Source organism: Lepeophtheirus salmonis, chromosome 5, assembly GCF_016086655.4.
Source record: "Lepeophtheirus salmonis chromosome 5, UVic_Lsal_1.4, whole genome shotgun sequence".
Taxonomy (NCBI): domain Eukaryota; kingdom Metazoa; phylum Arthropoda; class Copepoda; order Siphonostomatoida; family Caligidae; genus Lepeophtheirus; species Lepeophtheirus salmonis.
The window spans coordinates 27,622,326-27,743,781 of record NC_052135.2 but is presented as its reverse complement, the minus strand read 5'-3'; the positions used below and the strand labels follow the sequence as shown (position 1 = coordinate 27,743,781).

The 121,456-nt window shown below is 32.2% G+C and overlaps 6 protein-coding genes and 8 long non-coding RNA genes across 23 annotated transcripts; 5 read left to right on the top strand and 9 right to left on the bottom strand.

Moving 5' to 3' along the window:
- Window positions 1–14,727: 14,727 nt before the first annotated feature.
- LOC121117749 (uncharacterized) lies at window positions 14,728–19,409 on the bottom strand. 3 transcript variants are annotated; one of them, XR_005864237.2, is made up of 4 exons: window positions 19,350–19,409; window positions 18,609–18,974; window positions 17,250–18,545; window positions 14,728–16,029 (listed from the first exon to the last, which is right to left on the bottom strand). It is a non-coding gene; the product is annotated as an uncharacterized lncRNA (long non-coding RNA). The 3 variants fall into 3 exon arrangements; XR_005864236.2 differs by lacking the exon at window positions 19,350–19,409 and adding an exon at window positions 19,070–19,215; XR_005864235.1 differs by lacking the exon at window positions 19,350–19,409 and having other exon boundaries at window positions 18,609–19,063.
- Window positions 19,410–21,986: 2,577 nt separating this feature from the next.
- Window positions 21,987–24,750, bottom strand: LOC121117230 (phosphatidylinositol-3,5-bisphosphate 3-phosphatase MTMR2). Its single transcript, XM_040711601.2, has 2 exons — window positions 24,169–24,750; window positions 21,987–23,879 (listed from the first exon to the last, which is right to left on the bottom strand). Exons 1-2 carry the CDS (start codon window positions 24,593–24,595, stop codon window positions 22,423–22,425), a joined length of 1,884 nt encoding a protein of 627 aa, XP_040567535.1. The 5' UTR covers window positions 24,596–24,750; the 3' UTR covers window positions 21,987–22,422.
- Window positions 24,751–29,220: 4,470 nt separating this feature from the next.
- On the bottom strand, window positions 29,221–30,419 carry Torsin (torsin family member). Its single transcript, XM_040711602.2, has one exon. The coding sequence runs from the start codon at window positions 30,417–30,419 to the stop codon at window positions 29,418–29,420; it is 1,002 nt and encodes a 333-aa protein (XP_040567536.1). The 3' UTR covers window positions 29,221–29,417.
- Window positions 30,420–30,728: 309 nt separating this feature from the next.
- Window positions 30,729–43,729, top strand: PolE1 (DNA polymerase epsilon catalytic subunit 1). Of its 5 annotated transcripts, XM_071888515.1 has the most exons (13): window positions 30,734–30,873; window positions 30,946–31,127; window positions 31,284–31,803; window positions 31,878–32,454; window positions 32,529–35,398; window positions 35,454–36,454; window positions 36,524–37,615; window positions 37,667–39,655; window positions 39,712–40,558; window positions 40,639–41,243; window positions 41,308–42,096; window positions 42,152–42,880; window positions 42,943–43,729. In XM_071888515.1, the coding sequence occupies exons 6-13, from the start codon at window positions 36,152–36,154 to the stop codon at window positions 43,333–43,335; spliced, it is 6,747 nt and encodes a 2,248-aa protein (XP_071744616.1). In that variant the 5' UTR covers window positions 30,734–30,873; window positions 30,946–31,127; window positions 31,284–31,803; window positions 31,878–32,454; window positions 32,529–35,398; window positions 35,454–36,151; the 3' UTR covers window positions 43,336–43,729. The 5 variants fall into 5 exon arrangements, with proteins under 5 accessions (XP_071744617.1, XP_071744616.1, XP_071744615.1 ...); XM_071888516.1 differs by having other exon boundaries at window positions 30,729–30,859; window positions 31,284–32,454; XM_071888514.1 differs by having other exon boundaries at window positions 31,878–35,398.
- Window positions 43,648–57,008, bottom strand: LOC121117233 (uncharacterized). 3 transcript variants are annotated; one of them, XR_005864115.2, is made up of 3 exons: window positions 56,930–57,008; window positions 43,841–44,187; window positions 43,648–43,785 (listed from the first exon to the last, which is right to left on the bottom strand). It is a non-coding gene; the product is annotated as an uncharacterized lncRNA (long non-coding RNA). The 3 variants fall into 3 exon arrangements; XR_011780107.1 differs by lacking the exon at window positions 56,930–57,008 and adding an exon at window positions 44,792–44,925; XR_005864116.2 differs by lacking the exon at window positions 56,930–57,008 and adding an exon at window positions 44,254–44,406.
- LOC139905402 (uncharacterized) lies at window positions 47,967–50,062 on the top strand. Its single transcript, XR_011780108.1, has 2 exons — window positions 47,967–49,246; window positions 49,509–50,062. It is a non-coding gene; the product is annotated as an uncharacterized lncRNA (long non-coding RNA).
- LOC139905401 (uncharacterized) lies at window positions 51,263–54,515 on the top strand. The gene is made up of 3 exons (XR_011780106.1): window positions 51,263–53,240; window positions 53,304–53,823; window positions 53,925–54,515. It is a non-coding gene; the product is annotated as an uncharacterized lncRNA (long non-coding RNA).
- A 2,216-nt stretch (window positions 57,009–59,224) lies between the features above and the next one.
- On the bottom strand, window positions 59,225–59,743 carry LOC139905271 (protein FAM200A-like). Its single transcript, XM_071888091.1, has one exon. The coding sequence runs from the start codon at window positions 59,741–59,743 to the stop codon at window positions 59,225–59,227; it is 519 nt and encodes a 172-aa protein (XP_071744192.1).
- Window positions 59,744–68,272: 8,529 nt separating this feature from the next.
- Window positions 68,273–70,081, bottom strand: LOC121118140 (uncharacterized). Of its 2 annotated transcripts, none has more exons than XM_040712684.2 (4): window positions 69,944–70,081; window positions 69,790–69,867; window positions 68,801–69,068; window positions 68,273–68,734 (listed from the first exon to the last, which is right to left on the bottom strand). In XM_040712684.2, exons 2-4 carry the CDS (start codon window positions 69,859–69,861, stop codon window positions 68,715–68,717), a joined length of 360 nt encoding a protein of 119 aa, XP_040568618.1. In that variant the 5' UTR covers window positions 69,862–69,867; window positions 69,944–70,081; the 3' UTR covers window positions 68,273–68,714. The 2 variants fall into 2 exon arrangements, with proteins under 2 accessions (XP_040568618.1, XP_071745065.1); XM_071888964.1 differs by having other exon boundaries at window positions 69,790–69,891; window positions 69,944–70,011.
- A 9,814-nt stretch (window positions 70,082–79,895) lies between these two features.
- LOC121117475 (uncharacterized) lies at window positions 79,896–101,167 on the bottom strand. Its single transcript, XM_040711922.2, has 2 exons — window positions 100,682–101,167; window positions 79,896–81,004 (listed from the first exon to the last, which is right to left on the bottom strand). Exons 1-2 carry the CDS (start codon window positions 100,727–100,729, stop codon window positions 80,447–80,449), a joined length of 606 nt encoding a protein of 201 aa, XP_040567856.1. The 5' UTR covers window positions 100,730–101,167; the 3' UTR covers window positions 79,896–80,446.
- Window positions 101,168–105,207: 4,040 nt separating this feature from the next.
- LOC121117531 (uncharacterized) lies at window positions 105,208–106,413 on the bottom strand. Its single transcript, XR_005864198.2, has 2 exons — window positions 105,799–106,413; window positions 105,208–105,744 (listed from the first exon to the last, which is right to left on the bottom strand). It is a non-coding gene; the product is annotated as an uncharacterized lncRNA (long non-coding RNA).
- A 455-nt stretch (window positions 106,414–106,868) lies between these two features.
- LOC139905396 (uncharacterized) lies at window positions 106,869–107,930 on the top strand. Its single transcript, XR_011780100.1, has 3 exons — window positions 106,869–107,003; window positions 107,062–107,131; window positions 107,193–107,930. It is a non-coding gene; the product is annotated as an uncharacterized lncRNA (long non-coding RNA).
- Window positions 107,931–109,775: 1,845 nt separating this feature from the next.
- LOC139905397 (uncharacterized) lies at window positions 109,776–113,204 on the top strand. The gene is made up of 3 exons (XR_011780101.1): window positions 109,776–110,213; window positions 110,292–111,043; window positions 111,102–113,204. It is a non-coding gene; the product is annotated as an uncharacterized lncRNA (long non-coding RNA).
- Window positions 113,205–115,297: 2,093 nt separating this feature from the next.
- Window positions 115,298–115,843, bottom strand: LOC139905318 (uncharacterized). Its single transcript, XR_011779977.1, has 2 exons — window positions 115,539–115,843; window positions 115,298–115,452 (listed from the first exon to the last, which is right to left on the bottom strand). It is a non-coding gene; the product is annotated as an uncharacterized lncRNA (long non-coding RNA).
- Window positions 115,844–121,456: the final 5,613 nt, after the last annotated feature.

The window sequence follows — 121,456 nt, the reverse complement described above, 5'->3', positions numbered from 1 at the left end:
GATTGAACTGAATAGCTACCTCTGTCAATAAATATATATATATATGTATAAACCTATATCAATTTTAGCTGAGTAAGAAGAAATCCAAAAATTGATTTACAAAAATGTAATTTCAACTGTACATAAACTCCAATTAAAGAAATCCATCAAGTTTCACTTACAAATCCACCTCATTTATCATAACTAGTAAAATAATCATAATGACTGATGTATCCATGACAGGGATTTTCGAAAAAACAGCACGCGAGGTGACAGGTGGGAAGATAAAGGATGAAATTAGTAAAGAAAAGTTATTCTGAAGAATGGAAACGTCTATAAAAGGAAGAACATTATTATTGGATAATTTTAGAAAAACTAATTTTAAGAGAGGAAAACTGTTTGGAGGATCTAGCTTCTCAGTATTCATAGAAAAAATTTAACATTTTTTCATATTAATTTCTTAGATATAGTTACAGAGATTATCTAGATTTTTATTATTTGTGAAATCAGATAAATAGTTAATCAATATTTAAGTATGATAAAGTATTTCTCCGTTTCGTTTTTATTAATTGATAAATTTACCCATAATGAGCAGTTAGAAAGAATCTAAAAAGCAAAAAGTTGAAAATAAATGTTGTGTATTAAATAGGCATGAACAAATGTATATGAACATACATGTAAATCCAGTGTGTTTTTTAGCTGGCCCGTTTTGTAATTGGTATTATAAAGAACGAATTTTATTTTTCTTAACAGTTGTCATTATTATTTAATTGCTGAGTAGTGAACATCCTTTTCTAAATATATTCAATAATTTTCAAAACCTGATTGAAAGTTCGTGTGTGCTCATAAAAGATGAAGCATAACCCTGAGGATTTGTTGCGGAGTTATTATTGAATGTCCTTGTTCATCATTTTTTATTTGCTGATAGAGTTTCTTCTTCTTTTTTCTCATCAGAAGTACAACGGTTTATAAAGAAGTCGGTTCGAACTTATTATAAAAAGGTGCAATATTCATGTTTGATATTTTTTAACTTTAAATACATGAAAATTGAATTAAATGCACTCATTTTACACTAATGAATGCAAAAATGCATTAAAATAACTTCAAGTGGGGGGAGACTAATTTTAAATCTAAAATTATATCTGGAAGATACATCTATTCTATAGTACTTGTATGAGGGGGAAACTTCCCAGGTTAGAACTTTCCTAGGCTAAACTGCCCAGGACGTAACATCCTAGAACCCTAAATATATTATCTGCAAGGTAGTATGGCATTCTGTAGTCTGGGATAATGTAAGAATAGATTGCTTGAGGGTGCTGGCGTCTCCTCTATGCGATAATGATAATTATCATTCAAGGGGTTATATTATTTTATCACAATACTCTCTGTCAACTTATTTAAAAACTGTAAATATGTAAACAACACTCATACCCTATTGCGGTTAATGTTCAAGAACAACTATCGAAAGCTGGTACTGATTTTCTATTGCATTGGATGAAATTACTGATCTTCAGGATACTTCTCATTTACATCAGAGAAATTGGGGAAAAATTCAATATAATAGTAGAATTGCTTTCAATAGAAATAGAATTCTTCGAAGACATTAATACTAGAAAAAAAAATTTACATTTTGCAAAAAAGAAGAAATAATTAATTTTACTAATTATCAATTTGGCGATTTAACAATTAACACTCGCAATATTAATGAGATCGACGAAAATTATATCATACAATGATGAATAAAAACGTTTCGATGACTTGGCATATGATAAATATACTGATATATCAGTTTGTTGATACAATTCTATAAAGTCAACTCTCTCTATGCTTTTATTGAGAGAATACTATTTTAGTAAAAAATAATGGATATTTTTCATATTATTTGAGTATTTGGCATCTTTTCTTCCTGGATAAACAATAAGTAAGATAATGGCTTAATATTTAATAATGTAACCATTTCTACTTATACACAGGATAAGTAGACCCTGTAGATCAATTGTCAATTTTTTATTTTCATTAGACCCTTATTGAATTTTCTGAAGCTTATTCATTTTAAATGATTTTGATGTTTCTTATTTTTATTGAAGAAACACAAAATGCAAGTATAATGTACATATTAAAATTGAAACAAAAAAAAAATATGAACATTATTACCTTCTTAAAATTATTAGAATATATAAAATATAATCTTTTAATGGGAATTTGATACTCGGATAACAATTCGTCCACATTTGGGTTTAAATTAGTTTTCTCGTTCAATAATCGATTTTTTTATTTTGTAAGCAGATTGATAACTGCGATAAAGCCCTTCCCATAAAGTATGAAGACTGAAAAGCGAATCAATAACTTTCTAGCAATAGATCATAAAGTAGAGTAACCTAGTGGTTCCCAAACTTTCTTAAGTTCTACCCTTAAAATATTGGACTAGACAATGTGCGACCCCTACATCTGTTATTTAGATATGAATATAAAATTTGGAATGCATTATATGCAAATAAATAACTTAAAGGTCATGTCAATCCCATAATGGTCAGCTTAAAGGTAACGAATTTAAGTTTGTTGACTATATTGATCAAAAATAAATATTTTAATTCTACATATATTGAAAAATTTAAGAAATACTCGAATATATTGTAAATATTAAATTAGCAATATATGTTATGTACTACTTGGAATCATTTCCATCCTAGCTATTCTCTTTTTGTTGTAAATTCAAAATTGAAACGCTCTCACAAATAACAATAGGTAGATAAACGAATCAAGGTCTTAATGTGACGGTAGTACTCTGTGCATTGGCACAGCAGGTCTATTCTAGAATTAATTTTAGAAGCAGTAATTCTCCATGTTAAGTTGCAATCTGTATTTAAAGGTATTCTCACATATGTAAGTTTAGCCAAATGTAGTAAGTAAATCTAAAGCTACTTTAATGGGTACTCATTCATCATAGAAATCCAGAACTTTTCAAGTGTTTAGGAATCAAAATCTATTTTTAGTGCTTGACTATATCAAAGTTTGATAGACGCTATTTCTTTGTTAGATAACAGAGGATTTTCTTAGGCGACAAAAGGGGCGTATCCATGGGAAATAATTTTCGAAATGATACAGAAGAGACTAATAAAAAATATGTATATTCATCATTATTTAAGTTTTGATGGCACTCAAAGTAATGCCAATTTGAATTAAATTCTTATTTTGTGGAAGTCATCTTGCGACTCCTCCGTTGTGTCCTGCGACCCCCACTTTGGAAACCACTGGAATAAGCAACAGGGATTTATTTTTTAAGCCAAAACTGATTATACCCCTTTCTAAACTTTACCTTAAAGTTATTCGATACAATGTATTCCAATAAGTTGTTCTTCTAAAATAACATCTGCTTCTTCCATTTTATTACTCATTTTTAACATCGAGTTTGCGTAGTTAAAGCTCACCCATATAGCACTCTAGAGACTTAAGTTCTCTCGGGCTCATCACGTCATGTTAAAAAAAATTCTCAAGCTGTTATTATTATTATTTTATTATTGAAGAGAGAACATGTCAGTATTGATTAGCTAAATGTGAGTGTGCTCATGGAAAACAAAGAGTAATACTAAGGACTTATTGGAGAGTTAACTTCTGTATTAATGAAGGAAAAATTGTATATTCGTTGAAGCCTATTTACTCCAAGAAATGCCGTGCTACTACGTTTATAAATAAAACAGGCATTTAAATAACTTCATTGAAGGTATTAATATTTAAGCATAAATATTTAAAATATTAATTTATTATCAGAATGATATAAGCAAAATTTGCATGACCTGCCTAAATATGAAGATTTTAATTTAAAAATAGTCATAGTTTGGAACGAATTAGGAGCTATACAAACTACTCAAAATCTCTATAATTTTATGAAATGAACTAATAAATTAACTTTCTTAAATTATCCTAAATTATATTAATCCATTCATTTAATCATTGCATTTTATACTCAGATACATTCAAACATTATTCAATTTCGATTTCATTTACCATTGTTTTTTTTAAATGGTAGTTTAAAAATAGTTCCTATTTTGTATGTAATCGGTAAATATATAAAATAAAGTTTGTGTGTGCGTGCTCACACTGTTGAACCTAGGAGCCTGAAATTTTGCATGGGCGCCTCTTTTGAACCTGGTAAGGGTAAAAAGAGGGTGCCGATTTGGCGGGAGGTCATATAAGGGGAGCTTATGCTATATCCAAAATACAGAAACCGTTTTTTGCAGTTCAAAAAGACTGTATAGGGGTTGAGTTTTAAATCAAAATGTGGTGATAGATTAGCATCTCAAAAAATAACTATACGAATAACTAAGATTTCTAAATTTATACAAAATCAAAAAAAATATAGGCAAAAAAGAATTCGGGAAAAATTTAAATTTCGTTTTTTCAGGTGCTAAAAAATCAATTTCTAATAAATTATTTGATTGCTTTAAATTAAATAAAGTTTGTAGAAATTTGTCTGGAAATTCCTTTGCATATAAATTTGACAAAGAAAAATTGTTGTTTAACTGAAATGTATGTCATTTTCTAAATAATTTTTTTATTATTTTTTTTCTTTCATCAAACGTCAAATTTCAATTTTTTAAGAAGAAATGGCACAAAACGATGTACTTAAAATGTTTGACTTTAAAAATTTGAACCAAAGAATTTTCAATTTCCGGAATATTCTTCTAAATAATTTTTGGAATATTTACAAAAATGAACCTGTTATCGCCTGTTACTTTTTCGAAAGCATAATTCTCCATATTTTTTTTCTTTTTGCAAGTATGGAAAAAATATTGGTAGTTTTTTGTTTCTCCTTACAATGCCAATAAAAGATATTATCTAATTTTTTTTGGGAAATCAGTGCATAAAGTTTTTTTTTGAATTTTCTTCGCGAATTTCGATTTGGCAATAATTTCTTAAAATAAAAAATGGACGCAGAAAAAAAATTGTGCTTATTTTTCTGAATTTATAATCAAATTTTATGTCATGAACGTTACCACAAACAATTTTAACAAGTTTCCCTATTAATAATAAATTAATGATTTCTTATTAATTGATCAAATAAACACCTAAGAATTAGCTCCATTTTTGGATCACCGAGTTCAGTTATTATGTACCATAGCGGTAATTCATTTGTATGACGTTCACATACTATTGAAACAAGTCTATGGGGCAAAAGTTTTTCTATTATGAGCTTCTATGTTTACAACAGCCGAATTTCTTTCAATATAGCGCAATTTTTGATCAATTCTATGTTCGGAAAAAAATGAAGGTATAAAACTAGTCGTTGATTTTACGTGTTTTCTTCTGGAGTGAGATAATCAATTTAGGATATGGCTTCTTTGTATGTAATTATAACTTTTGTTTTTCTTCTATATTGTTTGAAATTTTCTTTCCAATTTTACCTTTTGATATTAGTGGACTTTTTTGGTCTGGTGTAATAACTTTGTAATCAAATAAGACACTTTTAGTAATGGCAGCAGCAGCTTGTATGGAAAGGTCATGTCTAATTATCATTTCTGTGAATAGACTATCAATAGTAGTTATTGAAAAACTGACATCAATCATAAATATGTAGATCATAAAAGATTTTATTAAGACTTACATAAGATAGTTTTCGTAATCCAAAATTATAAATAGGTATAGCAGGTTGTCTTATTTCACATAAATGAACAATGGAAGTATATTTGATAATAATATATTATACACTTTGTATTCAACACGAGATTTTAGTAGTAAAAATGAAGAGAACCCTGAAAATAAAGGCACGTAATACAAAATAAATTAGTGCAGGGAAAATAATAAAATTACATTTAAATTCATATATGTTTATTTTATAATGCATTTTTAAATCAACTTACACAAAAGATAGGCGAAACCCTTCTTCTAGAGAGATGTTAAAATACATACAATGATTAAATAATGAAAAAAAAACATCGTTTATTCATCGAAAAGAAAAAAAATTGAAATCAATATGGCAACCTCGACAATATGAGGAATGTTTTGAAGAAGATCAGCGGTGACAAGGGAGGATGGATGGAATGAAGTAAACAAGGTTATTGGCAATATATACTCCGATATCGATCCCCAACTCTACTTTGAGTCCAACAAGAACTTACAATTATAACTTCAGAACAACTCCTAAGGTTTATACTCCGTCTTTAAAAAGCAAACGCAAATGTTTAATCAGGTTTTAAATAGCACTTATTTTTTTTATTACAATAACGATCCACATATGTATACTCCACAACAACCTATCTTAAAATTTTATTAATTATTATTTAAATATTACTTACAATAATCAAATCATTACCACTACTCATCTACTCATAAAAGAATAAGATAATAGAAAAAAGAACAAAACAAAAAAACGACGGGACAAAAAAACAACCTGTAGATCCAGTTCCAAAAAAAGATGCTTAAAAACATCGTCAAAAACCTCTAGTCAGAGCTGACTCGGAGGACCTTGCGCCATACTTTACACCTTCGCTATCATTGCTTCAATTTTAAATCCATCCTTGGCCTTTGGATTGTTTCCCACCAGCTAATATGATTTTTTTGGGTCAATCCCGTACGCATCCCAGATCAATGCATTAATCACAGTGCTTACTTAAGTAACGTATTTGCAATAATAGAATAGATGTCCTGAATTTTCCCTCTCATTTACAGAAGGAGCAAAGTCTTTTTCGATTTATTCACAAATAAGGATGATGTTATCATTTGGTACCGAAAACACTTCTCCTTCAGATTCATAAAGGGGTTTCCCTTAAGACACTGAGATTATTTATCACGTCCTTGTTGCGTGGGAGCTCGAGCCTTTGATAGTGTTTCTTCAACAAAATATTTGGAGATGATACTTCTGAAATCTTCATCAAAGTTAAACCGACAAATTAGGCATTCAATACTTCTAAAAGCAGTTAAATTAAGTTGTCGGTCCATAAACTATATTAAGTGTTCCTATTTTTACTGACGCTATTCTTTTCAGATAAATGAAAATTTGAGATTTGGTCTTAGCAATCTGGGGTTGCCCAAGGTTAATCAGATGATGTCTTTTAAAGCTGAAATCCTCCGAACATATCCTGGAGTAAAAAAGTATTGTCTCATCTGGTCCTAGTATAGGAAGAAGTACTTTTAGAAGGGAAGCCCATGAGTTTGATATTGTCCCCAATAAAAGCTCAGTGTGTTCACTCACTTTAAAAGTTCGTTAGGTCACATTCATATTTTATTTTCAAGAGGTATCCATTCATCCGATTGAATTCGTGTTTTATTCGCATGTTCCAGAAATCGTTAGTAACTCTAATTCTTTTTTGTCATTTGAGATACAATCTTTTCCATACCCTTTCGATATTCGAGAGACCCAAGTCCCCTTTCCTACGGGAGTCTCCATTCTATTATTTGAAATATAGTACCTCTTTCAGGGCCACATAAATTCTTCACGTATCTGGTATACCTCTGAACATGAGACATGGGAATGGAGTATACCTTAGGAACTCGTGAAATATGGAGTCAAAGGCTTTTTCGAAATCAACGAGCAAGATAACGACATCACTTCCCTTTTGTTTTATGGTATCAATAGCGTCTTCGATAGAACGAGGAATCCCCTGCGCGTATTTTCCTTTCATAAATCCTTTCTGCTTAATTGGTACGTTAAATTCCAACGCTTTCTCCAGTCGGTTGTTCAGAATGCCCGTGAGAATTTTGTATGTCGTGATGAGCAACGTAATTGGCATATAGTTAAGTATAATAAGATTATTTTTCCCTTTTTTGAATTGAAAGTTAACAATCTCGTACTAATAAAATCTGGTAATTCTATGTTTTTGAAGATTTCTTTACACACTAACTCTAAAAACGGGGCAAGCTTTTGCAATCGTTTAATCGAAGAATTTCTCCTCCCGAAAGCCCTAGGACTTCTATTTTTTTTTTCGAAGTTTGCAATTTTATGAACAAATCTCTTCAAGCTTTTATTTGTTTTACTTTTCCAATCCAAAACTATTTTATCCCACATTGGGTTAACTCTTATCAGTTTTCTATTAAATCCATTAGATTTTTCCATTTTTGAATTCATTATTTACCTTTTCTTCCCTTTTTGACATATCTTCAACTGTAATGTCATTCAAACCCTGATTATACTTTTGAAAAGCTTCATTTACTCTTCCTCCAATACATGGATCCAGGTCCGAAATTGGGCCCTCAATTCTTCCCCGATAGGTTTCCCAACTCTGTCCAAAAACTTTATTCACCCGTTAAGGTTTTTTAAATGTCACTTAACTTACTATTAAAAGACAACAACCTTCCACGTCAAAGAAAATTGTCCAACAATGACTTACAATCATAACTTCACAACAAATCCTGAGTGTTGCACTTCGTCTTTTATGAGCTAACGCAATGTTTAATCAGGTTTGAAAAAGCATTGAATCTATTTAGGAATCATACTACTAAGGAATTAAATAATAATAACTGCTAAGGAAAATAAAATTATTTCTTCAGATGAGCAATTGCAAAAAAAACGAGCCAGCTAAAAAATCACAAAAAATACATCACTAGTCAAGTGAGACAAAGGAATCGACAGTTAACAACAAAATACATAGGGTATTTTTGTATAAACGAGGTAACACCGTGTTATAAATAAAGAAAAAAAATTCCTTTGTTCGTATGTGAGACAATTATAAGAAATAATATACGATTGTTTTTTCCTATAATTGAGAAGATGTTAGTTTACTATTCTTTGCATATTTTTCTACGATTTCTATTATAAAAATATTTTAATTAACTCTTTGTAGAGCGTGCAAATTAGGCTTAATTATTATCAAAATATCAAAAAATAATGTAGATATAATAATTGGTACAACTGAATATAATGGGATTTATAATAAATGCGAGGAATAACAAGTCTTTTTAGATTTGAGTTAAATTGAACTGCAAAAATATCAAATTTCACCGGAATTGTTCCAACAAGTCAATTAAATTTGTGCCATGTTTTTTTTTTTTTTTTTTTTGTGTGGCTTATTCTAAACCAAAACAAATCAATTGTTTTTTGGAGCTCAAGGAGACATTTGTAACTACTCCTATTGAATATATAATGTTTAATTTTTTTAATTTACTGAGTTGCTACAGTCAAATAATTACTTAAACATATATTAAGAAGTCAGAATATATTTTATTTGAAGCTTTGTGAATATATAGAATAAATGGTGTTCGCCATAAGGTCACACATTAAAGACTGTCTCAAACCCCACTTATATATTCTCCTTTACTTACACACACATTCCAGATAGTCTCAAGTTACATATAACTGTTTTCCCTACACAAAATACTACTTATATAAACCCCAGGTACAACTGATTATGACAGGTTGTGACTGATGTATTTTCCAAATTTATAACTATATAAATAGTCAATAGTCTATGCTTTAGTCCATAATAAAGAAAGTGTTAAATCAACTGCCATCTTCTTCAAGAAACTGCGACAGGTAAAATTTAAAGCAGGAAAAGATATTAAGTCACAAGATGTAAAAACAATTCTACTACCTTGTGCAAAATATGGAATAGTTACTTTAGGTAGGTGTTCAGTAGGAAGAAAAATATTCCTCTATTGCCTAGTTACATTATATATTATTAAATGTATTAAAAATATTTATTAGTTATTACATCGTTATTCATCCGTCTTTCCGTGTTGAAGATTAAGATAAACTATTACAATGGAAGGAACAATATATTTTTATCTAATATCTAATCTTTCTAGTCCCTAATCTCTCAAAAAAGAATAATTGTACAAATTTACTCTTCGTAAGGATTGTCAGTACATATTACTCTGACTATATCTTAATATCAGTATTGATTGTTGACATAAATTGGTATTCAATGTAAATGTTGAGTCTTTTTTTATTTATGAAGGCATTGATGGAGTTTAATCAAGATTTATTGGAAATTTATCCATTTTATGATGTAAAAATATCAACTTTGAGCCCCAAAATAGAATCTTCTTCAATTATGATGCAATTCATGACGTCAGTAAAAAGGCTCCAGATAGAAGTTGATATAGGAATTGTAAATTCCAATTGTGAGTAAGAGCCGTTATCCAAAAAAAAATGTATCACATATCAAGGGTTCCATCACCAATTATGCTTAGATATCTCAACATTGATCATGTAAAGAACAGTTAGTCACAACTTCAGCACCACATGTCCATCCATCAACACAGATCCAAGATTAAACTCAGAAAAGAGATTTATCCTGTTAAATTGACTCTAAATATTTTTTAGTTTTAGTGTTATATCTTATGCATCCTTATTTCAAGCTCCATAGATACTAAATGACTCGTTGCAGATCCGTAGTGATTGAGGGATAAGAAAAGACGGACATTCTAGGAAATACTTTTAAGAGTGATCCAGAACAGACTTATAAAAATGTGCGTTCATCATTATTTGTGTTTCACTCAAATTAATTTCAATTGTATTCTTCTTTATTATAAATCATCTCGGGACCCCCCTCCCACCTTGTGTACTGCGACCCCCACTTTGGGAACCACTGAAATAAGTTATAACATAAAAAAATAAGAAATTTTCCCTTAACTACCAAAATTTTGAAAATCTAGTCTTTATGAGGGGAAACTTAGACTTGATTTTAATTAAGGAGGAGGAAGATGTTAATTGTGTATTTTATTTTTTATTCATCATTTCGCATTATAATATATTTATTTAATGTTATCATTTTTTTTATTAAGTAATTATATTTATTAGTATCAATTTATAATTTTATTTATTTTAAGAAATGAAATGGTATTGCAGGATGAGTAATGTTAATGCATTTCGAAATATCTTTTACATTATTAAGACCCCAATTTCTTCCTATCTCCTTAAATAAGTAAATAATTTTCACCTCCGTGTTTCATTGAAGTGATCCACTCGCTCCCATTGTCTATTAATATATCTTCTGGATCTTTGTTTTCGGTACCCAGTTTTCCCATGGAATTTGATAAGTGGTGACACAAAGATCCTCTTACAGACTAAATATGAATAATTTTTTCAGGGAAAATTGACCTTAAATCTCTTATACCAGGAGCTAGAAATACATGATTTCACCATATAATAGAAACTTTACTGCAAACAAGTTGAAAAGAAGGAACACTAATTCAAACATAATTTATATACTTTATTTCTTTTAATTTATTATGGAATATATATTTTTCCTATGAGTAAACTCTAAAAACTTAATAAATTCCGAATTCAATAATGACCTCTTCTTAGCCTCCTCTTGAATGTTCTATCAATATCTGTTGCATGTAGTCCAAGGTTAATTTGCCCCCTTTTCCGGCTAAAAAAACGAGTATTCCCTTTGCTCCACCAGTTTGAGCTGTCCCAACTTCCGATTTAACTTTATGAATTTCTATCAATTTCTCGACGTCTAGAAGGGCACTAACAAATCATTGCATGAAATCTTGAAATTTGAAGCTTCGTCAGAGAAAAAAAAAACTCAATTCATCCTCTTCAAAGACCTCCTGGTGAATTTTAAAATGGAACTCTTGCAAAAAATTGGAAAAAAAACAATGCAACGTGTTAGGTAAGAAATAAGTAAAGTTGGTAATATTGTAGAAAAAAACGCGTGCAAGGAGAAGGGGGAAAAAAAGAAATTGTTTAAAATACTGATGTGATTATCATCTGCCTGCTTTATCATGATTTTTGAGGGTATAACGAAAGTATTTATTAGCAAAATGTTTAATGAAGATATACTACGTATAATGGACAGTACAGTAGATTTGAAAACGTCATACTCCATGAAATTGTCATTCATTATGAACCTTATTCTTAGAATAATAGCTAATGAAACGACAAAGTAGAGTATTTCGAAATATATTTGAAGTTCCAAGTTTAAAAAAAAGAAGGCTTTAATTAAATATAATCTATATACTAATAAATATACCATCATACATTTATGTTAAATATACAAAATTAAACAATTGGAGTCATATAACTAATAAAAATAAATTATATATACAGAATATTGAAATAATAGATTGATCCAAATAATATTTTCTTTTTCTGACATCGGAATCCAGTTAAATATGCCATAACTTTAGATTGCAAGAAACAAGCGAGTTTTAGTGAGTTGTGTATCATAATTCTTGATATGTTTAGCTAAAATAGAATCATATTTTAGGGTTAGATTTAAAAAAATTGAATACTTACTGTTAGATAATACAAAATTCAGAGTTCCATTTCGAAATTAGTAAATATTCTTTACTTTTTACTGATAACTTGATCGTCGTTTGGTGTGGATGTCTCAAAACATTTTTATATGTATTTATATAAATTACATCAGTACCAACATCCTCCATTAATTTAATGATAGTTCCTCGGGGGGAAGGGATAGGTTTACCCGTGTATTTCTCCATACATTTTTTGAACATAGATGATTAACAATGGATAAGGTTATTAAGTATCTTTGTGAGATCAGAGTTAAAGTCTGACTGGATGTATTCATCGTTAACTTGATTTTTTAGATGAATATCCATGCTCCTGATATGAGATGAGGATAATGAGTAGCGTGTAGTTCTAGACAGGGACTAAAGGCACATTTATATCGACAAATCCGACAAACCATCTGTTTCTCATCCGCTAAGTGTTTTTCAAATTCCTGGGCCTCCATTTTCATAAATCCAGACAGAAGGCGACGTTATTTCAGGCATTTTATTCAAATCTCTATCGACCATCAACATCAAATATTATATTAATATTGAATAATAAAGGCGGGAATGATAACTTTCTTGATTGATAGAAGAAGATGTATATTATTTAATCAATGATACCATAAGTATTTCTTCTCTTTTCCTCGCACACTTTTCTATTCTTACCAAAATTATCATCCTTAGAAATAACTACTAGTTATTTTGGGGACGCCATCTTTATTTAGCTTTGTAATTCCATTCATACTGACTAAGTTTTGTGCTCCAGGGTGTAGAACGGGCTATGACAAATTGGATTGATAGTTGTAGCCTTATCTGGCGATAACCACCAACCCAACAGGAACTTTAACTAGCAGCTTCTTTGAGCTGGTCATCTTCAAACATCCATAATTCTCCTCACAATAATTATCTCAGGTGCATCTCCTCTTTGATTCTGTGCACAATTTCAAAAATATCTATAACTGTTTTCAGGGGCAAGAATACTTGAATATCCTGCTGAACTCTCTGGGTGCCAAAACGTTTTTACGTCCCAATTTTGCTCACATTAAAGATATCTATCCCAAGGAATCCACGTTTAAAGTAAGACAAGCTCATAAACTTCCTCTCAAGTCTCTTCATCCGACAGCAATGGAAAAGACGAACGTGCAATTAGCTTACTCTATTGTTTCATGAATCAAACATTGGAGCCCTTAAGTTTTACTCCAATGAAAGACATGAGTTCATGGACACAGTTGAATTTCTTGAATTTGTACAGACCATGTGGAACATCTTAAATGTAAAAACACCAAAAGTTGCGCTGAGGAAAAATAACAATATTAAAAAAACCCCATCACAAAAGAAATTCGTTCTGGTATGTCCTTTCTCAAAGAGTTTGCCGACTTACTCACTATTTGGGAAGATAGTGGTGAAAGAGGACTCACGAAAGAAACTTTTTTGGCAACTAAGCATACTTGTTTGGCTGCAGCAGATCTTGCTGAGTACTTGCTGGATAGTGAGAATAAGGACTTTGACTATATATTGCTTACCATGTTCCAGACTGACAGTATAGAGCGAAGATTCAGCTGATATAGACAACTAAGTGGAGTTAATTGTTTTATTGGAGGCAGAAAAGAAAATCAGGGTAAAGTATCTCGTAAAATTCGATTGTCGGCTATCTATGAGATTAAGAACGTGATTGCTGATGTAGACGATAATAAAGTTGAAATACTTCCCATTTTTTGGGAGCCTTCAGACCTAGAGAAAATGAGCAGCATTGAAGAAAGTAATGCATTGTATTTTATTGCTGGATAAATTGCATTCTCTCAATAAGCAAACGAAGTGTTCATCATGCAGATCTCTTTTCGTTGGCAGTCACTCTCCATCTACACTGGCATAAAATTGATGGCTGAATCCGAAGAGGAACAAGTTAACTTGACTAAGTTGATAAAAATTATGAGTAGAGGAGAGCCCTCAACTCCAACCGATATCCTATTTCTTACTTGTCTTTACACTCATTCTTTATTTAGCTTCATCACCAACGTACAGGAAAGAAAGGATTCCCTTCCTAGCACCTCGAATCCAAGAGCTTCTTTTGTAATTACTTTTCGGGGGGAAATACTGGATAGTTCTGATTCAGCTATTGAAGCTATGAATGTTATTGCTTGCGTACAAGGTCACAAATGGAGTAGTCGGCAAGATTTCACTAATTCTCTTTAATGTGATGGGCAAAAATTTGGTCAGTCAACTAAATTATGTGGTCCGTCAAGGGAGCAGAAAAAGGACTTCAAATCAGAATACAGCTAAGAATGTTAAGTCCTCTTCAAGAAAGATTTCTAAGCTTCAATCAGGCTCCACTTAATTATGTACATGTTAATGTATTACTTGAATTCTCTTTTATTGTCTAATAAAAACGATTACCCGTCCTAATAATATTAATTATAAAAACTTCATATTCCTTTTTAAGACTATCAGCCACTTTCTGGAGCGCGCTTTTACAGTCAGCGGTCCACAGAGTAGAGATGTACGTGCTAAGTATTTAATAAAAAAAGTATAGGCCTTACCCTAAATGAAATGAAATAAATAATCATTGTGGAATATTTAAATAAATATATTTATCATTAGTTAACTACATAAATACTAATCAATGCAGCAAGTAACTATAAGAACTATTAATAATACATATAGACTTTGATACAATAATACATATAAAAAACTATTACATTGAGAAAAAAGATGAAAATATCAAGACAGAGAAATAAATTTTTTTGAAGATGATCTAGATTGAAATTTCCTTTTTCTGTTTTCGTATATTTTATTATTACACTCAGCAACAAAGTTCTTAGCAAAAAGATTGAAGAAAATGGAACATGTTCGAATAAAAAAAAGTTCACACAGAATGGTAATGAGGACAGCATACTTAGCCAAGTCATATCTGAGGAAGAAAAAATAATTCTTTATCAACCTCTAAAAACACAGATTTTGGGTCCAGCAAAGATAATAAAGAATTGATTGTTTCTTAACTTCGAAAGTAAATAAAACATATTTATGACTAAATAATAGGTATATTAAATTACTGGGCTTACGGAGTTCACCTCTATTGATGTTGTTAAAAAAACTTTTTATATACTTTTTGTTCAGGTCAATCATCTTCAAACTGAACACTTAAATCTCCATTAACGGACAAAAATGTTAAACAACAATCCTTTTTCAAATTTTAAGCAGAGAATAGGCGCAATATCCACTGAGATAATATAATATTCCTTCATGTAAATCCACAAAACAGTCCGAAGGGATCAATGATAACATTGAATTTTACTTCTTTAGATATTCTATTTTGGTCCTTTTTTTATGGTAAAATTTGTCTTCAGATTTTTAAATGACTTAATTTGTGATTTTAGTAAGAAAGATATGATAACTTTTTTCTCTCCTTCCAAAAATTGAGAAGTACTTATAAAATAATTACCTCCAGCTAATTGTCTAGACCATAGAAACCTCCTCTCGATGGGATTAGAATTAATTTTCCTCAGAAGAACAAATTGTGCATCTTTTTCATCCAAAAGATATTCCTAAAGTTCACTTAGTCCAATCGATGTCTGATATGCAGCGTGAAATCTTCCCGGGATAAGTCCTATCCTACCTCGCTGTTTTGTTGATAATTCCCATTTCTTTAACAAAGATCGAATAATTTAAAAAAAAAAATTATTTGCTCCCGATGATCCTTTTTTGATACTCCTTAAGGAATAATCTCTTTTGGAGACATGAGTCATATTGAAGGAAACATTGACACATTTCCAAAATCTTCTCAAAACTCCAGCTGCTTCTTTAAAGGATTCTTTTGAGGGCTTTCAGATTGCATAGTGATGAAGAGCATTAATTGTTGATTCGCGAAATAACCTTGTTATGTATTTAATATGTCCTTTCTGGTTTTGATCTTCCTGTATATTCGTTTATGTATTTAAGTACTGAGTTTTATGTATTATAAATAGTGTCGTCTCTTGTAAATATATTTAGAGTATAATTAGAACACACATGATCTAGTGTAGTATCATTCCTCCACGTCCTTCTTCCTCTCATCTCTCCCGGTCATCCTGGATCTCTCCTATTATAAATAAGCTTGCGTCTCTCCCTCGTCAAGACGCAACATTGGCGACGAGGATGGGATCAGGATCACGTGACCTCCCTGCTGTGGGATCGTCGGCGAAGCTAGCCCTGTTGGAGTTGGGTAGCCCTTTTTCGTCGATAGGGAGAACGCTCGTTCGTTTGCGGAAGGCGGAGCAATATGGACTGTGCCTATGTTTGGGCCTCGTGGAGGAAGGAAGAGAACCTTGGTCACTTTCAAGAAGTGAAGTGTGTGTCCGGGTGAGGGACCACATAATTAACAATGGATTTATTCCTACACAATTTTGGTTCTCCTCTGTTCCTACTCTCCCGTTCACATCATTGGTTGATGGATGTGGAACGGTCTCTCTTGTGGATCATCCCGAGTTGGATGAGGGTACATCGAGCAAGATGTCTCCCAGGGACGAGCAGGGTGCTCGGGTCCTTAAAACCTCGACAAGGGTGAGTGTTGTTTCTCCCAGGGACGAGTAGGGTGCTCGGGTCCTTAAAACTTCAACAAGGGTGAATGTTATTTCTCCCAGGGACGAGCAAGGTGCTCGGGTCCTTAAAACCTTTATGAGGAGTATTGCCCTCCTTTCTCCGGTGCGCGTGCTGAGAGCACGGCACGTCTATGGAGATAAACTTTTAAAATACAAGGAAGAATGCTTTGTCCTCGCCTGGACATGGATGGAGCGGATCTATAGGCTGCTGTTCATGGAGAGGAACCTGTTTAAGCACCGCCATGGATTTGGTGCTTGGGGGGTGATGTTATGTATTTAATATGTCCTTTCTGGTTTTGATCTTCCTGTATATTCGTTTATGTATTTAAGTACTGAGTTTTATGTATTATAAATAGTGTCGTCTCTTGTAAATATATTTAGAGTATAATTAGAACACACATGATCTAGTGTAGTATCATTCCTCCACGTCCTTCTTCCTCTCATCTCTCCCGGTCATCCTGGATCTCTCCTATTATAAATAAACTTGCGTCTCTCCCTCGTCAAGACGCAACAAACCTCACACAAAAGTACACGTTAGATATTTCGATAGGCTGAGATGAAATCACTTCTTGAGAAAGTTTAAGAGCAAATTTCCCTCCAAGGCCGATTTTCATCTCGAAAACTTCCTTGACATGCACAAATTCTGCATGCATATTGTCCTGCTCAAAAAATGGACAAACTAATAACTTTCTATTGATGAAATTGATGGTAAAAGTTTTTAAAAATGTGGAAGGGATCGAAGAGAAGATAAATCTTTTGCTGGTTATTTGCAAAAGGATTTAAAATATATTCACCGGAAGTTCCGTTTCCATGTTCATCTGGAAAAAACATCCTATTAGCCGGATGAGCATCCGCCATAGTTGCAACCGTCTCAAACCCAATTTGTGTAACAACGCTGAGCACTTTCATATAGTATTCCTTTATAATAGAAGAACTAACTTTGGTAATAGGAATCATAGCGACCATATTATACCAGCCTATGACACTTTTTATCATGAAGTACAATAAAGTTTTTGAATATTCTCCACTCTTTTCACATCTGAAAAATTTCCCTCCGGCAAACTTTACTCTTTGATTTGTGTAAACCTTATCAATTATAATAGATATATGTCCTTCGAATCCAAAGTCTTCATTCTTAAAGATAGGAATTCAATTGTCGAATTGTTTACGCCACCTGTGACTTCAAATATATTTGTCAATCTCTTTAAATGGTTGACAGCAGATAGTTGGATGAGTCCTGATTCGTGAATTAAGTTGTAAAGAGCTGGACTCGTATTTAACCACAAAGTAGATATTTCAAGGAGCTTAGGATACATCTTTCCTTTAGGATGTTGTAAATGCAAATCAAGTTGTTGAAAAATGAATTCCAGATGGTCATTCGATATGGATTCTTCTTCTAGTGATGATTGTATTAGTTTACTTACCAAAGTAATATTCGATAATGGAGATGTAACATGCCTATTTTTTGAAGAATGCAAGCATGTTATAGATTTCTGAAAATTTGCCAACACTCTCCGATGCACATATGTGATTTACTTCTTCCTTTGAAACTATCAACTCATTCAAAAATATATCAAATTTTTGGATTTTGGGTTTTTTAGATATTTTGATTCCATAACTGAATCTAGGTACAACAGAATGAATCGTAATGGCAAAGAATATTGCAAAGTCTCCCTCGTAGATGTCATGAGTATATTCAAGTAAACATGTAATGTCGATTTTATCCTTAATTTCTTCGAATGAAGATATCTCATCATCCTTCAAAAATGATTCAATCTTTAAGTCTTAAAGTTGTTTTCTCTCCCTTTGACTCTGAAAATAATAAAATTGTTGAATTAAATTGATATTCTAAACAGTATTTAATAATGAGCTTACCTAGCTTTAGCTGTTGATAGTGAAGTCGATCTTTTTTTGGGTGTAGGTAAGACGGATAAATATTCAGGAGAATCGGAAAAAATAGTTGGCTCTGCATCGGTCATAAGTTTTTCACGCTTTAAGTCAAGATGTTTTCTATAAGTATTCGAGTCTCTTCGTTCTGTTGAGTAGCATGATTCGTGAAAATTACGACTGCAAACACGAGCATATTTAGTCAGGACAAAATTTATCCTGCGTATGGCTCTTATCCACTTATTCTTCAGTTCTTTATTCTTTGGGAATATATGTAAGCGGTACTTGAGTTAGGTGGTTGTAGAATCCAAATGATGTTCAGATCCTTCCATCATACGATAGCCACTTCTACATCTCGGGACACAACCAGTCAAAAATTTATTATACGTTGAATTAGTACCAAATAAGTACAGAATCATAAAATAAAAATTATTATTAAGAGAGCTCACATGCACACAACCTCTCCCAACGATGTACGCAATATAAATGAAAATAAATAAAAAATTGGGTTCTTGCTATAGTGGCTACAAAAATCAGCACAATCCTTATATGATATACAGTATATCATATATGGATTATAGTAACTGTAGTATAATACTACAGTTTATCCCTGAGTTGAGTGAGGGTAGTGTTATGTAAAGGACTCCAGGGTCCTTTAGAGTGCCTAAAACACTGGTTCTTAATCTTGTTGGTGGTACTGAACCCCATTAGTTTCATTTGAATATTCACCGAATCCTTCTTAATTCGATCGACCCCAGGTTTAGAACCACTGGCCTAGAGTCCTTTAACGTTATGTATTCTCGTCTTTTAATTAACTTTAATATATATATGACGTAGGAATTAGTTTTTAACAACAGACAATGCATGTACCTTTACCAAGAAGAGTTAAACTTTTATATAATATGTGTGGCGATAACATAAAAGCAAACTGGGATACTTTTTCTTAATATTGCGACAGTATGATAAATGTATCCGTTGATATGAGTATTATAATTTATATTCCTTCATAAAAGTGATTAAGTTCTTAGGAGCCACGGTTTTTAAGGTTAACTTAACCTGATAAAAATCGGATATTTGGTAACACTGATTATAAAAGATACTGAGACGTCATTGTATATAATATGTTTATTTAAAAATTTAAACATATATCAATCATATTAATAACTAGTTGTACAGTTTTTCATTGGTTTAATATTGTATTTGACTCTTTTAAAAAATCCCTTCAGTTTTTGATTGAAGTAAAAAACTTATTTCTCTCTTTCATCAAAAAAATCCTAGCTTGTTTTTATGTTATCACCACTCATATATTTTATTATCTGTCTATGTACATCCTTTTAAATAAGTAATCCCTTACAATTGTCATTCAGTGTACTTCCAATCTAATCATTTCCTTTATTAGCTTTGCCTCCGGTCCGTTACTTCCGTATTTAGGTAGTGTTCGTAGAAAATTACAGATTTTAAAATATAAAAAATACACTTTTTCTTACATGAGGTTCAGTGCCTGGGCCTTGTTCTACTCCAAAGTTATTAGAAGTATAAGGTTAGAATATCATGCAATTGGGCTTGCTAGAATTGCAAGACAAAACACACAACTACTCATAGTCTATGACGTTACTATTGCTAGAATTTTCAAATTAATGTATCGTACCGACTAGTCGGCAAGAAAAACAGATTTTAACAAACCACGCAGCCACTCATACACTATGACGTCAATATTAAAAAGCGCGGTGGAAGTCAAACATTAGTCGTATACGCGTTATGGTTTAACCTTGTATTTTTATTAACCTTTGTTATACTATAGATATTAGTAGAACTCATTGGTTTGATATACAAGAATTGCCTCTAGGCTAGGACCATAGATAAATTTATTTCTCAATGGTCCTATCACTAGGATAGCAATTTAATATGTTTATATATATACACGTATTTCTTTCTCTATGAATCTATCCAATCGATCTGATACAGCTCACACTCACAGGATCTGTATAATTATTCCTGCATTTCAGTAGTTAAGTGATAAATCTTTCAATTCAGACTAAAAATATTTTAGAAGTAATCAATTAAATTTATCTAAGAAATATTATTATTTGTGATAAAACTGTGCAATAATAGCGTATAATTAATTTGATTGTCGTTGTTGTGTTTCTCATATAAGAGGAAAATATTTCTCATTAAGTACAATACTAAAAATAATTTCCTTTACTTGGTCAGTCAATGAGTTCTCAATGTAATTCAATTATTTAAAAAATAATTTTTGTGCAACCAAAGCTCAACTTGGGCTACTTCATATTTGGCATATATATTGAAAAATAATTGGTTTTCTTGTCATGGATATCAAAGTCGAATTAATTAGCATAACTGATTTATTAGTCTTCAATTTTATCCAAATTTGCTACTCTTTATTAAGGGCAGTTTTATATGAAAGGTTGTAGTTCAGCTCCTTTATACAGTACTTTTTTTAAATCAAGTTATTCCAAAAACAGCTTAGAATTAATGTTAGAAATATAATTAATTAATTAAACATGAAGTTGTGTTTAAATAAGTCTCCTTAAACAACTGAAATGTCACCATAGCTTTGTAAATTTTTGAGGGATCTTGATTGGTTTAAATTTGTTATCAACGAATTATTTGGGGTTTGTCATCAAATTTAATGCAATTAAACCAATAATACTGGACGTAAAATAGTTTATAGTAAAAAGCAAGTCTGATTATATTTTAATAATAAAAAAAACTTAATCTATACCAGAAAAACAATTGTATTATATTAGCAACCCTCTATATTTATAGAGGACCAAGACCTCTGTTACGAGTGTGTTCGTAACGCTGTAAATCTGTTTATGTCATTGCTTTTCTTTTAGATGTTGTGAATATAGTGAAAACATAATCTTGATGATAATTATTATATTACCGGGCTCATTTTATATGAAGTGGAAGCCACATATGAGAGCATAAGGTACATGATACCAATCAGAACTATCTTGATTTTTCGTATTTACAGTTTTTGGTCATAATCCACCCTGCTCTGGATTGCGTTTAGGAAAGTATGAGAAGCGAATATATCTCAACCCTAGGCATAGTAGACAACAAACAGCACTACAATATCTGCCACTTCGGTGCTTTGCTTTCAGTTAGAATTTCTCCCTTTTCATGATTATGTTTTCACTCATAATTAAAAATAAGTATTGTTTATAATTTCAACTATATGTTATTTCTGCAATAAAAACAATAAAAGCTTGGTCAAATTTGAGGTTTCAATGCTGTATTTGTAAGATCTGAATTAGTAATTATCCCCTGAAGTATGTAAACTACTGACAAGAAGCAAATTATGTATACCTCAATGTTAAATATCCGAAATAAATGAACCGATTTAATATGACACCACAATATTTCTTAGTATCCATTATGGATAGCTTATATAAATACCGGATTTTTATTCATTTAGTAAATAACAAATAGATAAATATGTATATAGTAAATAAAAATTGACCAATTCAGTTAAAAAAAATACTTATGAATATTGTGTAATATTATATAGTAAGCATATGAAACGTTCATAAATTCATTTTTTATTTATAAGAAAGTTTATAAAGTATTATGAATTATATTAATATTTATTTGTAGATGATGGTCTCATTTATTTTATCATAATTATATTAATGTTGCAACATATATGTAAATATGTATGTATTTAGATAATCTCCTTAATTAATGAATAATATATAGTTTATAAACTTGTGTAAGAAGAGATGATGAATATCTAAAGGTTAACGAGGGTTGGTTCAACTACAGGAGGGAAATAATTCTATAATAAACAGTGTTTTAATGGCTCAGATACTCTGACTTTATCCTTAACCTTAGGCTCGTATTTACTCAAAACAGAAGGAGTTGTTCCAATTCCAGAGGGGTTAGTCATATTATTACTTAGAGATAGATGACCCGAATGAACAACAGATGCATCATCTTTATATACTTTTTTCTTAGACTCAAGTTCTTTACGAAGTCCCTCTACTTTAGACCTGAGTTGTTCCTTCACACTTACGTTTTGAACTTGTTTCTTCCTTATAGAGTCTTGAGGTCTCATGCGAGGATTCCATCGACAGTAATAACCTGTCCAGAGACGTAAATAACGAACTCCAGGCTCTGGAAAAAGAATTTTTTGTTTTTCTGGATTATAGGATGGATTTAAAAAGGGCTCTCTTTGGCTATTGATGAAAGACCAAATAGATTTAGTTTTTTGTTTGAGCCCATTTGTTCGCCTCTCTTTGTCACTATTATACAAGAAAGTCCCAAATAAGCAAGAGTACAAATGATCAAGGATGATTGTCAGGAAGTATTCATTGAATTCAAAAGCATGTGGAAATTGATTTGTGATCTGCCACACACAGTCAATGAACTGTAGAAATACTGGAGATCGATCATTGTCATTAGGTTTGTCTTCACCATGACCAATGCGATGTGCGAATTTGTGCCCAAAGGATAACCACTCCTTCTCTATTAAAACTTGGAATCCAGTCACTGATCGAAAGTAGGGATCTAACATCAACATTGTTAATGCTGTAAGTTGAGATGTTCTATCCCAGCCATCAGAACAATGAACAATTACGGACGTCTTTGAATTCTCTACTTTTCCCGCAATACGTACAGCACCAGAGAGAATTGAGGATAAATGATCCAACCAATGAGTATTATCCACATTACTCAGCCATCGCCCATCGTCAATAACTGGGAAGCTCACATCTCTTACTTTACGAAGTGATACCCTCATAGTATGAATATTATGAATGTCCAAGAATACGAGCTCAGCATTATCATAGAAGTCTTCATTTTCATATCCTCCACCATAAAGTATATTAGCCATAGCATTTACTTTAGGTCGAGCATCCATAATCCATATTCGATGACTTTGAGCATTAGCATCCATTATCATCTGCACATAGAGTTCGTCAGTGCGATTCCGATTCCCTCCAACTCCAACTAGAGGCTGAGCACACCTACATATAGTAGCCAAGGACTCCGGGTCCATCCAGCTTAGAACAGGAAAGCGGCCACGTGATCGAAACTTGGCAACTTCACGAAGCTCTTCATCCGTTGCACCCGAAGGAACGCCCAAAATTCGAGGATATGAATCACATATTTCATAATTCTCATTAATTCTAGATATTTTCCAGGCCTCATTGGGAAGCCCCTGACGACGATACTCTGAAACAGGGTCATATACTCGCCAACCATCGTCAAAACGGTAATCACGGCCTTCATTGACTATTTTTTTAAGCAAAAAAAAAAAAATGGAACTCAATATGTACATATGCACATTCATCACATTTTATGTAGGTATATTTAAATGAAAAAGCAACCTTACACAATGCATTAATTAATTACAAATTATAGATTGCTGCTTTTTATTAAAAAGTAAAAAGAAAAGAACTAAAAGACTTTTATATAACTTGAAGTAACTCTTTTTTTAATTGACCTTATTAAGAGGGTTAAATAAATCCTAGAATTTAATAACATAAAAGTGAGATGAATGCGGATATTTGAGTTATTTTGCCTTGATATTGAAATGCGAAAAGTCCTCCAGCATCCGGATCATAAGAAAGGGGAAAACATTTCCTGCGAAGAGTTTCAAAGACATCTTTCCGAGGATCCGTTTTAGATAAAGCGAATCGGAGGCTACGAATGTCTTTACAAGCTATCTCTAGTCCATAAGCTCCTTCTCGAGCAGTCCGTTGCCCTCCAACCTTCTCTACTCGGGCTGCAAATCCTAAAGGAACATCCAAAATGAGTGGAGGCTGTGCAGAAGTGTGCGTAGAACGAAAATAGATTCTATAATTCGTTACAGTAAGAGATCCTTTCATCGGAACGGGACTAAGATATGTAACTTCGTGGTAGACTCCTTCCATTCTTTCGCCACCATGAAGAGGGAAATCCATGGTTGGTGGGCAGGAAGAAGTCGTAGAAGAATCGTCAGACTCCATTTAATTCTCCATTCTTTAAAAATCACAAAATTTTATAACAATTTCACAGAATCAGGAATTGCCGTTCCCTTCACGACTAATAAATTCATAGCCAGAGTTAATAGAAAAAAAATTCCTCTCTCTCTCTTCTTTTTAAGCACTGTAATTTTATATATTGTGTACAAGTTACAAAGTATGTATGAGTTGCAACTTGTATAAGAAGATTGTATAAGTTGCAATTTATTCGTCTCAAAATGCATTATTTCATTACAATGTACAAGATTGATCATTCCCATTACAAATTATTAATTATCATTTCATTGTTATTATGTATTCGTAAGTAATAAATGGGCATTTGAGCTTGATAATGTGTCATAGAATACTTATATTTTATTAATTTGTATTAAAATATTCAATTATTACATTATCCTCATCCCAAGTAATGTAAATTCTTTATTTAAAATTATTCGTCTCATTTTCTAGCAGCAACTTGTATAATTTGCTAGTACAAGTTGTAACTTGTACAAATCGCAACATGTACATAACATATATATGTACGTACGTCTGTGTATCTGTGTAATTCTCACTTCTTCTTTTTTAAACTCATGACGTCATCCGGTGGATTAATTCTGTCTATTGATTATATTTTATAAAAAAAAAAAAATTATTAAGCTCTACAATTTCTTTCTTAATTTAATCATTTTTTTAACAAAGCTGTAGGAACCCGGGAAGCGTATTTTTGTTTAGAAATTATATTTTATTTAATTTGTAATATGATATTAATAATTTTCACGCCCATCATTGAGAATTATTTCTGTTCTTGTCCATCCTTATTAAAAATAATTAATTGCAGCTCAGCATTATGCTGTTGTACGTGTTATTATGAATTAGCTCTAATGCATTACAATAAAAAAAGAATTTAACTATGTTATCTTCAAGTTGTAACTTGTACAAGCAGATTTTATCATGAAAAAATAAATACACGAAAAATGCTTCCAATGACGTTATACATTATTGAATAAAGGCGAGGTCAAAGACACTTTTTTTCATATTATTCCCTTTAAATTACCCTTTTACTATAATTTCTAGACAGGGAAGACTGAGAAAGATTTCCGCAAAGACTTTATTGAGGAAATGGGTTTATTATAGAGCCTCTAGATATCCATACTTTTCAATCAAAATTTCTTGTTTCAATTCTATTATTGTCAGCTACAATCAAGAAATAATAATTTTTCATAACAGTTGACCTTATGTAAATTTTCTCTTCATGAATATAATCTTAGTATATTATTAACAAATTCATAATACAATTAATGAGTTTATATATTGTATTAAGTTACTTTAGTATTGTATCGGTTACTTTATTCGCAAATCATGACGAGATAAACTGACATGAGCTAGGCTGGTTGTCTAAACTGAAATAATATTGTATTACTCATAATTTTCCTCTAAAATTTAGGAATTTTAAGTTGATGAACGATTCATAAAAAAATCATGGATAAATTATAACTAATCGAATAAGAATAAATGTTTTCCATGACCCTTTAAATCAGCATTATTGATATGAATTAAGTTATAATGTTACTACTCGGATTACTTTGACCGGCAAGTTTCCACATTTGAAAAAACAAACAAATTTAAACTTACTACTGCATAAAAATGCAAATTTATATTTAAGGCACTGAAGTATCAATGAGTTAAATATAACGTCGATTTACGGATTTTAGTGATTGAAAATATAAAAAGTGTGACAGCTTGTTCCTTCTCCTCTACTTGATGAGGAATACTAAAACACTATTACAGCTATGGCTCATCATGACGTAAAATTAGTAATAAATTAATTTACAACCATTGCCTTGGAATATCAATTAAGTATATCAAAGGCTATCTATTTACTTAAATGTTTTATAGTTTAGAGCAGGAATGTCAAAGATACGTCCTTCAGGCCGAAACTGGTCCGCAATGAGGCTCAATCAGTCCCTAAGGATAATTGCAAAGGGAAAAATAATCATAAAAGATACAAAAAAATTCTAATTATTTTTAAATTCTTATGTACAAAATTGAAACAATATCCTTTATCTTTGTTCCATTCTTTTTTGGTTCATTTTTTTTTCTATTGTATATTCCCCTTTTGGCAAGTTTTTCGAATATATTTCCGCCTAATTCGATGGTAAGTCAAACTTTTCTCTTTATTTCTCTGCTTCACCCATATTAGCAATAGTGTCGTTATTAAAAAAAGAAAAAAGTGTATAAGGAGTGTAGAATTTTTCAAGAAAAATGGACCACATCATATTTTTTCACGGAAAAGCAAGGTAAACCATTGTGCTTGGAGTCTTTGCAACATATTTCGGTATGCAAAGAATATAATATTCGGCGCCACTATGAAAGTTACCACAGCACAAAATATGACTCATTAAAAGGAAAAATGAGAACTGATAAGTTCTGATGAATTTCTTGAGGGTTTGAGGAAACAGCAGTCAACCTTTGCCCAGATTCGAGAAGTAAGTGAAGCTTCAGCAAAGGCCAGCTACCTAATTTCCAATGAAATAGTATTAACATCAAATCCGTACTCTGTTGGTAATTTTGTTAAAAGATGCATGATGAAGGCGTCTGAATTCGTATGTCCCGAGAAGTGACAAGCCTTTGCCAATATAGCAGAGAGGATTTCGGAACTATCGAAAGATTTGACCAGTCAATTGAAGCAAAGAGTTGGTTGTTTTATTGCATTTTCTGTTGCAATTGCCGAGAGCACTGACATCAAGGATGTGGCTCAATTGGCGATATTTATCCGTAGTGTTGATAATACATTGACAGTTACTGAAGAATTTGTTGAGTTGGTGCCCATCATGGACACAAAAACAGCTGAATACTTTTTTTGTCTGTCGTAGCTGCATTGAACAGAGTGAGAGTCGACTGGTCACGCGTAGTTACAATGTATACAATAGAGGAGATCGCTTCTGGGCATTCCATTGTATTTTGCACCAGGATGCACTGTGTTGTAAGTCCTTGAAAATGGACCACATTATGAAGGTGCTTGTTCGAACTTTAAATTTTATCCGAGCCAGAGGGCTAAATCATCGTCAGTTTGATACCTTTCTTCGTGATAGGAACATTACACACAGCCTGCTATATCACAGTGAAGTGAGATGATTAAGCCGAAGCGCTGTGTTGATGCATTTCTATGATCTACGAGAGGAGATTAGTCATTTCGTGGACATTAAAGGAAACAGGGTTCCGGAATTACAATCCCAGGAATGGCTACAGGATCTTGCATTTTTGTTTGATATTACTGGACACTTAAGCAGCCTTAACAAAATCTTGCAAGGGCGCAAAAAAGTTGTCATATAGTTTTATGACAAAATAAACGCATTTAAATTGAAGCTGGCTTTGTGGGACACCCAAATGGAAAGTGGCGACCTAATACAGACTTGAAGCGATACAGAGACAAGATTGTAGGATTACTGGCATATTTTAACAAACGATTTTAGGTATTTAGTGAACTTGAGACGGAATTTTCAGTTTTTAGCTCACCTTTCGCAGTTAAAGCCATTAATCTTCCGGTCGACATCCAACTAGAAAATAATTGATCTGCAATGTGACGCAGATTTGAAGGATAAATTTAACTCCGTTGGTCTGGACACATTTTATCAGTCTCTATTACCAAGGTACCCCTAAATTAACAGCTGTTGCGGTTAAAATTCAATGGATGTTTGGAACAACTTACCTCTGTGAAACATTTTTCTCATGTATGAATATCAATAAAACAAAATTGAGTTCTAAGATAACCAATAAGCACTTAAATGACATTATAAAAGTTACAGGCAGTCAGGAGATTACAACTGATGTTGATGTACTCGTTCAGGTAAAAAGATGCCAAGATGACTCATTCTTGCTCCTGCAAGAACTGGTCCAGAATTGATTCAAGTTTTTAAAATCATGCCTTGCTATTTGAATTTGTAGATAATGTTCAGATAAAAAGATTGCAGCTCTTTATGAATGTCTACTTATTGTTTATTTTCTTAAAATGTGGAATTTAATCTCCTAATTTTTTCATAATCTTTATAAAATCTCATATAAAGTTTATTTTTTAAATTAAAATTTTATGCAATTAAGTGAAATGTATTGTAAAAGTGATATTAAATAAAATATTAGTTAATTTAAACAAAGGAAATACAAGATGCTCTAGTTATTTAGAGCAAAGTACGCTATAATTTTAATAGCCCGGTCATGAACGAACACATAACGCTCGTATGTGGCCCACGATGTTAAATGAGTTTGACGACCCTGATTTAGAATATATTTAAAGACAAATAGAACAACATACAATCATTTACCATACAACAAATCCCAATTTCCCTTTCGTTTAAAAATTAACCAGTTTTAATTTCTAATAATCAACATGGAAAATTAGAATTTAAATGAATTAAAATTAACACTCCTCAAATCCTGTCAATGAGTAGCTAAACAAGTTAAAATTGGATTATATATAATTTAATTTCTTCTAAAAGTGTATGCAATTTTAAATTAAAAAATTGAGTATCAGGCAACATAGTTTTAAATATAAATACAGATTTTTTATTACGGCAATACAACGTCTCAGTCCTTTATAAATATTAGATGAAATAAGAGGATTGAAAACAAAAAAATGTCTATTTTGAACATATGTAATGAGTAACATTGTTATGAGATCACATCAATATGTATGCATCTCACTTTTGTCACACATATATTCAGTTTATTGATACAAAAAATGATTGTACAGTGTATTTAATTGACAATAATGATTCAGATATTTATAAATCAGAACTGAGAGAATAATATCCTAATATATCAGGAGATAGAACTACCCATCCATGAGCATAATGTCAATTTTCTTACTAATCATTTTACAGCCACTCGTACAGAAAGGCCCATTTATTCTATCTGGCCAGTAGTTTAACGAGTTTAAGATTTGTATTATTTTACTGTCAGGTAAATTTTCATTTCTATCACCAAGTTCTTTTTCAATGCACATGCGTACGTGCTTCCTTTCCAAGGGCAGAAACGGAATATAGTGATCGACTAAATGTTGTCCTATAATATTACTTTTCTTTAGCCCACCATCTTCATTAAAGGCGCCCTTGGATACCAAGCTCTCAAGGGCTTCATAGGATATATCCTCTCGCTTTGTACCTTGGGAACTAAGCTCATTGACTCTTTCGTTAATTTTTTTGGCACCTGTGTTGCCTAAGAATATGAATATAGCCTTTCGGAAATCAATACCGTCAATATCCTCATGAAAGTCAATGAAGGGCTTAATACCATCAATTACATTTGGAGGCATCTTATCAACTTCATCGAATACAAACACAGATCTCTGGCAATTGGTTATGTTGCCTTTAATCCAATTTTGAACCTGAGATTTATATTCGTAGCTTTGACTAGGGATCGGGAAATGAATAGTAGAAATAATGAGATGAAAGTGGGGATTTTTCAATCCAGTGTCGGGATACATGGCATCAGCAATAAATTTGGCAACATAATTCTTCCCCGTACCAGGAAAACCATGAAAACTGAGAACTAGGGCTTTCCTAGGGGTCTCCTTAAGAAGATGACTTTTCAAACTATTTGTAACCATTTTAGTAACCAAATGCTGCCCAAATATAGCTTTACTTAGAGTAAATGTCAAATTACGAGCAGTTTGATGAACCTTCTCTGAATCATAGGTGTAACAGTATACATCACGTTTATACCACCAATAACTACCTATAGCAGCACCAATAGCTCCGAGTCCCAATGTAGTAGGCTCCAAGCAATGCATCTGACAAAAAAACGACATCCAAGTCCAAAGGATGAGGAAATTCATTTTCAAGTCCGTCAATGAATTCAACTATTGGCTATTTCATATTTCACGGAGTTGAGCCCGAGTATAGCTGATGAGAGATGCCGGATGCACTTGGAGTGATTGACGATTGTCAATTGATCACTGCAAACTGTCGAGCGCACTGTACAGCGCCCGTATTAGTGTACGTATGCAGTATGTAGAAACAACATAATCAGTATTGGAAGCTTTTCAGGGTTGTGTGAGTGTAAAAGAAGGAAAAAGTTCCGTTTTTTGATTGAAAGAGCTACGATTCGCTTTTTGAAATAGACAAAGAATTACGTTATTTCCCATGGTGACTGAAGTCGGAGACTAAATAAAGGGGCTCTAATACGAACTCATTGGTGGGACTCACAAAACCTATAAACCCGAGTAGGCACGACTTTGGATTCCATGAAACAGCAGTTAGTAGAGAGATGAGAGAAGTGAGGAGTTGGAAGTACGTGGAAAGCACGGAATTATAGACACATTGAGGAATCACGTTTTAATTTTTCCTTTTTTTTCCTTGCAGGTTAGGTTCTTTGTTCTCTTATTCAGTTCGTTATATTTTTGTTATACTTGGCAACGAAATTTGTAATTGTTCCTCGAGTCATTTGTATAATTTGGAATGAATCCTTGATTATTCTCTCCATTTCACGGAATATTCTATAATCGTGAAGCCAATATTGTCGAGACTGGAATTAAATGAACCTTGTAAGAAAATTGATGTAATTTGATTAAATTGACTCCATAATAATATTTACTTTTTCGAACGATTATTGCATTAATGATAATAATTAATTGAAGAGACAATTATTTTGTCGTAGTTAAATAATATATGTACCTAATGAATTTGAAATCATGTTTCAGATATTTTTGCATAATGACAGCCTGCTGTTGTGTACCAAATTGTCGCACTGGATATAAAAATATACCAAAGGACCCAACTATGTCTCTACACTCTTTCCCTTATGATGAATGCTTAAAAAGTGCCTAGCTTAGAGCGATTCCTAGGCAAACTGGTGGAGTTTAGGCACCTTCTAAAAATTCACGAGTTTGCTCTCTTCATTTTCAAGACGATGATTTTGTTACAGAAAGTCGAGATAAGCTCCGGAAGAGTCGAAAAAAAACTGTTAAAATCGGCGGATATCAATCTCAAGAATCGATATTTGAAACCTTCTTCCATTCCGAAGTACTTGTCTAATCACAAACATGAGAGAAGAACTAAAAGAGCAACTAAATCAGCAAGGCTTTCAGCTGAAAATCTCAATATTCTCCATGAAGAAACGTTTTGGAAAATGGACTCTGTGGGCGACTTTGATGATTTATATTCAAAAGTTACTAGTTAAAATACTTCCGGCTAATATCCATTATAGAAAAACAGATAATTGTATTCAATTTTATTGCTTAGAAGGCTCACAACAAAGCTTCCTTGAAATAATATTCACTTTTTCTATTCAAAAGGATCTGACATTCTTACTCTTCCATGAGAATATCAAAGTGCATCATAAGGTTATTCAACACATAACAGTTGAAGAGAAGATAACTTCTACCAGTAAGCTTCAAAATTTATTAAGTATATATGAAATCTCTTAATTCTCTGTCAATGTAAGATACCATTTGCAATGCCTTGAATGATTTTAATTAGCTTATTAAAAATTCGTCATCTGATCTTGACTCTCATCAGTGAAAAAAAATTATATTTATATGTGAACAACTCAATCTGCTTAACTCTCCTGCAACCCTTAGACGTTATTCACCAGGATATTTGGCTTCATCCCTCGTTTGGCACAACACAAGTCCTGCACTATATCGCCAGATGTCCATTGATGGTGTAACTTTACCTCAGCCTAATCACCTTACTAAACTGTCGTCTTGATTTACAATCAAAGTGGTATATCATCTTCATCAAGTTAATACTTGTCTGCAAGATATAAATCATTATCAGATGTCTAGAAGAAAGTTGTTTTCTTAGTGGATGAAGTTTATACTGCTCAAAGAGTCGAGTTTTTTGGAGGAAAATTGACGGGACAGGAAGGAGGTAAAATAACAAAAACTCTGCTGGTCTTCATGACAAAATCAATATGTTTTTCCTCTCTTTCTTCTCTTTGATAGTACCCACAATTTCAAAAACTTGTACAACTATTCCCATAGTAGAAAAATAATGAACCGTTATAGTGTCGGTTATATTGACCTCTCATCTCCAAATTTTCAATACGTCATTGACTTGTATGAGATGAAAAAACATAAGGCCGTCAAAATTGCTCACAAGTTAACCTTAAAATTAGTATATCCAACACCTATTGAAAAAACTAACGTTTTAGTGGATTACAGCATTTTCCATGTGAGCACCATTGCTGCTCTTCAATAATACTCCTCATCATACCCTACATGGAAAATAACCATAAACTTTCTCTTTCTTAATTAATTAGAGTCGTTCAGTACCCTTGATGTATTTTATGTATATAATGCTGAAACCCCTCATCGCAATCATATTTATATCAATTCCATTTATAAGTTGGACTTCGTGATATACGGATAATTATACAACCTGGAGACTTCAATCTTATGCCTGATTTATTTATTACTTCTGAGCCTCTTTTGTTGTTGGAAAACAAGTGCAAGACAATTTTAGACTCGTTATTTTGGCCTACAAAACATATTTTGGTATTACATATAAATAGTTATTTGGAACTGTAGAACTCCACTTGAAGAAATAAATCCCGAATGAATTACCAAGTGAGGAACAAAGAGTTATCATTTATCATCCACAGCTCATTTTATTTATGAATTGTTTAAATGTTAAGTGATAACAAATTATAAGTGACCTTTTACCTTCTGTAGACTTATATTGGAAAACCTTATTATGATTGCACTATTGAAACTTAGTTAGTCTTAATCATGTTCTAAAAAACTTAATTGCTTATCACCATATTGGAAGTAATTCATTGCGGGTAATAACCCCCATGAAGATTTAGGATCTCCACAATAATAACGATTATTAATAAATGTTTCCATAGCAGTTCTTTTATTTAATTATTAGTTATTTTTAAAATACTCATTACTGACATAGATACAGACGTTCTAAATTAAAAAGTAACTATTTATATTTTATCTTGCTTTTCTTTGATTTATATATACTATGAAAATGTATTATTTTACGATCTGAATGAAATAATTTTTTAGAGTAAATCCTTAATTAAACGAAACAAAAGTGAAAATTCAAGATTTAGAAGATTACTTAGTATTTTTTCTGGAGAAATTTTTCATGATGCAATTCACCATGAGAATTTGACCCTTTTTACCCGAGTGTATGATACTATTAGCCTCATTTATGCAATGATGTTTTTTACATTTCAACCCAATAGGTAAATAGGAATCACTCGTTTCTAATAAATTGACAAATAGCTTTGTAATGCATCGTCTTGGATTTGTTAACGTCAATAAAATTTGTCGAGGGTGTGTCTCTGAAAAAAAAAAAAACAACATATTGTAAACCTGACTAGCATGTAAAGTAGTTAAATATAATAAATCTGAAGCCCTTTTAATACCACCCCTATTAAGACTATCTTGTAAAGTTTCGATGAGATCGCGATCTTCGCCAGAAAATTCATCAGTTTCTTAGATATCAAAAAGGTCGTGCATTCGCAATCTTTAATTTTGAAAAACTTAATGATGGAAGGGGCAATGTATCTGGATATATAAAACAATAGATTGGCTTGAGATTCTTCCATTATAAAATTAGAATTAGAAAAACGAAAAATAAATATTTATATTTGGAACAATTGGATCCGTGCTTACAAATTATATGACGTTTTTTTTTCACATTCATACTCATTATTTGAATTTCATTTAATATTCTTAAGTTTCTTGAATAAATTCATATTTTTATTTATTACAAATATATGCGTAATATTAACATAATGATATATGTTCCCTTAATTAAAACAAATATATTGAAAAATGTTCATAAATGACTTAATATATCCTTTCAATTCCACGACATAAGTACATGATGCTATTCATACTTCTTCCATCTCCTTCCATACCTAATAAAGTATATTATGAAAATAAGATGCAAGCCCCCCTTTATATCAGTGCCTTAGAATTTAAACTTTTACATAGAATAGGAGAGTCTGGACATACTACAACTGAAACGTCAGCTGATTCAGTAAACATATCTATAAAACCCTAGTTTAAAAGTATAAGAGTCATTGCTTATTAAAAATAATAATTTTTCTGTGTGAAAATGCCTGCTTTTGGATGCTGGAATAAGCATTTTCTATGCACGGATATATCTTTTTTTTTTGTTTTCCAAAAGATTTACACCAAAATAAAGCTTGGTTACGTGTTCTGAAGTGGAAGAACTACGAACCGAAAGGCTCGCATGTTTTATGTTCTGCTCACTTAAAGGATGAAGATATTTTTCATTCAATAAATCAAAAACGAATGTATTTAAGACCTGGTGCAATCCCCAGCAAATTTTCCTATTGTAAAGAAGCAAGACCGAGAAAAACACTTAATTCCATGAAGTTACATGATCAATCGCTGTCTAGCTCAGATAAATCCTCGGGATCCACCTACAATTTTTCTCAAGTTTGAGATATTTCATCTAAAAAGGACACAGAACCAGGACGTTGTATACTCCTATACAGTATTCGACAGATACTGTATTGTCAACATATGATCTTATAAAATGTTTGAGTTGTTTATATAAATTTAATTTGTATATATGTTCACAAATTTTTTTTTGGTATTAGCTAAACATACATATGTACTTATTACAGATATTAATGAAATACAAAAATATCACTGCCTGGTCTCCTTGCACCATGTAAAAAGTATTGCAGCTACGAATTGCGTATGAGTTTTACGAATGAGTAATTACGTATACCACAGGATACGAGATGCTACAAGGATTTCCTCGACCAAGTCTAAGGACATTGATAAGTTGGGTGGAAGTTATAGACTTTACTTTGTTGAAGGTAATTTTAAATTTAATGTATAACATATTTAGTTACAGTCTTTTTATACTCCAAGGTGAAAGTTCAAAGTTTCCCTACTAATGAACGCCATTGTTCTTTATAACCATCATTACTTCTTCTAGAAAGACGCTCTGTTGCTCTCAGTATGCGTTTAATGTCAAAATATAAAGAGACCATGGACTTTCTTTATCCTTCCGATATCTTTTTGAGTACTTACACATTATTCATTAATGGCTTTAATGGATGGAAGAGATAAAAATATATAATTTGAAGGTGCCTCAAATGTCTTCGTGTCAAGTAATGTGACCAAAAGCTTAAAAATGAGTCAAATTATTTTCTTAATTTGTAAATCCTCTATTTATTTGTATATTATTTTCAATGAATATATTTAATTTTGTAAATAATTAAGTATTTTATTCATTTTTACTTTACTCATTCATATGAGCTTAGGGTTTTACGTTATTAGTTCATATTTTTCTCTTTAGATGGCGCACATGCTGACTCCTTTTCTAAGGCAATGTCCAAGGTTTATAGTTTGGAGTAAATTGACATTCAGCTGAATCCAACATTACAACAAACAAATATTGAGCGGGAAATGAGGTGAATCTATGAGTGCTTTACTAGCACAACCTTGTTATATCTACCTTTTCACAACTCAGTTCATAAATCTTATGAGATAAGTGAGTTAACCTGATAAAATTGCTGCAACATTTAACTTTGATTAATTAATCATTGATGGGACCTTGAGTCATCATGGTTCTTCATAACTCTGGTCGCTACATGAAAGAATCATCTTCGAAAGAGGACGAGAATAAGACAGACTACCGTCTACGGGAGTCCAAAGAGAATGATGCCATTGATTCAAAATATGGATTCGTTCGGATAAGTGAATACACCGAAAGAGTCGGATTCCTTATGAATATGCACTCCACTGAGATTTTGGATGACGATAAACGATTGATTGCTGCTGTTGACTATTATTTTATTGAAGAGGATGGAACTCGATTCAAAGTTTCTGTGTCTTTTAAGCCTTATTTTTATGTCAAAGTTCGAAATGTAATGACTAACGTGATACGTGAAATGACCCTCATATGACATTTATTATTTGATCTGTTATATTTATAGGGTTTATTGCAAGAAACGACAGCTTTCTTAAGTAAGAAGTACGGTGGAGTCATTTCCTCCATTGAACAAGTCAGGAAAGAGAATCTAGATCTTGCAAATCATCTTGTGGGTCTTCAAGAAAAGTATATTAAACTCAGTTTTGCAACAGTATCTGATCTTCAAAAGGTGCGTAAGGATGTTCTTGCAACTGTAAGACGAAATAAAAGAAATGGTCAGAAATCAGTCTATGCAATGGAAGACAATAGATCTTCCTCTAACAACTTCGATAACATTGAAGATATTCGGGAACATGATATTCCATTTCATGTTAGGGTATCTATCGACAAATCTATATATGTTGGATGTTGGTATTCGGTGAAAGTGAAGGGAACAAAGGAAGACCCCATCATTATCAAGAGGGAGGATCTGATTGAAAGACCGGACGCCATTGTTCTAGCCTTTGATATTGAGACGACTAAACTTCCTCTTAAATTTCCAGATGCTAATGTGGATCAAATCATGATGATATCATATATGATAGACGGTCAAGGCTATCTTATAACCAATAGAGAAATAATATCTGAAGACGTTGAAGATTTTGAGTACACGCCAAAACCCGAGTACGAAGGTCCATTCATTGTATTTAATGAACCCAACGAAATGTCTTTAATACAAAAATGGTTCGATCATATTCTCGATGTGAAGCCACATATATTTGTAACGTACAATGGAGATTTTTTCGATTGGCCGTTCATTGAAGCTCGAGCAACAATTCACGGTATGGATATGGCTAATGAAATTGGATTTTCTAAAAATCGCGAAGGTGTATTCTCGTCTCGACCTGCAGCTCATATGGATGCATTTTGTTGGGTCAAAAGAGATTCTTATTTACCTGTAGGATCTCAAAATTTGAAAGCTGTTACCAAAGCAAAGCTTAGATATGATCCTGTTGAGGTAGATCCAGAGAACATGGTCAGAATGGCTAATGAGCAACCCCAAGAATTGTCAAACTATTCAGTTTCTGATGCCGTTTCTACTTACTATTTATATATGAAGTACGTTCATCCGTTTTGTTATGCACTTTGCACCATTATTCCAATGGAGCCGGATGAGGTAAGCAGTAATTCTACAAACTATTATCTCATTATGCTTAATTTATTTCAGGTTTTAAGAAAAGGATCTGGAACGTTGTGTGAGGCCCTACTCTGCGTTGAGGCTTTTAAAGTCAATATTGTATTCCCAAACAAACATGAAACGATATTAAATAAAATGACTGATGATGGTCATATATTAGACTCAGAGACGTACGTAGGTGGCCACGTCGAAGCGATAGAATCTGGAGTATTTAGAGCTGACATTCCTTGTCGATTTCGTATGGTTCCTGATGCCTTCCAAACACTAATCGATGATGTAGAAAGGTGTATGAGACGTGCGATTGAAGTTGAAGAAGGTGTTCCTTTGAATCATGTCGAAAACTTTGAAGACATAATCAATGAAATTAAAAAAAAGCTTGTTGACCTGCGAGATACCCCTGTTCGATTGGAGAATCCAATTATCTATCACTTAGATGTGGGTGCCATGTACCCTAACATTATCCTCACCAATCGTTTGCAGCCATCATCGGTTGTCGATGAAGCTGATTGCGCTGCTTGTGATTTCAACAAACCAGGAGCTACATGCCAAAGACGTATGCCCTGGATGTGGAGAGGAGAAGTTATGCCAGCATCGCGCTCTGAATTTCAAAGAATTCAACAACAACTAGAAATGGAAAAATTCCCTCCACTATTTCCTGGAGGGAACCAAAGAGCTTTCCATGAGTTAAACAAAGAAGAAAGAGCTACTTATGAGAAGAAAAGACTCTCGGAATATTGTCGTAAGGCTTACAAAAAAACTCATATAACAAAAATGGAAGAATGCTACACTACTATCTGTCAAAAGGAAAATAGTTTTTACGTTGATACTGTGCGAGCGTTTCGTGATCGTCGTTATACATATAAAGGATTGTGCAAGGTTGCTAAAAAAGAAGTTTCTGAGGCAGTGGCATCAGGAGATGCTACTCTAATTAAGTCTGCCAAAAATAAAGAAGTTCTTTATGACTCTCTTCAGCTGGCACATAAATGTATTTTAAATTCCTTTTATGGTTATGTCATGCGAAAAGGAGCTCGTTGGTACTCCATGGAAATGGCTGGTATTGTTTGCTACGCTGGAGCTGGGATTATCAAATGCGCTAGGGAACTTGTTGAACAAATTGGAAGGCCACTTGAGCTCGACACAGATGGAATATGGTGTGTATTACCTGCTTCTTTTCCAGAAAATTTTACATTTAAGACCAATAATTCGAGTCCTAAGAAAAAAAATGTTACTGTATCATATCCTGGCGCGGTTTTAAATATTATGGTACAAGACAATAATACTAATGAACAGTATCATGAACTAATAAATGCTGAAAAATTAGAATACAAGCAAACGAAGGAGAATACTATATTTTTCGAAGTTGATGGACCGTATTTATCTATGATACTCCCAGCTTCGAAAGAAGAAGGAAAGAAGCTGAAGAAACGTTATGCCGTATTTAATTTTGATGGTTCACTTGCAGAGTTAAAAGGATTTGAAGTTAAACGTCGAGGAGAACTACAAATTATTAAAATATTTCAGTCCACAGTTTTTGAGGCTTTTCTCAAAGGAAATTCGCTTCAAAGTTGCTATGATTCCGTTGCTAAAGTAGCAGATTTTTGGCTTGATGTTCTTTATAGCCAAGGTGTTAATATGCCTGACCAAGAGTTGTTTGATCTTATATCTGAAAACAAATCGATGTCCAAGACTTTGGCTGAATATGAAGGCCAGAAATCGACTTCAATTAGCACTGCTAAAAGACTGGCTGAATTTTTAGGTGATAGCATGGTTAAAGATGCTGGTCTAAGTTGTAGATTCATAATTAGTAAAAAGCCTGAGGGTGCTCCAGTGACTGAGCGGGCCATACCATTAGCAATTTTTGATGCTGAACCATCTGTTAAGAAACATTATTTAAGGAAATGGCTTAAAGACAATTCAATGTCGAATTTTGATATCCGTAAAATACTTGATTGGAACTATTATATAGAGCGCTTGGGCGGCACAATTCAAAAAATTATTACAATTCCTGCAGCATTACAAGTAATATAGACTTTTACTATTTTGATGTTTGAGTAAAATCTTTTTTCCACACGTAGGGAATTTCCAATCCGGTTCCTCGAATATCGCATCCAGATTGGTTACATAAGAAAATTATGGAAAAGTCTGATGTTTTTAAACAAAGAAAAATAAACCAAATGTTTACTGCACAGTCTAAAAAAGTGATGGATGAAATACCAATGGATGTGAATGAACGGGATATTTTCGATATTGAAGACATGGATAAGCCTGTTAGCAGACCACTTGCTTTGAAGAATTTGACAATAACAAATAAACGTAAAAGATTTTCGGACAACACGTCCAAAGATGTTGAAGATTTAACCAAAAATTGGCAAGAAGTTCTCGGCAATCCTCCAAACCGCTCTAATGTAAAAGATTGGATTAATTTTCACAAGAAAAAATGGGCGTATCAAGCCAAACAGAGAGTAGCTGGAATGCATGGTAAAAATAAAAAAGTTAAAGCAGGGCAGGTGTTAAGTAATGCAGGCTCAACTATTGGTGCATTTTTGCGTAAAACCCAAAAATCTCTTCTTGATTCAATTTGGCAAATAATTCATATTGTTGAGACGGGTAATCCTGGCTTATTTAGACTTTGGGCACTTATTGGAAATGACTTACATCAAATTAAATTAATCATACCACGGATCTTTTATGTTAACCAAAGAATAACTAAAGAAGATGATAGCAAGGAGAATACAATGCGTAGAAGAATACAAAAAACACTGCCTCGATCACATCCTTCAATGAACTTATATGAATACTCTGTGCCGGAACATCTTTTTCGAGAACATTCGTCAGATTTAGTGACAGATTTGTCAACTCCGGATGTTGAAGGAATTTATGAGACTCAGATTCCTCTTGAATTTCGGGTATTAGTAGAATTAGGTATGATATAGTTTTACGAATACATATATGTTTACTAATGTATACGAATACTTATGTACTTTTCTTGATTCTAATGATAGGTTGTGTCGTTGAGGTGGATAAGAAAATTGCCAAACAAATTGGAGATACAGACACTTTTGAGTTGGGATGGCTCAATTTTAAAACTCTCGCTCATAATGATTATCTTGCTGATAATAACTACAAGGCAATCTACTTTTATTATCACAAAGTTGGAAATAAGGCAATTTATGGAGTTTTCATTCCTGTTTCGAAAAAAGCTCATGTCTTTGTCTCAGATACTGTACGATCAAACCAATTGCCAAATCTTAATTTATTATACAATGCTGAAAGAACTGCTGTTATGCAAAATGAGACACTTAAAGATGTTCCTGAGTCAGATTATAATTTCGAAGTTCGTATTGAAACAGATGTTCGACAAATCAACCGTCAAATAACAAAAATTTTGCAAGGATATCGGGATGAGAAAAGAGGACCTACTATTATTTTGGCTCAGTCAATTGCTGACTTCCAAATGCTTTCTTCAGTTATACCCACATTTGTAGAATTTCCTATTGTACCATTACATGTATCAGATCATGACAATCTTTATAATGTCTTAGACTGGCAAAGAGTTGGTGCAAGACATATGATACGACATTTTATTAAGTCTAACGCATATTTTATGGTAAGATAGTTTTACTATGCATAATGTATTTATACTAAAAAATATAATGTATCTTTTGTCCAAGGCTACATTGGAACAATGTCGATATTTTCATGTTCCTATTGGGAATATCCCAAAAGACAACACTGCTTTTGGTGCTGATTTATTTTACGCTAGACATTTGAAAAAACAGAATTTCGTTTTATGGTGTTCTCCAACAGAAAAACCGGATTTAGGAGGGAAAGAGGCAGATGATAGTCGTTTACTTACTGAAGCAGAGGACTCCTGTTTGATGACTACTGTGAACAATCCTGGTGCTTACCGTACTGTTTGTGTTGAAATTGAAATTGATGCTCTTGCTGTGAGTGCATTACTTCAAGCTCATAATATACATGACATGGAGGGTACATCAGGATCAATTGCTTTTGATACTATGCCTCAAGCGTCTCTTGAAGAAATGTTGGGAGGTACGGCATCAAACCTTTGTAGTTATGATGAAACTGCTTTAGTGAGCGGAGCTTTTCGTGTTCTTCGGACAATGGTGCATGTTTGGCTAAAAGAAGTCACTCAATACCGAAATGTATTTGCTGATTATCAAATAATTCATTTCTATAGATGGCTTCGCTCCCCAAATTCTCTTCTATATGACCCTGCCCTTAGAAAGACTCTACAAAACTTGATGAAAAAAATGTTTATGCAGTTAGTAGCTGAATTCAAGAGATTAGGTGCAATTGTCATTTTTGGAGATTTTAATAGGCTCATTATATGTACCAAAAAAAGAAATTTCAAAGACGCATTGGCGTATGTTGAATATGTTACCAATACTATTCATGAGAAAGAGATTTTTAATTCTATCGATATGAAATTCACTAAAGTACGTATAAAGTTTATATATGCTCGGTTAGATTTATATATATTTATATTTTCAGGCGTGGGACTATTTGTTATGGTGTGATCCATCTAATTACGGAGGAGTAAAGAGTTTGAGTCCTAGAAATCTTACAGAAAAGGAACTTGATGTGCAAGATGAGGAAGACACTGAAGAAGGTTTTGTGGAAAAAGATTTTAATGAAGATGATGATGAACCTGAACTTGACATGTCATGGAACATAGCTTCTTATTTACCTGATGCAGGGGCCTGCCATAAGAATTTTAATACGGTTATTGCTGGTTTTATTTCATCTATGTATCAGTTCATGGTGTCTGAGGCTGAACGTGTAGCTCCGGGTTGTACTCCTGTTAGGCGCAAATTTAATCCTAGTCAAAGTCAACCTACTCCTAGAAGGAAAAATAATTCAAAATCCCAAGGAAGTGTTGAAGAAAATATTACAGATATCGATTCATTTGCTCAGGATTTGGTATCTGGAGAATTAGCTCAAAGACTTTATTCCGTAACTCAAAAAATCCATAAAAAACTTCCCGAACATAAAGGAAATGATACTTATAATGTTTTCCCTGTTCTTCCTGGATCTCATTTAAAGCTAACAAATCCAGCTCTTGAATTTGTCAAAGCTTTGGTCAAAGTTCTTTCTTTAGATTATTCAATTACGGATCATGTTCACAAATTAAGGAGAGATCTTTTAAAACTGATAGGAATAGGAGAATTTAGCGTTGCAGCAGAATGGAAGGATCCATGTATATCATTTGTTTTACCCGAGGTAAGTTACTTTTTTTTTTTAAATTTAATGTAAATGTATATACATATGTTAATTTATCATAGGTCATATGTAAGCAATGCAATCACTGTCGCGACATTGACTTATGTAAAGATCCTCATCGAGGTGAACAAAATGGAATTCCTGTTTGGCTATGTCCATCCATTCAGTGTGAAACACCCTACGATACATACGAATTGGAAGCACTTCTTCTTGATGTTGTTCGACGAAAAACTATGGGCTGGGTTCTTCAGGATTTAAAATGTATCAAGTGTTCTGGTATTAAAGAAGCCAATATGACTAAATATTGTTTATGTGCTGGGGCTTTTGAAACTATTTCACGGTTTCATGATCTTCAGCAGCTACTTATGACTTTCAAAAGTATTGCTGAGCATTATAATATGCCCATGTTGGAGGAATTGGTTACCTGGACACTAGAAATGAATATAAATACTTAATTTAGTTACAAACCTAGTGAACTTAGATCAGGTTTAGGATTTGACTTTTCAGTTTCTGATTAGTCGTAATAAAATAGTATTTTGATTACATTTTATTGTTTAATAATAACTTAATCACTTTTCAAGTTAATGACTAATTTTCAAATTTGAGGGGAATAATTTTCTTAGAGCGTTTTTAATTTTATTATTGTTATACTTCATTTACTTATTAATAATTATAATTATTATAGTATAGATTTATTGATATTTTGTTCATTTTCTTTTTTCTTCTGAGTATAGTTTTTTAGGGAGGAGGGATTTTGAAAAGGAGCTATTACAAACTGAATTGAAGTAAACATTATTTTATTTATAATGGAAGATTAGATAAATAAATGTTTTATAGGATGATATAGAAGTTGTTTTTTCTGGAGTTTTTGATTTTATCATAGTTCATTTACTTTTTCTTTGTAACTGTAATTAAAGGATTTTAATAAGTGGAAAATATAATAATTATTGGACATATTACGTCTCACGGTGGAACGTCCAAAGGATCTTGGATATTTGTAACTATAAGATCGTCTATTATTTCTTATAAGTGGAGTAGCGTCATCTTCAATCTCTTTCTGTTGTAATGGAGAGGATATATCCTGGAGTGCTTGCCAAATTTTAACCATCGAAGAATCCCTAACCATATGTTTTTCGTCATCGCACGAGTACTGACAAAGATTACTATTTAGGTAATGAATTTTTTTTTTTGTATTGGAGGTTTGTATGAGTTGCATTAATTGGTATTGGATATCTCTGGCCCATGTACCTTTCTCGATTGAAAAACCAGGGTATTCTCGTTTGTCGTCCGTGCATGTACGCATTGACCTACAATAAAATAAAATATAAAATAAATTGTTTAATGAAGATATACTACGTATAATTGACTCAGACGTTTTATATCCGTTACAGTAGATTTGAAAAGGTCACACTCCATGAAACTGTAATTCATTATGAACCTTATTAGAATAATAGCTAATGAAACGACAAAGTAGAATATTTCGAAATATATTTGAAGTTCAAAGTTTAAAAAAGAAGGCTTTAATTAAATATAATCTACATACTAAAAAATATACATCATAAATTTATGTCAAATATACAAAATTAAACAATTGGAATCATATAACTAATAACAATAAATTATATATACAGAATATTGAAATAATAGATTGATCCAAATAATATTTTCTCGGGGGCGTATGTAGAATTGATATATATGTAGTTTTCAACTACACGAGTTGTTCTCCTTTGATACATTGTACTGCTCAGTTTTATTCAGATACTTAATTAAAAAAGTGCCTTCAAAAAAAAGCCTTCAATTACTGTGTTTAATTCTGGAAACACTTAACTGGTGACCCCGACATGAAGACAAGTCCTGAAGTCTCTCACGTTGTACGGCAATTTAAGATTTGTCCCTTATGCCCGAGCATACCTAAATCATGGTTCCGACGTCTCGAAACGCAATTCAATTTCTTATTGTGTCACGGAGGAGTCTGAAAGGTATCTATCGGTGATGGACGAAGGAGTCCTGGATTTCTTTGATGATAAAGATGAGAATACCCCAAGTTGCACACCCTATTCTTATATGAAGCGAAAATCCTGGATGAATATAAAATTTCAACGCAAGATAAAATTGAGATACTTTTTCAGCTGATCGAAGAGCCTCAAAATCATTTTGTTGACGAAATTGTGAGCCTTGTGACGAGTTACTTCTCCAATCTTGTACTTCCGTGGGGCGGTCATCAAACAAATCCTCGTAAGGAGTCTTCCAGAGGGCCAAAAAGCTGGAATGTCCGTGCTGTTTGCTGAAAATAATTTGTTAAGGATCGTCAAATACAATGCGACAGCATAAGAGAAACCTAGTATCCTGAGTACCATCGAGATCCCTTCTAGTTCTTCGCTTCACTCTACTGTTAAACGGATGGAATGCTTCTACCATCGGAAAGGGGTAAAAAAGCGACTAAGTGCGAAACGCCTCATACTTACCCAAAACTTATTAGTTCAAAAAACAGATCATTCGTCGAGTACCCAATTCGACATTAAAAATCTGAACTCATCAAGATAGACTCAGGTTCAATGCCTATGAATCTTTTATTTGTCAGTAGTAATGAAAAACGGGTTCTCATCGATACTGGATCCCAGAGGTCCATAGTTCCGAAAACATCCCATTCTAGCTATATTGATCGGGCACCTCCCAAGCTTGTTGCTGCCAACGGAGCTCCGGTAGAAACATATGGTTTGAGGAAGTTAGGGATCGAATTGGTACCTGTTGGGCGGGTTGAATGGGAGTTTGTTGTGGCAAACATAGAATACGGTGTCATTGGTGCCGATTTCCTAGTCCATTTGATATTGTCTGTTTATATGGAATGTAGGATGTTACGACGTAACGAAGTGCTGACAACAATAGAAGAGTGCTGTAATATCGCCAATAAATTATGTATCGAATTTCCTACTCCTCAGTCCCAGGAGGAGTTCTCTTCTGAGCCTCCTCATGGTGTCTTCATAACTTTGAGCCCTTGTTACTCGCGTACACGTCGAATAACTCTAGAGAAGGAAGCTATAGCTAAGGCGGAGATATCCAAATTAATGTTAGTGGGAATTTTGCGGGAGTAAAAATCAAATTGGTTGTCTCTGATACATTTGATGGAAAAGCAAGACGGTTCCTGGTGTATGGCCGGAGACTTTAGACAATTGAACTATCTTACGTTCCCAGATTGATACCCAATGCCTCATTTTCACGAATTCATTCAATATATTGGAAGTTACAAATACTTCACCAAATTGGACCTCAAGCGTGCCTACTATCAGGTTCCTATGTTACGCTATTACTACATGCGCCGGATTGTACGAGTTTACGAGGATGCCCTTTGCACTCAATAATTCCTTTAATACATTCCAACGATTAATTGATTCGTTATTTAGACAGATTTGCTTACATCGACGAATTAATGGTGACTTTACTGTCACAAAGAGAGCATCATAATCAGATCAAGCAGGTTCTTCAAGTTATCAAGGATAATGATCTTGCTTATAGTGTAGAGAAAAGTGAGTTTTGCAAAGCAAGGATTTAATTTTTGGGACATGTCATCAGCGAAAACGGTATTCGTCCCATCTAAAAACTCGATCAAATGAGAGTGCTTGATCGACCTAGAAATGGCAAATACTTGCATAAGTTAATTGGGATGTTTAATTAATATAGAAGATTTGTTCCAAGCCTGGGGGCACTGTTGGTCCCATTATATAAATTGTTACCCAAGTTCAAAAGTTCCTCCGTGGAGTGGACGGAAGAAGGCGACTCATCCTTCCTCAAATTACGGGATACTCTTTCTGGTGTTGCTACCCTAGTGTACATTATTCCCCCAAGAGGTACCTTTTTCTGACTGTCGACGGGTCTGACAAAGCTATTGACGGATTGCTGGAACAGCAAGAGGATCAAAGGAATTTTCTCCAATTAGGATTCTTTAGTATGGCTTTAAATGCAACGCAGAATCGATATTCGACGTTCAAGAGAGAACCCTTTGGGGTTAGAGAGGCCCTTCGACATTTTAGATTTTTCATTGGAGGACGTATGATTACTGTGTTTACCGACCATTGGCCCCTGGTCGACTAATCTAAGAATCATACTTGGTCTAACAAAGTTTATCGATATTTTGATAAAAATTTCTGAATATGGTGCTAAATTGCAGCACATAAGTGGCAAAGATAATGTTCCAGCAGATTTTCTTTGCAGACAAAACAACGTTCTAATCGACGTGGTGGATAGAAAGGAATTCTTGACGATTGAGGAGCAGGAAAGTGTATCACTGAATGAAAATTGCAAGCATCAAGATTAGAATGTATTCAAAATAATGTGTGACATGCACAATCTAATCCCCCGACCAGTTGTCCCATCATCACTTGTTGTGAAAATCATTAGAAATGTACATAATGAGAATCAAGAATAACGCGAAGACTTTCGTTAGTAGTTACACTACATGTGCCAACGCAAAAATATCGACTCATGTGAACAAGAAGTCAGCGACTCTGGATGTGCCTGATAAAAAGTTTCATCACATTAATGTGGATTTAGTTGGTCCTTTCGTCCCAGTTAATGAAATGAGGTATTTACTGACCATGATCGATAGAAGAACGCGATGGTTAGAAGAAGTGCCTCTGATAAGTATAACAGCTCCTCTCGTAGCTGAGGCATTTCAAGTGTGACGGATATCGAGATTTAGGGTACGTTCTATCTTGACCATCTTCTATCTTGGCAGACAGTTCATCTTCGACGTATGGAAACGTATGTGCTGGAATTTAAAAGTTAACTTCAAATACACCATCCCTACAACCCACAGACCAATGGATTGGTCGAAAGGGCACATAGGACGCTAAAAGAGGCATTAAGATTTCGGCTTTCCAAAAATGACGAAAATAGGATCACAGCTCTACATAGGGTATTATGGGACTGAAGGACAACTGCTCGATGGGAGTCTGGAGTTACTCACACACAGGAGGTGTATGTTGGAGGTATTCGCTCTACTTCTCTCCCAGATGTATTTGGAAGACATAAGTTAGTTTATCATTTTATTTTTTTTTGTGGGGGAGGGGGGGTAAGTTTTTTTGAAAAAAATCAATCAAAGTTGATGAAATGACAATTTAAAAAGAAAAAAAATCCTTTAAAAATTGGTTTCTCCCTGTTTCATCATTAATTTTTTTTTACAATGCGATAATTTTTTCTTCAAGACAAAAAAGAATCTCTATTTGAGGGAGGGGCTACAGTCCCCCCCCCCTCGTCCAAACACCCCTTAACCTCCACTTTCAATAATTTGTAATTGATTTTGTTTATATATAATGGCATGGTCAACTGCACTAAAACCCCTTTCCACGAGGCATAAAGATGGAAAAGCTGTCACGAAATATCTTGCCTATTTGTAGGAAAAAGAAAATTATTTCTTTGGAAGTCAAAAATGTTGATTGTTATTTTGAACTACATATTATTCTTAAGTTTTTCGTCACAGCGTATTTAGATAAGTTATTCTTTTAACATTACATCGTTTTCTTCAAATTCATGGTATGGGTTGATCATTCATAGATAAAAAATCACAAAACTTGTTTTTTGAATTTGTATCAAAGACATTTTAATGTTATACATAAACCGAAACGTCATCATCCTGGACGTTTGCTGTTGATGAAAAGTTGGAAAACTGAGAAAATTCTAGTATTCACATTTTTCTTTTTCGTCAAATAGATTTCACAAAGAAAGGCTGCCATGCACCAAATTACAAACAAAATAAGTATTTACATAATTTTATCAAACGTTATCAATATAACGCATAAATATGTGAAAGATTAATTTATTATTAGAACTAGAGTACCCGGCGTTAACCGGGACATTAAGAAATTAATTATGAACTCTTATACTTCATATAAAACAATATGATAAAGACTTTAAAATTTTAAGAATGATTCCCGCTGCATATTATTCTGTTGCTATGCATATTTACACCCTTTTTTTAAAAGGACATAAAGTAGGGTTGCCCAGCGTTGCCTGCGACATTAGGAAAGAAAAAATAATTTTTAACTCTTTTGCTCTTTAAAAAAAAAGGAATTATAAGTAGTGATGGAACGATTCCAAAAATAGTTAAAAAATACAATTTTGCTATAGTTTTTTAAGAATTACAATTGATAAAATAAGTCGCCTTCCTTTATTTATAGTTTTGTGCCGAGACTTGAATTTTGCTCTATGAGTATTCTTGAGTTTCTGAAAAAACCACTCGAGGAATTAAGAGCTTTACTCCTTACTCGCTTGAATACTCGTTAATCACCTGAATACTCTTTACTCCCCTGAATACTCGTTACTTTCCCTAACACTTTTGTTCGTTAAGAATACATATTAAAATTTTAACTAGTAAGTTTACTTTAAGTTGTATATACTATTTAAACAAAAAAGATAATGATACTGCTAAAATAATACTCAAGTACTAAAATACTGCAATTGCTAGAATAGGGATTATGTTTAAGCTTAAATCTCAAAGGATATGTCAAATGAATTAGTACCTAGCAGATTGAAAATCAAATTTGACCATTCAGATTTATGTTTGATAGCGGCCCCTCCCTCATGCATTTGGAAATATTCATTTATTAATTATCATTCATCTATATTAATGCAGACAAGTTTGTCGTGACGTATATCTATTGGTCTGAGAAGGACTTTAAAGTGTGTACTTAATTAACTGCGTAATTCCAGGAATGTCGATCACTCCTGCTTGTCTAAAAAAACTCAAACAAAAATTACTTTTCAAACGAACAAGAATTAAGAGTAGAGATTGCAAAAAAGTCAACAAGTTTCTACATAGTGGTGCCTGTGGGAAAACATATATTCTAAATTTAACAGAGCAAGAAAGTCAGTCTTAGAAAATTTACCTGTTAAAATTGGTTCGAAAAAGAAAAACAGAGAATCCCAAGTAACAAAAAAGAATACATCGAAATTGCAAATTAAAAATTAATCTTCCAATGCCGATTCTAGAAAAAACACCTGATTCTCCGATTCCCGATTTTGACTAATTGTTCCATCATTAATTTTAAGGTTTAGAGAAGAAAAAATATTCAAGTTAAACTATCGTTCACTTTAGGTGCTGGAAATTGTAACTCTTTATAGTGAACTGAATCACTTGAATCAGTTCACTAAATCAATTCTAAGTGAAATAAAAATAATTTTCTACCATTTTTCGGAATGATTCAAACTGATATTTAAAAAATCTGATGTTATTGAATAGACATGGAAGGGTGTCGAGGCTGCCCCAAAAAGGGTTTTCGTAAAATTAATGTGTTAAAAAGGTTGGAGTAATATCGTTGTGTGGTAATATTCGGAAAAGCAAACTATTAAATGATTTTTTTTTTAAATCCATCTTAAAACATACCCCAGCCCAGGGTATGTTAAATTCTTACACTGCCGCTTCTCTGAGCATCAAGGATCCCTTGTAATATCCTAAAATAACAATCCGATTCACTGGATAACTTGATGCAAACTAATCATGTCAGTTCAACACTCCCTATATCCTAAAACTTCCATATCGCATGAATATAACATCTTTATCGCATTATTGATGTAAGCACTTCACCTGCATAATCCGTGGGCCTGGGTATAATTTTGGTAATATCAAGAGTCCTTGATACTCAAGGAAGCGGTGGCGGGTTAATTTAACCTACATTGGGGCCCAGGACTTCACACTCAACCTGTGGGCTGGAAGTGTATTATAGCATATTAAAAGAGGTCCTTGCCACTTGGAAACACGACAGTGGTTGAGTTAAAACTAACTTGGGGCTCACAACTTCACCTACACAATCCGTGGGCCAAAAAAGGAAAAAAATATTGGAAAAAATCCATTATGCAGCGAGAAAAATTCTTAAAATTTTAATATCTTTATTTTTTGTTTTATAAGAAATAGACGTTTGCTTGTCAAATAATTGGTTCGACATTTTTTTTTAAAAAGCGGTTTTTTGCCTTGAAGGCAAAAAAATGGTTACCAAAATCGTTTCTGGAATCTTAAAAAACTACATGAAAAATTTCAGCAAAAATCCATTAATTGGTTTGGGGGTGATTGTCAGACAAACGCCCTCACACACACAGACATTCGCATTTGATATATACATATCCATTGTAATAGCTTATCTTTATCTACAGTAGGAAATAAGATTGTACAACGATATAATAATAGACGTTTAACACATTTTAGGGTTGGATATTATGCAAATAGGCATTAGAAGAATAAACTTTTGATAGGCAGTAAGACATTGTGGATTTTTATTTTTTGGTCCTATTATAAAATCTAATAGTTTCATATTTTTCATCATATTAATGAAAAAAGATTTATTGTTATAAAACTTGGTGTTAGGCCCAATAACATGACCGACATCAACAAGACTGATGTCACGTGAAAACACTCCATTCTTCTTCTAGCGTTCCTTCAAGGGTGACTACATATAAAGGTGAGGCAGCAAGGAAATTCTACACTTGTGTTTTTTTCTTTATCAAGAGAAGAAGGAATATTTAATGACGTCACTATTGCTACACATAGCACCTTGTCCTATATAATTGTAAAGTAATAATTTTAAAATTCAGATTTAATTCATTGTAAGGCAACACAAATTAAGTAAATAAAATTAAAATTCATTTATAGTAAATAATGGTAAACTTAGAACCATGCCAAAAAATTAAGTAAGATTAAAATCAACTTTTATTGATATTAATATCTATTGATTTCGTAACTATTTCGCTATAATTAAGATAAGTTCATGATTTTTTCCAATTATTTTACTTTTAGTCTTCTGAGGGTTTCCACTGAGGATGGATGATTATTGTTTCATGTGATGACACGAATCTGTGAGAATATACTCTCCAGACAATCTTGATTTAGATGAGTGGTTAAAATGAATTTCATTTTTTTGAACGAATGGAGATTAAAAATCCCTTTTGAAATGGAAGCTGAAAATTTTCCCCGTCACATTCACGGACAAAACTAAGCACTCCATTTCGTTCTAAGCATCTATGTATATCAAACCCACAAGAAAGTTTTCTTTTTTGCTGTATCTACTAGCTACTAGCATTCATAGTTAAACCTATCATTAACTATTTGAATGATTCTAGACTGGGATTCTTTCTTGTGCCCATAGATGAATAAAAATGATTCGGACATTTTGTTAGATATAAGCTGCGCTGTTGTTATAATTCGTTGTCTTGCATTTCCATTATATTCAAAATGGGATTTTTTAGTCACTTTGAAGGTTATTTTCAACTCACCCCAATCTTGTTCAAGAAGGTCTTGGAAGTCCTGTTTAGTCAAACTTACAGAATTACCATCCAAATAATTGAAATTGTATTCATGATCTAATAAATGATTTCGAAATAATTTGAGCAAATGAGCACAGTCAGGGAAGGCATAAATTTGGCGTTTTTTTATCCACAGAATTGTCAAATGAAAGGTCGAATTTCACATATATATTGGTTGCTTCCACATATAAAAAAACCCTCTTACCATTGCAATCTATATGTTTTTGCAAGGTCAAAATATTTACTTAAGTTTAGAAGATATTTCAAACGTTCTTCTAACTTCCATCTCATCAAAACAAAGAACCGTCATACGCTCTTGATATTCTTATGAAATACTAATTTTTTCAGAGATAATTTTGATGCTATATTCGAGGAAGCCAGGTTCACACTTAAAATCTTGTAGAAAGATATCTCGAGTCTGGTGACTGGGAAATGGAAGCAATTTCCTGGAACGTAAATATCCAAAGGGTCGAGGACTAATGCTTCGTAAGATGAGGGCAGTGGTTACATCCTCTTTTGAGTATTGAAATTTTTTAAGGGAAGTATAATTCTTCTTACTTGAATTTTGGAGTGGCTCTTTTCTTGGGTAGTCCTTATTAAAATTTGTTTAAACTTCTTTGACTTTAGTAAATGGCACTTGGTTTTGTATTGACAAAATTCCCTTTTCGTCAAAGAAAGTTATTTTTCCAATTTTTGTAATTGCGCTCCCATTTGCTTTCTCAAACTGGACTCCATTTTCGAATTTGTAAACGTGAATATGAGTGTTTTGCGTCTTGGTCAAAGGCTCTTGTTAGGACTCAGTGATTCCGCTACAAATTTCCATGAACCTTCATTATCAGTCTCTTTTTCCGAGTCCATACTGGTTTCCTGGTCCTTACTTGCTTTCAATAGTTGTTTCACATGCTCCTTCCTTTCGCGAGTTTACATACGAATATCTCTGGAGGGTTTGAGTTCATCTAAAATGGGAGAAGCAAAGGGAATATGGAGTGAGGGGACTGCATCACTCTTTAATTTCTTCATGGCATTTATGTTAAGAAGCTCAACCTGGAGATTCCGCTCAAAATAATTGGATGTAAAATGAATATCACAAATATTAATTATATCTTAATATTAATTAGTTTTTTTTCTCCTGCAGACTGAAATCCAAAGACGCTGGAGCATCATTTTTTTTTTTTTTCAGGAAACGCAAAATACTGGGCATTCCGTCGATTGCGACAGCAGGCCATGGAATAAACAAGCTTTGAACCTCGAGATGATGCCATTTTTGCTAAACATATCCAAATAAGTGCACTTCAATGAAATTATCTTAACCGCCGCAACAGTGACGTCACTATGTCAGCTGAGTCAGCTAACGCCAAGCAGACTGCATTTGAAGATCCTCGTTGCCTCATCTTTATATATAGTCACGTTGACTTGTTTGGGATAGCGTGGTGGGTCCAGTCAATTGTATAACTACGTTTAGGGATGTTTAAATGGTCACAATCTTTGTGAGTATGCATACATGCTGGTAAACTCTAATATAATAGTGATGCTAATCAAGAGTCATTTTGGGCATGTTTAAAAAAAAAAATAGAAATTCAAAGTATCAACAATGACAATTTGAGGAATGTTTTGGAGGACAGTAGCTTTTTTGGCATGACGTTTAATTAAATCAGGTAAAATCAGCTGTGTCGATCATTATTTCTACTCTTAGTCCAAGAAGGACTTACATTTATAACTCTGCAACAAATCCTCATTGTTACTTTCCGTCTTTTAGGGGAACAAACAAATGTTCAGTCCGATTTGGTATATAATTATATTTACAATACGTAGTCGGATAGAAATTTCACCCCTCAGGAATTAAAAATTAATGAATAACATTGGAAAAGAAAATTCATTTTTCAGTTTGCCAATTCAAAAAAAAAAAAAAAAAAATGAAGGCGAGCTAAAAAATGTAGCCAATTTTCATTATCACTAATCTTTAATCATTTTTAACTCTCCTTCTTTTTGGAGTTTCTTTTCCGATGCATTTTTTACCTTAATTGTATCACACAACTTTCCCTTAAAAAACAAAACAGAAAAAAGGACCGGAATTATCTATTAAATAGCCAAATACGTCAATCATACCAACTGCCATTTATATCATATGTAATCCCAGACTATCACTGTCATATTCTTTCTTCACCATTTTTATAATCAAATATTATTCAAATCTACTTATTCTGTTTTATTCGATACTTTATTATAATATTGCTTAGTAATATTTTATTAAAAGAGTAGTTATTATGTTATTCCTGTGAAGAAATTGCCAAAATTTATTCTTAAAATTAATAAAATGACCAATATACATATTATATCCTGTTTTTTTGAAAACGGAGCATAATTATAGAATAACTTATTACTTTGTTTATTTATCAAAAAGAATAAATTATTACTTTTCAAGAGAGAGGAGGGTACGTATGGTATATGTTATTATCAATACATAATATATGCCGGTATATTAAAAAAATAAGAAACCAAAAATTAACGTGGTGTTTTACACATTTGACATTGTTTATTATACGTCGGCTGTTTTAGAGTTTGTGGGAGAACTGGGGCCAGACACACCTCATCTTCAAGATCTATTATATGAACAGGTATATTCCCTATACTAAGTATGTTTACAAATATAATCCCTCCTAAAACAAATTTAAAACTCCACCTATATTTGGAACCCCTATAAATTTTATTGGTTTTGCCCTCACAAGAAAAACAGAAAGTCTTATATATCCTCAAGTATAAATTTGTCATAAAGTTTAAAGAATACTAATTTAATTTGTTTTAAACTTTGATATATTTTAGGTCAAAAAATAAAGTCTTAGTTATTTTTTTATAAATAGCAAAAATCAAAAAATATATATTATATATTTTTTAAACTATTAGTTTATCAATGATATTTAATACTTGTCTTTTATTTTTTTGAAACACGATTTATCACAAATGAAAAGTACATCAAAATGTTACTTATCTTTAAGATAATTGGATAGGTCCAATATTTCATTTCTGTGTATCAATAATACCATATCCTAAATTTGAGTAAAATCAGTTTTGTCGTAAAAGTTTGACATATTTCATGTTTGTAAAGGTATATTCCATTGGACCCAGATATTATGTTTAACGTCAGTGTTGTATTGAAGGCATAAACAATGAGGATAATAGCATTTTTGGAAGCTCAAATGTATCCTTATTTAGACTCCCCTGTATGTAAGCTAGGAGCCTACTTCTATATATAATAATCGATAATAAACAGTTTGAAAATAATTTGTAATCAAAAGAGAAGCAATAGTAAAACAAGATTAATATTAATTAAATTACATATATTAGAGAAAACAGAGTCAACTCCCCCAATTAATTTGTACCATTTTCAAAAATCAAACTGGTATTTTTGTGAACTAGCTACTTAATTATAATGAATTGCTAAATTTTTGCCGAATAAGAAAACCTAACCAGGTAATCAGAAATCTGACTCTTGAAAAATACTTTTTCATTTTTGAGTCATACAGCTGTTTTTATTTTATCTTAAAGATTGTTATTATATCATCTCCCTGATATCATCAAATACATACTTCATTCATAATAAAAGTGGCTCTGAAAGGGATAATCTATGTACTTGAAATAATTATTTTCATGGTATGGCATTTGAAAAAGATGATGGAATTTTTAAAGACTTCATGGGGAAACTATACCTCGGTATATATAAATTAGGACAAAGAAAATCCATACATGGAAAATGGAATACTAATGAAATGAAATAGAAAAATTGAATTAAAACAATTGTGGAATTAATTACATCAGGAATTAAAACAATTGTGGAATTGAAATAATTTTATTCATTAATATTCAGTATTAGTACTTTCATTAAATTTATAAAAATATTTATGGGTAGATAAAAATTTCTTATATGAATTGTTTGATTTCCATTCTTTTCTTTTTATATTTCCGTACATTTTTGTAATACATTGAGAAAGCCTTATTAACTCCCCGACCCCACAGTGAAACATAAAAAATTTCATCGGCCTTATAAATATTTTGATATTTCTTTAAATTTGAAGAAAAATATATCGATTTGATATCTTCCAATAAATCTTCATCAAGTTCACACCAACATGGAACTGAAGAATTGAATTGCACAAATAACCAAGTTTTTGTTAATTTTGATTCCTTTTATCATTTATAGAAGTAATTGGTTAAACATATTTTCATCATTCTCATGGTACAGAAGTGTGGAAAAATGTTTGCAAAATATAATCTGAAATTTCTAGTCGAATACTTCAATGGCCTCTTCAAGTTCATACACTACCTGGTTCTTCCAATTTTAGAACCCTTCCTCTAAGAAGAGCTAAGCTAAAGGTTGCTTACCTCTTGTTCTGGGACAATTTATTGGGTTATATACAAAGTATGTATGCAAGGTTTTACCATACCCCTCTTATGTTAGCATTTAGTACACATAATATACGTAATATATTATAGATTGTGTTTGCAATTTCAAAAACCCTCCTATATTTAAACGTACTTAGTACATATTACTTTTTTTTAAATTTCTGAATTCCTGAAACCTTAAACATTAACCTTGTTTGTAGTATTATATGATAGAAGGAAATTTATATTTGAGCCATTTTTATGATTAGTATTTACTTGTTTTGATTTTTTCTTTAAAAAGAATGGTTGTTGTGCCAGTAAGTACTTTAGTTCGTGTAACCCTAATTAATAAAAAAGATGAAGAGATACAAAAGAAATTTTTACCTGAGACAGACCAAGCAAGAGAATGAAAGAAACTTCAAGGATTTGAAAATAACCAATAGTTTGATGATGTTTCATTTTGAAAGTCTTATAAGAACTGATTCGTCAACTTAAATCATCAACTCCTTTTCTCCTTCCCTTCACTCAATTTCTTGGTTTTCCTCCTCTTCTACTCGTTTAAAAAAATACATGTATAAATTATATCATATAATATGTAAAGTATATTTTGTTAAGATACGCATTCATGTTTAATATGGCTATATATTTATACATATATAGCTATTTATTAACCGTGACATTGCATGTGCTTCAGAAAATGAGGTCGCATATTCTAAATATGGCGAATAAGATAAGCCTTTTCTCTCTTACGAGTTTTTAACTATTCCAAATCTACTTATTTGAGAGATTCAACATATCCTTATAGGAAATATTACATTTTTTTCCATATTAAAGATTTTGTATTGGCTCTAATATGTCCTTATATCAAATTAATCAAGTTAATTTGATTAATATTTATAGGAAGGTAAGGATATATCCGGATTTTCCAAAGTTGTTTTATTTTAATCGTAAAACTTAACACCGTAATAAACTCCTGAAATATCCATAGTCTTGGTTTGAAGATTTGAAATATGTATGTGTTGAGGAGACTTGAAGATATACAGATACTAAACGTAGGTTAAAATATTGAATCGAAATCGGTAAATCTATTTATTATAGTATTTAGTAATATTGGGTAAAATATCCAGTATCTGTATCGGAGAAAATCCATATAAATTTGGATATTTACCTCCGCCAACAAAATTGAATTGAACTTATGATTTTGCCTCCGGTTGTTTGTCTTTTGGTAATCAGAATTAAGGCAAAATTCCAGATTGATTTTCATCTAGCCTGATAGGAAGATTATATATCTTCTATTAAAGTGACATTAAATTATGAGAGGTAAAGGTAGCACAAAGCGTCAAAATTACATACTCAACAATAACTTTGGAAATACTTTAGGTACAGAGCTGAAATTATTTCTTGAACCAAGAAATAGTGCTGACTCAGAATGCTGACATCATCACTACAAAAAAGGGATATTGTCATCAAATTGCAAATTATTATTATAAGTAAGTTTGGAATAAAATTCATAGTGTTAGAAACTAATGATGGATTTCTTGTACTTTGTTGTACACCAGGGGTTCCCAAACTTTTCAGCCTGCGACCCCCAAAATAACGGTGCCAGAGACTGGCGACCCCCAACAACACTGGAGGTGGATTATAATGTTGCGCACAGCCACGCGCACATGCACTATGCGTGCGTGCGTGCTTGTGCGTGTCTGTTCTCCAAGACAGCGCGCGCACACACAGGCCACGGGGCCCCGCTCACTCGACCAGAGAGACGCACACAGTGAGATCAGAGCTCGTTCACGTGAAGCAGCCGATCAGTGACTGACTGCTTCTTAACAGTTGAAACAGTGAAAACACAGAGTCTCTCTGGTCACAGCTGCTCAGAGATCAGCGCCGCAGCTTCTTGAACAGAGCAGAAGCTACTGGTGGTTTGTACCGAGTTTCTGTGTCCGCCTCCAGTCCGACCTGCTCTCACGTTTAGTTTTAATATTTCGTCAACTAAAATATATCTTTTTAAGCTATTAGGCTGCAGCTATATAATATTATTTATTTCAAAATAGAGTGCTTCTTATTTTATACATTTCATACATATACACACATATATGGGTAGCAATTTATTTCAAAATAGGCCTATACTTGCAGGTGTATTTTTTCTCCTCTTCAGACGAGTTTGGTATTTTCCTTTGTTGTCACAGGTAAAAATAGCTAAAAAAATTCAACAGTTGTCGTTCTATACTTTAATAATTGCAACAAACTATAGTTTTAATATATATAGTATAACTATATATAAAACTTTATAAGCTGTGTTATCAAATATGATTTGCGGCTCCAGACAAATTTGATTTGGGGGAAGAGGGGGCAAAACGGCTCTTTCGATAGTAAAGGTTGCTTACCCCTGGCCTATGCAAAACGGGCATTAATACAACACAAAATAACAACAGCCTTACAGAGATGAAATTATTTTATAGTAATTTGAGAAATAAAATACAACCAGAATACAGGAAACTTTAAACAGCAGGGCTGAGTGAACATACAATTATAAACAAGTGCCCAGGTAAGTCTTGTCTGAGAAAAACACAGGATCTGTGCGCTTATAACGTGCAACAGACACCTTATTGCTGCATGTGCAAAAACTTTACTTATTAGGGATACTTATTTTAGCCTATTATTTACATTTCTTAAACACACCTAATGAGATGGGTGGGCAATATTCTTGGAGCAGAGCAAGTCCATTCTGGGCTTTATTTTAGAGACGGCCACTCGTAGATCCTCCTCCACGTTTAGCCGCGATCTGTATTTATTTTTTATGTAGGTCAGTGCTGAGAACGTTTTTTCGCACAAGTAAGTAGAGCCAAATGAAATCAGGAGATGCATAGCGGCCTTGGATAGCTGTGGGTATTCCCTCTCGACCGAAATCCAAAACTCCGCCAGCGTCTTGGTGTTAAATGCTGCCTGTAAGGTTCTGTCACTTGACAGTTCAACCAATGCGTCCTCCAGGTCGGATGTGAGATGATAAGCCCTCGTAACGGTGAATGGTGATCTTATCCAGTCATATTTCTCTGGAGCAGTTTCCTCCGGAAAATACTTGTTGAAGTGTTCCAGGAGAGACTGAAGGTGCGCTGTGATGAACTTCTGCACAGTTTTGACACTCAGTGCATTTTCCTCGATGAATTCGTCCAGCTCAGAAAACATATCGAGACTCCCCATTCTCACTTGCCCTGACCAGCGCTCGAGTTTCCTCTTGAATGCGCAGATTTTGTCATTCATTGACAAGATGTTAGTGTTTTCACCTTGCAGTGCCAGATTAAGTCCATTTAATTTTTCAAATATGCAAGACAAATACGCCAGCCTTGTTATCCATGCAGGGTCATTGAGGTGGTCGGCGAGCTGGGATCCATGCTCCATCAGAAAAAGGCGCACCTCGTCCCGCAGTTTATACAGGCAGCTGAGCACATTTCCCCGCGAGAGCCATCGGACTTCGGTATGGAACAGCAGGCCCTCATACTCTGATCCCAGTTCGTTACACAGAGAGGCACATTATGTCCTGGGCCATGTCTGTGATGCGCCGGGCAATAGTCCCGTTTGACAGCGGCACCGATTCCAGCTCACGGGCTAATTTATCCCCATGCATGGCCCGACTCATAGCTATAGCAGCAGGTTTAATTAAGGTTTCGCCAATTGTGTGTGGGTTTTTAGCCTGTGCAATTAAATATGCCACCTCATATGAGGCCCTTTGAGCTTTGGCTGGGATTCTTGTTTGGCTGGTAAGGACTTGCTTTTGGTCTCTTACCTCTAGCTCCTTTCTGCGGAAAAAATCGGATGGTTTAGCAGCGAGTGAGGGATGCTTGGTTTTCAAGTGTCGGAGCATTTTTGCCGGCTTGAGGCTCTCATGTGCAAGTACCTCAGTGCATATCACACATTGGGGATGTTGTCGTTCGTTGATAATGACACATGTAAATCCATACTGGATAAATTCCTCTCGATATTTTCGATCCTTGGTGTGCTGCTCAGACTGGTGATGTATATTGCCACGGAGGTCTCCACCTCTGCCGAAGATCGACGCACTTGAGGACGGGGATGCTTGTCTGCTCTCTACCTCCGCTGACCTCTCCTGCTCCGCTTGCATCTCTACCTCCGCTGGCCTCTCCTTCTCCGCTAGCTTCTCAAGCTCAGGTAGCCTCTCCTTCTCCGCTAGCCTGTCCTGTTCCTGTGGCCTCCTCGATTTGGTTGGTATTAACCAACGTTTCATTGTGACTGTCAATAATTTTCAGCTGCTTTCCAAAAGAGTTTTGGCCAGCTACTGTGTGACTGGTGCTGCTGTAAATGTAACTGTCGCTGACCTGTGTCATAAGATAAAAAAAGGAAATGTTCTTTTTGTGGAGGAAAAAAAGGGGAGAAAAAGAAAAAAACTGATGGGAAATGTGTAAGCTATTTTATTTAGTGACTCTTATTTTGAAGAGGGGTTTTACCGGAAGGATGTGCTGTACTAAACGGCTGCTATGTCTCCTGTGTCTTCTTTAGGCTGAGGCCTTATTCAATACAACAACTAAACGCTCGGCTACAATTGCATGGTTTAACTCTAATATCAACTCATATGTATATGTTATACAAAAAAAATAAATTGTATTTGTTTTTTGGAATGCATTTCGCGACCCCGCATCTGTGTCTCGCAACCCCCGGGGGTCGCGACCCCCACTTTGGGAACCCCTGTTGTACACAATACATAAACATTATGCATATTAAAGTAGGAATGTAGTAGACATTCAATTCAACATCGCATATTTTTGACTAAAGAGCATAGAGAAAAAATGATATTTCAGTTAGGAAAAATGACCATAGCTTTGCACTCTTCTGAGGGCCCATTCCAGCTTATATAATGTAATCAGGAAAAAGGAAGGAATGGAAAATAAAATCATGTTCTATTTTGGTAGTCAGAGAATGCTTAAACACCAAGGTGGTGGAATGGGAAGGTGATTTACTTAGATTCTGCATTTTGATTTGCTGAACTAAGTGACGTCACAAATATACTAGTAATTCAGAAATGTAAACAACAATATAACAACGTTAGTTGATAATTTATAGAAACCTTTCACTCAGCAAATCTAAACCTAAAATTGGCCTTTAACATGGATAAGCCATTATGGTATTAATCAGCACCGTATCTGCATAGTCTTTTATATCCACTTTAGGGCCTTCACTCTCTGTTGCTTCTACAGTCTTGTTTGTATTGATGTTGTTAATACGTGACGTCATCTGCTCCTACAATTTCCTTTTCGTGTGAAACCCCATATTTGGCAAGCAAACAATGTAGTTATTCTTTAGTTAATTAATACCAAAAAAATGGTATTTCAAATAGTTTCGATTAGAAAAAATTGACAGACAGGGATTTAGATTAATTCATAAGACTTGATATATTACTTTTCAGTGTACATTATTTGTATTATTTTTTCCCAGGAAATCGAATTTTAACAACCACCAGAATCACTAAAGTCAAAGAAACGACGTCATATAAGTGATAGGTGTGTAGTGTCCTTGTCTGTAGCAACAATTTTAGCCAAGACTGTTATGAAAAAGATTGCTATAATGAGTTACTAGCACTAGCATCACGAAAGTTGCTCAAGACATGATATGTTCCATCTGCTAATTTATACACGTCTAGTATTTTAAGCTCAACTACATATACCTTCTGAGGGAACAGAAATATCTTGGAAAACTATTCAACCTTAATTGGCATTGGAGCATCTAGATTTGAGTGAAATGATCCCTGATGTAGAAATTCATCAAGTTCAAGTCTCTAATGTCAGTATTGCTGTTAAATATGAAATGTTTTCCGTGAAAGAAGACAGACTAGCCCTGAAAGAAAAAATTGCATACTGCAAGAAAAGTAAATATTGTAAAAGTGGAGACTTCAAATTTGAAGAAAGAGGCATCTTGTCCATAGCCAGCTGATACAACATACCACAATACTTCAAAGGATACTGCTTGGCTCCAAAATTGGGTGAAGGCCTGCAAAAGAAAAGAAAAGTTCCATCCAAAAACATCTCAACCAATTCAACCAAGCACAGATATATCTCTATGTAGCTCTTCCAGGTGAGTACCATACACTTGAAGATAATCATCTGTTATCTTGTTTCTTTATTTAATTCACGGAAGCTTGAAAAGGTTTGCATCATTTCCCTGCAATTGTAAATTAATTTAATTGAATATTGTAAATATATCTCATGTCATCCTTGATTTGCGTCCCTTAGTTTCTGTAAATAGTCTGTTTGAGAGTAACGGTCAAAGTGGTGGAAGCGGAAGGTGCGTTGCATAGATTCTGGGATGCTGAACTGAGTGACGTCACAAATATACTAGTCACTCAGAAATGAAAACAATATAAACAATTAGAGTTGAGAATTTATATACCCCTTTCACTCAGCAAAATCCAAACCCAAATTTGGCCTCTAACATGGGAAAGTCATCAGTATATTCACAAGTACCCAAATCTGCAGTGTCTTCTTTATCTACTTTTGTGAACTCCTTTACTCTCTCTACTGTTTCTAAAGTCTTGTCTGCATCGAGGTTCTCATACATATGTGCCGCCATCTGCTCCTACAATTTCCCTTTTGTGTGAAATTCCATTTTCGGCGAGAAAATAATTGGTTAATTAATACCAAATAAATGTTCTTTCAAATATTATTGAAAAGAAAACTTGGCAGACAGGGATTTAGATTAATTCATAAGACTTGATATATTACTTTCCACTGTAAATTATTATAATTATTTTTTTAAACGAAATCGAATTTCAACAACCACCAGAATCACTACAGTAAAAAACCAATGTCATAGTAGTGCGCCGTGTGCCGTAGCCTCTTGTCCATAGCCAGCTGATATAACATACCACAATTCTTCAATTGCTCGAAAATTGGGTGAAGGCCTGCAAAAGAAAAGAAAAGTTCAATCCAGAAACATCTCAACCAAGACTGTTATGATATAAATCTATGTAATGAGTTAACTTGTATAACTATCACGAAAGTAGCCCTAGAAATTATCTGTTCCATCTCCAAATGTATACACATCGAGCATTTAAACTTAACTATACCTTCTGAGCAAACAGAAAGATCTTGGAAAAGGGAGATCCAACTATTCAATATATAATATATAGAATATAGAAAATATTCAACTTTTATTGGTATTGGAGTATCTAGATTTGAGTGAAATGATCCCTCAAGTTGTAGAAATGCATCAAGTTCAAGTCTCTAATGTCAGTATTGCTGTTGAATGTGAAAGGTTTTCCGATAACGAAGACAGACTAGCCCTGAAAAAAAATTGCACGCTGTAAGAAGAGCAAAAATTGAAAAAGTGGACACTTCAAATCTGAAGAAAGAGGTTTAACGTTTGCTATCTAAAAAATACAAAAAAGGTTCCCACCGATATATTCTTAAATTGAGTCTAACTCCAGCTCAAGTCAAAAAAATCCTCAGCCCACAAAAAAAAACGTTTTCATTATGATAGAAAAAATCTTACAAAAGATTGTATCGATTCCGATTGTATTTCTTGGTCAACATCATGCTCAATTGATTCAGAATTCGTACATAGAGATGAAAATTTTTGAAAATGATAATTTAAGCCTCTTTGATTCAATATGTGCTTCATGAGAAATCGCAATGCAAAATTACAAAAGCTTTAGTTTAAAGAAGATAAAAAAAACACTAAATCAAACTCTAAAACTCAAGTTTGGAATCAAATATCCCATAGAAGTTCTGAAAAATTATACAAAGATGCATCTTGGAATTCGAATGAAAGCTTTGGGCATTAAATTGATGAGCAAGAAGGAAATTAGGATTACCTTTATTAATAAACCAATTTCAAATAAAAAGACGAAAAAATAAAGTAAGTCGATTTTTTTTGTATGTCTATTTTCTATTAACTTTTCACGATTCTCATAATCATTTAAAATAGTCACACTTTGTTGATTACAATCTCGATATCGTCTTCTTTGAACAAGCGGAGACCTGGAAGCTGTTAAATTATGCATTATGCACAAAATGCTAGATGTTTACCTATTCTATTAATTAATTATCGTTATTATCCATTCACTGTTCATAAACCACAATTTTGTTCGGATTAATTGAATATTAATTTTATTGTCCTAAAATTCTTAGTTATTATTTTTAAAATATGCTAATACTATTCGCTTAGAATAAACCAAACATGTATTAATATTTCCTTTACAAACTTTCTAAGAATGGTTTTTATGGATTAGTTTTAGTGGACTAATAAGGATTAATAAATAGAAAATTAAAATTCCAAGAGATTAGGTACCAGTATACTCTTAGCCCAGTGTTCAAAAATATATTTTATATATCGACAAATACAACAACCCATCTGTTTCTCGTCTCGTAAGTATTTTCAAATTCCTGGGCCTCCATTTCCTGAAAACCAGACAGAAGGTGACGTTATTTTAGGCATTTTATTCAGTGCTCTATCAACTAACCGTATCTAATATTATATTAATATTGAATAATAAAGGCATGAATTGATAACGTTCTTGATAGAGGAAGATGTTTATTATTTTAATCAATGATACCGTAAGTATTTCTTCCCTTCTCCTCGCACGCTTTTGTATCCTTACCAAAATTATCTACCTTACGTATCATATATATATATAGTTGATAATATTGTAGAGAAAAACGCGTGCGAGGAGGAGGGGGGAAAAAAGACATATGGTATCATTGTTTAAAATACTGATGTGATTATCATCTGCCTGCTTTATTATGATTTTTGAGGGTATAACTAATGTATTTATTAGCAAAATGTTTAATGAAGATATACTACGTATAATTGACTTCGACGTTTTTTATCCGTTACAGTAGATTTGAAAACGTCACACTCCATGAAATTGTAATTCATTATGAACCTTATTCTCAGAATAATAGCTAATGAAACGACAAAGTAGAGTATTTGAAATATATTTGAAGCTCAAAGTTTAAAAAAGAAGGCTTTAATTAAATATTATCTACATACTAAAAAATAAACCATTAAACATTTAAGTTAAATATACAAAATTAAACAATTAAAATCATATAACTATTAATAATAATAAATTATAAATACAGAATATTGAAATAATAGATTGATCCGGATAATTTTTCCTTGTTCTAACATCGGAATTCAGTTAAATATGTCATAACTTTAGGTTGCAATACACAAGCGAGACGTGGGAGTTTAATCAAAAAGATAATCACCCGTCTTCTTCATGTGGAAGTTGCTATATACAATTGTGCACAGGATAGATATATCTCTACCGATGAGATCTAACTAATTATTAATAATAAAGTAAATGTCAAAATCATAAAATTAGACAATAAATATATTAATAAAAAAAATGTTAGAAATAAATTCATCGTAAAGATTTAGAGCAAAAGCTAATTATGTAGTAATGTCCGGCGATATTTACTCCCTATTAAGAGCATCAAAAAAGATTTTCCCCCGTTATTTAGGTATGCTTATATAACAACATACTATTATCATGAAGGATATACACAATTGTTAATTATAATGCAACACCCAATGTAACTACTCTCGTTGTTGTGACCATTTAAACAGTTGTTTTGTCTTTTATGAATTTTCTGAACACCACTTCTTGGAGCCCATCAACCATTAAGTGATAAAAAAGTAATATTTATTGACTATGTAATATTGGAAAACCTAATTATCATACCCAAGTCTTAAAGCGAAGTAAGTAGTCTCAGACAAACTAGTTGCAAACCATCCAAAGTTACTACCCCCGTTGTTGTGACCATTTAAGCAGTTGTTTTTGCCCTTTACTGTGTTTTGTATCATAATTCTTGATATGTTTAGCTAAAATAGAATCATATTTTATGGTTACATTTAAAAAAAAATGGAATAATTACTGTGAGATAGTACAAAATTCAGAGTTCCATTTCGATATTCGTAAATACTTTTTACTGATAACTTGATCATCATTTGGTGTGGATGACTCAAAACATTTTTATATGTATTTCTATAAATGACATCAGTACCAACATCCTCCATTAATTTAATGATGGTTCCTCGGGAAGGGATATGTTTACCCTTGTATTTCTCCATAAATTTTTTGAACGTAGATAATTAGCAATGGATAAGGTTATATTACATGCAATAAGCATCGTTGTGAGATCAAAGTTAAAGTCTGACTTGATGTATTCATCGTTAAATTGATTCTATAGATGAATATCCATACTTTTGTTATGAGATGAGCATAATGAGTGGCGTGTAATTCTAGACAGGGAACTAAAGGCACATTTATATCGACAAATCCGACAAACCATCTGTTTCTCATCCGGTAAGTATTTTCCAAATTCCTAGGCCTCCATTTTCAGAAATCCAGACAGAAGGCGACGTTATTTTTTTTGCATTTTATTCAGTTCTCTATCGACTATCCCCATCTAATATTATTATATTAATATTGAATAATAAAGGCGGGAATGATTACGTTCATGATTGATAGAAGAAGATGTATATTATTTAATCAATGATGCCATAAGTAATTCTTCTTTTCACCTCGCACGCTTTTCTATTCTTACCAAAATTATCACCCTTACATATATAATTAGTTTATATTTTAGAAAAATATCATTAATCAACTTTACAACTAGAAGCCTGATGTCTAATTCCTAACAGTTTAATTAATTAAAACTACACATAATATAAAAACATACAATCAGTACGGGCACATGTAAAAATAACTTTAACTTGTGGTGCCCTCAATAGTTTGCCGGATTAGGTATCCTACTGCAGTCTGTCCTGAAGGTGTTCTAGGGATGGTACATTGTTCAGCCAGCGCCCGATATTAGAATTCATTAAGGAACTGGAGAGGCTGGAGACAGAATGTCCTTGAAAATCTCGAATATTGTCTAAAAGCTGTGTCCGCTCAATAATCAATTTAGGATACTCATAAACCAGATAAAGTGGTTCTTTATCTCTTAAACCACACACACGACATAGGAGGCTAACTTCATGGTGCATAAGGTGATAGTGTCCGCGCAGGAGACAATGCCCAGTAGTGAACTTATTTTTTTTTTGTCAGCCTGACCGCCTTGCTGGGTCTGGCCTCCAGACTCAACTGAAAAAAACCTCTGGACAGTTTTTTTTAACCATATGGTAAATGGACAAAAATTGCAGCAATGAATAGTGATTTTTATGGACATTATAAAAAAAACAATATTGTTAACCATCAATTAACCAGTAAAATTATGTAAAACTCCCAAAAAGTACCCCCTCCCCCCCATTAAATTCCAAGAATTTGTTGATATTGCCTTATCAGACATTATAACAATTCCATTTCATCATATTTTCAGTTACATATTGTATTATAAACTTTATGGATACATATTTAAATAAAAAGTACAAAGACATTTGCCATGGATAGTGTGGCATTAAAATCTTCTCTTCACTGATTTCACTTTCCTCTTTATTATTATCATATTCGTTAACATGTGTTAAAGAAAAAACCCAAAATAAATAGAATTCAATCAAGATCATTGGTCCAAGTTTTGTACATGTACCTTATGGTTAAAAACCCTCCAGAGGCTATTTTCAGGGGGGTTTGGAGGCCAGACCCATCAGGGGCAGTCAGGTTGACAAAAACATAAAATAGTGTTCTAAGTGGCCTAAGTAATGTCGGTACCTATTTATATCAAACATAATTTTTTGGCCAAATATATATAAATATCAAAGCAGTCTATTGACTTCATTTACTCAACTTTATTTGCGTAAGAATAATTAATATTAATTAACAATATACATATTTCATAAATAGGTATTTATTTGTACATCATAAGCGAATTTAAATTAGAGAGTCTTCTTCACTTGTTACTAAACATCCCAAAATTTAGATCATAATATAAAGAATCATTTCGAAATCAAGGTGAAATTACCAAATTTCACCCATGCACATAAACTTTGAAATTTAAAAAAAATCAACAAAAATCCCCATTCAAAGTATATTATTTTATTACTTTTTTTTTAATTAATTAAGTTCAACATAAACATATTTCATGGTGATATTAAAACATTACATGGATGTAATAGATCCGTTTTTCTTTTTGAAAATATATTACACTATTGATATGAGAGATTATGATATAAATGACTTCGCCCATGATCCATTGAAATTTTTTGAGGATCATTATTCTTATATTGTACGCTTGGTCACTAGAAGAATTGAAAACATAAAAAATGAGTAGGAATTTAGGCAATCTGTATTTGATAGGAACTTACATCGAACTCCAGAGGAGAACCTTTTATGTAAAGCTGAATTGCTTCTTCCAATCCTTTTGATAACATCATTGCTGTAGCTTTCTGAGCCTGGAGTCATTTTTTCTTCAACAACATTGTATGATGCAAGATTGACGAGGTATTTGATCCAATTTGGACATGAATTTCCTCCCAGGAGACAAGTAATAATTAAATTATTAGTTGCAACTTCGTTGTTTGGGGTTTCTCTATAGATAGGCTCTTCTTGAATCTTTAATATCCCTGCATTTACCTAGGAATCGATAATAAAGTGAATAAAATTATATTCAGAATATATTTTGAACTAATTATCAACATTCTCACATCATCTGTATAATTTATTACTAAACTATAACATAAATATTTTCTATGGGATATTAGTGTAAATACTTACATACATTACATTAAAAGGGGTGAATTAATGTGATATTGATTCTAAATTTCTTATTTTTGATGACATCATACAAACTCAAAATATTGATAGTTACCATTGTCGTTTTTTTTAAACTTTTTTTTACTTTTCAAAAAAGGTTTTTTCTAAAAATAATTTATTTAGAGTTTGCTCCAACAACACACTAAGTGTTTATTTAACAAGTTACCTATGAGAAAGACGTAGCTGCAAAATTAACTAAAGACTGTGTTTTGAAATGTTTGAAAAAATAAATTATTTAGCTATAGAAATAAAATAACTAAATATATTTAAAAAAAGCAAAATAAATACGTGTATATGTGTATCCTTTTTAGAAAAACCAACCATTGATATAAATATAGGTATCGTTCGAAAAATTTGTTCTAACTCAAAAACAAAGCTTTATTGAGAAAAAATTTATAATATCATATATTTAATGTACAAATAAAAAAATAATTAATTTATAACTTGTGTTTAAAAGAAATAAATTTGTTATATTCCCGAATGCTCTATAAAATATTATTAACAGTTTATAAAAATAAATATAAAATGATGTAATAATTACCTGAGCCAAAATCAGTATTAAGAAAATAGAACCAACGAGGCTGATATGCTCAGGGTTAACTTTGAATGTCATTTTTTTCTGTATAAAGTGAAAAAAAAGATACTTCATATAAGTGTATATTCAACCAAAAAAAGTAGAAATAATATGAAATTACCTCTTTCGATAACTAAGCTGAGAGTTAATTCCTTTGAGTTATCTGTTATAGTACTGAGAGAATTGCTATGTTTGAGATTATTTATATACTCAACTCTAATACATATATATAAATTACCTCAGTTTTTCCCGTCAAGATGTTTGTTTCAAAATATGTAATAGACATCATTAACGCAAGAGAAAAAAAAAAGGAACTAACGACTAATATAAAAAAAAGTAAAAAAAAACAAACTTGCAAGAGAAAGGTTGAGGATGGCTCTAATACTCCGCCCAGCGTCCTCGTATTTAGATCGTTCATTAATAAAATGCCATTGAGTTGGGAGAGGAGAAGGATTTTGGACTTGACTTTATATCTTTAAGTGGATAGTTATAACACTTTTTGCTTTTGGCTCAATTATTAGGAGCTGGTTAAACTTACACACTCCAAAATTTAACATTACTAAATCTGTCTATTAGTAATTGAGTTTATTTAAAGATTACCAGTCGGTATTTTTTTTTTTTTTTTTGATAACTTAAATTTTTCTGCAATTTCTTAAATGTTACACTGTCCCACCAGCCAAAAACAGTTGCAACAGTTCAAAAATCAGGATTTAGTTATAAATTAATAAAATTGACCTTTAATAAAATTTTAAAGCGTAAATGCTGTTAAACTATTACTTTCAATATATTAAAACACATTAAAGTAAAGAAACATCTTGATTTGTATCTATTAATTTTTTAATTATAGATCATTATTATAATTAACCTTCAATTCTGTACTCGTGCACTTATACTCTCACAATTATTGGATTATTAAAATTATTAAATTAATTATTATTATATAATTATAAAAATAAATTAGCTCTATTTTGGCTACTATAACTCAATTCATAATTAATAATATGGGTCACATTGCAACATTTTTTACTACCAAACCTTTGATAATCTAAAATTGATCATCGATGAGGGTATTTTTGAAGTCGATCATGTTTAAGCTACAACACAAACATTAAGAAACTAATTATACTATTAAAAAATTACTGTTCCTCCCAACAAAGGTTTTTATTTAATATCTCAGAAAAATTTGACAAAAAGTTCAGATTTTTTTCCCGCAATAATCTGAACATATTTACCCATGTTCGTCGATCGAATAAAAAGATTATAGACAATTTCCACAGAAAAAGTATTACTCAAAAAATAACCATGAATAATTAGCCTCCAATGAATTAATCAGACAAGGTGATTGCTGGAGAAAAAAAGAGGAACAAAGAAGAATGTAACTTTCAAATGAATGAGAAAACTGTGAGGAAGGAAAATATTAGACGGAAAAAAAAATGAAAAAAAACACATAAGAAATTTTGAAAATTCCAGACAAAGGCCTATTACGGGATAAATACGAGGATATTAAACATAAATATGATACATCCAATGAAAAGGGAATTGGGGTGTCAGGATTTATTTGAAAAAACCGGGTGTGTGGAATCAAGCTTCTGAAAAGAAGAAAGGTGCATTAGAAATTTTTTGGAAACCAAAATAATCCCAAAAACATTATAATATAAGTGATTATATGTTGACATTACGACCGAGAGCTGGGTCTGTTTCAAAGAGATCCTCTCCTGATACAGGATTATCACCTCATAGCAGAGAAACACCTCACAAAGGGAAAAAGAGCTAGGGTTGCGGTCTTTCTAATTAAAGTTAAAATCTATTTTAACTATGACACAGAATGTGAAAAATACTATTTTACTTCCTATGACTATGGTATACTATTTCTGTAGATTATATTCAGATGATTTTCAGATAAATATAGGTAAGAGCAGGTTAGTTCCCTTCAACAAAATTTCACGCCCGGAGGAGAGAAGGAACGGATTAAAAACGCGAATAATATGGAGTAATATTTCGTTTTATGTATAATAATGGTATTTAATAGTAATAATGTTTCCACTGGGAAACCCCCTAGCTTCAGATTTAATTCTGTACAGATATATGTGTAAAATGATCACAAAAAGATTCAAATATTAATTTTTTTGGAATTTGGAACAGGTTACAAACTGTCTAAGATGATAGATGAAAATAAAATCCCAATGGCACTTATTAAGGAGTCACCTAAAAAAATGGCCGTTTTGTCCATAGGCATCCCTGCTATGATTTTTTTTTACATCAATGTTCAACAGGAACGAGCTTAAGGTTGAACATTATGGTTTTTAAATTTTTAGTGGCAGTGAGCTTACTTGATTATTGTAATGGAGATATAGCATTAAAGCTGAAGAAACAGCGGATTGTTCTGGTATCATATTATGTAGATATAATGATAGAAATACAGCTTTCCATTGCTTGAAAAAGTGATAAAAAGTGTAATGGAGAGCGCACAACCATTTTGATAGGTATGGATACTAGTGAAAATAGCACAGTATGAGGTGCTGAAACTACAAATAAGGAAGGTGAACAAATAGAGGAGATGTTTGCAGCACTTGAATTGAATATACCGACGTATGTCACCAGGGAGAGATTTACATTTGTGGGAGGAAAATACTGCTCAATTACAGATGTAACCCTCGTCAACGACTACATGCTTCGCAATCTCTCTTTGTGGGGGTGTTTATGAAAGACAATCAATGTCTGACCACAAATATTTGATGTTTAGACTTGAAATTGAAACAGAACCCACATTATGCAGGAATCTAAGGTCAATCAAATTGCAAAAGTATAATAAGAAACTACTTCAACTGAAGAAGGTTGCTACACCTGGATTAGAAAATAAGATACGTGTGGAGGAAATATAACTTCTAGCTACGAGTTCACTCTAAATGAATTGGCACCACTGTGTAAAAAAAATATAAGCGAGTTACACCATGGTTGTCAGAAGAATTGACAAGATTAAGAAAGGAAACTAAGAAGAGTAAGGAAACCCCAGTGGAATAACGATAGAATATACTACTATAAATGTAAAACCGAATATAGGTGGGTAATACAACTAGAGAGACGAAAGCATTGATCATGATGGACCGATTATAGGAAAGTTATGTAACAAAGATTTCGGTAATGGATGGCCGAAATGATTGAATGAGAGGACATTTTGGTGACTCAATTATAAATAGGTTAGATGAAACCTGTGAAGAAAGAAGTCCACATGCATTGCTTCAAAACACGAACCGAACATGGACAAATAATATAATTATTCCTCTGATTTGGGATGTTATTAAATCGTTTGAAAGGCGTAAAAAAATAGGACTCGATAGACTTGTAGCTGTAGTTTTCCAAAATGTATCAAATGAGTATTAAGAAATTATTGTTTTGTTCTACAAATTATCAATTAAATTCTCGTATGTATCAAAAATCTTGAGAAATGCTCGGGTAATTTTTTTTTACCAAAGCCTGATAATATTGACTACATTCTTCCAAAACCTATAGACCAATCACACTAACTAATACCATATTAAAAGGAATTGAGCGAGTCATTTATTGGCATATTGAGTCTTTGAAATTGAATGTTACTATAATAAATCAAAATGAATTTCGAAAGAAAGTCCATGGACTCAGTGATGGAAAAAGTGGTAGATAAGGCTAAAAGCGACGTACTTCGTAAAAAAAAACATGTTTTAATAGTGTTTATTTGACATGGAAGGAGCTTTTGATAGTCTTCAAGTTAAAGCTATAGAAAAAGCTTTTGTTAAGTTTAACATTGATCTTGACAATCAAATGGGGCAAGTACTTTTTTAAACATAGAAGGGTTGAATGTTCTCAACAAGGATTTAAAGTCTCATTTCCTCCTACAAAAGGATGTCCGCAAAATGGAATTTTATACCCTTTCACATTTAGCATATAATTCTAAATAAACCTGGACCAATATTGACAATTGGGGTTGTGGGTAATATAGCCGTGCTAATTACTGAAATAGATTTAAATTCATGTGTTCTATTACAAAAAAATGACTGAAGGAAATGAGCAGGTCTGTTGATAAGATTGGTCTTAAGTTTAGTAGAAATAAAATGAAAACAATGTTATTTACTTGGTCTCACAAAGCAAATACACCGATAATTCATATGAACAGGACAATAACTGAATGAGTAAGTCAATACAAGTATCTGGATTTAGTCATTGACAGAAGATTGAATCGGAAAGTGCTTTTGGATTACATTATCAAAGAGTCTAAAAGGGCTTTATTTCTCTGCTCGTAAAATTATAGAGTCTCAGTGGGGTTTAAGACCACTATACGCTAAATGGATATGTAAAACCTGTGCCGAATCGATTTTAACTTACAGGACAGGAATATAGGTACACCATATAATGACTAAGGAGTTTCAGATTGAGAGGTTGAGAAAAATAAACAGGTTAGTATGCTTACTGTTTTGTAGTGTAGTTATGATATCTACACCAACTTGAGCTATGAAAATCTTGCTCAATGTAGAACCTATGCATCTAAGCATAAAACGATGAGCAATAGGAACCCGTAGGAGTAAAGAAAAGTATATTGGTGTAACCTGGATCCCTACAAATAAATCCAAAGGAGAAGCATTGGTGAAATTGAAAAAGAGTTGAAATAAATTTTGAATATCTTTGAAACAGCAAAAGAGATTACTGAGAATAAAATTTGGCAAGAAAAACAAGAAGAAACAATTAGTTCCAAATTTCTTAACGTTTATGCAGATGGTTAAAAAATAGATGATATGGTTGATGTAGATATAACATATGACGATACTTTCTATCATGGGAGGCTTTGGTAACTTAAAATAGTACAACACTTTTTTTCAAGCAGAACTGGAGGTATTTGAAAGATATTACATGTTCTCCATGATATGTTAAAGTTTTTTCAAACGCCTATCAAATTATTTCTAGATAATTCAGCTCCTATTAGTTCCATAGTCATAATGAAGGCTCAACAAGTTATGCTGATAGAAGAAATGAGGAGTTTGAAAGGAAGGTGACAATAGCTTGGATGAAAAGTCATTTGGAATATAGAGGAAATGAATATGCTGATTTATCCATAAAAATTATAATTCGCTTCATTCCAGGACATATTCCCTGAAGGAAGCATCTGAAGATCATGGAAATGTTGGAAGACGCATCATGCAGACTGCGTGGAGATACAACGAAGACTCTAATTCATTTTTGCGTAGAGTATGATCCCCTGGAGAGTATAAGGAGGGGAATGTGGAACACTCGGATGAATAAAAAAATAAATCTTGCTCTTCATTGAAGCCGTTAAGAAGACTAGGAGTATATGTTACACGGGTTGCCACATTTAATTGGGGGTTCCGTGGTTTCAAGGGGAGATAGCTATCCCATCTACGCACCCTTAACCCATTAAGTACGGGATTTTTTTTTTTTTTTTGAAAAAACGACTAAACTTTGGGTAGAATAAATTTATATTAGTTGTTTTTAGATATTTGTAAATAAATTTTTGTTAAAAAACATCAATTACCCGGGTTTTTTTTAATGGTAGGATTTCCTGCCACTCGTCCATAAAATCTTGTTTTTGTACTTTTAAAATATAACGTATTTTTTAATAATAAACCAAATGCAACATAATATAAAGTTTAGTCTCTTTCTGAATAACTAACAAATATACATATTTAAATATTAATTTATGTATTCTCTATATTTTTTCTAGCTTTACTTATTTTGTGTGGAAAGGTTCAATACATTCTAGATGTAAAGGTACATCGCACATTTTACAAATATATATTGTTATGGAGGAATACTGACGACATCTCGAATTCGGCTTATTTCCTTTGCACGTCCAATGCTGGCCTCCTTTTTTGCAAACAGTCAATGTAGCAGACCCACTCCGCTGTAATCTTGGACATGTTTTTTTCCTTGAAACTCCAAATTTTTTTAGAATACCAATTACTGTAATTCTTTGAAATTCCAAAAGCGATATATCTTTTTCTCTTTGTACATTCTCCATGCACAAACAGTTTGAGCATTTACAATCCATGCAAAAATTGGCCACCACAATTTTCTTCCAAATTCAAGGAAATGCTCGTAAACTTTGGATTTCACTTTGCCAGCCATGTCAAAGAAGACCTGTTGAAAATCCCAAAACTAATTTAAAATTCATTGGTTTATTGGATTTGACCGATATAAATAAAAGTAATTATATAAAATTAATAATTTAATCAAACTTGAAGGACAAACTCTACAGCTAATAACCAAAAATATTTCAGAACACCGATGTGATAATATACTTACAGTGGGCTAAGCAGCTAATTAACATGAAAACAAAAGATTAAAAGTAAACCTATGCTTTTAATAAGTCGTAAATGAAATTGGAATATTGGCACCAGACTTAAAAACTTTGATCAATTTATCATAATATATATTTTTTTTTATTAATAATAAAAAATGAAGGAAGGCATCGGGACTCGTGGTAAATTTAGACGAGCTCGAGTCCCAGGAAAATATGGTAAATCTGCGAGTCCACCAGTCCGAGTCCACATCCCTAGTTTTAACCATGAGTAAAGGTACAATTAATACATTTACAATAAAATCTTGAACTAAACAAATATATCAGTACAAAAATTTCGGATTTTTTAATCAAAACCTGCTAACGATTTTTAAGAAGAAAAAACTATTTAAAATATTCATACATACTATAATTATATAAATGTATATGATTATTTATAATTCCTCCATAATCCTTATTTACGTCAGCCCCCCCCCACCCCTTGTTGTCCTTTATCTTTTGTTAATTACATCAGATATGGACTAACATAAATAAGAAACAGAAAAACCACTTAATGTTAGTCTTATAAGTAATAATTTATTGAGTCATGCGTCTATCACATATATATATATATACGTCATATCTATTACGTATGATTTTGTATAAGCGATAGGATCTAACATAAATGTAGATTACTTGATAGCTTTTCCTATTGTACAATAATGCCATAATATTAATTAATTCTGAACACATTTATTTATGGATGCAAAGTTCTTTCTTCTGGTCCTCAAGGATTCACATTTCACATGATTTTAAGATACCATTTGTTATTATAAAACTGTCTGAATGTTCTAAATTTATATTAAAATTTAACAAATCAAACTAAAGAAAATTGCTGTATTTATATGTAGCATGATTACTTTTAAATTTGAAAGGGATGTGTATATTAGGTATTTTTAATTTTGGAGGTATTACACCATTGCAATTTATTTTCATCAGAAATTGACAAACTGGATTAATTAATCTTCTCATATACATATTAATAGTTTCGAAACCATATATATAAATAACATATAAAAAATTAAGTGATAAGAAATAAATAAATGTATCATCATCAAATAAAATAAATGTTTCCTTCTTCAGTCTTAAATTTCAATTTAAATGACGTATCTTTGTATGTGGGGGAATCTGTGGAAAACAATGAGTTAGTAGAATTTTTTTAGGGTAAGGCAGTAGTATAAATAAAAAGTTAATATTAGCATTTACATTTTCACTTCTTCATCTTCTTTTTCCAATCAGAGTCAAATAATGTAAACAGACCACAAAATTTGCTTCAAATTTGTTAATTAGGTTAGGAATGGACTAATTACTCGTGAAAAAGAGCTCCATTATATAGACATAATACATAAATTGAATTAGAATCTTGGGGAAACAGGTCAGCACACACAAAATTTTATGAATAACTATTATAATCTATTTAATTTAAATATAAGCATGTTACTACTAGGGGTGTAGAGTTAAATTTATTTATTTTTCTCAAAAAGACAATGGGTATTTTTATCTAACTTAAGAATATCTTTTATAAGAAAACCGTCAATTATTTTCAAATGTAAATTAAAGAGGCAAATTTGGTAGTCTTAATTTTTGAGCAGGAAAAGTAAATAACTTTTTTTGTAATCTTTAAAACTTCATTCAAAATTTCTACTGAAAAATAAATTGAAATTTATGAGCCTTTCGATCCTCCTCCCCCTTAAAAAAAATCCAGCCATGGATTTTTTTATGTATGTACAATGTACATTACACCTGTTCAAATTTAAAAAATAAATTCCAAACCTTTTAATATTTAACTTTTTCCTGTTCTCCAAGGTCTATAGAAACTAAATATACCAGTCATTTAGATTTTGGACAGCGGCTATGCCTGCCGCATGGCCTTGAAAATTTATTAGTGTCTCTGAAAAAAAGGCAAAAAAATAAACAAAAACATGATTGTTTGTATTCTTTAGACTATATCTTGGAAATGCCTTATCATATAGCATTGATATGGGTATCAAATCAAAGCCAATAAACAGTGCTTTAGTTTGTATAATTATTTTATTAAATCTTTAAGTGTGCCCATGGGTAAATTTTACACCAGATATAAAAAAATGCTTGTTTTTATACCTTTTCCCTGTCTTTTTAGGTATTCTCCTAAGTTGTTATTACCTAGCCATATATGTATACAAAAATAGAATAAAATACAAAAAATACATTTTTCCTTGAATAAAGCTAATAACTCTATGCTAAAAAACAATACAATATAACAATAGAAATATATTGATTTTTAATGGTTTATATTGGCAAATCAAAATCAAAAACGAGCAAAACTTTCAAAACATACTACAAATTGTCGATAATTGTCGTAGCTGCATACCAAACCAGCCAAAAAATCAATCAGATTATTACAAATTGTATCTAACTTTATATGATTAAAACCTATATTAATGGAAATATAAACTATCCAAATTTGTTAAACAATATATGTGCGAGGGTCGTTTGAAAATTGCATACACGTATCGAGTTTATATTTCGTTAATAGCATCTCTTGGAAGAACACACACCAACTTTCAACCAGATCAGTATATTTCCTTCTCTTTGGCATTTGTATGAAATCAGGAATCGATCAGAAAGATTATGGCACTCTCTTTTGAATTCGTAAAGAATAATCCTCATTAACAATCTGGAAAAGCGTCAAAATATTACAACTGCATATTATTAATCGTTGTTCGACCGTTTGAAAAACGAGCTGCAGGAAAAACGCACACGATTGGATCATAAAAAATCCTTTTCTATCATGACAATACACCAACTCACACCTCAACGGATGTGGTCGCAAATGAATGGAAATAGGGTTCCGACTCGAGATGCCCACAGCACTAACAATCTCACGCACCTTCACTTTTCTGTTATCCATCACCATATCATTGATTTTATGAATAATTTCTTCAGTAGTTACCTCAACAGGGCGTCCAGAACGTTCAATGTCACTAGTGCCCATATGGCCACTCCAAAGATTTTCAAACCACATATAAACTATTTAAATCAAAGGCGCATAGTCCTTATAATGCTGATCAAGTTTCTTGATAGTCTTTTGATGCGTTTTGCCTTTGATAAAGTAATGTTTAATCAACACACAAAATTCATTTTCGTACATTTTTTGAAAATCACTTCGATTCAAACGAACGCTAGCAGTAAGAAATAGGCCGATCTGGCTGATAGTTAGTGTGTGTTAATCCAAGAGATGCTACTAACTAAACACAACTTCAATATGCCCAGAGTAGTGTCATCTCTTGGACTTTGCACGGAGTTTCCAAACGGAATATTTATGTTATCGAATAAAATGAAAATAATCCAATATGTTTAATCCAAATGTGCGAAGATAAGATATCATCCAATCCTCACCAAATTTTGTAGAGTTGTTCTAAAGGTTATGTCTGAATACTAAAACAAAGGCCGATCACATCCCTTCACTTTTTGAAAAAAATGGGGCAGAGTGATTGTTTCATTACGCAATATAACCATACGATTGAAAAATTCAACTTGGCCTTGGGGTTTAACATTGAGTCAAAGAATGTGATCTTGTGTTTTTGCCTTTTCCATCAAGTATTGTACATTTCTTCTTAGAATATTAAGCTAAAAGGTCGTAAAGTATTTGATAAACCTTAATTCAGGAATTACAGATATAAGCATCTTGATTTTAGACTCAACTATGAGTAGGAATTTTGGGAATTAAATGCACTTATTATTACATTTTAATAGAATCAAGTAGAGAAACTTTCTTTTTTCTTTTATTTTTGTAATTTTTCAATCAATAACCCAGTATAAAATTGTGAGACAATTGTTAATCTTTTACATTTTCAATATCGGTCTTAGATATTCTCTTAATTAAAAAAACAACGAGTATGTGTTCTTAGTATGCATGTATGAGTGTTCGTTAATATGATTTATGAAAGGTAGACAATAACAATATATGACATCAACATATAAGTACTTCAAAAATTCTACATAGATATCCTTGGCATGATGAAAAATTAAATTATAAAAGTATGTACTGAAATAACAATAAATAGTTGAAAATTGGCCATATTTCATATAGGGCTTTTGTATCTATTTTAATAATAGTATATGTATAAGGGAAATACTTATAAAAGGGGCACAGATATTCATTGATATTATAATGATCATAATTTGAATTTAAAAAAAAAGAAGCTAAATTAAGAATATATTTAAAAAAAAAGGAAAATACAATTCCGTTTATACTTTTTAAATAGTTGCATTTACAAAGGAAAAAAACTTTGTTATGCACAAGAGAGATGGGACACATTATTTCTCTTCTTTCTCATATCCATTCAAAGCATTAACTTTTTTATTGGAATCCTCATGAAGCTCCCGTGGTTTAGTAAGCACCCTGGTATGCTCGACTGGAGAGACTTCAACCTCTTCTTTATAAGGAACATAGTTCTTCTTCCAAGAGTCTCCAGCCTTCTCTGCAGTGTCCTTTTTTTCTTCACCAGAGTCATTATGAAGTTTAGCATCCAATTTGTGTTCTCCATCAGTTTCTTCTTTCTTCTTTGTTTCACCTTCGGTGGCTTCCGAGTAAGGAACGTAGTTAGAGTTCCATTTAACATTGTCTAATTTTGATGGATCATTTTTGGGGGCTCCATCTTCGGAGTTTTCAAAGCCCTTGTTCTGTTTTCCCTTTTCAGCCTTACTGAAATCATATTTCCGGGATGAAGGCTCCACAAAGAAGCAGATAAAAATGAGTGCAAGGAAGGCGATGATAGTGAGAACAAGTATGGCAATGAAAAGGTCCCGTGAGTATTCTAACTGAGCATAACTGATTCCTGCGGCGGATAGGCCAATGGTGCTGACAGCTAGAGTCTGAAAGAAAGAAGGAAGAACAATCAATATAATGTAAAATAACTATCTAATGTATTTATTTACTACATTAACTCAATTTACAAAAATGAGAGCTTGATATAAGAAAGCACACATATAGTTTATAAAACGGTGCTTATTCCTCCATAAAATTATTCATAGAGTAACGTATTGTAGGGAAAATGAATGATCAAAAAGGTTATTAGCTACTCGTGTCATATGAAAAACATATTATATTTAAGGTATTATTAATTTTTTTTTTTCAACATTCTTTATTTGGTTTATATATTATATAGAACATACATATATATAAATAAACGAGAACAATTGCGTAAAAAATTACATAAATAAACATTATAGCTTATAGCTTATTATGTGGTAGAATCTCAGCTAATATTCTAAATGTCAATCTTTAAAAAAACAACAGTAAACGTGCAAATTAAAAATTCTGATAAATATTTGTTAAAATTTTTAAAACGTATGGAGAAGATTATCTAGACTCAAGAGGTCAATGCTACAATGATCAAGATTGAAACGAAAGCCGTTCTATCTTATTTCAATCATTTATTTTAATGGCTATGACCTACTATTACAAATGCTATACGATATATAACCTGGTCAGGAATTTTCCTTTTCAAATAATTAATTAACTTTGGATCAGATGATGTTCATTATAGTCTCATCTCTACCTATCATCAACATAACAATATCAAAATCAATACGAATACTATTTATTGTGATTATCATGTCAAGAAGAAATGCAATGAGTCTTCTTGTGTCCATGAAACCTTAAACTTTATGTTTACAGTTTGAGACATGAGCCTTAATGTAATAACAAATTCTATAATATATTTTTGCTTTTTTCCCTTTTTCCTTTTCTCTCTCTTTGTTTCTATCTCTTTTCTTCTTCTCTGTCTTTGTTTCTATCTCTTCTAGCTGGGGCATACACTTTATTGACTTTTATTATGAGATCAATTCAAAAATGAGTATTCTCCTTGAAATATTGTCTTAAATTGACAACGATATAGAGCGTTTTTGGGAAGGCTCGTTTTAAAAAAAATTAAAGTTAATACTTTCAGCTATCAAATAAAATGTTTTTAAGCTTTTTGAATCTATTTGTCTTGAAGCTATAAACGTCTGAACCAAAAACACCTATTTTCAACTTTAAACAAAGATAACTTGAGTTAAAAGTACGATGCAGACATTTTGAAAATGGTTTTAGAATTTTTTAACATACAGATTTAAAATATATTAACATAACTTATCCCTATCTTCAACACTGAGGGCTTAAAACAGCTTTGAACCTTAAACATAACAAAAAATCTATGGCCTTTTTCTGAAGGCCACGAGGTTATGAGAGAAAAAATAAGACCATATTTTGAATCAAGGGGTCAAACTGTACTAAGTGGAATATATGCTATTCTTGTGCATAAAAAAATTGTGATTTTGTTGGAGTGTTATCGTCATTACACATTCATTGTTCATAAACCACAATTTTGTTCGGATTAATTGAATATTAATTCTATTGTCGTAAAATTCTTAGTTAGAATTTTAAAATATACTGATACTATTTGCTTAGAATCAAGCAAACAATATCTATTAATATTATAATTATGTTTACAAACTTTCTGAGGATGATTTTTATGGATAAGTTTTAGTGAACAAATAATGATTAATAAATAGAAAAAGCATCTTTGGAGACATTGTCGACTTTGGTGCCCAAGTACAATTTAAAATAACGATCGTATTTTCCAGGATTTTAAAAGGACCCAAGAAGGTTGGAGAAAGAGATTCTCTGATTGGCTTATTTTTAACAAAAACGTAGTTAGCCATGCTCAGACGATTATCAAACGTTTCTCTCTGGGTTACTCGTGGGGAAACGTGAGCCACCTTCTCAATCGTCTCGAAGAAGCGCCCCACATCGGCATCTGCCTTAGGAATAGGAAACGAATCGAAAAAGCCTTCAGCCAAAGATCCGGAGCGATCAGTATGTAACCGGATGGCGAATATTTGGACCCTTGATCCATTGGTACTGAGTTCCTCATTCCCACAAACCAACAGACAGTACATTCATCCAATTTTCTTTCTCTTCTAGTATCCATACAACTAGCCCAGTTTTTAGGGATCTTTGAACCGTTCAATAAGCCCTTTTGATTCAGGATGATAAGATGTGTTCGTGCTATTTGTGATTCCAGAGCCCTGCAAACACACGTCCAAATAGCACTAGTGAATTGCGTCCCCCTGTCTGACCCAATGATGTCATGTACTCCAAATCTTGACATCCAACCGCCCAAGAAAGCTCTAGCCACTGTACAAGAGGTGATATTTGGAATTAAGATCACTTCCGGCCACCTCGCATACCAATCCATTATAGTTAGGGCATAGCGCTGTCCTTGGACGAGTGTGAACGGGCCAAATATATCAATGTGGATGAAGGCAAGTCTCGCTGATGGTGGATTGAAAGAGGAAGTGGGCTTGGATGTTCTAAAAGGCTTCGTTTGTTGACATACGTTGTTTTCTTCAGTAATTTTTTTAATATCAGAACGTAATTTAGGCCAAGCGTAGAAAAGTGATACCCTTCTTGAAGTCTCTTTGAATCTCAGTCTTTGTGGCTTGAATGAATAATTCGTCGGCGAAGTTCCAGAGAGGACACTACGACACAAAAGAAGTCTTCGTTTCCGAAGCCTTTAGCCGAAGGTTTAGCTTTAAAATTTAACAATTTAGGGTCATGGAGTCTTTGAATATCAATTACATCTTGAAAGAAAATTGGGGCATAATTTGATGTTGTTGACATTTATCGAAAGAATATCCGCTGTGTGGTTTGATTTTCCTGAAACATGCTCAATCCTGCAATTAAACTCTGCTAAGTATGCAAATGTACGGAATTGTCTTGGAGTCCAGGAGGGATTGCGGATGTCTATCACTGACACTACAGATTTATGATCTGTGAACACTCTAAAATTTTGTCCATCTAATACCCACAGAAAATATTAAATGCTTTCCTTAATAGCAAGTAATTCCCTATCAAACGTTGATTATTTCTCTTGCGTTTCAGATAAGGCTTTAGACCAAAAAACTAGTGGCTGTCAGTGCCTATTCACTTTCTGTTCCAGAACGGCCCCCATTCCAGTATCAGATGCATGTGTAGTAAGGACTAATGTTAACGAGTTGTCACGTAATGAAAGTTGAGTACTTGAGGATAAACTGTGTTTTATAGCTTGAAAAGGTCATTTACATTCATCATTCCATATTAATTTAATTTTTTTCTTTAAAACTGGATATAACATCACTGTCTATTTTGACAAATTTTTGATGAATTGTGAATAGAATTGAGGCATGCCTAAAAGTCTCTGTAAATCATCTTTCGATTTCGGAGATAAAATTCTTGCAATAGCTTAAACTTTCGATTTAAGAGGTTTAAAACCCTCCGGTAAAATAGAATGTCCAAGGAACTCAACAGAATCCCTGAAAAACTTGCATTTTTCAAGAGAAAGTACCAAGCCAGAATTTTTTTTCTGCAACAAAACTGCATTCATTGACTGCCAATGTTCATCCCTTGTCCGAGAAGCAATCAATATATCATCAATATACACGAAGACATTTTTAATTCCCCTCAAAATAGAATCGATGAGTTGTTGGAATATCTGGGCAGAGTTTTTAAGCCCAAACGGCATTAAGTACTCATACAACCCAAATGGCGTAATAATAACTGTTTTACTGATGGAGTTTTCACTCATGGGTATTTGATTGTAAGCTCTATGCAAGTCTATTTTACTACAAAAATGTATCCCTCTTAGGTTGGTCACGAAATCCCTTAAATTTGGATGAGAATATCGATCTAGATCCGTCATATTATTTAATTGACGATAATCACCACATATTTGCCAGCCCCCTTTGACTATAGGTACTACATGAATAGCTGATTAAAAATTTGAAGAAGGTGGATGAATTATTCCCTTCTCTAAAAGTCCATCAATTTCGTTTTTAACAAAAATTAAAAAAAAATTGGGTTTAACACCATCCAGCTTGCAGGATTTTGTAAAGCAGGGATGCCCCTTAGTTTCGATGTGATGTTGAACTCCATGAGCTGGGAAAGATTCAGCAAATTTTTTATCATCAAAAAGTTCAGGGCATTGAGATTGAACCAATTGGCTTCTGATAATTCTGAAATGACACATGGATCATTAAAAAATATTTTCTTGTTGAATAGGTCAATTTAATTTTGTAGAAATGAAGAAAATCAGCCCCTAAAATAGGGTAGCCTCTAGATACAACAATAAATTTTCATTGGAAAGTTCCTAGATTTTCTATATGTACCCTTAGAGGCTTTAGTACCGAGAACTTCTATTAGATTCCATTCATAACCAAAAATAGGTGGTAGTTTAACACAAATGAAATCTTTACTACATATTCCCTTTGCTTCTCCCAGTTCAGATGAACTCAAATCTTCCACAGATATTTGCAAGGAAACTTGCGAAAGGAAGGAGCTTGTGAAACAACTATTGGAAGTAAGTAAGGTCCAGGAAACCAGTATGGTCTCAGAAACAGAGACTGATAATGAAGGGCTCGTGGAAATTTGTAGCGGTGTCACTGAGTCCTAACGAGAGCCTTTGACCAAGACGCAAAGCACTCAGATTCACGTTTACAAATTCGAAAAAGGAGTCCAGTGTGAGGAAGCATCATTGTTTGGGGAGGGTAAATGCAAAAAAATAGCAAAAATACTTTCTTTGAAGAAAAGGGAATTCTGTCAGTAGAAAACCAAGTGCAAGTTACTAAAATCAAATAAGTTTAAACAAAATTTAATAAGGACCCCCTAGAAAGGAGCCACTCCAAAATCCAACTAAGAAGAATTCTAGATCCCTTAAAGAATTTCAATCGAGGATACTCAAAAGAGGATGAAAAACATTTCAATGTTTTTCATTGTTATCAAGAAGACGCAATTGACAAAACCCCAAAGGCTGCATAATCATCTAATTGAATTATATCCTAACTGGCCTGAAGAAGTCATCATATCCTTTGTGAAAACAAGAACAAGAATTAGAGTAAATAACCTTAATAAAAAGCTCAGACTGAAGAATACAAGTACTAATCTGAGTAAACTTAGACCGATTGGTCAATTTACAAATTAATATTTATTATTCATGTATGTATGTAAAAAAATATGTATGCTATAATTTTTACTTATTGATATTCTTTTATTCACCACCCATATATTATGTAATAAAATGGCAAATCAGATAATATACATAAAGCATATTAATATAAGCTTACATACGGATAGTTTATTATTATTAATATGCAAATTAATATCAGTCTTTTTGAACAGTTAGTTCTGAAATTGATTTTATTATTCTATAAACCATCAAGCAAGGATATCGTAAAGTTTTATAACAATCAAAATGGAAAATTGGAAATGATTTACTTTTATATAAGTTAAATACTGTTGCTTTTTATACTTTTTGGCATGGTCCTAAGTGTACCATTTTGTACTATAAAATAATTATTATTATATTTATCTACTTAATTTGTGTTGCTTTACAATGAATTCAGTCAGAATTTAAAAATAATTACTTTTCAATTATATAGGACAGAGTGGTATGTGCCTCAATAGTGACGTCATTAAATTTTCCTTCTTCTCTTGATAATGGAAAAAACACAGGCGTAGAATTTCCTTGCTGCCTCACCTTTATCTATAGTCACCTTATTTCGTTTGCTCAGTATGGGATGGAACTATATAAAGAGATTTTCACACAACATGCTTGTAGGCATGGAAAAAAGAACAAGTATCAAAAAATGAATAGTTAAGTTTGTTACTATTGCGTCTAAGTTATTTATGGGTATTGTTCAATATATTTTCTTTATATAGGGGATATACATCATAGTCTTAATATTAGGAATACATTTCTAATAAAAATAAATCATCAGTTAGCGGATAAATCAATAAGTGGATATTATGTATTAATATTAAATTATACTATAAAAAACATGAACTAACAATAAGAATGTCTCTTATAAGTTGTCACTTATCTGGAATATATTACCTGATACATATTTATAGAGTTCAATAAAACTATTTTTCTAACGGAACCGAATATGATGCCTTGAATAATCTGTGATGTATATTTTAGTAAATATTTAAATGATATCTGAGAAATTAAATTTTCTAAAGCATACTTACTTTCATATTGCTTGAAAAGTTTGTAATAAAGACCAATCATAGATTTACAACTGATAATAGGAAGGATTTTGAAACCTCTACTAGCATCAAAATAATCACAATAATGAAATAACATTTGCATGTCTAAAATAAAGCCAAAAAGATCAATAAGATAAGAAATAAAAGAAAGTTTTTTATGTAATTCGAATCTCAGGGATTGGTTTTTTCTTAGCCAGCAGGTCCTGCATCATTTTATCAAATTTGACTACTATAGAACGTAACGGTTGAGAGTTATATCATTGACTACTATAGAAAATTTGACAAAAACACATAATACCTTCTATCTTTAACAACTTGTTCCAGAAATAGCAGAAACCCCGGCACTCTCAACCGTTATGTTCAATATTTTTTTCCAAAAAAAAAAAAAAAGGTCCTCGCATGAAGTTCAAAGTTGTCATTTCTACGTTTGAAAAAATGTGCGGTATAGAAGCTACAAAAAGAATGACTTTGCTTGAGTTTCTAGCATCTTGTGATACTTTGAACTTGTTTTGTAAGAAATTCGACATTTTAAGTGTTAAAAAAACTGAACTATTACGTAATGACTAGTCTGAATTTCGGGTTGAAAATACACAACCCGATCTAACCCACGTGCTAAAAATCAACTTTTGCATAACTAATATACATATATTAATCTTTACACAAGACATCTGGTTGCCTTGACAACATAATATTTATTTTTATCACATTTATGTATGTATTATAGATGTTTTTGTTATGTCATTAAGAAAGTATTTTTATCTGATTTTAATTAAATGAAATAGGAAACTGTCAAACAAAAAAAAAGGTAGATATATGTATGTTTTATAAAAAAAATGTATTAATAATATAGTTAGGTGATAATCAAAATGTGAAAAGAGACGGAAAAAACTTGTTTATATTATATTTCAAATACAATATAAGGAATATATGTATGTATAATATAAATAACCACAAAGAATGTCATAGGTATATATCCACTACCGCATTAGAATAAGTGCATTTCATGTATGAAGTCATGTTATGACATTTTATTTGATATTCTACTTTCAAATAACATAAAAATGCATACTCTAACATTTTGATTGAGTAAGCTACTATGATTTTTCCTTTTAAGTTTGATCGTAATTATCAGACAGCAAAAATGATATGCTTGAAAAATACTTAAGAATGAGGCAATAGTTACCGTTAATCCAAAAACAAACAGATTTCTTCTTATAACTAAGTTTGCATCGTTTATTTCTTCATAATAAACACTTCGCTGAATTATCTTAACATATGGAATATATTAATTCAACTTTTTTTAGTACCTAAATTACCAAGAATTTATTTACGTATATGATGTGTATGCAGCACTGGGATTAAACTTAACTTTAAAAGTATTGTGATGTACATATCTTACCTCATATATCACACGTAAGACTTAAGTTTCAGGGACGACAAAATATCCTTTAATTCTAATCAGAGAGGAAAAAGGAGCAATAAGAAAGAGGAAGGAATGGAATAGAAGGAACTTAATATAAATATTAATTTGGTAACAGGTAAAGGAAAATCATTCTTAATTATAAGGTAAAGTATGCATGATGATAATTAGACTATTATTCATAAAACAGTTTTTTTTTTTTAAATCTCATCTTCATGGTAATAATATAATAGATCTATAAATGTTCTTGGTATACAGAATGAGGAAATGTAACCACAGTATCTTTTCATTTTTGCAACCATCTAGTAATAAACTGAAGAAAAGTGTGGGAATTAGTTTTCATAGTAGATTTGAGACCGATTTTATATTTATTGGGTTTTACGGATTCTTTCTTGAATAATTTCGAAATAAATATTTCGGAGAGACAAAGGATAAAAAATTCATCGTTTTTAAATTGTGGGCCAATTTTTTCTACCTCACTGACAATTTGAAGAATGTTTGGGAGGAGAGCAGTATAGCTAGCATAACGTTTTGTTAGATCAGGTACAATCAGCCGTGAACAAAAGGAAATAAACATAAACCTCACTCCGTATATAGGAAAGCCATATAGGCAGTAATTACTCCGATGTCGATTCTCAATTCTACTCCGAGTCCTACTAGGATTTACACTTATAACTCCCGAGAAAACCCTCATTGTCTTTCTTAACCAAACACAATAGTTTTTACTTTATACTAAGATTTTAACTTCTCAAGAATGAAATAATAATGATAACAAGTTTAGAAAATAAAAAAGCTTGTTCATATTGCAAACAAGAAAAACACCTCTTCTGTTTTCTAGGAGATATTTTATATTCCTCTAAACATAGATTACAGAAGAGGGTATTAGTTAGCGTAATCCATGGTGTGTGTTTCTAGGATTCTTACCTCTTGTCCTTTTACTAATTAGGACTTCACTACCCGAGTCATATATCTGCTGAAGGTAAAGCTAACATATTTTCTCTTATATATATATATATATATATGAGTGGTAAAGAATAAGTGAAGGGTTAGGGGGCTTGGGGTTATATATGGCTTGGGCACTGAAATGTTAAGGATTAAAAAGACCCCCCCTTGCCGTGCTTTTTCGGGTGTAAAAGTACAGGAGTAGTCATCCAGGAGGTAGGTGTCCTGTTCTCATGGTGTGTAAGTATAGTTAAAGGAAATAATGAGGCCAGAAAGAATATTGATTCTTATCTAATTAATCTCTACTACACTGACTAATTCTAAAATTTTATCTCCAATCAGTCATACGATCAAGTTGTACACAATATCAAACATTTTAAACTACATATAACATCATTGTACCAATATTTACAATTTGGAAATACACTGAACGTCATGAAAAATTAATATTTACGTATAAAATTGGTTTAGCCAGAAGTTTAAATGAGCCTGATCTAAACCTAATTTTTCTTTGGGACCAATCGAGACAAATTAGTCAAGTCCATCAAAAATTATAATAACTTTAAACCGATCTAGGATTTATATACCGAAACCAAACAAAGGTAAAAATATATGAAGATATAGATCTATTTTTTCAAAATTCTTGGATCAATGATGACTGTCATTCAAAAAAAAAAAAAGTGAATATGCATTAAATAAATAACTCAACCTAGCAATTTCAATTAAACAAATAATTACATAATTATAACTTATATATAAAAATGAGTAAAAATTTAGTATGATTAACTATACAAAGATGACATGTTCCAATTATATGCATAATTATATATTTTTTAAATAAATATATAATTATTATCATTTCAATTATATATAATTAGGAAGTTACTTGTTAATTATATAAAAGTTGGTGTTTGAGGAAGAGAACCGATATGTTGTAAATTATTCATCAAAATGGAATTAGAATATAACTTAAAAAAGAAGAGGCAGCAATGATAATAATTGTGCAAATAATTATAATACTTATTACTTTTTGCAAAGTAGTACTAAATGATTACTGCATAATTATATATTCCTATTCATATAATAAAAATATTTGTATATATGTAAATGCCTATACCCAGCGGTTGTAATGCTTAAACACTGTTCAAGAATGATTTTTTTTCTCGGTTTTTTGTTCTTTAAAATTTTTTTATAGATCGATATGGGAAATATTTTGGTCAAGACCGCAATATTAGACTGTTGCTTGAAGTTTCAAGTATTTTCAGGTCGTTAATTAACTTTTTTGGTCTCCCTTCATTTTTCAATCTCAATCTATGGACCAGTTTCAACCTTACCCAATTATACGTGTTATACAAATATGATATACTTTAAACTTTATACCATGTCTTTGGATCAAAGTTCAAAATTCGGAAACACGCATGACGTCATTGTGATCAAAAATCGGTCGAGAAGGAACTTCTTTAATGAAGCGAATTAGTTCGATCCTACAAAAGTTGTAACGGTCTAGGATTTTCAGATCAAATTCCAACACTACTAGTTATCTATTCATATACGAATTGATTAGTTAAGAAATGCATCAAAGAACTAAATAGAAAGTGATCCACATTAGTTATGTGCATACATATGTTTTAAATATACATGTTTATGTACTGTTAAACCCATTACGCTATAAATGTAAATTTAAAACTGATTTATGCCTAATGAGCATGATTTTGTGAGTAATATGAACTATTTCATCACATAAGTTTTTATTTCTTCATTAGTCAATCAATTTCCAAAATCAAAAAAGATACATTTATTAATTTCCACACCATACCCTCCCCTAATTATCTGTCATACAGACTATATTTATAGCCATTTTTTTAAAAATAATTAAACTTTACCTATTTTTTAAAAATAATTAAACTTTACCTATTTTTTTAAAATAAATTCGTTTATTGTAAAGCGGAAATACCACATTTACATTATGTATGCGAGGAATTTCGAGACGTATAGAAGGTGAAATGAAATATGATCCAAATAAAATAACACATCCAGAGAAATTTGATGAGCAAACTTAATTTAATTTTTCCAAAATGAAATCAAACATATATGATTGTACATATATTTTGTAAGTTACCAACTAATATGATTTTTGAGACATTTACACAGGGATACTCGCAATTTTTACTTATTTACAAACATGTAAATCTTTATTTTACTTAAAACAAATTGACTTTATAAACGATATCTCACTTTGCTATTTAAAGCATAAAATTTGATATTCTGTTCAATTGTATAAGCTAAATTATAGTTTAAATGTATTGACTCTACATCAAAGTTCCAACTTTTATACATAAAAGAAACTTTAATTTTTTTTAATGAGATCATACTTTAGAGTAAAATTTTAACACCCTATATCTTTTTTTAGGAATATTTTATGGAATGAATTTGCATTTCAAGCAAACATAAGCAACCTACACTACATATCAACTTACATCATTAATATAATATTATAATAAACATATTTACATAATTAGTGAGGCATTATAGTAATAAAAAAGTTAGAGAGATTTGAATTACATAAATACATATGATTGCAATTGTTGCATTAAATAGTATTATGTGGACCTCATAACTCCATGCCATGGTCATCACATTTAAATAGTTTTTAAAATCATGCGTAATACTTCTTATATTAAAAACAAATATAATGATTAAATGGGTGGATGTATTTAATATCCATAATTGTTTCAATCAAATGGTATGGATAATAAACTAACTTCAGCAGATATTTTGAATTAAAGGTCAGGGGCTACATATTGATGGATCTGCTACGTTTAAATTCACATAAATCATTATGTTTAAAAACAAATTTCTAATGAGTGGTGGTGTAGAATATTTAGTTTGACTTCATTGCAATTTGAGAGTCAAAACAAGATCTACCTTATTATTAAAGAAGGGATATGTTAAAAGAAAAAAATAAGTATATCGATTATAAAAAGAAAAACGGTTTATGCGCTCATTCTTTTCTTTTCTTCTTTATTTAATAAGTCGTGGGGGGTATTAACATCTCCCTCTAAAATAATTCTCGCCTATCTTAGATTTAAATTGACTTAAAAATTCATGATGAAGTAATTATATATGAATTAAGTATAATTACAATATTTTCCCTCTACTAATGTTATTTTAAATGGAAAAGGCTCTTGTTTAAAAATCAGTATCAGGGGTCGGGGAGTTTTCCCCCTTCATCTTTAACCTTACAAGAACTCTTACGCTAACTACTCTCTTTTTTCTTTCTTTTTTTCTGAGGAACTTCCTTTTTATTATTGTCTCTCTGCGCAAGTGTGTGAAGAGATAATTAATTCATTAGAGATACTCCCTCAATTAATTCGATCTCCTTTTAGAGAAAATCTTTTGAAAACATTATGGGAGACAAACCAACTGATCGTCCTCCTGAGGATGCTTTCAAAAATCTAAGCAAAGAAAAAATGTCTTATGCCAAAGGTCTATCCAAAAGGGGAAAAAACATTAAAGAAACTGTCCAAAGGATAGACTTGAACACAACGTTCAAATGGTAAAAGTGTGTTGTTACATTAACAAAATCACATATAAATCTTATATGCAATAATAATGTTTATATGAAACAAGTCATGGTTTATAATGCTGCTCTGTTTTTTGGTTTCACAGAAAATGAAATTGCTGGGGCTCAAGCTCGATATGGCTTTGGTTATGCGTCTTTCTATACACATGAATCTACAGATGTGCGCTCTCGGCTACATATTGAATAAATTATACACTGTTAACATAGCCATTGGTAAAATGAAATATGTTTCTATGCAAATAAGGGGTATTGAGTACGTTGAGATGGAAAAATAAAATAAAAATTACCATTACCAGAGTCAACACCTTCAAAAGAGTCGATAAAAGTAAATTGGGAGAATGGATTTCAATGTTTTGTAAGGTCGTAGATTCTTATCTTGAGCCTAACCCTGAAGCTCCTGATTCTGAAAGGAAATTTAAAAACTACAAATCGGTTAGGAGAACATCAAATTTCAAATATGAAGTGACAGGAGACCCTTCAAACATCCCTCAAATAATACACGTTGACGAAGGTCTAGTTAACTTAAGGTTTATCGGTGTTCGCCAACAATGGCAAAAATGTTTCCAGTTTGGGCACTCTCACATGCATTGTAGTGGAAAACGTCGACAAATTTTGGAATACAGATCTATGCTTTTGCATTAAGTCAATTTTTTTGCAAAGGACGTGATTAAAGTTAAGGAATGTTCCAATAATCCCGTTGCCCTACAGTTGTTTCAACGAATGATGGGCCACCAAGTGAAGCAATTTCTTGAATAGGTCCTTCTTCAATTATCGATACAATAAGTGTATTTTTAATTGTTTTAGGAAAATGTAATGGCTCAAGGATTTTTTTCCAAATTCGCTTCCGAAAGCAAAATTGTTTTGAATTCCCAAAAAGGGGAAAGATCCAAGTTATCTTAAGAATTTACGTCCTCTTATGATGCAAAATTCCATTAATAACATTTATTCATATATCCTTGCAAATCGCATTAAAACAGTGTAAAATACAATCATACATTCTTCACAATATGGTTTTTTAGAGAAAAACATTTATTCATTACGTTCCTTTTACACTGCAGACTCTCTTAGAATCGGACGTCAATACCTCAGTTATGACCATCGATTTAACTAAGGCTTTTGATATTGTATTGCATCAACATACATATAATACGCAACCTCTACAGAAAAGGATTTGGTGATTATATTATTCGCATGGTTGGTGTTATCTTATCATAATCACGATCATTAATTCAGTACAAAAATAGCCTCAAACATTTTGAAACTAAGAGGGGAGTTCGTCAAGGTGATCCTGTGTCATCATTGCTTTTTATTATATGTATTAATGAGCTACTGTATAATTTGCATAATGAGTTTCTAATCAAAGGTGCCAACTTGAATCAGGTCCAACTGAAGAGCTTGTGCTACACCAACGATTTAACAATGGTCTATTCCGGAACAGCATTTTCAAACTCTGAAATCGATTAAGAAGACCTTGGATGTGTTAAGTTTATTTTGCACAAAAACAGGACTAGCAATAAATTCAAAAAAAAAATACCAGAGTTAATAAGTCCCTATTACAGTTTAATTGAAAAGCAGTGGTCAGACTTCGAAATTGTTTGAAAGTCAGAATTTTGGGCTCTTAGATTGGAGCCAGCAGCGTGGAAATGAATCTACAGGATATTTATATAAGAATGAAGAAAAAAAATAAGCTTTTTTTCTTCTCTAAGATTGAACATGTGGGATAAAATCAGGGCCTAGAATATATATAATACCAAGTGCATTGCATCTACTTCGTATCCTTTTGAAATGTTAACATTCTTGAAAATATCAAATATGGAACGCACATTTTTCGAATTCCACAAGAAAAAAAAATCTCCAAAAATAGTATCTATAATCATTTAGATTATGGAGGCTTAGGCATTCTCAATTTGTTCGATTTTTGGAAGTGTCTCAATAGTATCTGGATTCGTAAACTATGGTAAAAGGAACATTTCTGGGGAAAATATCTCAATCATATTTTGATACGGGAAAGTAGGGATTTTGTAGATAACCCACAGTATATATAATAATATTATCAACATTGTCAAGATTTTCAGCTCAAATAAAAAGTTTTTGTGATGGATCTAGAAGCATTCTGGAGAAATTATGAGATGCCGATGAGGGAAAGTTTACATAAAATGAACATAACAGCCGTATGCTCCAATATCCCAGGGGATGTAATATCGTCTAAGTCCATGATCAATAAAATTGTCTCTAAACACTTATCTTCGATCTTTGGCTCTTAAGTGAATTTCCCAAGACCAATTGTGCCTTTTAGGTAGAGAATTTCATCAATTTCAAAGGTCTTCCTAAGGAACTGTTCCAAAACTCCTTCTCTTCTGCCCTTCCAAAATTATTTAAAAAGACGGAACATATCCCAACGAAGCCCAGCAGATTGTATAAATGCTATAAGATTTTAATTCCTAGCTTCCCTGAAAAATGGTTTAAATATAGTTTACTAACAGTCACACTTGAAGTAGCTGACAAGTTTTTCTAAGATGAAAGAAATTGATGCTTTTTCTACGAAGAAATGCCTGAAACGATAGATCACATCATTCAACTACATTTGACCTACATGGGTATTATACAACTCATTGAAGAGCCACATGGTAAGAAAGTTGGAAAGATTGACTTTCTGAAAACCAGTAAAAATGCTAAAATTGACACAATGATGACCAAGGCACAGTATATTTTATATAAGCTAAAATAAAACAATGATTTATATGGAATAATTCCTATTTTAACTTTGTAGTCGAATACTTTAAATTGCATTTAATTTGAAATTTTAATTTTATATCCTTTTTAACTTTCTACCTGATATGTTTTATTATGATGAATTTGATGTGATTTCCTTGTTTTTGTTTTAAATACTTTTGAATAATTTTTAATTACATAAAGAATGTATCTTAATAAAGGCCGAGAAAAAAAAAGTCTTAATTCAGGCACAACATATGTCTCACTCCCGCCTTCTCCTTGTGCTCTTACACAAATCCCATTTCTACTTATCATAACTATATCAATCTATCTAATAATAGGATTTTTTCGATTAATATAATGTAATCTGGTATAGTGTAATGAATATGCTGAATAGTTAAAAGTCAACAACAAAACAGAGCTTTATCCATGGTTCTCTTATAAAAGGGTAGATTTTAAGTCATAAGAAATATTAGTAACGTTCTCATATTTGCACAATTTTCTCTTATATTAATGAGACTATTTTTGGGGGATATTTTTTATCCACTGAATTATTCTTTCAATGCCCGTACATTGTACATATGGAAGAATGTCTTATTTTAATTGTATACACTCGAAGTTTCATTATCTAAGAGAACTATTTGGATTACAATCAACACAAATCTCAAATATGCTTTTAATCTTTAAATATAAGATATTTCATCACCCAGGATAAATATGACCTCTAAAAAAATATAATACTTATATAATAATAAGCTTGCAAATAAAGCAAGTACCAAAACAATTGATTAAGTTTCACAACTACTTCAACATCTGTACAGTTACTATTTTTGCATTACTTGAGTAACAAATATGAAATAAAAGTGATAATAGAAGGGACTCACATAAAAAAAATCTCCAAGAGTATTCTTTGCGGATTAATAGTTGTTTTAGTAGAAGAAGAAGAAAAAAAAAGAAAGTTGGATATTTGTGGTTATAAACGTGAAATACCTTAACGTTATCTAATATAATGTAGAATACATTGATGAAATTCAATTAGGGTAAACATTGATCAGCCATCTTTTATTTTAAAATGTAATTTAAAACACATAGAATCGAATTATTCTTATCGGCATTTTTTTGAATATATATATTTATATTATGTAAGTGTATCGGATAATCAATGGTAGGAAAACAAAACAGCTACTTTCGTCGTGAACAAATTACTAATAAGGCAGTTTACATCCAATATATTACTTTCTAATGTAATATTATACTTTATCCCTGTGGTTTGAATCTGGACATGTATAATTATTATGCAAACATAAAGAAAAAGATGAACCACAACAAGAGCATGAAGAAAATAAATCTATTACGGAATTCCTTATTCAAGAGTATATTAAGAAATACTCGTAGAATATAATCCATAATTTGCAAAATGACACAAATGGATCAATGGATATCATCATAATGACGGGTGACTTTGAAAAAGGAAGTTCAAATCCCAAGGCATTCATAATTAAATCTAACGGCAATTCTGCCAAATATTCCAATCACTTTTAATAACAATTATTAAATTGATATAATTCACATTACCATATACACAAATCAGATAATATTAAGTGCTAATGGGTAGTGCTTCCCAAACAAACAATGAGCGTGCTCCTTGCTCTAGAGAATAATAATGAATTAAAGAAGATAGAGATAATTTTAAAAATTTAAAAATGATTTCAACTATTATGATTGAAGCATTAGTGAACAGCGCTCAATTGAGCGCCGCTCAAAATTATGGAGCAAGAGAGGGATCACGATCATTGTTTGTTGGGAAACACTACCCATTAGCACTTAATATTATTTGATTTGTGTATGTGATAATGTGAATTATATCAATTTAATAATTGCTATTTAAAGTAATTTGAATATTTGGCAGAATTGCCGTTAGATTTAATCAAGCATAAATTTAATCTTTTGATTTTAAACTGCTGTCTTCAGCAAACGTTGAGAGATTATTTTCTAAAGGTTTAATTATTTAAGGATATATGTCAGTTTAAAAGATGAAACTTTGATAAAAAATCCCTTTTGTCAATTAATCAAATATTTAATAATTAAAACATTGGAATTAATCATTTTATGGAATTTTCTATGTTAATTATAATTTTAGATCTATAAGTTATATTTATTCTTGTAACTTATTTCTTTTCATTTTTTTAATATATAATATATATAAATTTCAGGAATTTAATTGCAATCATAAAGAGTAGTCAAATTTAAATACTCATAAACGAACAAAAGAATAAGCGCCGTTCATTTTTAATTGAGGGGGAGCGAGAGCACGATGGCAAAATTATTAACTGAGCAGGGGCGAGCTCAGGATTTCTTGAGTGGACTAATGCTCTGAATATATGTAATTGTATAGTATGTGCCTATGAATCCTTGTAAAAACAGGTAAAAAGGACAATTTTCAAAGTCTATCCGGGTTAATCATGCTCCTATATGAAAGAATCGAGTTTTTAAGACAATTAAAACTACAATAAGGATAATATTGGATGGTTGAAAAGACATCGAGTATTTCTAACTTAGAGAAATTTTATTAGGTATATATTTTGTTTGCTAATGTTATACCATGATTTCTCTAATTATCTTCAAATACATTTCTATAGCGAATTTCTCTTTTTTTTTCTTCGTATTTGGAGATAAATGCATATTATCTTGATAGATGTCGCTCCTTTCAATCTCCAAAAGCACAAATAAATACAGAAGTCACATTAAGGAATTACGCATAAATATTTTCATAAACATCTATTCGAGTTTTCTTATTTGAATTAGTAATTGTAGCAAAAAATAAAGGTATATTCATTATACAACATATATTCATATACGTTGTATACAAGTTTTGATCACTGAGTTTAGAAGTTATAACTTGTATAACCAAATTGTACAACTTCTGACTAAAAAATGAGATGAATAATTTTAAACAAAGTATTTACTATATTTGTTATGAAGATGATGTAATTGATGAATATTCGATCGAATATCGAATGATCAATATATATACAGCGTAATTTTTGACTATTTTAATAGAAATTACTAAAATATATGTATTCTGTGGCACATTATAAAGTTCATAAACTATATCCCTCTTAAATATATAATAACCATAAAATTTAAGAGATCAAAATGAAATGATAGTAACAATTAAAAGTTGGTAATTAGAATGACTAATATTTTAATTAAATAGTGGATCTTTAGACGAAGAAATTGAAATTTGGTCAATTTTCTGATACAAATTGCAACTTGTACAGAGAATCGCATCGTATACATTTTCAGATCTAAGAAAAAACCAGAAGATTAATCCTAAAGAAAAAAAATCGGTCCTTCAATTTTAAATATTGTTTCCAATGACATGGGTGGATTTTGACTTAATGAAATGATATTTAACAATTTAGTTAGATGTTCTAATATGCATAATTCAATCAACGAAGTAATAAAGAGACTATGATGGATTCCAAATTGAAGCATTGCGAGCTCTTATTATTAGAATGTAGTACATAGAAATACATCTTTATTCATATTGTAAAATACCGTAACACAAATTAGCGTATCGATACATCATTAGTTTATTCTAACAGTAATATTTTATCATTTCAAAACTTATGCAAGTTACATTTATCGTGTAAAAGGGCTAAAAAAATGACGTATTCAAGGCAATATATACTTAGAAATGATAAATTCAAAAGTTGTATGTGTAAAGATAAATAACTTTACACAAATAAGTCGGGCTTTTTTTAATGCATTTCATCCATCATAACTGAAGTAGAGTATGAATGCGAACATAATCAAAAAAAAAAAAAAAAAAAAAAAAAAGGGGGCCTAAGAGTTAAAAAAAAGTGTATCCTAGTGAGATAAAGAAATGAAAAAGATGTGATTTGGTTATATAACGGAATTATAAATTTTATTGTACACCAGGACGATTGTCCGGAAACAATTTATAAATGCTATTTTATAAAATCGGTGACACATTTTAGTATTATCTTAATCAAGCAACTTTTAATTGTGACATAAAAAATGTGTCGTGGGGACCATTGACCTATATAATAACTGGATGTACAACCTATTGAATAAAAATGAGGTTAGAGCGACTCGTTTTTCAGCTGTTAACTACTATATAAATACTACTACTATGGTCTATATGCCATATATATTCTTTTAAAAAAAGTTTCTATATGTATAGGTACATCAAAGGTACGGCAACAACAGTTGACTTGAACTCATGCGGTATCAGCCCCTGAAGCAATCCATACTTATCTATTTTGGAGATACACTATTGCGCACAGTTTGAGAAGCACTGTTCTAAAGGAACACACAAGCAATATGAAATTACAGTACACTTCTGAATTAATATATGGATATATAGTTAGGCCAAAGGTTTATAAAGATTTAATACGATTTTGGGATCCATGGATCGTGAATGCGTAAATACCAATAAAGTTAATTATTAATTCTATTTATCGTAAACATTCGCTCTATGAAGCTCTATATTTGAATACAACATATTATTCTATAGAGACTCTATTATTATTTTAATCTGAGTTATATTACGACCAAATAATGCACGTAACCTTATGATAAGCATCTACCTACACTCCAGAGAGGAAGAAAGTACAACATACATATTGATACAATACATCGTTTTACGTACAATTCCTATAAAGCAAAATGTAAGCAAAAATGGTTATCAACATGTTATGTAATAGCAATTGGCCCCACCATAGGTAGATACACATATATAGCTTTGAATCAATAATTCCTGCTCAATAAATGCAGCAAATGAAAGACATGATTACTTACCACCAAAAAAATTTTGAAAAGAAGGTCGAATAATGAAACTTTAGGCATTTTTAACTCGTTGATGTTGTGATTAATCAATTGAATCTTTTTAAGAACACAGCTTTTGAGGAAGGGGTGACGCAATTTTATCTAATCAAATCACACTATCATAGGTACATATAATGAGCACAATGAGTCCAGACTTAATAGCAAGAGGCTTAATTCTCGTGTAAATGTTTAGTTGATTGAGTGAAGATTTTTTTTTTCACCTTACTTGTGTGCAGGTCCTGCATACTGTATCCAGCATACCTAGAACGGCTCGCACGCCTTAGAACAGTGGGAGTAAGTACTAATAAGATATTTTATATACATATATATGCGTATGTATATGCTGGTACACACTGCTACTCCAGCAGTGTCAGGTCGTCTTCTCCTATACAATGAATCGCTCATTTAACAGAGTTTACTTTCCTTTTTATAAACTTCCAATCACAATGGCCCATAATTAATGAATAAGTTAAGGAAGGAGCAGTCATAGCAATTGAGGGTGCTTCATAAATAGTTTATTTTCTTCTTTGAAGTAACGTGCCATAGAATATGCATAAATAGTTTTTAGTTTTGAGGAGTGCTTCTGAAATAGTAATCCTGTATACTTTATTTGTCATTCTTTGCCATGATTTTACTTAAGTTTTTGGGGATTTCAAAAACTAATAATAAAAATTGTTTTGAAAATTGTACAAGAGTCAAAAAAGTAAATTATTTTCATTATTGATGAGGATAAGTTATATAATCGTTCTATATTTATATATATGAAAGAGTTACATTTTGGTACTTGAGCCCAAGTAAGTAAGGGTGTATTAGTTGCATAAAAACATAATACTTGAGTTTAGCCTTATATAAACATTGGATGAATGATACTTCTTTCACTCTACTCGAAATTCGTTTGAGTTCTAATCTCTCTCCAGAATAGGAATATGACTTTTACATTAATTTGAGTTAATACTTATGTAATAATGTATGTTATGAGATAATTTCCGATCTAGTAAATGTCGAACATCATAAAAATAATTAAAATAAATTAAGCTCAATCACAATTCAGATTCACTTAGGATAGAGGAACTATAAGTAATGTTAATCATGTACCTGTATTTAATTCGAGCATTATTATATAAGTAATATTATGAATTTAAAAAAAGTTGTGTTATAAACTTCAAATAATATTCCAACATATATGCATAAAAAAATTTGTTTAGATGAGATCTTATAATTTTGTCAATTCAAAATTGCGAATAAAATTGCAAAATACATTTGGTACTAATTTTGCAAAAAAAAAAAATAAGTAAAATTTATTTCAATTGTAAAGAAGAACAAAAACATATAAATATTTTTTTCGTTTTTGCAAAAAACAAAGATGTGGAGAATAATGTTTTTTTTTTTTTTTAAAAGAACACTCGATACCTCGTTCATTTGTGCAAATATTGCAAAAATTATGTAATAAGATTTTCTGGAAATTAAAAACTCTTCACTACACTGTTAGAGTCTACATTTATATATACGAAATTTTGTGGAATTTATTCATAAAAAATAGAAAATTGACGTTTGTGGGAATAAAAAGGTCAATCTACAGGGTGTCCACGATAAATTGGAACTACTTTAAACTTCATTTAGATCTATAATGTGGATATTCGGGGTTAAATCATACTAATATAAAAGTTTGCATGAGCAATACACTATAACTTCCACCACAATTGTTTTGACAACAAACAATAGTCATCAAGTCATCATGGAACAAGCAAGGAGAATTTCGAATTGGCTCGCGCAGGACACAAGCCCTCTGCTATCTACAAGCTTCTTAACTACCCCAAGACCACGGTGTATCGGGTCTTCAATGCCTGGGAGGTTGAGGGGAAGGTCTGCCGCAAGGCCCACAACATGAGAAGTGGCCGAATCTGCACTCCCCGCATCCTTGAAAGCCTCCGGAAGTCCATTAAGGCTTCGCCGGGGACTTCCTTGTCCAGGTTGGCCAAGAACCGTGGAGTGAGCAAGCAGCTGGTCTCCAAGGCTTTGGATGAGGACCTCGGGTACAGGTCATATTGAATGGCCAAACAAACACATCCTCACGACATCCATGAAGGCCACCAGGCTCACCAACAATAAGTGTCTCCTCAATGACCTGAAGAGCCATGGAGGAAGAATCATCTTCTTCTCCGACGAGAAGAACTGGACTGTTGACAGAAGCTACAACGTCTAGAATGACAGGTGGCTTGATAAGGAGAGAGAAAAGGTCCCTGCGGTCTTCACCACAAAGTTCCCGGAGTCCATTACGAGGGATTGGAATGCTGTCAATTCCGCGGAAGTCATCAGGGCATGCAAATCCTTTAGGGGCAGGATGGAGAAGATGGTGGCTGCTGAGGGAGGACATATTGAATAAATTTATTGTTTAATATCATGTCTAACTTTTTCATATTAACAAATACACTCCAAATTCCATTTTTATCAAGCAGGTTGAATTTTAAGAGAATTCCAATTTATCGTGGACACCCTGTATTGTCTCACACAGAATAGATTACAAATTTGTCCTGACCCAGGCGCTATAAGCTTATTATTTTTTGTAAAATACCAAGTTTTATCGTAAAAGCCTAGGGTATTACATAACATTTTACAATATTTGAATGTACAGACGGTCCTAAGACCCCCATGAGGTTTGAAGCATAAAAAAGATGCATATGTTCAGTGCATTATTAGTACAATCAAAGACAATGGTTAAATTAAAATTGTTAGATAAATATAATATCAATAATAAAAAGTTTTTAAAATCCATCTAATAAAAAAAAACATATGACAAACAAAACTTGTTGAGAACAAGTGTTCCCAAAAAATTTACAAAATTAATAGCATTATAACTACGTATACATATAATGGAAACTGGTATTTTTATTTATTTCCATTAAAACTATAGATTAGATAATGGGTTAGAAACTTTGAGAATATTTTACCTGATTCTTCGCTTAGAATATTTATATATAGGTATGTATATATATGTATTCACTTATGATAAATTAAGAGATGTAAACAATGTCCAAACATTTTGTATATTCGTCAATTAGTCAAATTTTGAGTAAAACATGTGTCTATTCATCTATTACAATATTGCATTGATATATGGATACACCAAAATGTTTAATTTAAGTTAAGATATATATATTTTTTGAAACAATATTACGATATAGCTACATAAATGGAATGGAGCATTGAATAATTCAATTTTGAAATGACCAACAGCTATAAGTTCACTGGGTTATAAATACTTTATGTTCGGTGCTCTCTACAATGCTCCAATATGGACATTTTATAAATAGATATATATATTTTTTTTAAGGGGGGGAGGGGGAGCTGACAATATACGACGTTTATGCATAGTATATTTTGGAATAAATATTTGGAACTCGGAAACAACTGCATCATCCTAGAGACGTGGATCATTGGAAAACGCTGCAATTGAATTAAAAAAAAAACTCAGAAAATTGACTTATTGATTAAAGTTAATTTATTTTTTATATTATATATTGTATTTTCTCTATATATTCTATATAGGAACAAAAGCACAAGAACTGAGACCGATAAGCAATATATTGCGGGCTTGGTTCGACTTTGTTGGTTTAAGAACTGGATATGTTAGACCCATAAGGGCATAACCTTAATTGTATCATAAATAGGACATATATTATGGTATTAATTATTATACGAATTAATAAACCATTAATGTATAATTGAAAACTCTTCTTCTCTTTGGTGGAATATTCAAAAAAGGAAAAAATTAAATAATTTCTTCTTTTCCTATAGTAATTTTAGAGTATTGAGTTATCAATACTGATAAAAATTCAGTATGGAATGAGTGTGTTAAAAAAAACCCAAAAAATCAACATGGTAACCCTGACAAATTGATGAATGTCTTGGTGGAGAGAAAAAATAATGTTCATGACGTTTTATTAGATCAGCTAACACCAGCTGTTACTAGGCAAGAAGGAGAAAAGTATAAAAAACAAGGTCATTTGATAGAATACTCCGATATCGATCCTCAATTCCACTATGAGGCCATCAAGAAATCACAATTTTAGCTCTGCAAAAAATCCTCAGGGTTACGCTCCGTCTTTTATGAGCACCCACGAATGTTCAATCAGGTTTTGAATATAATTGAATCTATTTAGGAAACGAGTTAAATAATAATGACAACTTCTAGGAAAAAGAAAATTGATACTTCAGATTACCAATTCTAAAACAAACCGGGATAGTTAAAAAATACAACGGATTTTCATCACTGTTCATCAATAATCCCTATTTATTATATATTGCAGTCCATGTCAGTACGATATCTTATGAAAAAATGTTAAAATACTGCACCATTGTATCTCTTCCAGCTAACGGTTACGTTTCGTTACTTTATTTTAATGCTTTAGTCAATAAAGCATATCGATATAGGTACATAAACTCTATTTCTTCTTTTTCACCAGATACCTACAACGTGAAAGAATTTATAATAAAGGTTATTTTTCATCAATCAAAATACTTTTATAGGTACCTATGTTATTATTTATATAATGATAAAGTTTAAAATAATTATTAATAACAGAGGATCCAAGATTTAAAATATTATTAAGCTGTAATGGAAACCCATGCCTGCAGACTTATAATGAATTAGATTATAGCTTGACTGTCTTTCTTGATTAGAGCTGGGAAGCCTTGCTTTCATTTGACGTTCTCTTTCAGCTCTCATTAAGTAGTAATCATTAAGTTGAACGACGAAGTTCTTGCCCAGCACACAAATGGGGAAATATTGCCAAGAATAGAAATGATATAGTAGTTTCCTCCAGTGAGAGGTTTGCACTAGTCTAATATTTTATCATGGTTATCAGACTGGAACATACCCAGCAAGATGTATATGAAGTCCTTGTTCACTCCGTCCATTAAGTTCTCAGTAAGCTCAGCTGCAGTCATACCTGTGTGTTTGGTTGCAAGAAAAGTGGGTGTCAGGGTTCTTAGGGATACTGTCATGGCCCTGCCGGCATCTGGGAGCACCTCATCGCCTTCGAAAAGATTAATTTTTGTATTACTAAATAAGGTTTTTTTTTTAAATTTACCCGTCTTGAATTTACAGAGACTTGGTCTACTTTTTTGCCGGAGACTTTGAAAATCTGGGAAATATACCCATATGGATCCATTTTTACCCTTATTTAATGGTAAATCCCTTAAAATTCTCAAAAACAATGCCTTAATTTTTCAAATTAGCTGCAGCTTGACAATTTCTCAAATTAAAGATGAAGAAATTATTCTTTTGGATGTCTGATTTGAATTCATTATCTGTTATTGAATTATTAATATGAAGTATTGAATTGATTTATGGGTTGAAATTTTTTTATTCAAAGAACTGCGCCTCATATCAAATATTTGTAATCATCAGTGCACCAATAAGTAATTACTTTGACATAAAAGGTAGGTAGGTATGTAAATCACAATAAATTGCGTGTAATAAAACATTAGTTAATTAATTAATCAATTATGAACCATGAATGGAAGGGATGCTCATTAATTATTTGTGGGTTTCATTTGTTATAGAATGCGTACAATCTTCATAGATACCTAGATTAGTCAAATAACTACGTACATACATATCTAGTTTGTTTCAGTTGTAAGGTATTAATGAGTTCCTGAGTAGAGGAATTTGTACCTGCTTAATGAGGTACAGGTAAGTGTGGGATTTCTGAATAATGAAGATGAGCTTAAATGATGTAGAAGAAAAAAATATGTATAGAGGGTCTTAAATGGAAATACAATCACGAGGAAGGCGATAAAGGATGAAGATCGATTGACTTAATGAATCGTTTAATCATAAGTTGCCATGATGGCAAGTTGGAGTTGTCCATCATAATTACTTGTATAGTAGAGTTTTATAGATATTTATTTAATATTCTAGAGGAAATTTTCGTTAAAAGTATCTATGAATAATTGTAGTTAATAGTAAATCGTTTAGGTTTAGAATTTCAACAGAAATAAGCTATATATAAATAGAATCTTTTTCATTTTTCATCTTTAAGATAGCGTATTCGTACTAGTAATACTTAATCATTTACCTCATATTTCCCTCTTTGAGTTTGTGTACCTTTGCATTTCTTCGATTAGTTCTTGACTAGTGCTCTGTCGTTCGCAATCAGTTTGATACAAATGAATATCGTAGTGTAGTAATCAATAATGTGCCATATTTTTAAATGTATAGAAGACGGGAAAAAAAGAGATTTTATCCTTCATACATACATAACATCATCTCTCAAGCACCAAATCTATGCAGGTACTTCAAAATTCTGTCCATAAAAATAAGCATGTGCATCCCCTTCAACCATAACCAGGCGTGGACAAACCATATAAAGCATTGGTATACGGGAACCATAAAACCAGACCTACTTGTACGCAGGCAAGGTAAATCCTTCGAAATCGCGTTTTCGAACAGTACTTTTATCTGTTATATTTATCTCCATAGCCGTGCCGTGCTCTCAGCGCCTGCACCGGAGAAAGGAGAAAACTACTCCTCGATGAGTTTTTCAGAACACAGAAGCCCTATCCGTTCCTGGGAGAAACACCCATCACCCTCACAGAGACTCTATCCTCTAACAAAGGGACAAGATCACCCTGCTTGTCTCTGGGAGAAACATCCACCATCCCAACAGAGCCTCTACCCTCTAACAAAGGGACAAAATCACCCTGCTCGTCCCTGGGAGAAACAACGATCTTCTCCAGTGTAAAACATTCATCCAATGAGGTGAACGATAGAGTAATCACGTTAGAGAACATAAACTCCAGAGGATCAAACCCACAATGGGTGATGTGGTCCCTGACACGGACACACCTCTCCTCTTGACAATGACCATGGTTCTTTTCCATCTTCGACGAGGCACAAACCATACTGCTCCGCCTTTGAGAAACGGACTAGTAGTCTCCCTGTCGACTAACAAGGATTGCCCAACTATAGCAAGGTGAACCTCGCCGACGATTCCACAGCAGGGAGGTCACGTTGAATAGATTCCATCCTCGTCACCAATGTTATGCCTTGACGTTATATATTTTATTACTTAATTAGTCGTTCTCACCCTTACTTATTTACTGGCTCCTTTATATACATTGTAAATATATATATATGTTAAGATTTAAATATCTTTATTCTAACTGAGAAAAAATGATAATTCCTTTACATGCAAATAAAAAGGAAAAAACTAGAAAACTAGGACAAGGTACTACGATGAATAATTAATATCATCTAAACAAGTCGAACTCCTACACTACTCCCCCTAGACGACAAAGGGAGTAAAGAGATCGTCTAGTTAGTAATACACAATAAACTGCATCATAAAAACATTGATAAATACACAAATAGATAATTCTCCAGTTGTAGATCTTGTGCATATTATAGTCAGATATAGTTATAGACGCTGGAAGGATACAAGAAACTCCTAATGCAAGTTGAAGTCTATCCATCGATAGATTTTCAGGTCTTGATTCAAAGTTCGATTTATTGTAACGATCGTGCCTCTCAATCACCTTCAACGGGCCCAAGAAAGTTGAAGAAAGATACTCTTTTATGGCTTTATTTTTAACAAAAACGAAGTCGTTTGTTTTAAATTGTTTGTTAATGGCTCCTTTATTAAAGTGTCTCGGAGGAACGTTTGCTATTTTCTCCATTGTTTTAAAGAAACTTTCGACGTCGTATTTGCCAGAAGTAAAGGTGGACACATTAAAGAAATTAAAGACCATTGATCCTGAGCGGCCTGTGAGTAATTAAAAAGGTGAATATTTAGAAGCCAGGTCTATTGGTACTGAGTTCCTCAATCCCCATAAAACTACAGGTATTGCATTAATCCAGTCTTCTTTTTCTTCCAGCATTCGTGCTTCAAGTTCGGTATTAAAAAATCTGTGGAAACGTTCTATGAGTCCTTTGGACTTTGGATGGTACGAGGTTGTGTTCTTGCTTGCAATCCCAAGTGTCCTGCAAAAACCCATCCATAATTAACTTGTGAACTGTGTTCCTCGGTCAGACAACATGGTTTCTGAAACTCCAAACCTCGAAATCCAACCACTGAAAAAATTATTGACTATTGTCTTGGAGGTTATATCCGGAATAGATATAACTTCTGGGCACCTTGTGAAACGATCCATAAATGTTAAGGTATAGCGCTGTCCCTGAATTAGTGGGAATGGACCGATTATGACTAGGTGAATAAAGGAAAGTCTTTCAGATGGAGGATGGAAAGACGACTTTGGTTTTGATATTCTGAAAGGTTTGGTTTTCTGACACGCTTAACACTCTCTAGTGAAGTTTCTTAAGTCTGCTGGCAAATTAGGCCATGTATAAAACAGTGAAACCCTCCTTAACGGTTCTTTGAATCCCGGATGATTGTCAATGTCTACAGAGTGCACGATTCTTTGACACAATTCTGGAGATGACACAGCCACACGGAATGAGTCAACATTGACAAAACCAGCAAGAAATTTTAAACTTAAGTAAATTAGGATCCTGCTTCTTTTGATCCTTAATTATATTTTCAATGAAGGTTGGGCCTATTGTGATGTAATTTATACTTCTGGAAAGAATATCTGCAGTATGATTTAATTTTCCAGAAACGTGTTCGATATCACAATTGAGTTCTGCTATGAATGGAAAAGTACTGAAATGTGTCCAAGAGGGATTGCGAATGTCAAACACAGCTATTAAAGGTTTGTGATCCGTGAAAACTTTAAAAACTTGTCCATCCATAGCCTTAGAAAATGTTTGATGCTTTCCTTAACACTTAATAATTCCCTATAAGATGTAAAATATTTCTGTAGTGTAGTTGAAAGAGCCCGAGACCAAAAAGCTAGAGGTTGCCAGTGTCCATTTACCTTTTGCTCAAGAACAGCTCCCATTCCTGTATCAGATGCATCAGTCATCAGGGCTAAAGGAAATTAACTATCTCTGAATGTAAGTTAAGTACTTTTAGACAAGCTATTTTTAATACTATGATAGGCGTGTTCATGTTCTGTATTCCAATTAAACTCTACATTCTTCTTTAACAGGGGGTACAAATGAACTGTCTATTGAGACAATCTTTCGATGAACTGAGAGTAATATTGTGCCATGCCCAAAAATCTATCCAGTTCATCTTTTGATTTTGGAGTCGGTACTTTTTGGATTGCCTTTACCTTACATTCTTGAGGCCTAAAAACTTTTGATGAAATACAATGGTGAAGGAAGTCTACCGATTTCATGAAAAACTCACATTTTTCATGGGAAAGGATCATACCGCTATTTTAAGAGTTGATAAAACCAGGTTTAATGTTCTCCAATGCTCATCCATCGACTTCTAAGCGACAAGGACATCATCAAAGTACATAACTACATTTGGAATTCCTCGTAGAATTGAATCAATGAGTCTCTGAAATGTCTTAGCAGCATTTTTAAGACCAAAAAGCATCCTCAAATATTCAAATAAGCCGTTTGTAGTTTTATTTATAGAAGTGCTATTCATAGGTATTAGTTGTACGCTCTGTGCAAATCAATTATACCAAAAATAGTCATACTTTTTAGACTAACCACCAAATCTCTTAGATTTAGGAGGTGATATCCATCAATGTCTGTCATCCTATTTAATTGATGATAGTTGTCGCACATTCGCCAGCTTCCTTTGGGGTTTGGAACGACGTGAATAGCGGAAGAAAAATTAGAAGAGGACAGTCGTAGGATTCCTTTCTTCAACAATTCGTTGATTTCGTCTTGTACAAAATTTAACTTCTCACCATACAACTTGCGTGATTAAAGTAAAGTCTCGATATTATCTCGATATGGTGTTCAACTCCATGAGTTGGATAAGTTTCAATGAAACTTTTATTATCAAAGACATTATTATATTTCGATTTGATTTCTTGAGTCTTCGATAGATCTGAAATGAAGCATGGTTCATCTCGAAATAACTGTTTATTGAAAGTATCAATTCTAAATCTGAAATTATATAAAATAACTGCACCCAAAATTGGACAACCACTTTGTAGCACAATAAATTTCTATTAGAGATCTTCTAGATTTTCTAGATTGAGAGATAAAGTTGCTGTACCAATAACATCAACGAGGGCTCCTCCATATCCAATAATAGGGGAGAGATTTTCGCAAACAAGACTTTTACATTTCTTAAATGGAATAACAGACACTTGCGCTCCTCTATCTACCAGCAAGTTAATCAAATTTGAATTGTCTGTGATGAAAAAGAAGTTTGATGGATCATTTACAATCTCAGTCCTGTGCAACCGAGGACAATTTAGTTTTTTGAAACAAGTACAATAAAATGGCAACTAGTTCCTGTACAGGTATTTGCATTCATTCCAAATTTAGAATTATAATAGCAAATCTCTTTTTTCTCCTTAGATTTAGTAAATTTGAACCTGTTATGAAGAGTTTTTTTGCAAACATGATTGATAGGAAGCGAAACAGACGAGTCTTCGACAGTGGAAATATGTGAACTGCTGAGTTCTTTGGATAAAACACACATTAGCTTCAACTCTTCAATTGAATAGGACTGGTCTTGACCATCAGAATCATTGTCTATTATCCTTGATTCGGTATTCCCGTGTTTCCCTTTGGGAGTCCCTCATCCTCCTTCGTGTGTCACTAGCGTCCCTGGCGCCTTTTTGTGCCTACTCCTTTCGGCAACGAGAATTGTAATGAATAAGTGGTGTATTACTCTTAAATAGGTAAATGGTAAATACACATCACTTGACCAGGTGTGTTAAGACAGAATCTAAGTAACAGGGAATCCAGGACAACCCAGGAGTAACGTGGAGGAAATAAGACTAGGTATGATATATAAGGAACATATAACGTATATTATATTGAGACATAATACATACTACTCTGACATACAATACGGATCTCAGCCTATGTATACTATGAGATCAAACATTATTTTAAATATACATATTAAATAATGATAATAATAAGAAGTGGAAGAAGATGGGGAAGGCGATAAGGTCCTTTAATCCTTCTTACATACATACGTAACAGTAACAATTGCTAGAATTTTCAATTTGATATATAGTACCAACTGTTGTGTAAGAAAGACAGATTTTGACAAAATACAGAACCCACTCATATACTATGCAGGCAATATTAAAAAGTGTGGGGGAAGTGAAACCTCAGTCGTACACGCGTAATGGTATAATCCTTTATTTCTATTAACCTTGGTTGATAGTAATATTTTCCTCTCTCAACAGTAGCCAGAAAAAATTAATAGTAGGTTCTATTTTTATATGTCTCAGGTTTGTTCAAAGATTTTTTTGTTGTCTTACCTTGTTATAATCATATTGGGCAGTGAATACTAACCCAACAACGAAGGGAAGACTACCAAGCAAGGTGACTATATATAAAGGTGAGGCCAAGGAATACTAAAAACAACTGGAAGTGCGTCTTAAAGTCGCACTCACTTTTTTTCTACACGAGGAGGCTGACACATTCTTCCTTTGTTTAACAAATTATAATAAAGGAAAACGTGGTTCACCAAAGTTAATTAATTTTTTTGTTATTACTTAATTAATAATGGTGCACAAGTGATCTGCTCCTGGATGCAAGCAGGGCTATGACGGCATTACTAAGGATCCATATGTGAACTTTCACAAATTCCCCATGAAGGACTCCAAAATTCTAACCAAATGGCTTAGGGTCATCCCAAGAGATACGATTTACAGACACCAACAGCGAATTCAAGACTATGCAGTCTGCATTGTAAAGTGACTGATTTTATTACTGAATCTTTTGGTCAATCCCATGATAAGCCAATTTAAGATATCTGCCTCTAAAATAACAAAATTATTCTGGCAAGTGAAAAAAAGTGAATTCTTCTCGTCTTATCAATCTAAATAAATTAGTAAATATACTTTGTTGTACTTCAGTAAAAAATTGTTTATTTAACAAATATCCACTGTATATTACTAAAATGTAAATAGTTTCCTTATTTGACACAATTTAACTTGTTCAAGTCTATCCATTCAAGGCCGAAGAAATCTAAAATCTTATCCCTGAAAGTAGATCAATATGATATGCAAATTGAGAACATTATGGGGAAATCTTCCTTCTATTTAACTTTTTCAAGAGGATCTTCAACACCAGCAAGGAATAGTATTTATATTGTCGGATATATATCAAAATCATTATCCAAAAACTTGCTATGTCTGTACATCTTTAAAATATATAACTATGATATGACCTTAAATCAGGAAATAATAAAAAAACTTGCAAATTTGGTCACTGCTTTCTACCTATATTCCTAAATTATCGACAAACTTTTCAACGTTGTGGTGAAGAATTCTGCGCTGATTACTGAAGATAAAATATTTGCCATCATCAATACAACAACATTGCCAAACTGTATTCCAACTAACATATGATTGTACTTCCAATATTATATTCATATTATTCCATACGAAATAAAAACGATTTTTATACTTATGTAAAAAAATATATATGCTAAATGAATGTCGAAAGTAATATAAATTCAATTTTAAATTGTCTGGGTATGGCATGAAATTATTAAGTTAGAGGATAAATATAATTTAGGATAAGTTAAGAAATTGATTGATTTAAGATTGTTTTAAATTGTTAGGAGTCGGATAAATTTATCAATGTTTATAAATCGTGCTAGTCATTTCTACTGAGTGTTGCCAGGTGGGGTTAAACAAAATTAGCTAGATACACTTCTAAAATCAGCTAAAAATCGGCTAGTTTCAACAAATATCGGCTAAATATTTCTTTTATAAATCTAGTGACGTATAACGGACTATTTATTACTGATAACTCCTATAGAGCGTTTTGACGCTACGTCACAATGAAAGACAGCAAAAATAAAATAATAAATACCAAAACTATTGCAAAAATTATCTAAATATAATTTCGTAAAACAATTAACATATATATACTCGAATACATATAACAAAAACAAAATTATGAATAAATTTTGCATAAAATATTCAAAGTAAATAGCTAAATATATCTTCATTTTCTTCAGAAGGACCATCTTCTTTTGATTTATTGTACATTTCATTTGATGCTACACGATCAAGAACTTCATTTGGAAAATCATATGATACACAGTTTTGAGACATTATGTTAAGACCATACCATATATGAAGTAGTGAATTTACTGTTTCAGGATCCATTTTATTCCTCAACTTCGTTTTGACGAAATTCATTTGTCTGAATACCCTTTCAACTTCGGTATTGGAGTGAGGCAAACTCAATATAGTTTAGGCAATAGACTTAAGTTAAGCTAAAGGGCCCGTTGTCTTGAAGCAGATCTAGCAAACCAATTATAGGTATCGAGAACTCAAATCAATCGTATATCTTAATAAAATCTTAGGGATCTTAGTCTTAGGAAAACCTTCATACCAGGTTTAGCCAATTTATATCAAGTATTTATTAATATGAAAAATAAATAAAAAAGCAGAATTTATATAATTATAAATAGTGATGTACCACTAGCAAAACTCGTAAATTGATATTCAAATTTTATGAAGTAAATAAAAACTCGACTTGTGGGTATAATAAGCCAAGTTTTACTCGGAATTGGTCAAAATATGGGATTCTGTTTTACTTTTTTGATGTTATGCAAGTATAAAACTGTATCACTTGGGAAAGCTAGAAACTGAGACTATAGAAGGAACCAAGATTCGTAGTGTCCTAATAATCATAGATTCTTTTAAACTGTCATATAAGTTTCACAACTAAAAAGATAATTCGACGCCCGAGCAACATGGCACCTAAGACAAATAATTCCAGAGTATTTTTGATGTAATACAATAATTAATAACCATTTATTGGTGTTTTCAAAACCAATCAAAAGTAGAATACTTGATACACCAGGAGGAGACATGAGACAAGGTAGGAGGAGACATGGTATAGAGTAGGATTAAAAATGTTACAACAGGATGAAACCTGTAAAAACTGTAATTTATTATATTCAAGCATTTATTTTAATTATTATTACAGTTTCTCAGCATAAATTTAATACTTATAATTACAAATATAACATAAACTAATCAAACCTTTTACAGAAACAGAGCATAATTAATAATAAAATTTAAAAAAATATTTTTTACAAAATTACAAAAAAAAACAACATAATTAAATATAATATATTTACGAGTACGAGTATATTTAATAAAAATGGTGTGTAACAAGTCTCCTCCATAATGTTTGAATCAGAATAGATGATGTGAACTGAATATTGAAACGATTAATATATTACAAGCATGTTAATAAATTGAACAACATGCTAGACTATGATATTTAATAAAATTAAATTAAAATCTCATGTTTTATAATAGGAATATATATCAATAAACACTTACCTAAAATGTTTATTTTTTAAACTTTCAATGTAAAAATTCTCTGTAACTGTGAGTATTAGGCAAACCTGGTTTTATGTTAATTTGATGAACAAAGGAAGACATTTAACTTTATAAGAATAGGGTTCTCAGATAACTTTACATTTTAAAGTTATTAGCAGTGTAACATGTCTCCTCCGTAACAAGTATCCTCACTCTCCCCTATATAATATTTTTTAGAATAAATTTTACTTAATGAATTAGATTTTTATTTAACTTAAATATTCTAAAACATAAAATCAATCATTAAAATGTTCTTCATTGTGTAGTAACAAGCTTCATGAGTTTCAAGGCGAATTTAAATACCAATCGTAGATATTCCTTTTAAAGATGAATTACTGCTTCCTAAAAGTGAAAATTGAAGTTGATGAATTATTATAACATTAATAATGAACTATTTCGCACTTTACAGATTTTATACTTATACTTGCCTTTTTGGTAAGAGAATAATTTGAAGTAAGTTGAGTACCCTCATTATCCATTAGGCCCCTAAAATCACATTATTAAGTAAGACGAAACGGCTATTTAGTATCAATATTGAATGTTTTGATCCTTGTGTTGTTTGTCTTCATCAGTTGTCTCTCCCTTCAATTTTTTCATCAAGTAAGCGCTATTTTTTATCTTTATGCATTATAGCCAAAGTTGATAATATTGTAGAGAAAAACACGTGCAAGGAGAAGGGAGAAAAAATACATATGGTGTCATTGTTTAAAATACTGATGTGATTATCTGCTGCCTGCTTTATTATAATTTTTGAGGGTATAACGAAAGTATTTATTAGTAAAATGTTTAATGAAGATATACTACGTATAGTTGACTTATACGTTTTTTATCCATTACAGTAGATTTGAAAACGTCACACTCCATGAAATTGTAATTCATTATGAACCGTATTCTCAGAATAGCTAATGAAACGACAAGTAGAGTATTTCGAAAAGTATTTGAAGTTCCAATTTTAAAAAAGAAGGCTTAAATTAAATATAATCTACATACTAAAAAATAAAACATCATACATTTATGTGAAATATACAAAATTAAACAATTATAAATAAAGGTTGCAAAAAACAAACCAGACGTAGGGTTTAATCAAAAAGATAATCACCCCTTTTTCTTCATGTGGAAGTTGCTATATAAAATTGTGCACAGGATAGATATATATCTACCGATGAGATCTAAATAATTATTAATTATAAAGTAAATGTCAAAATCATAAAATTAGACAATAAATATACTAATAAAAATTTTTTTTAGAAATAAATCCATCTTAAAGATTTAGAGCAAAAACCAATTATGTAGTAATGTCCGGCGATATTATTCCTTATTAAGAGCATCAAAAAAGATTTTTTTCCCGTTATTTATGCTTATATAACAACATACTATTACCATGAAGGATATACACAATTGCTAATTATAATACTTATAATACTAACTCCGTTGTGGTGACCATTTAAGAAGTTGTTTTTGCCTTTTATGAGTTTTCTGAACACCATTTCTTGGAGCTTATGAACCATAGGTAATCCTTAAGTGATAAAAAAGTAATATTTATTGACTATGTAGTATTAGAAAACCTAATGATCACACCCAAGTCTTTAAATGAAGAAACTAGTGTCAGAAAAACTAGTTGTGAACCATCCAAAGCTACTACCCACGTTGTTGTGACCATTTAAGAAGTTGTTTTTGCCATTTAATGAGTTATGTATCATAATTCTTGATATTTTAAGCTAAAGTAGAATCATATTCTATGGTTAGATTTAGAAGAAATGAATACTAACTGTTAGATAGTACAAAATTCAGAGTTCCATTTCGAAATTAATAAATATTTTATTCTTTTTACTGATAACTTTGATCGTTATTTGGTGTGGAAGACTCTAAGCATGCTGAAAATTCTCTCAACTTTACAATTTACAATGGGGATATTTCTATAAATTGAATCATCAACACAAGGTCTCGCAAATTGTAAACTGGATTTTCTGATAGGAAATTGGTCAATTTAGATCGGAATGGCTCTAGCTTGATATAACTTCGTAGAAGTTCAACGATGGTAATTCTGACAAGTAAGGATAATCTTCCTTCTAAAGCTGTGATAGCCCCAGAAATTTGATTGAGATTATTATGGATAATGGTCAACTCTTCATTAATAATCTCCTTTGCTCTAATTATAAAAGGCATTTTTTCATGGAGGCTACTTAAATATTTCCTGATTACATTAAAGTGCTTGAATTAGTAATCTACTGCTTTTAACCAAGCTCCCTAACGTGTAATGACTGGAGCTGGGGATAACATAATTTTGTAAGAAGCAGCGAATCTGCGTTTTCTTAGCCCAGCTTTCAAAAATATATTTTATATATCGATAAATACAACAACCCATCTGTTTTTTGTCCCGTAAGTATTTCCAAATTCCTTGGAAATCCATTTCCAGAAAACCAGACAGAAGGTGACGTTATTTTAGGCATTTTATTCAGTGCTCTATCAACTATCCGTATCTAATATTATATTAATATTGAATAATAAAGACATTAATTGATAATGTTCTTGATAGAGGAAGATGTTTATTATTTTAATCAATGATACCGTAAGTATTTCTTCCCTTCTCCTCGCACGCTTTTGTATCCTTACAAAAATTATCTACCTTACGTATCATATATAATTAGTTTATATTTTAGAAAAATATCATTAATCAACTTTACAACTAGAAGCCTGATGTCTAATTCCTAACAGTTTAATTAATTAAAACTACACTTAATATAAAAACATACAATCAGTACAGGCCATAACTATTTATTCCCTTCTCCTCGCACGTTTTTGTATCCTTACCAAAATTATCAACCTTAATTATACTAAGGACTCCTGTAAGCAGGGCCGGGCACGTGCAAACATGAATTCAAATACGCGTGCAATATGGGCCCATTGAAAAAAAAAACAATGCAATGTGTTTGGTAAGATAATAAGTTATAACTAATAACTATTATTTATTTTGGACGCCATCTTTATTGTGTTTTAGCCCCAACAGTCCGGTGTTACGATCCATTTGTGACCAAACAAAGACAGAAACCCCGGACTTGATCTGCTTTGCTGAGAGCCATTCCATTGAGAAACAGATCTGGAGAAGACAGATTAGGCACCATCCAAAAGTACAAAGCTGTTTTCCCTGCATTTCAGTAAATCTGATTTCATCTGTGTGTCTAAAAGGAGTAAGCCCCTTAGCAAGGCTCTATAGAAGAGGTAAGACAGCTGCTCACTTTTGATGTGTATGCTTATAACTGTCCTTCTTTTACAGGTACCTCAAACCAGATGTAGTACCCTCCCTATGGCTAAACTGTCCCAACTACCTCTTAACTCCTAAAGCTTCAGCAAGACCAACTCAAGCTGCGACCACGTCACGTAGGGATCAACAGTTCAATAAAATGAGTTCTGTGGAAGAACTTGTTGACAAATTGGCCAAGGAGACACTCCTATCAAACTTCATCCTCATCACAAAACCAAGTGTGGCCTTTTTTAACGCTATCCCATGATGACAAATTGGGCCCCCAAGTAGTAGCCAGCATCCAGTTTGAGACAGATATGTCAATCAAAATGTACCACTCTGATGTGTTGATTGACAAAAAGGAAGTGTCACACATCACCTCAGAAGGCAAGGTCAACACTGTGATTCAAGCCATCAAATTGGCTTCCTTTCTGGGAGCAAAAGAAGAATTGAATGAAACAGAGACCTAGGAAGACATTTTCAACAAGTTAGCGAAGTTTCTCAACTCTTCAGAAAGCAAGCTTCTAAGCTATCTTTCATTTGTGAGCAAATGGTTCTCTTCTTCACCAAACCAACAGCTAGATACTATTCACCTTGTCTTCTTTCAATTGCACGCATGTGGGAGAATGTGAGCTCAGGACTATGTTGAATATTCAAATGTCGAGACACCTGGAGTTGCCTACGAAAAGAGAAATGAGCTTTGGCAACCAATCTCTGAGAAGAACAAACGTGACCTCTCTTTCTTGAGAGATTTGCAGACGTTCCTTGCTGCAGTAGATCTGACAGAGTATCTTCTCCTAGATGAAGACTTCTCCTATGTACTCCTCGGTATGTTCCAGTCTGATCCCATCGAAAGAAAGTTTGGCTGGTACAGACAATTAAGTGGAGGTATCTACTACATCAGCGTGAGACAGATCCTGGAAGCAGAGAAAAAGATTCGTATTCTGAGTCTTGTCTAATTCTTAGGTAAATAGGATATTTGTTAATAGTAAGCTTCTTCATTTAAGTCTTACTTATTTTTACAATATAATAATATCATAACAATATTTGACTTTTTTAAATTTTCAGGTCTTACTTCAGAAATTAAAGGTCTGCTGGATGAAGACCTGGTAAAGGCTGAGCTCATTTTGACTAACTGGCAAACAGATAACCTCCAGGAACTAGCTTCCAAGGCAGAGAGTAATCATCTCTACTTTGTTGCCGGGTATATTGGTTTTTCTTTGAAGAAGAAGATCAGCTGTACATCATGCCAAGAGTTAATGGTCATCAGAGACACACCTCCGGACTCAATAACCTTCGATAGTCCAACCAATCAGCATGTAGACCTGAAAGAGTTCATCGAAATAATGAGTAGATGGGGGTTGTCGACTCCATCCGACCTTCTCTACCTCTCCTGTCTTTATGCTCACTCCATGTTTTCTTACATCACAGCTACTCCTGAAGAAAAAGACAGTCTACTTGGCACACCAAATCCCATAGCTTTATTTGTTGCCACATTAATTGACAAGATGCAGGACTGTATAAACTCTGACATTATTACCGTTGTGGGAGTAAAGACACTCCTGGTCAGCTTTTCTTTAAAGAATTTCATTCGCTTTGTTTAATGTCATGGGTAAAAATTGAAGTGCTGAACTGAATGATGACATCCGATTTTTACCAAAAAAAGAGAATGGCAGCTAAGAATTCAGAAGCTAATAGAATAACAGCTAAATTTCAATCAAAATCTTCTAACTTGTAGACTTGGATCAACTTTGTACTTTTTGATTGTTCCTTTTCTTTTTTATATGTTTTTAATGTTTATTTTGATTAAAGTACTAATAAAATACCACTTCTATTAGAAATATATATCCTCATTTTTATTATTTTGATGATTTTCAAATCCTGATCTTTATATCGCTATATCGAAATAGAAATAGTAAAAAAAATTGCAATCCGATCAATTTGTACAAAATTACATTTGTAATAGTGCTGTGGTTCTCGAGACCGGTCTTTGTCTTAAGACTGCTCTAGAGAGTGTTTTTTCATAGTTTTGGTCTCGTCTTGGTCATTTGGTAGTTAGCCAAATAAATTAATCATACCAACTCCTATATATCTCTCATCTTTTTCCAGACTATCATTCTATTTCTTCATCATTTTTAAAATATACAACTGTATATATTTTATAATATTAAAATTCATATAGTATAAAGCCTCCTCTCCTGCAGAGAATTTTGAGAAAAAATATTCTAGCTTTGTTTTGGGTTAACGCGCAATTTTTTAACTATTTAAATATTAAAGAATTTCTATGCCTCATTTATTAGCTATTGAGTTGAAGTCCAGCCACACAAATATTTAACAACAAAGTCTTAATAGACAAAATATTCAGCCATACAAGGCCTAAATATACAATACCACTGAAGAAAATATACAGCCAAACAAAAGCTGACAATAATAATGAACACAACTGTTGAAGGCATTTAGCAGCCTAAGGTTCTACAGAACTACTCCGTACCACTAAAGTTTTTGTTATAACGCAACAGGAGAAGCCGCTAAAAGCATTCATCACCAAGATTTCGGGTGACCAGAAGTCCTCCTAGACTGAAAAGTCTTTGGACTGGTACACTGGATGATGTTGTAGCGTTATACTGAGGTGCCACATTTTTAACTCTTGGAAATTGGTGCAGGCTTTCCATCACAGGGGGAGATATAAGATAATTTATTACCTCGGTTTCCACAGACATGGGTGCATTTGAGTAATGTAGCTGTGCATCAAAAGAAAAAAAGTAATCCTCACTGGGGGCAGCAGCAGCTGGATGAGGATAAGATAACTGTGCTGGAGGTTCCTCTGACATGTAGCTGCACTCTTTAGTGAGTAGGAACTTGATGTAGTCTTTTTTTAGTTTTTCACTTACTCAACGAAGCTAAAACTTAGGGAGTGAGACAGCACATAGCAATGCATCCTTGGAGTCAAGAGTTGCTGCAAACCGGCTTTTGATTGCTTTCACAATGATGTCAGGTAGTTCATTAGTCATCTTTAATAAGCCATTTTTAACTTCGAGGGTTTTGGCCATCAGAATTTCCAAAGTTTGCAGAAGTCTACCGAAAAAACAAGTATCCCAACC

Coding starts and splice junctions, on each gene's coding strand:
- LOC121118140 (XM_040712684.2), bottom strand. CDS start 69,861: ATGACATTCAAAGTTAACCCTGAGCATATCAGCCTCGTTGGTTCTATT. Junction 69,069..69,789: donor TAATACTGATTTTGGCTCAG/GTAATTATTACA, acceptor ATCGATTCCTAG/GTAAATGCAGGGATATTAAA. Junction 68,735..68,800: donor GTTCTCCTCTGGAGTTCGAT/GTAAGTTCCTAT, acceptor CAATTCTTCTAG/TGACCAAGCGTACAATATAA.
- PolE1 (XM_071888516.1), top strand. CDS start 36,152: ATGGTTCTTCATAACTCTGGTCGCTACATGAAAGAATCATCTTCGAAA. Junction 37,616..37,666: donor TTCCAATGGAGCCGGATGAG/GTAAGCAGTAAT, acceptor AATTTATTTCAG/GTTTTAAGAAAAGGATCTGG. Junction 42,881..42,942: donor TATCATTTGTTTTACCCGAG/GTAAGTTACTTT, acceptor AATTTATCATAG/GTCATATGTAAGCAATGCAA.
- LOC121117230 (XM_040711601.2), bottom strand. CDS start 24,595: ATGGAGTCTGACGATTCTTCTACGACTTCTTCCTGCCCACCAACCATG. Junction 23,880..24,168: donor TTTCGCATTTCAATATCAAG/GCAAAATAACTC, acceptor TTAAAAAAATAG/TCAATGAAGGCCGTGATTAC.
- LOC139905271 (XM_071888091.1), bottom strand. CDS start 59,743: ATGGGGAGTCTCGATATGTTTTCTGAGCTGGACGAATTCATCGAGGAA.
- Torsin (XM_040711602.2), bottom strand. CDS start 30,419: ATGAATTTCCTCATCCTTTGGACTTGGATGTCGTTTTTTTGTCAGATG.
- LOC121117475 (XM_040711922.2), bottom strand. CDS start 100,729: ATGCCTAAAGTTTCATTATTCGACCTTCTTTTCAAAATTTTTTTGGTG. Junction 81,005..100,681: donor TTTTCAAAATTTTTTTGGTG/GTAAGTAATCAT, acceptor TCTTTCTTTCAG/ACTCTAGCTGTCAGCACCAT.